Source organism: Xyrauchen texanus, chromosome 48 (assembly GCF_025860055.1).
Source record: "Xyrauchen texanus isolate HMW12.3.18 chromosome 48, RBS_HiC_50CHRs, whole genome shotgun sequence".
In the NCBI taxonomy this organism is placed as follows: domain Eukaryota; kingdom Metazoa; phylum Chordata; class Actinopteri; order Cypriniformes; family Catostomidae; genus Xyrauchen; species Xyrauchen texanus.
The window spans coordinates 17,316,260-17,430,331 of record NC_068323.1 but is presented as its reverse complement, the minus strand read 5'-3'; the positions used below and the strand labels follow the sequence as shown (position 1 = coordinate 17,430,331).

The window sequence follows — 114,072 nt, the reverse complement described above, 5'->3', positions numbered from 1 at the left end:
TAACACATATTACAGTTATTCACTAAACTGGAAAACACTCTGGGCAATAAATCATTAAATGAGATATGATTAATACTAAATTTACATTCCCAGTTCTCACATTTCTGCACAGAATACAGTCAATCTTCACATATGCAATCCACATGCATCCTTCAAAAATAACCCATAACAAGCACTACATTTTAACATACAACTCTTTTGAAAACATATTTAATGGAATTTACAGAATTAAGCAGCTTGTGTAAAATTTGATATTTACCCAAAGAATACTCAAACGATGAACAAAACTGGGAGCTCACTTGTGCAATACATGTTCTCAGGTTCTGACCAGCATGAGACAGAACCGGAAAGCCGGTGTCACCAAACTCCAGTGTCGGGACACTCCACTCTTAAAGGGGCCACATCCAATTTATGACTAGAGTTAAATTACATGAAATTTCTCCAATTAGCTACATTTAAAAAAAGGTTAACAAACAAAAAAAAAAAAAAATACACAATTGATGCTGTATTACTATTCATTAATTTTAATTCAGTGCACACAAGCGTTTGTACATTAATTTAAAGGTTAATCCCTTGGAATATATCCGCTGATTCAAGAGCATTTTTTCTATTCACATTTTACAATGTTAAAAGGGGCAGATTTGCTTGTATTTTAAATAATAAATGTCTCAAAGACATCTGATGAATTGTTCTTTAATCATACAAAAGAAAGCTTCTTATAGATATGTTGCAGATGAGCAAACAATCAAAAAAATAAGTCCACACACACATAAAATAGACATCACGGTGATGTAGGTGTGCTACATCATCAGGGATTATTCCTTTAGAGATTGTGTTAATAACTTTTCTTAACTTGTCTCCATAATCCCTTTGATGACCAGGCCATCCCTCAATATACGTAAATACAATATATATGCAAGCCATAAAAGTAAAAGCTTTTAAAATAGTGACAGCCCTTGTTGTAGATTTTTGCCTTAATCTATGAAGAATCACTCTCAAATTCTTAGGTTTTGATTTCAGAATATTAGACTTTATTGCAACCAATAAAGCTGAGTCGGCCTGCAGAGCAACTAACTAACTCTGGGTTTCATTCACTTAAATACATTTTCACAAACAAGGTTGGGCTTATCCTTTTTAAACATGCATTATCTATCAGACTCTGGTCTGGCCATATTAGGAAGCAACAGAACCACCTTTGGAAGGGATATGTTCTCCCAGCAGTCATGGGAGCCCCCTACGTAATGCTTACTCTGCACACCTTCAAATGTCACGCATATATGGAACACACATTCTTAAGGCCTTCATGCACATACAGTAAACTATATGTTTGCCTGTCAGATATAACTGTGGTACAAATTAACAATGTTTACATTGATTATACCTGATAAAATCTCCTACAACCTTCCCACATAGAATTAAAGCTGCACTATGAAGCTTTTGGCCCTCTAGCAGCTAAAAAATAAAACTGAGTGGGTCTTGCAGAAGACCATTATTTTGGTTGTGCTTCAGATCTGCTCATCTGATGAAAGAAAAGAAAAGACGGTTATCCAAAAACATGTCATCTGTGCAGGTAAGTGCCATATCTTATGCTGTTCTTTTGTCTTATTTGACACATTGATGTTTTGAAATAAATTACATTACAAAAGTCAGGTAACGTTCGGTAACATTAGACTTAACGATTGATAATATGATAAGGTCAAACGTTGTAATGTTTTTATAACTGCAGGATATTCTGGCCAAATAGACCGTGGTAGTAACTAATTTATAGATTGTCTTTGTTACTGTAATAAATCTCTCCTGCAGTCCTACGGTGGTTCAAGAACTCGCTACAGCCAGCCGGTTTGATTTAAAGGGGTTTACACTTTATTTCAAATACCTAAGCTAAAACTCAATTTCACGGGTACAGATATGAAGAAATGGGAAGAGAGACACTGGAAAACCTGCAACACATCACTCCATCTACACACAGTGAGTTTCACGCTTAACCATCACACAGTGTTGTATAGTCAACGTAACATACAGCCTGCACAGAACACAGTGACTACAAGTAGGGCGTGTTTTCCCCAGTCTTCGTTCCCCGATCTCCCCCCCTGTCCCCGCTGTCTGCTACACAATCAAAACAGTTCATACATGCATGAATAAATTAAAAACACTTCCCTCTCCACGGGCGAAGAAGACCCATCCATATGGTGCGGATAGTGCCAGCAGCAACCCTTATCTGCATTCGAAGATGCCAATCCACAAGCCGGGGCATTTAGTTCATTCGCATTGTCCGTTCAACGTTCAAGTCAGAGGATTCGCCCGCTCGGAGTCGCAATGGCAGGTGGATGACAACCAAGTAGAATTCCAAGGTAATTGGTGACACTATAATAGTTCCCCCCCCCCCTAACTCGCTATGCTCACCCAAAGGCAACTAACTAGCTCACTATCTTCATCTCCGGAGGGCCTATTGTCCCCGAGAGACAGCCAAGACATTCTCCACCAGTCACCACCTCTGAACACCTCTTCACTTCCTCACACCTCTCTTTTAAAGTCCTTTGTGCCCAACTTTCACAGGTGAATGTCATCAAAGCAATCAGTGATCGCCCAATGACTGACACACTACACTATTCCCCCTCTAATCCAGAAGAACTCTTCCTCGAGTCAAAATGGTAATCCTTAGTCCAAACCGGTACCTTCCTCTGTCGTGGAGGTCGTACCACCTCGGCAGAAGGAGTTGTGATGATCTGTGCAGGGCCTCCCCCATCATACAATGGCTCAACCGTCAGCCCCGGGCTATACTCCAACCTTGACCGCGCTGACGGCACTGATGAACCATGTTGAAGATTTCCCTCCTTTGTTCCCCCAAAGCAGGATCGCCCCTCTGCAGATGGCGGTCTCTCCGCCACGACAGGGGGCACCCGTTGAGGGGTCGATGGGTCGACTAACCGCTGCAGTGGTGGTTGCACCGACTCATCGTTTCCCTCCCGCTTCTCTGAAACAAATCGAGAAACATATGGTTTTAACCGATTGTAATGAATGACCATAGTAGGCCCACCATCAACTGACTGTAACTGGTACAACACATCAGACAATCGCTCGACTGTTTTAAAGGGGCCCTTGTAACTTCTCTGCAATTTGAAGCAAACCCCTTTTTTCCGAGCCTTATTTCGAACCCAGACTAATTCCCCACTGAATAATACTGTACCTGGGCCCGAAAATCAAAATACTTTTTCTGCTGAGCAGAAGCCTGTAACTGATGTTGCTGCACTGCCCCAACAACAGTGGACAAAATCTCTGCCATACGTTGCACATATTCACTTGGAGACACAAAAGCCTCTTCCAAGTTCACATTCAACATAATATCCACCGGTAATACCATCTCCCTCCCAAACACAACTTTATGAGGGGTAAAGCCAGTAGTGGCATGGACGCTACTACGATACGCCATCATCACATAAGGTAATAACTAATCCCAATTTTGTTGATTCTTATCCACAAAAATGGACAGCATAGACAGCAAGGTCCTATTAAAACGCTCAATGAGCCCATCTGACTGAGGGTGATAGGGGAAGTACGCGTTTTATTTATCTCCAATAATCTGCAAAGTTCCTGAAATAGAGTAGATTCAAAATTTCTGCCTTGATCAGAATGAAGGCTACGAGGGACACCATAACGGCAAACCCACTCCTCTACTAAAACTTTAGCAACTGATCGTGCTTCCTGATTTGGCAAAGCAAAAGCTTCTGTCCACTTAGAAAAATAGTCTCCCACAACCAAAATATAACGATTTTTATCAATGGTTTCAGGAAGTGGACCCAAAATATCCAATGCCACACGCTCATAAGGACGAGACGTGACAGAAGGATGCATCGGAGCCTGTGGGGTTCGAGCTGAAAGCTTCCGAGACCCACAATCCGAACACTCACTACACCACCTCCTCACATCGGCAAACCACCCTGGCCAATAAAACCGATCTTTAACTTTTCCTTGTAGTTTTTGCACCCCAAATGGCCACCTGTAACTACATTATGCAACATGGCTAACACTTTCGGAACCAGACACTTTGGAAGTACCACCTGTACTTTATCAGCTGCATCAGAATTTCGTGGAGGGACTCGCACCAATAACTGATCCTGTATCTGAAGCTGATCCCATACTCTTACAAATTTCTGCAGCTCAGGGTAGTTTCTTACTTCCCCACGCTCCTCTAGTGGCTTCATTAACAGCTGGAACAATTGCCCCAACTCACCATCCTCCCTCTGCAACCTAACCATATCGTCTTCCAGCGTTTCTCCAGGCGATGGCCCTACACTCGATTTAGCCACTTGTACTAATTTCACAGGACAGGTTTCCTCAATCACCCCCCCCCAACCTGGTCTGACACCTGACCCGAAATTACACTCCAGCCCGGCAGTCTCGATAAAGCATCCGCGATTAGCATGTTGTTTACCTGCCCTATGCACAATTTTATATTGGAAACTTGCTAACTGTTCTAGCCAACGGGCCAACTGTCCTTCAATCCCTTGAAAATTATGCAACCACCGCAGGGAATTGTGATCTGTACGCAGCACAAACTCTGCCCCCAAAAGATAATGCTTAAAATGTTTCGTAAATGTCACCATACTCAACAATTCCTTTTTGGTGGTGGCATACTTCCGTTCTTGTTTTGTAAGAGATCGACTTGCATAGGCCACAACACGTTCCACCCCCCCCTCCGCCTGGGAGAGTACAGCACCTATCCCAACATCGGAAGCATCGGTATCCAAGATAAATTGTTTCAAGGGATCCGGATACGCCAAAACTGGGGCTGATATAAGACACGATTTTAGTGTTAAAAAAGCTCTTTGACAATCTTCTCCCCAATGAAATTTCTTCCCCTTTTCCGTCAATTGGTGTAAAGGCCTAGCAATCTCAGCAAAACTCTTCATAAAGCGCCGGTAGTAAGAGGCCAGTCCCACAAAACTACGAACCTCTGTCTGATTCCTAGGAACCGGCCACCCCCTCACAGCCTCCACTTTAGAAGGATCAGCCTTAACGCCCTCTGCTGAAATTATATGACCCAAATAGGATACCTGTTTTGAAAATAAATTGCATTTGGAGGGTTTCACCTTCAAGTTGGCCTCATATAAGTTCGTAAAGACTTGCTTCAAGCGACCCAGGTGTTCCTGAAATGTTTTACCAAAAACAATAATATCATCAAGGTATACTAAACATGTGGTCCACTGAAGGTCTGCCAGAACCAAATCCATCAACCTTTGGAAAGTAGAAGGGGAGTTACACAGGCCATAACTAAGAACATTAAATTCAAAAAGACCTTGTCGTGTCGTGAAAGCAGTTTTGGGTTTGTCTTTCGGGTCAACCTCAACCTGCCAGTAACCACTGGCTAGGTCGAGGGTCGAAAACCAACAAGCATTTTCCAGACTATCCAATGCATCATCTATCCTTGGAAGCGGATAGGCGTCTTTCTGTGTCAAGTCATTTAGTTTCCTATAATCAATACAGAAACGCAGACTGCCATCTTTTTTCCTAACTGGTACTACTGGAGCTGCCCAAGGGCTACAAGAAGGCTGAATGATGCCATTGTCCAACATTTGCTTTATATGATCTGTCACTTCTTGTTGTAAATGAAGCGGAACCCGATGGGGGGCCATTTTAATAGGTTTAGCAGCCCCTGTATCAATCTGATGACAAATCAGATGCGTCTTACCCAAATCGGTGTCCCCCGTACTAAAAAGTTGGTTGTAACGCTCTAACACTTGACGAATAGCTTGCATTTGTTCTACATTAAACCCTCTCACGTCTAACCCAAAATAAGAAATCAAAGCATCAGCCGACAACAAGATCTTACCATCACACCCCTCATCTACTTCCTCTGCACCTTCCCCCACCTCTACATTTGTAGACAACACCCCAATTTTCATTCCATCCCGTAAAGTATGGGCTTCCTTAGTTACATTAATAACGCGAACTGGCATAATTCCAGCGGTGACTCCACACACCACACGTGCCACTAACACGTCACAATAGCGGGACAGAGAAGAACCAGGCTCCAACATACCTACTATTTTTCCTGGTGGCGCTCCTTCCACTGACCCCAAAATTATCACTTCGCTGCGTGGTGGTATCCTGGTATCCCCGTGAACTACAACCGGCATAGAAGGAGCTAAAAAATCAGTTTGCAGTTGTACAGAAATTTTTTTTCCCATCAAGTAGCAGCATAGTTCTTTCAAATCCAGTTTTGCACTGAATTTGACTAAGAAATCGCTCCCCAATAACACTTCACCGGGGCTGATATCTGCCACTACAAAATCAACCACTACTGTCAGAGAATCAAATTGACAAGTGGTTTTCCATTGGCCTATAACTTCCATTCGATCTCCATTAGCCACCTTCAATCTACCCTTATACTCTACTAAATCACCCCCGCCACCTGTTGCCTCCAGCCAAAACTGTTTGGGTACAATCGATACCTGTGCCCCTGTATCCACCAATAAGCTGGTCTCCACCCCCCAACTTTACCAAGCACATATACTCCACCCGTTTCTGGCTGGGACTGACATGCTCCCCAAACCTAGACGCAACAGAGAGAGGGGCGGGCTCCTGGTCTACCGGGCCCGCCCCCTCCCGTTTCCCGACACATATGGGCAATCTCTCTTAAAATGACGAGTACACCCACATTCCCAACAAGCTTCAATATTACCTCGGTTTTGCGGGTCCACTCGCTCAGTGTCAGTTTTTAAAGTCCTTGCATCTCGTCTATTTACAACCTGATCAGCCTGATGACCCGGCAGAGAAAACAAATTCATGGTCACTTGATCTTGTAATATTTTCACAGTACACTGCAACGTCTTTACTTCTTGACGAAGCCCTTCCACCATGCCCATCAAAGCTTGAATTTGCCCATCCCTAACTGGCCCAACACTATCATTTACCACACCACAAACTTTTGCATTTGGGAGGGCACTATTACGTTCCAAACTCCTAATTAATTCAAGTTCGGACGCCAGATTAATAGCCCCCTCCAAAGTGGCTGGTTTCACACTACGCAGATGAATACGCGTATCAGCACAACCTATATGTGCAACGAAATGATCTCGCGCCAGTAAATCCCTCGTGGTATTATCCACCGACGGATATGCCTTCGAAATTAAACGCCTCAAAGCATTTCCAAACTCGCGCACGGTTTCATTTGGCTGTCTCTTCCGCGAGGAGAAGCTCACCCGATTCCAATCGGTGCTTTCACAGGGCTCTAAACATCTACCCATTGCTGCCTTTAATTGCCCGAAATTTTGCCGAGCCTCATCTGGCAAGCCACAATAAATATCCCGTGCACGACCTGACAATAACAAAGACATAAATTTTAGCTTTAATACATCATCCCAACCATTAATCTCCGCAGCCATCTCGAACTGTTCTGCCCAATAAGACCATTCACGTCCCATACATGTAAAGGTTTCGGGCATAAAAACAGGACGAGACGCAGCAGATATCCCTCCGGCAGCTCCAGCACCTACCACCAGCACGGCATTAACACCGCTGGCTGCCTCCTGTGGCTCTAACATTTTGAAAAACCGTAGGCTATCACAACAAAAAAGTTCAATGAGACTTAATATAAATCGCCGCACTCAACGCTGATCCCACCGCTGCCACCAGTGTAATAAATCTCTCCTGCAGTCCTACGGTGGTTCAAGAACTCGCTACAGCCAGCCGGTTTGATTTAAAGGGGTTTACACTTTATTTCAAATACCTAAGCTAAAACTCAATATCACGGGTACAGATATGAAGAAATGGGAAGAGAGACACTGGAAAACCTGCAACACATCACTCCATCTACACACAGTGAGTTTCACGCTTAACCATCACACAGTGTTTTATAGTCAAAGTAACATACAGCCTGCACAGAACACAGTGACTACAAGTAGGGCGTGTTTTCCCCAGTCTTCGTTCCCGATTTCCCCCTGTCCCCGCTGTCTGCTACACAATCAAAACAGTTCATACATGCATGAATAAATTAAAAACACTTCCCTCTCCACGGGCTGAAGAAGACCCATCCATATGGTGCGGATAGTGCCAGCAGCAACCCGTATCTGCATTCGAAGATGCCAATCCACAAGCCGGGCATTTAGTTCATTCGCATTGTCCGTTCAACGTTCAAGTCAGAGGATTCGCCCGCTCGGAGTCGCAATGGCAGGTGGATGACAACCAAGTAGAATTCCAAGGTAATTGGTGACACTATAATAGTTCCCTCCCCTAACTCGCTATGCTCACCCAAAGGCAACTAACTAGCTCACTATCTTCATCTCCGGAGGGCCTATTGTCCCCGAGAGACAGCCAAGACATTCTCCACAAGTCACCACCTCCGAACACCTCTTCACTTCCTCACACCTCTCTTTTAAAGTCCTTTGTGCCCAACTTTCACAGGTGAATGTCATCAAAGCAATCAGTGATCGCCCAATGACGACACACTACATTACCAACCAGTGGTCAACATAATTTCAAGAATCACATGTCCTTGGCAAGCTTAGAACCATAGGATTTATTTATATAAATTATTGCTGTTATAAAGAAAAATACACACGTGTGCTAGCAAGTGAATTGTTCTGCACCGATTACAGTATAATTTTCTCCATCTCCATGTGTGTGTGTTTAAAGCTTACACGGTCACCAGCATAAGGCGTCTTTTGCATGGACAATCAGGTACCAAAGAAACAATTCTCTCTGCAGAGGGATCTTCAATGTTTCTGAACACAGCAAGAATTTCAAAGCTTTCGGAACAAGAACAGGATAGGATACCAGACCACAGGAGTTAGCATTTTTAACCTTTTTAATCTTTCAAAAACCTTTTGGACCAAACAGTGCTGCTATGAATGTAAATTTTAGTACAGTGAAAAAGACACTCTATTAGCATAACATAAATATATTAAAATAAATAAAAATGTCCAACATTCTTTTGAATGTCCATGTACTAAAATAAAATATTTGATGAGTGTAACATTTACTATTAATATTATTTTGAATGGTCATGGAGAATGAAGCAATGTGATAACAATTTCACCTGGTCGCAAAAAGTAGTCCGTTAATTTACCTGATGATTACCTTTTGCTGACCCTTTGTGCTTCGCAGAGCTAATGTGTGCTTCTAAATCACTTGCACATTTATAAGCAACTGACATATAAGTGCCAGCTTTAAATGTCTGTTTCCCACGGATCTCGACCTGCACGAAAGCACAGGAATTTTTTGTGCAAATCTTATGTAAATTTGCACTTTCGTTTGGGCATTGTTTCCAATCAGCTGTCATTTGCTGCTTCTGTAAAGCAACTGTTTGAGTTTTTTTTGCATTAAAACAGACATAATTTAGTAAAATAATAATTTTCCAACCTGTCTCTGGCCCTTTGTCTGAAACGCTCAGTTTTATGCCCTCTGGCCCTTTAAGACTTCCAATCATATTGGAAACTCAAATTAATTTTATTCTTGAGAAAATGTGAAAAGCCCTAATGATTTGTCAAGCTTTGTATCTGCTAAGCAGTCCCAAATAGCCACAAAGCAATATATTTAATTACTAAATTCCTGTTTCTGTAAGGCGTGTGCATTATTCAGCAAGATGTGTGAACTGTGTCTAATAATACCTACGGGTATGAGGGCAGCGCAGCGAGCACGGGGAGTGATTTGGGGACCACAATGGGACCACCTCCGTTGTTTAAATCCCTGCGGACCTCCCATTCCCTGGCATTCTCGTTTGCTTCAGTTAGGTATTAGGATGAGTTCAACCTCTTATTCGGTGCCTGTGAAGGCACGAGCACAGCATCGGAGAGCGGGCGTGTCCTGTCTGACGTGGAAACCTAAGCTGGGCTTCTCCTCTCGGGTGTGGTCGCCCAGTCACAGATGGACGCAGAAATGACAAACATGCTTTCCCGGGCTGGCTGATTTGTGTCTGGGCTCGCAGCGCCGCTCACAGTCACACCCGCCCCAGTACCTTTCTTTCCGGAAGTGCACAAGGAGCTGACGAGTTTGTGGAAGGCACCTTTCTCTGCCTGGTCCCACTCTCTTGGCTCCCCCTCCCTCACTACCCTCTATGGTGGAGCAGCCAGGGGTTACTCGGCGATGCCCCCACAGCTGTTGCCTACCAGGCTCAGCATGTGCCGCCCCTTGCAGGCTACGAGCCCATTCCACCAGTAGATTGGCGGCCTCCTGGGCTCTGACCAGTGTCGCCTCTCTAGCTGACATTTGCATAGCAGCGGGCTGGGCTACACCCAACACCTTTGTGAGATTCTACAATCTCTGGGTTGAGCCGGTACATTGAGTTGGGTATATTGCTTGTGCCTAGCACCTTTCACCTCCCTTGAGCTGAAGTGCATAGTTGATTCCCAGCAGTGTTCACAGATGTGTTCCCCTAGTTGATTTCCTCCTAGCACTGCGGCAGTTGAGTTCACGGAGAAACTCACTGCCAGCACAGTACTTGTGCTAACTACGCCCTGTACTGGGACAGGTGCTCCACATGCCTGATTCCCCATAGGCAACCCCTTGCAAAGCATATTCCACTGAAAAACATTTCCCTGTCGGCAAACTGCATCTTCCTTGGGCAGAGACCCCTCTGCCCCAGTCTCCATGCCCGTAGAGTTTCCTCCCCCATTGGGCAGGACCTAACATGGGACTTCTCCACATGACATACTGACATACTGACTGACTAGACTCGGCAAGACCATGTGACCACCTCTCTCTGGGAGGGGTGTGGTCTCCGCGGTGTCTTCACCTTGGGGTCACACTGGTGTCCCAGTCGGTTAGCTTAATTCTCTTTTATAGGGAGAAAAAGAGGGAAAAGAGTCAAGACGAGGACAAGCCTGTCCTTATACTTTTGGGTAGTTGACTCGTCCCCAAAAGGGCTGTTCGATAGGGGTGTTGAAATTAATCGTTTCTAGGATGCATCACGATGCGGACGTGGATGATTCTGCATTGATGCAGTAATAGACCATAACCGATTATAGCCTACTGACTGTCATTATTCGCGATACGCGCTTATCGCGCCAGCGTAAAATGGCGGAGGGAGGCGAAAAATGCACCCACTGTTTTAAAAGCAGACATCTGGGCACATTTCGGCTTTTATGAACAAACTGGTAAGCACGAACTGGACAAAACACATGCTGTATGTAAAGCCTGTCACACACGAATAAAGGTTTTTGGTAATACCACTAACTTAAGAAACCACGTTAGCCGTTTTCACCCTGAGATGCTATCGCCTGCCAGCGTAAAGGCGGACCCAGCTCAGCCAAAAATAGATCAAACGATATCAACTTTGCCGCCCAACTCGGAGAAAGGAAAGACAATAACCAGATCTGTGGCAGCTTTCATAGCGAAGGATATACGGCCTTATTCTTTGGTGGACAACCCCGGGTTTCGCCACCTGTTGAAGAATCTGGAGCCGCGATGTAAGCTCCCATCACGCAGCCACTTTACTGAAAAGGTTATACCTGAACTCTACCACGAAACCAAAGCCCAGGTAATAACATCAATGAGCCAAGCTAATCAAGTAGCAATAACATGTGATTCATGGACTTCCCTCACGACAGAGTCTTATGTAACAATAATGGCACATTACGTTAGATTGGACTGGCAGATTTTGCCACATGTGCTGCAAACGAGAGCCGCTTATGAGTCTCACACGGGTGCTCATCTGGCAGAGATACTGTCTCATGTAGTGGAGGAATGGCAGCTATCAGATAAAGATTTTGAGCTTGTGACAGACAATGCGTCGAACATGATCGTTGCAGCTCAAGTGGTAAAATTCCCTCATGTAAAATGCTTCGTGCATACGATGAATCTCGCGTCCCAGTGGGCACTTAAAGTGACAACGCTCTCCAATCTTCTGGGAAGAGTCAGATGAATATCAACATTCTTTCACCGCCTGAAAAATCACAAGCTGATAACTGATGTTGCAACAAGGTGGAACAGTGCATACAACATGGTCGAGAGGTTCTAGGAACAACAACCTGCAATCTGTGCCACTTTGCTGTCTCCAGAAGTCAGAAAAGGAGAGTCAGATCTGTGCACTCTCACTGAAAAAGATATGACAAATGCAGAGGACACTGTGAGGGCATTAAAGCCTATGAAAGATGCAACCACACTGATGTCAGAAGAGCGCAATTCAACAGTGTCTCTCATTGCTCCTCTAAATGCTAACTCCTCCAGAATATGTCGGATACAATCAGAGACTCACCTATGATCCACGAGATCAAGAATGCAATCAAAACCGAAAGGCCTCTGCTCCCAAACGAAAGGCCTCATTGCTGCTCGTGAGTTTGCTGGTACAGTCTTTCACTGACAATGAAGGTACAGTAGAACCCAAGACCCCTATGCCGGGCTGAGGAGGAAATGGAGACATACTGTAAAGCACCATCTCTGCCTCTCACTGAGTACCCTTTGAACTGGTGGCGGGTCCATGAGGTCACATTTCCCTCTCTCTCGGCTGTCAAAAAGATACTTGTGTATCCCAGGCACAAGCATGTCTGCAGAGCGGGTTTCTCTACTGCAGGAGATGTCGTCACTGCTAAAAGAAGCACTCTCAAACCAGAGCATGTGGATCAATTAGTGTTCTTACAGAAAAACCTACAAATTCCCAAATGCTGAGCAGTGATTCATCTTTGTGATGTTTGGCACATTCAGGAAGTGCCCTGTTCCCAGTGCTGTTATTTGCTTATATTTTGTATATTAGAGCACTGCAGAATGTTTGGTTTTTGAAGATTGACCATATTCACACAATAAGTAGGTTTGGCCTCTATTTATTTTGGATTATAATTGAATTTAGTGTTTATACATTTGTTAACATTTAAATATTTTATGAAGAAGTACACTGCACTATATACAAGTACTAAAAGAGCATTAAACTGTCAAGTACGGTACTTTAGTATTTACTAGTGTTAAGGTTTGTTTTATGTGTGCTACATTCAGGAAGTGTACTTTCTTGGAGCAGATAAAATAAAAAGGGAGGTAATATATCTGACTGCTTGTATTTATTGATGAAAATTTAGCCATGTGCAGTAATATTGAAATTGAGGATGCAATGCATCGTGATGCATCAGGATATTGAATTGAATCATTGACATGATAATCGTGAATCGAATTGAATCATGAGACCAGTAAAGATTCAGGGAGGTTACGGACAGCCCGGTGCACTGGCTATGCGGCACACAGCAGCAGTCTGCCCGCCTCGCACCGCCGATCCACGTAACCCAGTTTTGTAGGGGATCCCCAGTGTCACTATATCAACACAACGTTGAGTGAGTGACAGATAGGGAACGTCATGGTTACTTTGTAACCTCCGTTCCCTGATGGAGGGAACGAGATGATGTGTCCCTCCTGCCACAATCCTGAACTAGCTGCTGAAATGGCCAGGACCTTATTCAAACAAAACCTAATGAGCGTGCACGCACGTCCCTTTCTTTTATAACTGTATGTCCGGGAAGGAGCATGCAAATACCAATATCCAATTCCCATTGGCCTTTTATAAAAAATCAGAGGTGTCTCGGGCTCTCAAGAGTGACCCTTAATGTCACCACATCAACACAACGCCTAGTTCCCTCTATCAGGGAACAGCGGTTATGAAAGTAACCAGGACGTTTTTTTAGGTTTTTAAGATTTTAATCACCTTTTAACTTTTTGTAGAAGTGCAAATAAACTACTGTATCGATTGATATGACGTCATTGAAAAATATAGATATGTTTAATGTAGTATAATAGTATAAATTATTTTTAGTGTAATAATTACTGCTATACAAGATTTTTTTTTATTTCATGTAAAATTTAATGTGTGATTGTGTGTGTGTGTGTGTGTGTGTGGGGGTGTAATATGAATACAATGACATGTTTTAAATAGGACCTATAAACACCAACTCAAAAATATATAATATAAATAGGGGAGAGTGGGCACAATCAAAAACTTTTTTTTAAGTTTGCTATGCATTTTGGAGTTTAAAGTATTTTTTCAGAATAATTTTACACATGACTGGTACAAATATGTGTACTTGTTTCATGAATACAGCATATACATTTTTCACCATCTACCTGGAAAAAGTAAAGTGAAACGTTACAACGTGACCCTTAGGCGTTTTGTAACAGGTGAGGAGCACATTGTAACGTGACCATAGCTTTAAATCCCTCTCTAAAAACTGTATCTGATATAATTCAAATAAATAGAAGATAAACTAAAATGTTATGTAATTATAAGCCATATTTATTAACTTAATTTAATTAAATAATAAAGCAATAAGTTTGAAACTTGACAATGAATTCACAACAAAGTCACAGCATTGGCCGAAATAATGCTTGAATTTATGTCACACACACACATGCGCACACGCACAAACACACACACACACGCAAGCGCGCACATACACAAACACACACACACACACATACGCACACATGCACGCTCAAACACATAGGTATTTAGCACTGATGAAGGGGTGAACCAAAAATTGGTACTTTTTTGCACATTTTTGTTACTATTTTGGGGCCGCTGTATAAATAAATTGATGTGAGATTTATCCCATTTTGGAGTGCGGATTCACCAATCCTTCCTTTAACTTTTGCTACTACATAATGACCTTTTAAAAGTTATTTCAATTTTGTTAATATGGCAACAAGTAAACATATGAAGTTTTGTCTTACCAGTGTGTGTGGTTATATTTAAAACATATGTAATGTATAAACATACCTCTAAAAGCTGAGCAGATACTGTAGAATAGTTTGGTTATTTTGCAGATAATTGCTCATATTGAGTATGAGTTTGTTGCATCTTTATATCGGCTGTGTCTGAATTCCTTCTTTAGATTATTCTTGAGAGAACGTGACACGCTCAATGCTTTGACAAGCTGTTTTTGCCATCCTTTAAACAAAGTAAGCCTCAACGACTCAAAGAGCCACAGTCATATTTTGTATGACTTATTTCCTGCATTCCTGTGAGGTGTAGGTCTCACAGTTTAGGAGCTGGTTTGGTTATTAGCAATAATTAATAATTATCATAGATAATTATTCATTATTAAAATCAATAGGACATTTATTAGAATCAATGTTAGCTTTTTAATCCTTTAAATCAACAATCATCAAAATTAATAGAATATTAATTATTATCAAAGATAATAATTCATTATTAAAATGAATTAAACATCGATTAGACTTAACACTAGCTTATTGATCTTTCAAATTCAGCAATCATCAAAGATAATTGTCAATTATCAGGATTATTTTCGACGGGGCACCACCCTGGAATCAGGGACTAATAACCAGACAGTATAACAGTCTCAATGTTAGATTGTTCTCTTAGGAAAATTGATGTCCGTAGATTATCAAGATTAAAAAGGGAACAACGAAGGGTTGATTTCGAGCACTGGCATCCTCTGCCAGCCTTTGACACATGTGTATGCAAAACAAAACAAAACACTTCTCTTTTAATTATAACGAAGTTTATTGAAAATCTAATATCAATTAATAATGAATACAATGCAGTCAATAAACTTCAGTCATTCAACTACAAACTAAACAGTGACGTGATTAGATATGGTAACCAAAATAAGCCTATAACACATGAGAGGATGGTATGTGTGTGTGTGTGACGAGTGATGCGCACAAAATGGCGGACGTGACTCTCGTGGAGAGTATGTCACGTGAGATTTCCAGCCAGAGAGTATGGCCATGAATGTGGGCAGAGAGAAGCCGGTTAATGGCGTCTGCCCGTGTGCGGCGTGTCTTCGCTTGTATGACTTGTGTGTGTGTGTGGTTAGTACGACAGAGAGAGAGAGAGAGAAAGTGGCGGCGCCGAAGCCAGTTTCGCGATAGTGGGAGAGAAGGCAACTACTAATTTATCACTCAGAGACGCGGTGAACGGCTCGCGGTGAACGCGTAACCCCTCCCGGGGCATTTGGTTCTTTAATGGATAAACACAGTGTGCCGGTCTCATCCGCGATGGCGTAAATACACAACAGTCCAACGTGGTTGGATTACAACACAGCAAACTCTCATTTGTGATAAAAGTATGTTACATTAATACCTTGAGTATTATTAGCAACAATGAGTGGACTCGGTGGTCCGTAAACTGTACAAACAATAAACTTGATTCACAAGAATAACACACCTAAATATTCTATCTCTGCCCAGATGTTAACCTCTTACTTGGATCGCGTGGGGACGCGTGTAGAACATCGTGTGTTCATCCATCGTTTGACTCTGACTTAGTTTCTCGAGGCTCGGGTGATGACGGGGGGGGGCCGTTTCCTCACTCTGTCAGTGGGCGGTACGGCTGATGATTCTCGGCGGGCTGGCGGAGAAATCAGCGACGTCAACTTGATTGAAGAGGAAAGGGGATCCTTCTTTCTTCACTTCTGCAGGCAAACGGATGAAGATGCGGATTGCTCGGCGGTTTCCTTCAGATCCGTTAAAGTGTTCGGTGGAACACAATGTAATCTCAACTCGTCCAGCGAGATAGAGATTGTATTGCCGCAGTTTCAAGTTGCATGTTACTTCCTTGTGCAACGAGGCAACACCTGAGAGCAGCGATGAGCTGCATACGGCACATAACGTCACTGGAAGCGGGGTACAGACAATTTTCGAGGTATTTCTACTCCTCATGACACCATAGTTGAGGTGCGTTCTGTAGAGTGCCTCGTCCAATAGGAGTTGAGAGTTCAGTCTTTTGAAATTTCACACAGTTGTAAAGTGAGCAAGGCTTCTTGGGATTTGTAGTCGGTTTTGTACTCCCTTTGTTTGACTTTGGACAGTTTTTATCAGCAAGATTTATGACTTTGTTTTTGTGGGCCTCAGTCAGGCTTTACGACTGTGTTAGGCCTGCCTTTGTCTTGTATCTGAATACATGAGGCCAAACAGAGGTGTAAGCATTTTTTCTGAGAGGTGTGAGCAAAGTTTGCGATCTGTGTCTTATAATACTGTGATAAGAAGCTGTGATCAAGTTCCCAGTAATGCTTTGCAGTATGAATAAATGATGCTGCTCATAGCTTTTTTGGTTGCTGGTTTTATTTATGCTACTGTTATTGTATTTGTTGTAACTTGCAGTTATTTGTCATTTTGTGATTATTCAGAGCTAATTTTTTAGGTAATATGGAGTTTTATAACAAAGTTCAGGGGGATCATGTTCATTTAATCTGACAAATCACATCGCCAGAGTAAGTGTTGCACACTTAAAACAGACTCCGTCTTTTCTTTTGCAACTTTATTTTGCCAGTTCTGTTGGAATTATCTTTTTTTACACAAAGCAACACAACATCTTTTAACCTCAGCGATATAGCCTACGTTCACTTTACTCGGCTCAGCTCTCGACACCGCTACTGCGCTGGCTTATGACATCATCGTAACTGAACTTTCACCTTTCAGTAACATAAATCAGAATAATATCCAGAAAATTTATCAAATGAAATTACAATGAAATTATAGTGATTTCCATACAGAATTCTAAACATATTCCTATTCTGGGAAATGATGAAATTATTAAATAATACTTCTAGGTCGCAACACCCTCCCCCACTAAAAAAAATGTCTAAACATTTTCTTTCCTATCTTCACAATATTAATCAACAATGTCCCCACAACAGAACACATGGTGGTATCTCAGTATCACTTCGCTCATCCTCTGATTCAGCAGCCAGAACATCAATCTTCCTCTCCGAGCTATGTCTCTCCTCAATAGGCTCCTCTTCAGGCTGCAACTCCGGTATAAGCGCCCTCTCAGGCCTGTCTCGGAGTGTCTCTGTTCTCGGACAGAACTCTTCTGCATCTGCATTCAGAGGTGTATACCGCAGCATGTCTCAATTCTGTCCAGAGACGATACTCTTCCTCACTGGAACTGTCTGTGTCTGTTCGGTAAGTATCATGTCTGGCCGTCTTGCTTTTCTTCTGTTGTTTTTCTCTTCAAGGTTGGGTTCATGACCTTCTGGCTCTTCAACCCGATAAGGGCATGGTAGAAGTAGGCTACGATGTAACACCCATCTTCTCCCTGTTCCTTGCAAAGGGTCAATCACATATACTGGACTATCAGGGCCTTTTCTTCCCTTGACAATATGAATCATGTCTTCCCAGTGGTTACGCAGCTTTCCAGTACCACCTCTGGGCGTGAGGTTTTTCACCAGGACATGATCACCTGGCTACAGAACAGAACTCCACGTGCGCTGATTGTAGATTTTCTGTCCTCTCCTTGCAGTTTTCTTCATGTTTTGCATCACAATAGCATAGGCTTCTTGCATGACTTCGCTCCACTTCTCTGCATAGTCAGTCTATGACTGGTTCCTTTCTCCTCCTTTCTTGGGGAACATTAAATCGACTGGTAAAGCTGGCTCACGACGAAAGAGAAGGAAGAATGGAGAGAATCCCGTTGCTTCGTGCAGAGTTGAGTTATAGGCATGGACCACTTTGTTTAGGTGTTCTTTCCACCTTGACTTCTGAGACTCTTCAAGCGTGCACAACATACCCAGCAGCATTCTGTTGAAGCGCTCTGCAGGATTAGCTTGAGGGTGGTATGGGGAGGTGCGTGAATGGCGAATACTGCAGTAGTCTTGTAGCTTGTGAAAGAGAGTATTTTCAAACTCTTTTCCCTGACCGTGATGTATCTTGGATGGGAAACCAAAACGCATAATAAAATCATCAAAGAGTTTTCTGGCCGCTGTCTTCCCAGACTTGTCTTTCGTTGCGTAGGCCTGTGCGTATTTGGTAAAATGATCCACAACTAGAAGTATATACTCCTCACCCCCTTTACACTTGTCTTAGTGTAGGTAGTCGATGGATATCATCTCAAACGGTGCAGAGGTCTCAATGCTTTGGATAGGTGTCCTGATTATTCTGTTTTTTCCTTTTTATGTAGCGACACATCTGGGTAACATAGTGTTCCATTTCCTGTCTCATTTTTGGCCAGAAGAACCGTTCTCTTGCGAGAGCCACCATTTCCCATTTCCCAGTGGAGATGCTTGTACACAGTAGGCTTCAGGGACTCAGGAACAACTAGCTGCTTTCTCGCTGCAGTCTCTCTTATGAGGATGCCCTCTCCATCAATCTTTAGACGGGGCCACTCTCGGAGAAGATGTCTCACTGCTTCACTTTCAGCCAGCTTGTCTTTATGTTTCAAGAATGCATGTGTTTTTTTCAAAGCCAGAGCTCTGGTTATGGCTAAATCTGCACTCTGGGCAACTCTGATATCTTCCACTGCAAGAGGCTGGATTGGCTCTGAGATGTTACACCCTTCTGGCAGTGCAGAGACAGCAGAGATCCAATCAACATCTTGGGTTTTATCTCTTTCCAGAGCTTTACCGATGCATTTGATTGCTTCCTGAGGGCAGTCCTCTGTACACTCTCGCATGATCTCTTCAATGGGCTTTTGTCTTCGTGACAGGAAATCTGCATCTCTGTTTGCTGTTCCGGGTCTGTACTTCAATGTGAATCTATAATCAGCCAGCTCTGCCACCCAGCGGTGCCCTGCTGCATTGAGCTTTGCTGACCTCGTGACATAGGTCAAAGGATTATTGTCACTATATACAACAAAGTCAGGTGCATGGAACAGGTAGTCACGAAAACGTTCTGTGATGGCCCATTTTAGTGTTTAGAATTCTAATTTGCCAGAATGTAGCTTGTAATTCTTTTCTGCTGCTGACAATGTCCGTGAGCCATAGGCAATGACCCTAAGAACATCCTCTTGGCACTGGTATAGAACTGCACCTAAGCCCTCTTCTGAGGCATCCACGTGAAGTACAAAGGGTTTCTCCAAGTCCGGATATGCCATCACTGGTGGATTTGTCAGCTGATCTACCATTCTGTTCAGTATTTCTTGGTGAATCATTGTCCACTGGACAGGATAGGACAGTGGCAACTGAGCAGACTTACGGCTCACATTCTTTCTTTTTTGGCTTTAGCGCCTGTTCAGACTTAAACTTTGCTAACAGTTCAGTAAGAGGTTTGGCTATCCTGGAGAAGTCTGGTATATAGGATCTATAGTAACTGAGGAAACCCATCAACTTTCTCACCTCTCTCACAGTGGTTGGTGTCTCATGCTTCAGTGCTTGAACTGCTTCCCCCTCTTTGGGATTCATCTTGTATCCCTCTGCAGAGATTACTTGACCTACATAACAGACCTCACTTTTGAAAAAGTCAATTTTGTTTGGCCTCAGCTTTATACCACGCTCTCTTTGCCGTCGCAGTACCTGTCTCACGTTTTGGATGTGTTCTTCAAAGCTGGAGCTAAAAACTAAAACATCATCTAAATACGGGACACACACTTCATCTCTAAGATCTCCCAGGCATCCCTCCATATAGCACTGAAAAGCTGCAGGCGCATTAGTAAGCCCAAACGGGATCCTCACCCATTCATACAGTCCCCATGGTGTTATGCATGTGGTGCAGGGTCTGCTGTTCTCACTCAAGAAGCCCTGGTGATAAGCCTTGCCCTGGTCCAACACCGTGAACCAGGAGTTGCCCCCCCAGGTTTTCCAGGATCTCCTGTATCCTTGGGATTGGATGACGATCCGGCTGTGTTTTTCCGTTCAGCAATCTGTAATCTATGCACAAGCGTAGACCTCCATTTTTCTTCCTGACACATACTAAAGATGAAGAATATAAAGAACAAGACTTATGGATCCAGCCTCGACTGAGTACGTCCTGTATGTGAGTTTTCACTTCTTGGTAGAGGTGTCTAGGGATTGCACTGTATGTTCCTTGCACAGGCACATTGTCTTTTAATTGTATGTCCATTTGCAAATCTTCAATACACCCCGTGTCACAATCATCCTTTGCAAAAACTTCACATTCCTCTCTGAGCATTTATTGTACCTGTTGCCGTCGGTCATCTGACAGATGGCTCAGGTCCACAGGTGGGTTCCAGGGCTCAGGTTGTGGCATCCGGCTGGATTGCTGTGCAAGTGAGGTGACACTGCTGCTGTCTCGTGTCTCAGGTCTCTGATCAACCATAGACTTTGTCTGCGACGGGTAGATGGCATCAACACAGTGCAACCATCCAAGTGTCGTGCGACTACACAGCATGATGTCATTGTCAGTTAGGTTTTCAACGGTAACCTCTATTTTACCGTTATCTTCTGTAGGGAGCTGAATTAACTGCTCTCTGATGACTAAGCCTGTTGGCCATGGTGTCTCACGGTTCGGCACCAACACTACATGTGACGCACTCAACACTCTCTTATTTAGCCGGCCGCATGGCACCGCTACCACTTTGTTTTTCAGGATGGTCACTGGTTGTCTGCCTGCTCTGGCTATGTGGGGTTGGTTCTCAAGACAGCTCTTGCCGTTTTGCGTCCTACCTCCAGTGCTGAGCACAGCCTTTCCACCATGTGACCAGAAGAAGTACAGTCTCCACGGGTGTCGTTCGTCAATGCTAGTTCTTCAATCACATTAAAGCCAATGATGGGGCTTTAAATTCAATATCACTGCTGGCAACCAGGATTGGGACCACGACAGGTTTGTCACTCATCCCAGCCAAAGCATTCTTAGACAAGGTGAATTTGATTTCCATCCATCCATCCATCATACGGAATGTCTGTTACATTTGCAGCTGAAAGCTCCAATGCTCCCTCCTCAAGCAGCTCCTCCACTGGTCTCACCTTAACATCTGGCAGGTATTTTCTTTTCCAGTTCGTTCCCACTATTGATACCTGTGAACCAGTGTCCCACAGTATTGAAGTGTCAACTCCCCCTAGGGAGGCTCGAACTAGGCATCTCTTCCCTACTAGCTTGGCTGTTTGTCGCTGTTTACCAGTGAGTGGTGCTCTTAAGCTGAACAGATCCACATTGTCTGTGTTTTCGGCAGGATGAATCAGAATTTCAATTTTGTTTGTACTAGCTGAGGTATTTCTCATTCTACAACCTGATGCCCAGTGTTCTGCGCTGACACACTTATAACAGTGACTACACCTTCCATCCGGATTGGACAATTGACACTGCTGACACTGTTTCCTATTTACAGTCTTTGGCTGTGGGTGATATTTTCGGTTCGGCTGTTCACTCACTCTCATTGGTTGGGGCTTAGAGGTCTGGTGGAGACTAACAATTTGAGTGGTGAGGTTCTTAATAGCTTCACATATAACTTTATTACCTTGATCAACCTTTTCCATCAGTGTATCACGTTTGTTTGTCTCATAGTGTTTATTCTTATTGTTTGGTTTATTCACATAGCTTTCCTTTCCACATTCCTCACTTTCCTCACTAACCGCTGCAATTTTGATCATATTTGCTTTTGATGTAGTTGACAACTTATTCTTTCTTTCCATTTCCAGAGTGTATGCAGCTGTCATTTTTTCCAAAAGGACTTCATCTTCAACTTTCGGATTCTGTAAGTATGGCTTTATGTCTGCAGTGAGTACTGTTTGTAGGAATTGATTTTGGATTAGCTCTGCGCTGTTCTTCAAACCAGATTTAACTCTTTCTGAAGCAAAGACAATTTGTTGTCTCAGATCCATGGCTCGCACTAAAAACTGAATGGGTGTTTCTTTTGACTCTTGAACAGCACGCGTGAGGGAGTGATACAAGTCTGTAGCATCCTTCTCAATGTAATGAGTCCCTAATATCAAACAAAAAGGCATGGCCTAAAGGAAAAGACCAAGACTGGTATTGGCTGCTACTAGAGACAATATAATTGACAGTACACAACAAGGCAATACTGACTCACTGTCAAGGTAGGCTACCGGTCCGGGATAAACGTGAAGTTCACCAACCGTGCTCTGAACTCTGGTGCCTACAAATCAAATACATATACACACCCAGCACACACACACACATAGGCACCGCCACTACAAGCAAGTGATTCAATCAATACTGTGAGGTGCAGTTTACCAGGAACCTCTCCTGTGAGCAGCTACCCTAGTACTCTAGAGGAGAGAGACAGGGACGAAAAGGTTGTTATCTCTAGCAGGGTGGATAGAAGATACAGCTGGGCAAAATCTTAACAGGACTATGTAAAATACTGGAACAGCCAATACCACTTCAGTCAGATCGAGGCACTAGGCTGAAGGCCACGGCAACATAACCAAACAAAAGAAAATATAAAAGAAAGGCAAAACTATTGATATTGATAGTTAAGTGTATTTACACTTAACAATAGGCAAGGCAAAGCAGCAGGAGCAATCTCAATGTGACATAAAATGACACAGTGGAGAAACAGCCCTTGCACCGGTCTTCACAATCCTTTTAGATGTTAGCGTTGTAATCGCTGATACAGCTACCAGGCGGTGCCTTGCCCAAGACCTTCGGTAGTACACAGCACGACTACCCGAAGCGCCTGGCAATCGATCGGACACCTTGGTTGCACAAGGGAACCACGTATCGAAACAGTACAAGATTGTAGACTTTATCTGGACACCAGGGAATCTCTCTTAGCCCGTTGTAAAAACGGTTTTCTAGAAACTGGCCTAGCTGCAAATGAATTGTTAGCCACTCAGCGACTAGCTGAGCACAGTGACGCCAGGGGGCTACCATAGCTGCAGAGGGACAAACTTCACCCAGACAGTGTCTACTCTGCCGGTTACACTCGTGGTTTTTGTGATCTGATCACAAAACGTTTTAGACTCCACTTAGTTCTGTATTTAGCACTGCTGACCACATGTGATCCAATCACCAGAATAATATCTTAATATCAGGTGGAATGGGGACAATAATGCTACAGTAGACTATGTGTTTACTAGGGTGTGCTGTGTGGTTGCTGGGGCATGCTATGCAGTTGTCAAGGTGATCTGCTGTGTGTTGGGGCTCATGTGGTTGTCAGGTTGCTGTTGTTAAGTTGTTTTAACTGTGTTTTTAGCACATAGCCATGCAGTTGCTAGGGTGTTCTGGGTGGTTACTATTTGGCCCAAATGAAGAGAGCCCACTCCGCAAGTTTCTGTTCTGGTCAATAAAAATGTCTCAGCTTCCTCCTTCAATGTTACACTTTGTTGTGGACAGTTTTTTTTTATTTTTTTAAAATCATAATATGTCTAATCCACATACGTTTAACACATTGCCAATATAAACACTATTTCAGTAATGTTATGGTTTAAACTGTCCAAGTTCTCTAGGAAAGTTCGTACTTACAAGTTCAGAAGTCGTAGTTTCAATGTAATGCGTGTTCAAGTGATTTTAGTTTGACAGAATGGGCCCATTTCACATTTTTTATCTCTTTCATTTTCTGAAAGATTTATTCTTCATCAACAGGACAAAAATGCTTTCAATCTAAACAGTACAGTCACCAGTTTGCTCGATTCTTGCCGTGCTTCTTAAGTTGACATGCCACCATCTCAGAAAATCTGCAATTCAATAAAATCTCACTGGATTTACAACTTTGTGGTGTGTTCATGTCCACAAATCTCATAAATATGATAATTCTGAAGTGACTTGAATGCTTCATTAAAGGGATAGTTCACTCGTTTTCGCATCCTCATTCAGTCCCAGATATGTATGACTTCCTCTGTTCTGTAGGTCCTTTCAATGTAAGTGAATGGTGGCCAGACAATTGAAGCTCTAAAGAAGCAAACTAAGGGTGCATAAAAGTAATCCATACGACTACAGTTGTTTAATCAATGTCTTCAGAAGCGATTCAGTTGGTTTTGGGTGAGAAACAGACCAAAATATAACCCCTTTTCCACTATAAATATTGAGCATGAAATCATGATCGTGCTTGGGGACTGCAATGGCAACGTGTAGAGTAAAAAAGGAGTTATATTTTCTTCAGAAGACATTGATTAAACCACTGGAGTCTGATGGATTACTTTAATGTTGCTTTTATCTCCTTTTCGGAGCTTCAAATTTCTGGTCACCCTTCACTTGTATTGTTTGGACCAAAAGGGATGAGAAGTTCTTATGATAATCTTTGTTTGTGTTCAGCAGAATCTGGGATGGCATAAGAGTGAGTAAATGATGAGCACCGGCAATCAATATCTTTCCATGGGTTTAATTAGCTGTTCCATAATTTATACGATTTATTTATACAATTTTTACTTAAATATGATGAATGGATACTTTATGCAACATTGTTGAGAAGTGATTAGGTATAAATTTAGGGTAAGGGAAGTGGATAAGTGTGTTCTAAAAGTGGGTTCTGTTTCAGTGTTCCTCAACTCAATTACTTCAGGCACAAAACAGTTAACGTTTTGGATGTCTTCCTAATCTTACACATCCATTTCAGTTCTTGAATTACTCTTCTAAGTAGCTGATGTGTTGAATCAGGTTTGTTAGATTAAGGAGACACTGGGAAAATTCCAAACGAAAGTGATCGTCCTGATTCCATACTCACTACAAAGGAAAAAGCTCTTAAAGAGGACATGGCATTAGAGTTTGAATATACTCTTCACCAAATGCCTTGTAAAAGGGCCCTTTTGAGAAAAAAATAAGCTGTCTTACTTTTATCTGGAATGACTTATCAAGTGGCATCCTCTTCCCGAAGTGCTCTTCAAGGGTGAAAAAATGCAGTTAGGAAAATGTACATTGAAAAGGTGTACTGTTGGTGTGCCTCCAGAACAGGGAAAGAAAAACTAAAAAATATAATATTATAGTATGTACAGTATTTGTGATTAAATGTGTTATATTTCATGAATTTTTTATTTTATTAATCTTTTAAAAACAATATTTTCTGTTTAATTAAAAATGACTAGCATTAACAATTGTAAAATTCCAACTGACACATGGTCTAGTAGCAAAGTTCATCAACTGTTACATTCTCCTTATTTTAGTAAAATAAACTAATAGAGACTTTAACTAAATGTTTTTCGATGATATGGTTAGGGGCCAGGGTAACCTAACCTAAAATAAAGTCTGTCAACATACACTACATGGACAAAAGTACAGTATGTGGACACAACGTTCGAATTAGCAAGCCTTTTTAATTCCAGTTAAGATTAATCCAAATGCTACGGCATAGAAAAATAAACAAATCTTGTTCTGTTTATTGTATAGATAAACAGTAGTATGTATAAGTTAAATCTGAATAGGTCTTCTGTATTATTTATAAATTTGAATACATTAAAAAAGTGAAACATTTTTTTCTTTAACAAACCTTCTTAGATATGAAGACAAACAATCAGTGTTTCACAGTGGACATTGACCTGGAGGATGACATGATGACAGACCAGGGTAACCTAACTTCTAATTTAAATCTATGACCAATGAAAGGTGTTGTCTCACACATTTTCAAACACGTAAAAACATCTGTTAATAATTCATTAAAGAATTAATGTTATGTCAGATAAAGTACTATAAAAGATCTGTCTCTCTGTCAAGTTCTTCACATTCCATCAGCAATGAGAGCTGTTGTGCTTGCCCTGACTGTAGCCCTTGTGGGTAAGTGACTGAGATTTGTTTTTATTATTTAAGGGTGATTTCTCATAAGAACAAATTATATCTCTTGAAATCTAAATTATATTGTCTTATTTGTTTCTTTTAGCAAGTCAACAGATCAACCTTGGTAAGTAGTACAATTTGACATGTTTTATTCCAAATTAGTGGTAATTCTTCAAAAAACCTACTTCGTTATTGCTTAAAAAAGTAATAATCATACTAATGCACTCAACAAAATAAAAAACTAAAACAAATAAATAACTAAAATAATCTTGAACGCTTTTCAGTTCCTGAGTTTGCCCTCGATAAAACCTACGTGTACAAGTATGAGGCTCTGCTTTTGGGCGGTCTCCCTCATGAAGGTCTGGCAAGAGCTGGTTTAAAAGTCAGCAGCAAGGTTCTCCTCAGTGCTGTGACAGAGAATACCTACCTGATGAAGGTAAATGCTACTAAGCTCTGAAGCAATTGTTGGTGTTCCACTGTGAGACAATACTAAACGTGCTAGCTAGCACAAGCTCTTAAAAGCAACAATCATCTGTTAAAATGCAAATGCTCCCTTGCAGCTCCTGGATCCTGTACTTTATGAGTACAGTGGCATCTGGCCCACGGACTCTTTTGCTCCAGCCACTAAACTCACCTCAGCACTGGCTCCTCAATTCCAGATTCCCATCAAGTTTGAGTATTCTAATGGTGTGATTGGAAAGGTATTTGCTCCTGCAGGAGTCTCCCCTACTGTCATGAACTTGCACAGAGGAATCCTCAACATCCTTCAGCTCAACCTAAAGAAGACCCAGAACATCTATGAACTGCAAGAGGTAAGAAAGTGAATTAAGTAAATATGTCATCTATTTAAAAGATCTGCAATCTCAATTTCCTACTTGTTCTCTAAGGCTGGAGTTCAGGGAGTGTGCAGGACCCACTATGTCATCAATGAGGATCCAAAGGCCAACCACATTATTGTCACCAAGTCTAAGGATCTGAGCCACTGCAAGGAGAGAATCATGAAGGATATTGGCTTGACGTACACTGAGAAGTGTGTTGAATGCACCAAGGTAATGCAATAGACAGCTAAGAAATAAGAGGTTTGCTCAATATATGGAAAATGGGTACCCAGTACTTTTTTATCTTTACTTAACAGAGGGACAAGAGTTTGGTTGAAGCAGCAGTTTACAACTACATCATGAAACCAGCTGCCAATGGTGTACTGATCTCAGAGGCAACAGTTGAGGAACTGTATCAGTACTCACCCTTCAATGAGATCCATGGTGCTGCCCAGATGGAAGCAAAGTATGATTGACCCTCTTTGATTTCCATTAGAAAAAAATAATAATCAATATTGATTACACAGTTTATTATTTCATCAAGTGAGAGTTGAGAAATATATATTTTTTCTGTTTCAGACAAACCTTGGCTTTTGTTGAAATTGAGAAGACCCCAATTGTTCCCTTAGAATCTGATTATTTGGCCCATGGATCCCTGCAGTATGAGTTCTCAACTGAGATTCTTCAGACTCCAATCCAACTCCTGAGTATCAGTGATGCACAAGCCCAGGTTTAATTAATTGTTTCATTCAATCAAATTAACCTTAAATAAGTTTAACCCCTTGATATAAAGGTAAAATATTACATGTAACCTCTACAGTTTTATCTATTGAACTTTCAAGACATTGTTTGAGCATTGGTCTGATGCCTTCTAGATCGTTGAGGTCTTAAAGCACCTGGTTGAAAACAATGTGGCCATGGTCCATGATGATGCTCCGCTTAAGTATCTTCAGCTCGTCCAGCTCCTGCGTGTTGCCACCCTGGAGAATATTGAGGCTATCTGGGCTCAGTTCAAGGACAAACCCATTTACAGGTAAAGCGTTGGACAATTGAAAGCAAAATGGATAAAATGTAATGCTTCTATATTTTTTTTAACAAAAAAATATTCATCTGGTAGGCACTGGCTTTTGGATGCTCTTCCTGCTGTTGGCACACCAGTAATTGTAAAATTCCTCAAGGAGAAATTCCTTTCTGGTGAATGTACCATTGCTGAGTTCATTCAGGCTCTTGTGGTTGCTCTGCAAATGGTCACAGCTGATTTGGACACCATCCAGTTGACTGCTGTGGGTACATCTTACCCTACTCAAAGTGCCGTTCTTCAAATGTTGTCTACAACAAACTAATCATTTCCATATCTTTTTGAACAGAGTCTGGCAATGCACGAGAAAATCGCTACAATCCCAGCTCTGCGTGAAGTTGTCATGCTTGGATATGGTTCCATGATTGCCAAGTACTGTGTTGAAGTTCCTAATTGCCCTGCAGAGCTCCTCAGGGTAAATGCCTAATCCATTCCAAACATTTCTGTTTGGGGTCAGTTTGTTTTACTGTACTTTCTAATTACTGTATATGTTCATCACACTCCTCAGCCCCTCCATGACACTATGGCAGAAGCCATTGCCAAGAATGATATTCATGAAATGACTTTGACCCTGAAAGTTCTGGGCAATGCTGGTCACCCTGCTAGTTTTAAAACTATCATGAAACTCCTGCCAGGACTGAGAACTGCAGGTGCTTCTCTGCCCATTAGAGTCCAGGTTGATGCCATCATGGCCATGAGGAACATTGCCAAAAAAGAGCCCAAATTGGTAAGTGTCAGACACAGGCTGGATTCAATATGAAAAGATTTTGTGCATGTTTTCTTCAGATATATAACTAGCCTTGTTTCCTACTTCAGGTTCAGCCAGTGGCCCTGCAGCTCTTATTGGACAGGGCTCTCCACCCTGAAGTGCGTATGGTTGCTTGTATTGCATTGTTTGAGACCAGACCCTCAGTGGCTCTCATCTCCAGTCTTGCTGGTGCTTTAATGATTGAGACTAATATGCAGGTTGCAAGCTTTGCCTATTCCCACATCAAGTCATTGGCCAGAATCACTGCTCCTGATATGGCAACTGTGTAAGAATAGCAAATCATTTTACAAATGTTTTATTTATCACTTTACATAAACACAAGCCTAATGTGATTATGCGTATCCATTTCAGTGCTGGGGCAGCTAATGTTGCCAAAAAGCTCTTGAACAACAAGTTGGACAAGCTTAGCTACCACTTCAGCAGAGCCCTTCAGCTGGACATCTATCATAGTAAGTCTTTCTGATTTTCAGAAGTCAGTTAAGAGAGGGCAAAGTGAACATTTCTTAACATGTTTAAAAAAATCTCTTTTAATTTCATCAATGTCTCTTTACCTGTAAAGCTCCTCTTATGATTGGAGCTGCTGGTAGTGCCTACATAATCAATGATGCTGCCACCATCCTGCCTAGAGCTGTAGTAGCAAAAGCACGTGCCTACCTTGCTGGAGCTGCTGCTGATGTTCTTGAGGTGGGTCACCAAAAAGGGGATGATTTTTTAACAAAATGATGTATTGTCTTAATTATTTTAATAGTCTTCACTTTGTGGTTTCTCACAAACAGATTGGTGTAAGAACTGAAGGAATCCAGGAGGCTCTTTTGCAATCTCCAGCAGCAGATGAAAGTGTTGACCGTATCACCAAGCTAAAGCGCACCCTAAGAGCAGTAAGTTATGATTTCCACTTTATTGTTTAATTTTAAGTAGTTTTAAAAACATGACTTGGGCAAAATACTTATAATTTCTCTGTTTTTTCCTTCAAGCTCACAAACTGGAAGGCTCTGCCAAACAATCAGACTTTGGCTTCTGTCTACATCAAATTTCTTGGACAGGAAGTGGCTTATGTGAACATTGACAAAACCATCATTGAACAAGCAATACCGGTATTGTATTATACTTAATGTTTTCTCCCACATTAGCAGTTCTCAAAATTAGATGACTGTTAAATTAAACCTATTCCCAGATGACTACTGGACCCAAACCACGTGAACTGTTGAAGGAGGCCCTGAAAGCTTTGCAGGAAGGAATTGCATTGCAGTATGCCAAACCCCTACTAGCAGCTGAAGTACGTCGCATCTTTCCAACAGCAGTTGGTGTGCCCATGGAGTTCAGTTTCTACACTGCTGCAGTTGCTGCTGCATCTGTCAATAGTGAGTTATTTTTCATTCAGCATTAGTTTTATACAGTTATAAAAGGGACACTTCTTACTTTGATATTGTTCTGTTCATCCTTTTAGTTCAGGCTACCATTACACCTCCTCTCCCTGAGCAGCCTGAGACCATCACTCTTGAGCAGCTGAAGAGGACTGATGTTCAATTCCAAGCAGAAGTTAAACCAAGGTACACTTTCACTGACACATGTTAAAAATATGATAAAAAAATTTGAACAACAAACATAATCTCCCTAATTCTTCCTCCAGCATTGCTCTGCAGACCTTTGCTGTGATGGGAGTTAACACTGCCTTGATTCAAGCTGCTGTTATGGCCAAAGGAAAGATCCGTACAATTGTCCCTGGAAAAGTTTCAGCAAGAGCAGATATTCTCAAGGGCAATTACAAGGTGGAGGCTCTGCCTGTTGAGGTTCCTGAACATATTGCTACTTTGAGGTAATGCAATGTAAATGATATTGATATAGAAAACATTTTAAATGAATTTCTGGAAGATCCAAAAGGTTTTTGAAAGATTAAAAAGGTTAAAAATGGCTAACCCCTGTGGTTTGGTATCCTATCCTGTTCTTGTTCCAAAAGCTTTGAGACTCTTGCTGTGGTCAGAAACATTGAAGATCCCTCTGCAGAGAGAATTGTTTCTTTGGTACCTGAATTGTCCATGCAAAAGACCTCTTATGCTGGTGACCGTGTAAGCTTTAAACACACACATGGAGATGGAGAAAATGTTGAACTTCTATATGCTTAACATTTTCAATTGGCTTTTTTTGACATTCATTTTTCTTTATAATTAATTTTCACAGTCCTCTGAGAACACTGATCCTGAAATGCCTGCTGTGAGAACTGCTACTCCATTCCACAAGACCCTCTGTCTTGCTGTCCCATACATTGAAATGAAGGGATGCATTGAGGTCCATTCTCACAATGCTGCTTTTATTGAGAATGTTCCTCTATTGTACATAATTGGACAGCACTCAGCCCATGTTTCAGTAGCAAGAGGTATTCTTTAAGACACATTTAAAGTTATATAAAGTTATAAAAAAATAATGCTAATGGTTTGTCGTTCTGGCTTCAGGTGAAGGTCCTGCAGTTGAAAAACTCGAGCTTGAGGTTCAAGTTGGCCCTAGAGCTGCTGAGAGGCTCCTTAAGCAAAACAACCTTGTTGATGAGGACACTCCAGAGGGAAAGAGCATCCTGTTGAAACTGAGGGAAATCCTGGAGACTGAAGCGAAAAAAGTTCCTGTTTCTTCTGAAAGCAGCAGTAGCCGCCGCAGCCGCAGCATCAGTTCCAGCAGTTCAAGCTCCTCCATGTCCCGCTCTCGTATAACTAAGGTGAGGACACGGATTGTTGATTGTTGGTAACAGCCATTATTTGTATCATAAATATTTTCATGAAGTATTTTGTTTTGCACTGAGTTATTTTGTATTGATCTACAGACTGCCACCATGATTGAGCCCTTCAGGAAATTCCACAAAGATCGGGTAATTATATATATATATATATATGTATACTGTGAAGATTTTTACTATATTTAATTTGTCTGGTTTCTATTATCTATCTTGAAAAGCTTGAAATTAAAACTTGACTTTGCTTGCAGTTCACGCCACACCGTGGAGCCTCAAAGGCAGTTAGCAGTGGAAGCACTGGATCTAGCTTTGAGGATATTCAGAAACAGGTGAATCAATTTGTTTTATTAAAATGTTAATACATTGTTTTGTAAGTTATATTACAAAACCCAAAGGTGAACTTTGGTGAACTACTAAAATGTCCTGGTTCAATGGTTATTGTTCATGTTTTCAGGCTAAGTTCCTCGGAAATTCTGTTCCACCTGTTTTTGCTATCATTGCCCGTGCCGTAAGAGCTGACCAAAAGCTGATGGGCTACCAACTTGCTGCCTACTTTGACAAGCCAACTGCAAGAGTGCAGCTCATTGTTTCCTCAATTGCTGAAAATGACAACTTGAAGATTTGTGCTGATGGTGTTCTGCTCAGTAAACACAAAGTCACTGTAAGACTGGAACTCGTGATACTAAAACAAAAATAATATTTTTTCTTCACACTAAAGCAAATTGACTTCATTAACATTAAGCACAAACATACTTTTTTAGGCCAAGTTTGCTTGGGGTCCAGAGTGTCAACAATATGCTGTTACTGCTAAAGCTGAGGCCGGTGTTCTCGGAGAATTCCCTGCTGTCCGTCTAGAGCTGGAATGGGAGAGGCTTCCAATAATTGTCACCACCTATGCCAAAAAGTATAGTTCATCAAACACCTCACATGAAATGTTTTTGATATGTTAAAATGGAAAATAGTGTTAATTATTTTCTCTTCTATGGGGCATCACTTAGGCTGACTAAGCACATCCCTATGGCAGCTCTCCAGGCTGGATTCAAGCTTGAAAGAGCCACGAACAGTGAGAAAGAGGTTGATCTGACCGTGGCCTTGCCAACCCAGAGGACCCTGAATATCATGGCTAGGATTCCAGAGGTCAGAGGCCAATAGTTTTTTATTTTTTTATTATTAAGTAGAATACATATACAATAATAAAAAAAAATAAATAATAAATTTACATTCCTAACTTTTGTACCTTCTGCTCTAGATGACACTGTCAAGGATGGCTGTTCCTCTCCCTGTTGCTGTTCCCATCAATCAGGATGGAACTTTTTCTATTCATATTGATATAGAAACTCTTCAGAACCCAGAACTACTTATAGATAAAATAACTAATTAAGTTAACTAATATCCACATTCTGACCATTTAATGATGTTATCACTTTTATGTAACACTAATAAATTTCTTGCATATCTTAATGATGCGTGAAGTGCAAAAAACTGTTTTTGTTGTGTGTGTGTGTGGGGGGTTATCTGACAGCTGTTTCAGAAAATGGACAGTGATCGATGGGGCCATATTATATAAAACAAAAGGAAATTACAAAAAACTAAAACAATCTAAAAAAAATAAGTCCACACACACATAAAATAGACATCACGGTGATGTAGGTGTGCTACCTCATCAGGGATTATTCCTTTAGAGATTGTGTTAATAACTTTTCTTAACTTGTCTCCATAATCACATTCCCTTTGATGACCAGGCCATCCCTCAATATACGTAAATACAATATATATGCAAGCCATAAAAGTAAAAGCTTTTAAAATAGTGACAGCCCTTCCCACATAGAATTAAAGCCACACTATGTAGCTTTTGACATTCTAGCAGTTAAAAAATAAAACTGCATGCATCATGCGGAAGACCATTATTTTGGTTGTGCTTCATTTCTGCTCCTCTGCGTGAATGAATGTGGTTTGAGGCACCGGTGTACACAATGATATAGGACATCTTATCAGAGTGAATGGACAAATAAATAACGAAAGAAAAAAAAAGACGGATATCCAAAAACATGTCATCTGAGCAGATAAGTGCCATATCTTATGCTGTTGTTTTGACTTATTGAAACATTGAAATTTTGAAATAAATGACTTTACAAAAGTCAGGCAACTGAGAGTGTCCCCAGAACAGGGACATGAACTTGATAATTTGAAACAGGACTCAAACACATCCTTGATCATTTTGAAACCTGAACATTTAAACTTTGGAATTATTGGTACCTGAAGACTTTGTAAAATTGGTGTGATGTTTGTAACCTGTGAATTTAACTTTAAACAAGTAACCTGTTTGTTTGCTTTAGAAAAACTGTGGTAGATATCTAACTCTTACTTAAAACCAGTGGTTTGATGGACTAAACTTAAAAAAATACCATAATTTGCTCTTTGAAAAAACAAACTTTGTAGGACTATTGTAAAAGTGGTGTTGGAAGTGTGTTGCAAGGTTAATCACTTCAATTTGTATTAACGTTGTACATTAAAATTTTTACACACTACATCCACTAACACAAACCCAACATTTAACACGGCCACTCCCACCCCTACATCCACTTGTATGATGATTGAAGCTTCTGAAGATGCAACATCAGTCAGGCCATCTGTTTGCCATTAGCTGTCTTCAAATCTTCACATATCTACCTATCTCCATACTCCTACCCAGTCTGTGGCCAAGGTTTCATCTGCAATCATACAGGAAGACCTAAGTGGAAAATTTCCAACCTTGAAATCAGAAATGGACAAACTCATGACAGAGGTCAAATTAAAGATTTCAAAGGAAATTGAAAGAGTCAAGGCTACCTTGCTGTATGAGGTGGATGTGATTCTAATGTAGTGCCAGTTGGAGATTCATCGAGACACTTGGAACCTACAACCACACTCACCAGGGAATTGCCCGCACTTGACTCCAGCTTTCAAAACCATCCTATCATCAGCCCAGCAACCTACCAGGTTCACAAGTTCCAACCAAATCTTCTCACTTCTAAGCTGTATTCCTCCCCTTCATCAACAAGCAGTCATGCTTTCACAACCTTCCAGTCATCTGTCATGCCACCACCAACTCTCAGGCGTACTCCTCAACCAGACAGATGTTCCTAAACAATGGGTTCACATCACTGCAAACCTTAAACCATTTTACATTTATGCATTTGGCAGACGCTTTTTATCCAAAGCGACTTACAGTGCAATTATTACAGGGACAATCCCCCCAGAGCAACCTGGAGTTAAGTGCATTGCTCAAGGACACAATGGTGGTGGCTGTGGGGTTAGAACCTGTGACCTTCTGATTAACCTGTGACCTTCTGATTAACAGCCCTGTGCATTAGCCACTACACCACCACCGCTCAGTACTATCACACTGAGTGGCTCAACAAGGTTGCATTCTGACCAACAATGTGGACTAATGTGAAGAACTTTGTCAAGGGCTGCAGGAAGTGTCAGCATGACACCCTTCTCTCCCAACAAAGATCTTATCATATTTTCTCTGTGTACGGATATGACATTAACACGCATGAGACATGGTTTATAAGATGGATTTTTGTTGCACTCTCTTATTAATAACATTTTGTTATTTTATTAATTAAAAAAAAAAGTCACATAGTGTAGCTTTAAGTTTATCTGCAGCTACTTGATATTTATTGCTCTACTATATACTATTGTTGTACATATTAAAAACTTCTAAATTATTGTCTTATTATAAAAATTTATAAAACTCACAAAAATATAAAATTTACTCATTTTAATCAATATATTGAATTATTCCTGCAGGAAGTTCATTTTACTTTGCACTTGTTCACACCTTTGCGAGTTAGAGTTATAACTTGGCATCACGTATTTTAAAAACTGCACAAGATACATGATAAAGGACAAAGCCGTTCATCTAGTGCATGTTTATGTAGAAAAATATATTTACATCCAGATAGGCACATGAAGGTGTCCTGTGTAATTCCCCTTAAAAGTGTTGATGAATTTCCCATGACAGGCACCTCTCCCCTCTTTAAATGTGTGACTGACTGTGAGTACCAGTGGGCGGAGCCAAGGGTGCAATGATGAAAAAAGTGGGTGCTTCTCAATCGGAAGTCTGCAGGCTCGTTAGGTTGGAAATCTCGGCTGCCACATCATCAAGCACTGTCGAAGGCCGTCTCAATTGTGAGGACACTTGGAAGGGAGCCTCGTTTTGCAGACTTCATTTGCCATATTTTGGAGGGTGCATCAAGTGCATCCTCGTGGCCTTCAATCAGGGTTTGCCCAAGCCTTTATGTGGCCCTAAGCTGAATTTGTATCGGGGGCCCCTTGTGCAATTTTATTAGTTGTAGCTGTGTTGCTTACAACATACCAATGTCTGCCTGGCATGATTTTACCCTTCTACGGTTTTAAATGTAACAGTAGCACACCTATATTTACACAATCCTGTTGATCCTCTGTTACCAGTTTTGTGTACTTCCTAGAGAACAATTTGCAGCAAAAGCTGTAGACAGTATCATTTCTTTTTGAATAAGTGAGCCAGCTCCACTTACATTATTTCCCCATTAATTAACTTTCTGTAGGTGTAGTGGAAGCTTCGGCCATCAGGTTTTTCAGGGAATGTGAAGTTTTCCTTTATAGGCAGTGGCCCTCTGCTTACCAGATCAGTCCTTTCTGAGTCAGACAGAATAGATGACCACATCAGTGGATGCACGTGCTGGGAAGTGCTCCTCGCCTGCAGAGGATGGACCTGATGAAAGATGAAAATAATAATAATAAAAGCTAGCCATGTTAGATGTCATATTAGAAGGTAATGCAACTGTCTGTCAAAAACAAAGGCATGGTTTATCCATATAAATATAATGATCTGGGATTGTTGAAAAATCATCATCAGATGTAGCACTGGCACTCGGGGCAGGTGGCGTTGGTTGTGCCCCACATCCAAAATATTTCAACAGTGCTTCTAGGGAAGTTTCATAAGAGTTCATATTTGACAGAATATATGACAAAATATGTTATTTTCTCAACACAAATTATTATACACAGCAGCAAGCCATCTGTACACCTAAACAACAACTCTTAATCTATAACAAGCTAACTGAGGCATGATGATATTGGAATATAATAGCAAAGACCTCAAAATGGTAGACTAATGTAAATAATGTTAAGTTGTTATCAGTACCAAGTTTATGGAACAGAAGCTTATTTTTATTACAAAATATATACCCATAATTTTTACACAGAAGACAAAAACTTTAATCAAAAACTTGTATTGATAATATATTAAGATGTCAAGGCTATTTACGGATGATTAATCAAACTTTCCTAAAAAAGAAGATATGCTACATAGGCAGCTAATGTTAGCTCGTAACAAAGCCTACTATGTACTAGGTACTTTCCATACCTTTATCGTGATGTTTTTTCTCTTCCTCTGTTTTCTACTTTTTCCTTTTCTCTGCACCAGAGGGATATGTCCATTTTGTGACATTGCTGTTTTGCTGTCTGAATGTGCTTGCATCCTGCAGCCCGTTAACATAATATTGCATTTAATATTGTGTTGTATAATTACCATTGTCCACTGACAGTATAATCACCAAAAAAAATAAATAATAATTAAGCTGTCATTTCATGTGCTCTTGGGGGCCCCCTGGTGGCCACCGGGGCCCTAAGCAGCCGCTTAGTTCGCTTATGCCTGCCTTCAATCACCCACAATCTTTTGCACATGTCCCAAATTATTTTTAAAAAAAAGGGTAGAAAATGAGACACATGACCACGGAGGCAGAAAACTTTATGATGCAGCTTACTTTTTTCTCTCTCTTTTCAAGTTTTTATTTGCTATGACAATATCTAGAAAAATACAAAAGTGCAAGTAATATAGACAATATAACAAATTAGAAGATACAAAGCACCAAATAAAATAATAATAATAATAATAATTAATTACATTAATTTTAAAAGCTTAAAATCTTTATAGTTTTTACAAGTCTAGGGTTCAGTTTTTTTTATTATTGAAAGGATTTAAATAAAAACGCGATTTAGATTTAGAGAAAATTATTTAGAGATTAAGGACATATTTCTCGTTTTCTGAAGTATAAGGGTTTTCTTAATTAAAATATCACATGGTTCTAAGCAAGAAACAGCCGGAGGCCATTCGACACATCTTGCCCCACCACAGCTCAAGATCGCGCGTTCTGTCTGCTCGCCGAGGGCGTCCCCCTGTGGCGGTGAAACCCCAGGCAGGGGCCCAGCTCTTAGCAACAGCGTAGAGCTCCCTGCAGGAAGCGGACACCCCCCGTCTCACAAACCACCTCCCAGACCCAGAAGACAAAGCAAGACTGTCTCTTTCTAGTGTTGAACCCTGAGGAGGAGTCTAGCCTAAAGCCTCAGAAGGACTGGTCTAGGAAGGACACAGCCTAACACAGCCCCTCTGGCTCCGAACTCAGTGGAGGAAGTTTGCAGCCAGACCCACCACAGGCACCTACTTGCCTGTACTGGAACAGATGCTCCACAGATTCTGATTATTGATGTGATATATAGCCCCATTTTTTAGTGATTCATCATTCCTTCCATTTAGTTTTGCAACTACAAAATTCACTTTTAAAAGTTATTTCAATTTTGCCAAATGTTTTTCTCTACACAGTGTTAATATGGCAACAAGTAAACAAATGAAGTTTTGTCTTAACAGTGTGTGCATATATTTAACCCTTTCCAGCCTGAGCCCAAAATCCCAAAAATTATATTCTGTGCCAGAATAATGTATTCAAATTCATATTATATTCATATTCAAATAACATTACACACCTGAACTCTATATACCATTTTGAAGTGAACTAGGGCTTTCAAATGAAATAAATATATGTATGATTATTTAAGGCTAATCATCCTTTTCAATAAGATTTCATGTGCCAGAATAATGTATTCAAATTCATATTATATTCATATTCAAATAACATTACACACCTGAACTCTATATACCATTTTGAAGTGAACTAGGGCTTTCAAATGAAATAAATATATGTATGATTATTTAAGGCTAATCATCCTTTTCAATAAGATTTCACACAGCAATTTTTACAAAAATCTTCTCTGGCCACCATACTTCCTTAGACAACTGCATTTTCAACCATTTTAATTACAAACTAGAGGGAAACCTAGAGTTTATAAAATACACAGAATTTTGTGGACAATGTAGAATAGCAGACAGATTAGAAATATAATCTATTATTTAAAAGTGAATTTTGAAGGACACATGACAGTGAAATTGAAGGACACAAACACTGATATGTACATTGTATGTGTTCTATAAAACACTCACTTTATTTAATTTGAACATTAGAATTACACACGAATTACACAGCAAAACATACAAAATCAAACTTTTGAACTTTCTACAGTAAATACATTTATAATAAAGAGTGCAGGAATCCATAAATACTCAACAACTGCAATACCTGTGGAGAGAATAGAGGGAGAAAAGAGGGGAGGGGGAGAACAACACCAGTAAACACAGCTCAGTCTAGGCCTCTTTGCGAAACTGGTCACACTCAGCAGATTGCCAAGACTGAAAACAGTTCCTATCGCAAACCAAGCAAAGCCTTTTGCCATTACATTTCGGCGCGGCAACAAGCTACTTTAGTTATATTTTCAGTCCTAATTTTCTGATAGCATATCCAAAATCTCTTAGAGGAATCTTCAAATGTAGGGACATGGGCTGTGTGGAATGATGACGAAGGAGCGACTACAGGCTTTAGTGTTTGCAAAGGGAAACTTGCTAGAAAGCATAAACACTTTCCTGACTCGGTTTCTTATCCCTCATACTCTGACATCGATTCACAGGCATCAAAACCTCTCACATTTAAGCCTAGCCATGCAAAAAATAGCAGGTGCATCTAAGTCAATACCAAATGGATGCTAGGCTTAAATGGGAGAGGTTTTGGTGCCTGTGAATCGATGTCAGAGTATGAGGGATAAGAAACCGAGTCAGGGAAGTGTTTACACTTTCTAGCTGACTTGGGACCTGTGCGAGGATGTATGGCCTAACTTTCTTTGATGTGAAGTAACTTTACAGAATCTGGAGAACAATGTTTCAAAGAACTCTTTGCCAACTGGCTCTGTAATAAATAAATAATAATCTATTGAATTGTGTACAGGCTGAACAGTCACAGTTTATTGGCAGTGTTGTGAAGAAAAAGAATCACATCCACCATTGAAGGCTTCACTTGCTGTTCTCCTCTCCTCCAGCGTCCTCCCTGCTGTGCTGAAAACGCATTTGCTTCTACTGCTGCTTGCAGGTATGCTCAACACATGACAGGCGAGTCTTGACAACAAAGGAAGGTTCTTCTCATGTTCACTCCACCAACCCAGCAAATCTCAGTCTTCATATTCCGTGCTGGGGTCAAGGTTGAGGTATATGTGAACCTCATCCACAGCTTTGTCCACTCCAATTCTGACATTGTTCTTTTTTTTGCTGCTTGATAGCTTGCGATCCAAGTGGCACTGGCAGATGGTGGCTTGATAAGGTATGTCAGTGCTTACTGGCTGGGAATGACGCGTCAGCTTCTCGTGCCACAAAACAAGGTAAAAAGTTGGATATTGATCACCTTCCAACTCCTGCTGGGATTCATAGAAGGGTTGGAGAAAAACTACCAAAAAATCAAGAACATCTGGGGACACATCAGCCATTCTTTGGCCTTCTCCATGGCTCTCCAGCTTTTCCAGTAGTTCAGCATACACATCCTTGATAGACTTGAGTGTGAGAAATACAGTGCTGTAACATGTTTCTCCCATCTGCAGAATGGTCTTGGATAACTGGCTTGCCAGACCGCTTTGTTTCATGAACCGGACAACTTTCTTGACAGCCAGCAACGTTGCACCAACCTCTGGGACTGTTACTGTCAATTCAGTGGTGTCCAAGGCATGTCGGAGGACGGTGTTGTAGATGTGATCCTGATAGTCCAAGCGCCGGTAAGGTTGTAATGCAGCAACAATATTCAAATCTTGGTCTGTTACCCACACCACCTTAATCATTACAGAGGGATCAAACTTCAGAACTGACACAAGCTGCTGTTTTAGCATCATTGTGAGGGAACATAGCAGTTGTGTGTACATTACTCTTCAACTTGAAATCTGATATTATCTAGTGACATGTAATTGCCATGTAACTGACCTTGCGGTAATCATCAGTCCACATGTCTGTGGTCATCCCAACATTAACTGAACACATTACCTCTTTTATCTCAGCAACAATCGCTTCTCTTTTTGTTGTTGCCTTTTCGTGGTATCTGCGAGAGACAGTCATGGGGTCAGGCAGCAACTTTTAAGCGTTAATTAGTTGCTGGGCTAACTTTATAAATCCGCCTCCAGCCACCGCTTGAAATGGCCATATGTCTTTGCAGCTGAAATCCACACACTTCTCGGTGACTTGGAATCTGGCATTAGCTGGCACTGGCTTCGAGAACAACTCAGACATTGATAACTGTCTCGTGCTAGTAGAGCTAGCTGTAGCGCAGCCATGCTCAACATGCCGTTGTAGTTGAGATGTTCCTATTTTTATGCTGTCATGAGCAAGAATAGTTTAGCAAATTCTGCAATGCACATGACCAATTGGCTCCTTGTTTGTTGTGGTAATTAAATCGAAATTCTTCCAAAATGAAGCTATTTCATTGCTCTGCATGGTCAACTGTGAACTGTCACGTGTATGCTAATGCACATGTACATGCATATAGGCTATGTATAATATTTATAATATTAATTATAGTATTATAATATATTATATTATGTATAATTATAGGCTATATATTACTTGTATTATTTTAGTGCACGATTATGGGCTCAATGAAAGGAGAGAAGTTAAAGGAGCCCAAGATCGAACCGAGCGCTATCTATTAAAAAATAAATTGGCCCGACCTGAATTGACTCAGCGCGTCAGGCTCCGTCGGGACCCGACGGGCTTGCAGACCTCTACCTACATGTTGATATCAGACACACTGATAGGATCTGTGAAGTTCTCCGCATATTGTGTGTATATATAACCGCATTTAAAAAAATGTCTTATCGGATGCTTTTTTTTCCTTCATTTTAAATATGATTTTTCATTTTATTTTTGTTTTAATTTATTTAATTTATATTGTTTTCAATTTAAACCACTCTGAACCGGTGAATTTTAAACTTTAGTTTTAGTGCAGTGGTTGATTGACAGGCTAGGCGAGGTGCTTTGCTGCTGCCAGGATGCAGTCCCCATTTAGGTCTGTATTTAGTGCTGCTGACCACATGTGATCCAATCACCAGAAAAGTATCGTAATATCAGGTGGAATGGGGTCATTGATGCTACAGTAGACTATGTGTTTACTAAGGTGTTCTGTATAGTTGCTGGGGCATGCTATGCAGTTGTCAAGGTGATCTGCTGTGTGTTTGGGCTCATTGTTACAGTGTGTGGTTGTCAGGTTGCTGTTGTTAAGGTCTTTTAACTGTGTTTTTAGTACATAGCCATGCAGTTGCTAGTGTGTTCTGGGTGGTTACTAATTGGCCCAAATGAAGAGAGCCCACTCCACAAGTTTCTGTTCTGGTCAATAAAAATGTCTCAGCTTCCTCCTTCAAAATTACACTTTTTTTGGACTGTTTTTTGTTTTTTTTAAATCATAATATGTCTAATCCACATATGTTTAACACATTGTCAATATAAACACTATTTCAGTAATGTTGTGGTTTAAACTGTGTCCAAGTCCTCCAGGAAAATGTGTAAGTTCAGAAGTCATAGTTTCAATGTAATGAGTGTTCAAGTGATTTTAGTTTGACCGAATGGGCCCGTTTCAAAATATTTCATCTTTTTCACGTTCTGTAAAAGCGGATTTTTGGAAAGATTTATTCTTCATCAATAGGACACAAATGCATTCAATACAACAGTACAGTCACCAGTTTGCTCGATTCTTGCCATGCTTCTTAAATTGACATGCCACCATCTCAGAAAATCTGCACTTCAAGAAATTCTCACTGGATTTACGACTTTGTGGTGTGTTCATATCCACAAATCTGATAAATATGATCATTCTGAAGTGACTTGAATGCTTCATTAAAGGGATAGTTTAGGCATGCGTCTGTCAAGAATGACAATGCTTGGGTAGTTCACATTAGTCCATGTTGGTTAACTTCATCCGTCTTTCCCTCAACTTTAGAAGGTTGTTGGCGTAGTCTAGTTGTCTTCCTTTGTGAAGTTGAGCCCTCCACTGATCCCGATTCCTTGATGCTACGGTCCATGATTCAGGTTGAATGCCAAAGTCCACAAGATCTCTTTTGAGTACATCTTTAAAGCGAAGCTTTGGTCTACCAGTGTGACGAGTTCCCTCTTCCAGAACGCCATGGAGGATAGAATGAGGGATGCAGGAAGGTGGCATTCTGTTTACATGTCCTGCCCATCTAAGAAGAGTAAATTTGAGCCTAGATGATAGAGGTTCTGAATTAGTTATCTTAAAGAGTTCCTCGTTTGTCATCTTGTCCTCCCAGGTTTTTCCTATGATGAACCGTAGGTTTCTGGTGTGAAAAGCACTGAGTCTACTTTCTTGTGGGCGATAGGTTGGCCAGCTTTCTGCTCCGTAGAGGAGAATACTCAGGACACAGGCTTCATAGATTCTGCCTTTAGTTCGGACGGACAGGTACTTATTCCGCCAAACTCGTTTAGTGAGTCTTCCGAAGGTAGAAGCCGCTTTACCAATTCTGGCACCCAATTCAAGATCAAGTGTCACACTTCGAGTTATTGTAGAACCCAAATAAGTGAACTTCTCAACTTCTTTAAGTGGGGTCTTATTGATTGTAAATGTATGAAAGTCATGGACATGTGACATTGTAACAGTCTTTTCCATGTTTATGGTGAGTCCAAATTTGTCACATGATTCGGCTAATCGATCTATCAGGATTTGAAGCTGATCTGGAGATGACGGGCATAACGCAGCATCATCGGCGTAGAGTAGTTCATGCACAACAAATTGCTGGGTCTTTGTTTTAGCTTTAAAACGAGACAGATGGAAGAAATTACCATCGTTACGTGACAATAGAGAGACACCAGTGTTGTTGTCCAGGTCTTCGTATGCTCTTTTGACTACATATGAGAAGTAAATACCAAACAGTGTAGGCGCTAATACACAGCCCTGTTTTACACCTCGTTTGATGGGAAACGTATCAGACAGCTCACCATCAAACTTCACCCTACCCAGCATACCGTCATGAAATGACTGAATCAGTAGGAGTAGAGTAGGTGGACAGCCAGCTTTCTCAAGGACCTGGAAAAGAGATTTTCTGTCCACATAGTCAAAAGCTTTTGTTAGGTCAACAAAAGCCATGTAAAGCGGTTGCCGCTGCTCTCGTGACTTCTCTTGCAGTTGTCGGACAGCAAAGATCATATCAGTAGTTGATCGCTGTGGTCGGAACCCGGACTGCGATTCTGGATATGCATCTTCAGCGATTTCCTGCAAACGTTTCAGTAGAATACGAGCTAGTACTTTGCCAGTGACAGACAGCAATGAAATACCTCGATAACTGTTACAGTCACCACGATCGCCTTTGTTCTTATAAAGAGTGGTGATCGTTGCATCTTTGAAATCTTGTGGTACTTGTTTGGCATGCCAGCATTTCAGAATGAGTTGATGAAGATGACTGGCTAATGGGATTAGACCCGCTTGTAGCAGCTCACTTGGTATTTCATCTGCACCTGGTGCCTTTCCTTTATTCATACTTTCAATGGTGGATAACACCTCAGCAATGTCAGGTTCATCATCAAGGTGATTACGGATTTGAGATTGAGGCAGGTTTAAGAGAGTCTGACGGCGTTTCCCTCTGCTCCATATACTGTAGCTCGTTGTAGTGCTCTATCCATCTTTTAAGTTTAAAGGGATAGTTCACTCAAAAAATTTTAATTCTCTCATCGTTTTTGCATCCTCATTCAATCCCAGATATGTATGACTTTCTCTGTTCTGTAGGTCCTTTCAAAGTAAGTGAATGGTGGCCAGACAATTGAAGCTCTAAAAAAGCAAACTAAGGATGCATAAAAGTAATCCATACGACTCCAGTGGTTTAATCAATGTCTTCTGATCCTGACTGAAGACTGCAATGGTAACATGTAGAGTAAAAAAGGAGTTATATTTTGGTCTCCTCTCCCCCAAAATCAACTGGATCTCTTCAGAAGACCACTGGAGTCTGATGGATTACTTTAATGCTACCTTTAATTCCTTTTTGGAGCTTCAAAGTTCTGGTCACCATTCACTTGCATTGTTTGGACTAAAAGGGATGAGAAGTTCTTATGATAATCTTTCTTTGTGTTCAGCAGAATCTGGGATGGCATGAGAGTGAGTAAATGTTGAGCACTGGCAATTAATATATTTCCATGGGTTTAATTAGCTGTTCCATAATTTATAAGATTTATTTGTACTTTTGATACTTAATATACGCATTACATCACATTATTAAAATAAGATACTTGATAAAGTAACTTATTTTACATTTATTTAAATATTTTTATACAACTGACATGGTCTAGTAGCAAAGTTCATCAACTGTTCCATTCTCCTCCTTTTAGTAAAATAAATAAACTAATAGAGACTTTGATGTTTTCGATGATATGGTTAGGGGCCAGGGTAACCTAACCTAAAATAAAGTCTGTCAACATACACTACATGGACAAAAGTACAGTATGTGGACACAACGTTGTAATTAGCAAGCCTTTTTAATTCCAGTTAAGATTAATCCAAATGCTACGGCATAGAAAAATAAACAAATCTTGTTCTGTTTATTGTATAGATAAACAGTAGCATGTATAAGTTAAATCTGAATAGGTCTTCTGTATTATTTATAAATATGAATACATTAAAAAAGTGAAACATTTTTTTCTTTAACAAACATTCTCAGATATGAAGACAAACAATCAGTGTTTCACAGTGGACATTGACCTGGAGGATGACATGATGACAGACCAGGGTAACCTAACTTCTAATTTAAATCTATGACCAATGAAAACTGTTGTCTCACACGTTTTCAAACACGTAAAAACATCTGTTAATAATTCATTAAAGAATTAATATTATGTCAGAAAAAGTACTATAAAAGATCTGTCTCTCTGTCAAGTTCTTCACATTCCATCAGCAATGAGAGCTGTTGTGCTTGCCCTGACTGTAGCCCTTGTGGGTAAGTGACTGAGATTTGTTTTTATTATTTAAGGGTGATTTCACGTAAGAACAAATTATATCTCTTGAAATCTAAATTATATTGTCTTATTTGTTTCTTTTAGCAAGTCAACAGATCAACCTTGGTAAGTAGTACAATTTGACATGTTTTATTCCAAATTAGTGGTAATTCTTCAATAAACCTACTTCGTTATTGCTTAAAAAAGTAATAATCATACTAATGCACTCAACAAAATAAAAAACTAAAACAAATAAATAACGAAAATAATCTTGAACGCTTTTCAGTTCCTGAGTTTGCCCTCGATAAAACCTACGTGTACAAGTATGAGGCTCTGCTTTTGGGCGGTCTCCCTCATGAAGGTCTGGCAAGAGCTGGTTTAAAAGTCAGCAGCAAGGTTCTCCTCAGTGCTGTGACAGAGAATACCTACCTGATGAAGGTAAATGCTACTAAGCTCTGAAGCAATTGTTGGTGTTTCACTGTGAGACAATACTAAACGTGCTAGCTAGCACCAGCTCTTAAAAGCAACAATCATCTGTTAAAATGCAAATGCTCCCTTGCAGCTCCTGGATCCTCTACTTTATGAGTACAGTGGCATCTGGCCCACGGACTCTTTTGCTCCAGCCACTAAACTCACCTCAGCACTGGCTCCTCAATTCCAGATTCCCATCAAGTTTGAGTATTCTAATGGTGTGATTGGAAAGGTATTTGCTCCTGCAGGAGTCTCCCCTACTGTCATGAACTTGCACAGAGGAATCCTCAACATCCTTCAGCTCAACCTAAAGAAGACCCAGAACATCTATGAACTGCAAGAGGTAAGAAAGTGATTTAAGTAAATATGTCATCTATTTAAAAGATCTGCAATCTCAATTTTCTACTTGTTCTCTAAGGCTGGAGTTCAGGGAGTGTGCAGGACCCACTATGTCATCAATGAGGATCCAAAGGCCAACCACATTATTGTCACCAAGTCTAAGGATCTGAGCCACTGCAAGGAGAGAATCATGAAAGATATTGGCTTGACGTACACTGAGAAGTGTGTTGAATGCACCAAGGTAATGCAATAGACAGCTAAGAAATAAGAGGTTTGCTCAATATATGGAAAATGGGTACCCAGTACTTTTTTATATTTCTTATCTTTACTTAACAGAGGGACAAGAGTTTGGTTGAAGCAGCAGTTTACAACTACATCATGAAACCAGCTGCCAATGGTGTACTGATCTCAGAGGCAACAGTTCAGGAACTGTATCAGTACTCACCCTTCAATGAGATCCATGGTGCTGCCCAGATGGAAGCAAAGTATGATTGACCCTCTTTGATTTCCATTAGAAAAAAAATAATAATCAATATTGATTACACAGTTTATTATTTCATCAAGTGAGAGTTGAGAAATATATATTTTTTCTGTTTCAGACAAACCTTGGCTTTTGTTGAAATTGAGAAGACCCCAATTGTTCCCATAGAATCTGATTATTTGGCCCGTGGATCCCTGCAGTATGAGTTCTCAACTGAGATTCTTCAGACTCCAATCCAACTCCTGAGTATCAGTGATGCACAAGCCCAGGTTTAATTAATTGTTTCTTTCAATCAAATTAACCTTAAATAAGTTTAACCCCTTGATATAAAGGGAAAATATTACATGTAACCTCTACAGTTGTATCTATTGAACTTTCAAGACTTTATTTGAGCATTGGTCTGATGCCTTCTAGATTGTTGAGGTCTTAAAGCACCTGGTTGAAAACAATGTGGCCATGGTCCATGATGATGCTCCGCTTAAGTATCTTCAGCTCGTCCAGCTCCTGCGTTTTGCCACCCTGGAGAATATTGAGGCTATCTGGGCTCAGTTCAAGGACAAACCCGTTTACAGGTAAAGCGTTGGACAGTTGAAAGCAAAATGGATAAAATGTAATGCTTCTATTTTTTTTAACAAAACAATATTCATCTGTTAGGCACTGGCTTTTGGATGCTCTTCCTGCTGTTGGCACACCAGTAATTGTAAAATTCCTCAAGGAGAAATTCCTGTCTGGTGAATGTACCATTGCTGAGTTCATTCAGGCTCTTGTGGTTGCTCTGCAAATGGTCACAGCTGATTTGGACACCATCCAGTTGACTGCTGTGGGTGCATCTTACCCTACTCAAAGTGCAGTTCTTCAAATGTTGTCTACAACAAACTAATCATTTCCATATCTTTTTGAACAGAGTCTGGCAATGCACGAGAAAATCGCTACAATTCCAGCTCTGCGTGAAGTTGTCATGCTTGGATATGGTTCCATGATTGCCAAGTACTGTGTTGAAGTTCCTAATTGCCCTGCAGAGCTCCTCAGGGTAAATGCCTAATCCATTCCAAAAATTTCTGTTTGGGGTCAGTTTGTTTTACTGTACTTTCTAATTACTGTATATGTTCATCACACTCCTCAGCCCCTCCATGACACTATGGCAGAAGCCATTGCCAAGAATGATATTCATGAAATGACTTTGACCCTGAAAGTTCTGGGCAATGCTGGTCACCCTGCTAGTTTTAAAACTATCATGAAACTCCTGCCAGGACTGAGAACTGCAGGTGCTTCTCTGCCCATTCGAGTCCAGGTTGATGCCATCATGGCCATGAGGAACATTGCCAAAAAAGAGCCCAAATTGGTAAGTGTCAGACACAGGCTGGATTCAATATGAAAAACATTTTGTGCATGTTTTCTTCAGATATATAACTAGCCTTGTTTCCTACTTCAGGTTCAGCCAGTGGCCCTGCAGCTCTTATTGGACAGGGCTCTCCACCCTGAAGTGCGTATGGTTGCTTGTATTGCATTGTTTGAGACCAGACCCTCAGTGGCTCTCATCTCCAGTCTTGCTGGTGCTTTAATGATTGAGACTAATATGCAGGTTGCAAGCTTTGCCTATTCCCACATCAAGTCATTGGCCAGAATCACTGCTCCTGATATGGCAACTGTGTAAGAATAGCAAATCATTTTACAAATGTTTTATTTATCACTTTACATAAGCACAAGCCTAATGTGATTATGCGTATCCATTTTAGTGCTGGGGCAGCTAATGTTGCCAAAAAGCTCTTGAACAACAAGTTGGACAAGCTTAGCTACCACTTCAGCAGAGCCCTTCAGCTGGACATCTATCATAGTAAGTCTTGCTGATTTTCAGAAGTCAGTTAAGAGAGGGCAAAGTGAACATTTCTTAACATGTTTAAAAAATCTCTTGGAAATAAATAGCAGAATTTAATTTCATCAATGTCTCTTTACCTGTAAAGCTCCTCTTATGATTGGAGCTGCTGGTAGTGCCTACATAATCAATGATGCTGCCACCATCCTGCCTAGAGCTGTAGTAGCAAAAGCACGTGCCTACCTTGCTGGAGCTGCTGCTGATGTTCTTGAGGTGGGTCACCAAAAAGGGGATGATTTTTTAACAAAATGATGTATTGTTTTAATTATTTTAATAGTCTTCACTTTGTGGTTTCTCTCAAACAGATTGGTGTAAGAACTGAAGGAATCCAGGAGGCTCTTTTGCAATCTCCAGCAGCAGATGCAAGTGTTGACCGTATCACCAAGCTAAAGCGCACCCTAAGAGCAGTAAGTTAAAATTAAACAATAAAGTGGAAATCATAAGTAGTTTTAAAAACATGACTTGGTAAAATACTTATAATTTCTCTGTTTTTTCCTTAAAGCTCACAAACTGGAAGGCTCTGCCAAACAATCAGACTTTGGCTTCTGTCTACATCAAATTTTTTGGACAGGAAGTGGCTTATGTGAACATTGACAAAACCATCATTGAACAAGCAATACCGGTATTGTATTATACTTAATGTTTTCTCCCACATTAGCAGTTCTCAAAATTAGATGACTGTTAAATGAAACCTATTCCCAGATTGCTACTGGACCCAAACCACGTGAACTGTTGAAGGAGGCCCTGAAAGCTTTGCAGGAAGGAATTGCATTGCAGTATGCCAAACCCCTACTAGCAGCTGAAGTACGTCGCATCTTTCCAACAGCAGTTGGTGTGCCCATGGAGTTCAGTTTCTACACTGCTGCAGTTGCTGCTGCATCTGTCAATAGTGAGTTATTTTTCATTCAGCATTAGTCTTCTGCAGTTATAAAAGGGACACTTCTTACTTTGATATTGTTCTGTTCATCCTTTTAGTTCAGGCTACCATTACACCTCCTCTCCCTGAGCAGCCTGAGACCATCACTCTTGAGCAGCTGAAGAGGACTGATGTTCAATTCCAAGCAGAAGTTAAACCAAGGTACACTTTCACTGACACGTTAAAGATATGATAAAAAAAATGTGAACAACAAACATAATCTCCCTAATTCTTCCTCCAGCATTGCTCTGCAGACCTTTGCTGTGATGGGAGTTAACACTGCCTTGATTCAAGCTGCTGTTATGGCCAAAGGAAAGATCCGTACAATTGTCCCTGGAAAAGTTTCAGCAAGAGCAGATATTCTCAAGGGCAATTACAAGGTGGAGGCTCTGCCTGTTGAGGTTCCTGAACATATTGCTACTTTGAGGTAATGCAATGTAAATGATATTGATATAGGAAACATTTTAAATGAATTTCTGGAAGATTCTTTGAAAGATTAAAAAGGTTAAAAATAGCTAACCCCTGTGGGTCTGGTATCCTATCCTGTTCTTGTTCCAAAAGCTTTGAGACTCTTGCTGTGGTCAGAAACATTGAAGATCCCTCTGCAGAGAGAATTGTTTCTTTGGTACCTGAATTGTCCATGCAAAAGACCTCTTATGCTGGTGACCGTGTAAGCTTTAAACACACACATGGCGATGGAGAAAATGTTGAACATATGCTTAACATTTACAATTGTCTTTCTTTGACATTCATTTTTCTTTTTAATTAATTTTCACAGTCCTCTGAGAACACTGATCCTGAAATGCCTGCTGTGAGAACTGCTACTCCATTCCACAAGACCCTCTGTCTTGCTGTCCCATACATTGAAATGAAGGGATGCATTGAGGTCCATTCTCACAATGCTGCTTTTATTGAGAATGTTCCTCTATTGTACATAATTGGACAGCACTCAGCCCATGTTTCAGTAGCAAGAGGTATTCTTAAAGACAAATTTAAAGTTATAAAAAGTTATAAAAAAATTATGCTAATGGTTTGTCGTTCTGGCTTCAGGTGAAGGTCCTGCAGTTGAAAAACTTGAGCTTGAGGTTCAAGTTGGCCCTAGAGCTGCTGAGAGGCTCCTTAAGCAAAACAACCTTGTTGATGAGGACACTCCAGAGGGAAAGAGCATCCTGTTGAAACTGAGGGAAATCCTGGAAACTGAAGCGAAAAAAGTTCCTGTTTCTTCTGAAAGCAGCAGTAGCCGCCGCAGCCGCAGCATCAGTTCCAGCAGTTCAAGCTCCTCCATGTCCCGCTCTCGTATAACTAAGGTGAGGACACGGAGTGTTGATTGTTGGTGACAGCCATTATTTGTATCATAAATATCTTCATGAAGTATTTTGTTTTGCACTGAGTTATTTTGTATTGATCTACAGACTGCCACCATGATTGAGCCCTTCAGGAAATTCCACAAAGATCGGGTAATTATATATATATATATATAATGTATACTGTTAAGATTTTTACTATATTTAATTTGTCTGGTTTCTATTATCTATCTTGAAAAGCTTGAAATTAAAACTTGACTTTGCTTGCAGTTCATGCCACACCGTGGAGCCTCAAAGGCAGTTAGCAGTGGAAGCACTGGATCTAGCTTTGAGGATATTCAGAAACAGGTGAATCAATTTGTTTTATTAAAATGTTAATACATTGTTTTGTACATTATATCACAAAACCCAAAGGTGAACTTTGGTGAACTACTAAAATTTCCTGGTTCAATGTTTATTTTTCATGTTTTCAGGCTAAGTTCCTCGGAAATTCTATTCCACCTGTTTTTGCTATCATTGCCCGTGCCGTAAGAGTTGACCAAAAGCTACTGGGCTACCAACTTGCTGCCTACTTTGACAAGCCAACTGCAAGAGTGCAGCTCATTGTTTCCTCAATTGCTGAAAATGACAACTTGAAGATTTGTGCTGATGGTGTTCTGCTCAGTAAACACAAAGTCACTGTAAGACTGGAACTCGTAATACTAAAACAAAAATAATATTTTTTTCTTCATACTAAAGCAAATTGACTTCATTACCATTAAGCACAAACATACTTTTTTAGGCCAAGTTTGCTTGGGGTCCAGAGTGTCAACAATATGCTGTTACTGCTAAAGCTGAGGCCGGTGTTCTCGGAGAATTTCCTGCTATCCGTCTAGAGCTGGAATGGGAAAGGCTTCCAATAATTGTCACCACCTATGCCAAAAAGTATAGTTCAACACCTCACACCTCACATCAAACACCTCACATGAAATGTTTTTGATATGTTAAAATGGAAAATAGTGTTAATTATTTTCTCTTCTCTGGGGCATCACTTAGGCTGACTAAGCACATCCCTATGGCAGCTCTCCAGGCTGGATTCAAGCTTGAAAGATCAACAAACTGTGAGAAAGAGGTTGATCTGACCGTGGCCTTGCCAACCCAGAGGACCCTGAATATCATTGCTAGGATTCCAGAGGTCAGAGGCCAATAGTTTTTCTTTAAATTATGTAGAATAGATACAACAATAATAAAAAAAAAGTAATTTTACATTCCTAACTTTTGTACCTTCTGCTCTAGATGACAATGTCAAGGATGGCTGTTCCTCTCCCTGTTGCTGTTCCCATCAATCAAGACGGAACTTTTTCTATTCATATTGATATAGAAACTCTTCAGAACCCAGAACTACTTCTAGATAAAATAACTAATTAAGAAGTAGATTCTACATTTTCCACATTCTGACCATTTAATGATGTTTTGTAACACTAATAAATGTCTTGCATATCTTAGTGATGCGTGAAGTACACAAAACTCTTTTTCTTTGGGGGGGGGGTTAATGTGAAAAGAAAATACAATCAGAACATTAGCTTACCCATATGCTTCAGCTTACATCACCTTAAAACATGCTTATATCATTCATAGCATTATATACATTCAAGTACTCGATTAAATACTCACAGTATTTTATGCATTTTTAGCCAGGCTTTAAATGCATGTATTGTAGTTTAAAACAATAGAATTCTCATTACACATGTTCTCACATATAACACATATTACAGTTATTCACTAAACTGGAAAACACTCTGGGCAATAAATCATTAAATGAGATATGATTAATACTAAATTTACATTCCCAGTTCTCACATTTCTGCACAGAATACAGTCAATCTTCACATATGCAATCCACATGCATCCTTCAAAAATAACCCATAACAAGCACTACATTTTAACATACAACTCTTTTGAAAACATATTTAATGGAATTTACAGAATTAAGCAGCTTGTGTAAAATTTGATATTTACCCAAAGAATACTCAAACGATGAACAAAACTGGGAGCTCACTTGTGCAATACATGTTCTCAGGTTCTGACCAGCATGAGACAGCCGGAAAGCGGGTGTCACCAAACTCCAGAGTCGGGACACTCCGCTCTTAAAGGGGCCACATCCAATTTATGACTACAGTTAAATTACATGAAATTTCTCCAATTGGCTATATTTAAAATAAGGTTAAAAAGAAAATACATAATTGATGCTGTATTACTATTAATTAATGTTAATACAGTGCGCACAAGCATTTCTACATTCATTTAAAGGTTAATCCCTTGGAATATACCCGATGATTCAAGAGCATTTAATCTGGAAAGCATTGCTTTCTATTCACATCTGATAATGTTAAAAGGGGCAGATTTGCAAACATTTTAACTAATAAACATCTCAAAGACATCTGAAGAATTGTTCTTTGATCATACAAAAGAAAGCTTGTGCTTCAGCCCTGCTCCACTGAGTGAATGAATGTGGTTTGAGGCACCGGTGTAAACATTGATACAGGAAATCTTATCAGAGTGAACGGACAAATAAATAACGAAAGACAATGAAGGACGGATATCCAAAAACATGTCATTTGAGCAGGTAAGTGCCATATCTTATGCTGTTGTTTTGACTTATTGGAAACATTGATGTTTTGAAATAAATGATGTTACAAAAGTCAGGAAAGGTTCGTTAACATTAGACATAATGATTAATAGTCTAATAAGGTAACACGTTGTAATGTTTTTATAACTGCAGGATATTCTGGCCAAATAGACCACAGTAGTAATTTATAGATTGTCATTGTTACCAACCAGTGGTCAACATCATTTCAAGACTCACATGTCCTTGGCAAGCTTAGAACCAAAGGATTTATTTATATAAATTATTGCTGTTATAAAGAAAAATACACACGTGTGCTAGCAATTGAAAAGTTCTGTACCTGTTACAGTATAATTATTATATATTATAATATAAACAGATGTGTGATTACACAACTATACATAAACCATATCAATAAAATATCTTACCTGTTGAGTAAGAAAAAAGACATCTTTGGGCCACAGAGTTGTGAATCAGACCATGAATCAGCTGCTCCAGTACCACCTGGTTGATTACTCCCCCGACGTCAGGATTCCCTGCCAGCAGCCATTTCCGGCACGCGTCTTGGAGCTGCTTGGAGAAAGCAAACTGGCGGTCATCTTCCCCCAACTTCAAGGACCGGAACAGCTGGCGATACTGTTCCGCACTGCGACCCACCCGCTGCAGGATAGCCTTTGTCAGGTCCACGTAGGCCAGGAGATCAGCTGCCAGCAACTGTTGGGCAGCAAGCTGGGCTTCCCCGGACAGTAATGGAAGGAGCCTGGCCACCCATTGTTCACACGGCCAGCCTCAGATCTCCGCCGTTCTCTCGAAGAGGTCGATGAAGGCCTCCGCATCATCTTGGAAAACCCGGATTTCGGCACCAGTGTAAGGGGTTCTGTTGATAAGGAGGACACGAAGGCGAGTAGCTCCTCTCAAGGTAACTCTTTTATTTTCAATTTTACACAGCTTTTAATTTATAGCAACCAGTTCACTCCCAGACTCTCTCTCTCAAGTGTTGGTGGGGTGGGTCTTTTATCCGCTCTCCCCGTGCTTACTGGAATTAGAGACAGGTGTTAGACATAATTTAGCTCAGGTGTAAGTGCCCTTACCTCTTCCCTCTCTCTGGACGGGCACTTGACCACACCCCTGCTGCCACACTGTCGTTTTCACTTTGTTTTTACAACCAGTGATTCCCCGGAGGTTTGCTGCTTTGAATGATCCGTGGTCTATTTTTCTCGTTCATTGTGACAACAAACTTTCAGCTTCACGCTACTTACACACTAGACACACGCTACAGTAGCCAAAGAATATTTTCTCTGTGTACGGATATGACATCACACACACGGGCAAATTACTTTGTATGCAATTTCCCTTGAAATCCGTCCAGACAGATCTAAAATAAAAATCATTATTATAGATTTATCAAAGTGTATTTGGGTAAAGACATGGTTTATAAGATGGATTTTTGTTGCACTCTCTTATTAATAACATTGTTATTTTATTAATAAAAAATTGTTACATAGTGTAGCTTTAAGTTTATCTGCAGCTAATTTATATTCATACTTCATATATATATATATATATATATATATATATATATATATATATATATTTTATTATCTTCCCTGAGGCCAACTTATAATGTTAGTGAAGTTGTTTGCACCAAAACAGTCATAACTCAGTAATATAATAATTTTCCAACCTGTCTCTGGCCCTCTCTCTGAAATGCTTGCTTTAAGACTTCAATGTAAACACCCACTTTTATGATTGTCTAACATCATGCATCACCTCAAATAATGTCATTTTGAAAAGCTCTAATGATTTGTTGAGCTCTGTTTCTGTTAAGAAGTCTCAAATTTCCACAAAGCAATATTTTGAATTACTAATTTCCTGCGTTTCTGTCAACAATATGCATTATTCTGCAAAATGTGCAAACTGTGTCTAATAATACTGTAAAAAGAAAGATATAAATGTGTCTTAATCTTATAATTAGTTAATTTTACTTTGCACTTGTTCGCACCTTCGCGGATGCCTTTGAGGTCATTTTTAGAGTTATAACTTGGCATCACTTATTTTAAAAACTGCAAATATGCATGATAATGGACAAAGCCGTTCATCTAGTGCATGTTTATGTAGAAAAAGACATTTACATCCAGATAGGCACATGAAGGTGTCCTGTGTAAGTCCCCTTAAAAGTGTTGATGAATCTCCCATGACAGTACCTCTCCCCTCTTTACCTGAGTGGGCAGAGCCAAGGGTGCAATGATGAAAAAAGTGGGTGCTTCTCAATCGGAAGTCTTCAGGATCGTTAGGTTGGATATCTCGGCTGCCACATCATCAAGCACTGTCGAAGGCTGTCTCAATTGTGAGGACACTTGGAAGACAGCTTCATTTTGCAGCCTTCATTTGCCATATTTTGGAGGATGCATCGGGTGTCCCAAATTATTTTAAAAAAGGGCAGAAAATGAGAAGCGTCACCACGGAGGCAGAAACCTTTATGACGCAGCTTACGTTTGTCTCTTTCTTTTCAAGTTTTTATTTGCCATGACAATATGTAGAAAAATAAAAAGTGCAAGAAGTTTAGACAATACAACAAATTAGAAGATACAAAGCACCAAAAAATTAATAAATAAAAATAATACATTTTAAAAGCTTTAAATCTTTTATAGTTTTTACAAATCTAGGGTTCAGTTTTTTTCACAATTAAAAGGATTTAAATATAAATTCTAAGATCAGTGTTGCAAAATTATTATAAAAAGGCTTTTTTTGAGTGACTCTAGCTTTGAAAATAACAAATTTTGCTAAAATGATTTAGAGATTAAGACTCCAAAGCACTCCTGAGACGGGCAACCCAGGGAGAGAGACATCTGCCACGGAGCTGGTATCCAGATCACTCCATCCCCCAGTGGAGGGCCGGGTGATGAATCTTGTGTTTCCTTTTATTTGTTTTCCGTGCCCTCAAAGGGCTGCAGGACCCACATTGTCACAAAAAAAGCAGTTTCCTCACTCCCTGGGTAACTTAGCCGGTGCCCACAACCACTGTTCTCATGGCGATCAGACACCGAGCACTTGCAGTCAGGCCCCCATGAACAAGAACCTTCCACCTTCACGTCCCCAACTGCACCACACTCGTACCTCAGGTCGGCAGGTGGTGACAAGTCTTGAGGTCGTCTCTACAGAACCTCCTCCTCAGATGCATACCCGCCCCAGGCCGGGTACGTGGAGCAAGGTAAGTGCTTCGAGCTTCCCCTCAGCACAACCACCTCGGTACGAAGCAACGCTCCCCAACGTGACGTCGCCTGCTCCCCCCACCGTGAGGCCACACCTCCAGGAACATCATACGTGATTGTCCCCTTAGTGCCCCTCGCCCAGATCTTGGACGCGTGGGTTACGCTTTCCAACCCGTCGCGGTGGCTGGCCAGGACCATCCAACTCGGCTACGCGATTCAGTTCGCCAGGCGCCCGCCCTGCTTCAGCGGCATCCGCTTTACCTCGGTGCAGGGCAAAAATGCCTCCGCCCTGCATGCGGAGATTGCAACCCTTCTGCGCAAGGACTCGATAGAGCCTGTCCCTCAAGCCGAGATAGAGAAGGGATTCTACAGCCCTTACTTTATCATACACAAGAAAGGCAGTGGGTTGCGGGCAATCTTGGACCTGCAATTTCTTAACCTGGCCTTACACAGACTCCCGTTCAAGATGCTGATGCAGAAACGTATTCTAACATGCGTACGGCATCAAGATTGGTTTGCGGCAGTAGACCTGAAGGACGTACACTTTTACGTCTTAATATTACCCCATCACAGACCCTTTCTATGGTTTGCGTTCCATGGCCAGGCATATCAGTACAAGGTCCTCCCCTTCGGTCTGTCCCTGTCCCCTCGTGTCTTCATGACAGTCGCAGAGGCAGCTCTTGCCCTGTTAAAGGAAGTCAGCATTTGCATACTCAACCATCACACTCTCGACAGATGCTCTGTGCACACAGGGACCTGGTGCTCACGCTCCTCAGCCGTTTAGGGCTTTGGGTAAACTGGGAAAAGAGCAAGCTCTCCCCAGTCCAATCTCTTTTCTCGGAAAGGAGTTAGATTCAGTCTCAATGTATCAATGACAGCGGGCCTCACAAGCGAGCACGTGCAGTCTGTGCTGAACTGCCTTGGTACATTCAGACCGGGCACAGCATTTCCACTGAAACAATTTCAGAGGCTCCTGGGGCAGATGTGCTGACAAACAGCTGGCCCCGGGGGCTGCACAAGTATGCATTTCCCCCAGTGAGCCTACTAGCACAAGTCCTGTGCAAGGTCAGGGAGGACGCGGAACAAGTCACTCTCGTGGCCCCCTACTTAACCACTAAGTCTATGTTCTCGGATCTCACGCCCCTCACGACAGCACTTCCATGTCAAATTCCCCTGAGTAAGGACCTTCTTTCTCAGGGACGGAGCACCCTCTGGCATCTGCGCCCAGACCTCTGGAACCTCTATGTCTGGCCCTTGGATGGGATGCGTAAGATCTAAACAGTCTACTACCAGCCGTTGTAGACACGATCACGCAAGCCAGAGATCACTCTACCAGGCATTTTAATGCTCTAAAGTGCCACTTATTTGCAAATTGGTGTTCTTCCCAATCTGAAAACATACAGAGGTGTGCTGTCAGGTCAGTGGTCTCATTCCAGCAGGAGAGGCTGGAGGGGTGGCTGTACCCCTCCACCTTGAAGGCTTATGTAGCCATCATAGTGGCTCACCACGATGCAGTGGCGGGTAAGTCATTAGGGAAGCACGACTTGATCATCAGTTTCCTTAGAGGAACCCGGAGGCTGAACCCTCCTAGGCCATGCCTTTTCCCCTTATGGGATCTATCCATGGTCCTCTCGGTTCTTCAGAGAGCCCCGTTTGAGCCGCTAGAGTCAGTCGAACTAAAGTCCCTCTCCTTGAAGACGGCCCTCCTGATTGCATTCACTTTCAAGAGGGTTGGGGGCCTGCAAGCACTCTCTGTCAGTGATACTTGCATGGAGTTCGATCCGGCAGACTCTCAAGTCATCCTGAGACCCCGACTGGGCTATGTGCCCAAGGTTCCTTCAACCCCTTTCAGGGATCAGGTAGTGAACCTGCAAGCACTGCCCTGGGAGGAGGCAGATCCAGCCTTAGCATTGTTGTGTCAGGTGCATGCATTGTGCACCTATTTGGATCGCACGCAGAGCTTTAGACACACTGAGCAGCTCTTTGTCTGCTTTGGTGGACAGCGAAGAGGAAATACTGTCTCCAAACAGAGGCTTGCCCCCTGGATCGTGGACACAATTGCGTCGGCCTACCAGACCCAGGCCGTGCCCACCCCCTTGCAGGTTCGAGCATACTCTACGAGGAGTGTGGCATCCTCGGTGGCACTGGCCAATGGCACCTCTCTAGCAGACATCTGCATAGCGGCGGGCTGGGCAACACCCAATACCCCCAGTCGCTGTGTTTGTAGAGCTCCTCCCCATCATTTACATTTACATTTATTCATTTGGCAGACGCTTTTATCTAAAGCGACTTACAAAAGAGGAAGAACATCAGCGAATCATCTTAGGGAGACAGTGGTACAAAAAAGTGCCATATTACAAAGTTTCACTATCATCATAATAGTATACAAAACAGATTTAAGTGCAACAAGAAATGTAAATATATATATATTTTTATTTTTTTTTTATTTTTTTTTTTATTTAATTTTTTTTATTGACCGGTTAAGTGCTTTTGGAAAAGATGTGTTTTTAGCCGTTTTTTGAAGATAGAGAGTGAGTTAGCTTCCCGGATTGAGTTGGGAAGGTCATTCCACCACCGTGGTATGATGAAACTGAAAGTCCGGGAAAGTGTTTTGGTGCCTCTTTGTTTTGGTACGACAAGGCGACGTTCCTTAGCCGACCGCAGGCTTCTGGTGGGAACGTAGCTCTGCATAAATGTTTTAAGGTATGCTGGAGCAGACCCAGTGACTGTTTTATATGCCAGCATCAGGGCCTTGAATTTAAAACGGGCATGAACCGGCAGCCAGTGGAGAGAGACAAAGAGTGGTGTAACATGTGCTCTCTTAGGTTCATTAAAGACCAGACGTGCTGCTGCATTCTGGATCATTTGGAGAGGTCTAATAGCACATGCAGGAAGGATGAGAGCGTTACAGTAGTCCAGTCTAGTTATGACAAGGGACTGAACGAGCAGTTGTGTGGCATGTACAGAGAGGAAGGGTCTTATCTTCCTGATATTGTAGAGTGTAAATCTACAAGATCTTGCAGTTTTTGAAATGTGGTCTGTGAAATTTAGCTCATCATCAATGGTTACCCCTAGATTTCTGACCGTTTTGGAAGGCGAAACTGTAGTTGGACCCAGCTGCACGGTGATGTTGTGTTCAACAGCCGGGTTGGCTGGAAAGACAAGGAGTTCGGTCTTGGCAGGGTTGAGTTGAAGGTGGTGTTCCTTCATCCAGGCCGAGATGTCTGCCAGACAGGCAGCGATTCGAACGGTCACTGTGGTGTCGTTGGGCTGGAAAGACAAGTAGAGTTAGCGTGTCATCAGCGTAGCAGTGGTAAGAGAAACCATGTGACTGGATGATGGGTCCCAGTGATGTTGTGTATATGGAGAAGAGAAGTGGCCCAAGCACTGATCACTGAGGTACCCCAGTAAGTAACTTGTGTGGCTTGGATACTTCCCCTCTCCATGCTACCTCAAAGGACCTTTCTGAGAGATAAGAGTTGAACCAGTCAAGCACAGTTCCAGTGATACCCAGTTTAGAGAGGGTGGAGAGTAGGATCTGATGGTTGACTGTGTCAAAGGCAGCAGAAAGGTCCAGCAAAATCAGAACAGACGATCTCGATTCAGCTCTCGCCTGTCTCAGTGACTCGATGACAGACAGCAGGGCAGTCTCAGTGGAGTGTCCACTTTTGAAGCCCGACTGATTGTCATCCAGCAGTTTGTTCTGTGAGAGATAGGACCATCAACATCAAGTCAGGACCTACCACCGCGCCACTTCCATATGTGGATGATAAGCCCATGTGATGTATTTTGCCACGTTAACCTCCCCTGCTGGGCATGATGTGGTCTCCGCGGGGTCTTTTCCCCCTGAAAGAATAGGATAGGAAAAGAAAGTTAAAGCGTGTATGTTATTGTGTTAGATGGCCCCAGCCGCATCTAAAACTCTATGGAGGGAAAAATATAGAGAGATAAGGCAGCAGCTGGCACGTCCTGCTCCCATGATAGTTACGTCGCTTCCCCACCTCTGGGATGTGGGGAAATACATGACGTCTTTTGGGGCGTTGGGGAAAGTTACATGCAGTCTGATGCACCTGCTATTTTTTGCATGGCTAGGCTTAAATGGGTGAGGTTTTGGTGCCTGTGAATCAATGTCAGAGTACAAGGGATAAGAATCAGAGTCAGGGAAGACTTTGAGCTTTCTAGCTGACTTGGGACCTGTGCGAGAATGACTAGCAATACCCAAAATAATAAGAGTAACAGTGTTAGTGTTACTATGAGTATCAGTCATATGAGAAATAGAAACAATCAATACATACACATTCATGCATACCCAGTTGATGGTCTTAGCTGGGGATCGGTTTCCATCTCATCCTCCATATCCTTGTGGTACGGGTGTTCCTGCAGTAGTTCCTGGTCCAGCAGATCTTCCTCCTATGTGCTCAAGCCCTCATGAGCCTTGTCCTCCTCTGCTATGAACCTAGGCTCATCAGCAGTCAGCTCCCTCCTCCTCTTGAGGGTGCTGAGCAGGGAGCCATAGTCTCTATCCATCTCTACAACAGAAAAAAAGTACAACAATTGGTAGCCAGCAGTGTGTTCTTCATAAATCCATACACTGAATAGTCACCAAAGGCTTGCAGACTAACCAGAATGTCCAACTGCAGACAGCCCTCTCACACTTTCCTTGTGAACAGGAAGCTACACACAATCTAAATGCAGTCGCTGCAGTGTGTGGAGTTCTTGCTCTGGACATGTTGAAAACAGAGAGTGAAAGGTTAGTGCAGGCAATTTTAAATAAATCAAAGTCAAAGAAATCTATTAAACAAAATGTATTTCTATGTAGAATGGGTGATTCTCACTAAACCTGTCAGAGGGTTTAGTGAGAAGGAATTTCATATGTGAATTTCAAACTGAAAGTTTGTTTATTTGTATTTTTTTTTACTGTGTGATGGACCATCTACCATTATTTATTACATGGGAAAATCAACAAGCTAGATAAATTATCTGACTAGCAGGCAGTTAAAAAATAAATAAAAGTCTGAACAGTCAGGTGGACTTTTCACAAGCGACAAAATTGGCAAAAAAAGTTATTGATATTTAGTTAAAAATTTACATAGTATTGCTAGCTAATGTTTATATAGCAAGTTTCACAGAAACTGCCAAAAAACATTTATATAAAAAGAGGCTTGCCGATGACTGTCATATTTTTTCCAGACAAAAAACTAGCTAGCAGCACTACTACAAATAAATGATTTGTAACTAAAAAGGTTTGACTATGTTCCACAAGTAACAAAATTGTTAAAAAAGTTATTGATATTTAGCAAAAAAATTGCTAGCTAATGTTTATTTTACAAGTTTCAGAGAAATGTGCTTAAAAATAGAGGCTAACTGCCTGTCCGATGAATGCCGTAATTTTTACCAGAAAAAAATAGCATTACTCCTACAAATAAATGCTTCGTATCTAAAACGTTTTGACTTTCAATAGACAATATTGACAACACATGTTAAATAACTTGTCTTACCTTGAAATATCACCTCAGTTTTCATTTAGATTCAGTAAATCCAACACTTGAGGTAATCTCCCATGGCTCCGCTCAGGCAAATGGAGGATGATGCAGATGAAGATACATTTATAATTCATGTCTAGTAACCCATTAACCAATCATATGTGCCTTTAGCTTATATAGTCATGAGTATCTGGCAGTTTTCAGAAATAAAATCGGTGATTGGACGATGAAGATATTGAGACAGGAAACATGGGAATAACTGTTCAAATTTGAACGCTCCGGCTGGAAAGGGTTAAACTATATGTAATGTATAAACATAGCTCTAAGAGCTGAGCAGATAGAATAGTTTGGTGATTTTGCAGATTAATTGCTCATATTGAGTATGAGTTTGTTGCGTTTTTATATCGGCAGTGTCTGAATCCCTTAGATTATTCTTGAGAGAACGTGACACGCCAAATACTTTGACAAGTGCCGTTTTTGCCATCCTTTAAACAAAGTAAGCCTCAATGACTCAAAGAGCCACAGTCAGTAAAACTGAATTCCTGCATTCCTGTCTGGTATAAGCATTATTTCTGTGAGGTGTGAGCAAAGTGTGCAATCTGTGTCTTATAATACTGTGATAAGAAGGTGTGATCCAGTTCCCAGTAATGCTTTGCAGTATGAATAAATTATGCAAATGACAACGACTGCTCATAGTTTTTTTGTTTGCTGATTTTATTTATGCTGCTGTAATTGTATTTGTTTTAACTTGCAGTGATTTGTCATTTTGTGCTCAGAGCTCATCTTTTAGGTAATATGGAGTTTCATAACAAAGATCAGGAGGGTCATATTCATTTAATCCGAAAAATCACATCGCCAAAGTAAGCATATTTAAACAGCTACTTACATCCATGCTGCAACGATTCCTCCAGCATCCCTCCACCACCCCAACTCCTCCCATCTATCAAGTTCAGGGGTGTTTCTGAGCTTGGGTGAAGTCTCGATCCTTGAGCCCTTCTCCAGGGACAGCAAGCCAAATGTTTTTACACTATCCTCATTACAGGATTACATTAACTTGCAAACTACTGAAATGTTGTTTTTGGATGTCACCATTTTTGTGATTTGTATGTCAAATAATCAGGTCCACACATGTTGCATGAAAACGTTTGCTCTAAAAGAAATGTGCCAGAAGTCAAATTCAAAATAAAAGTCATTAATGTTAACAACCTTATTATATTTTTATTGATTATTTGTTTTCCTGTGCCCCCGATGGCCAGTCTGCACCTGTCTGTATTACAATTAGCATTTTTTTAGTCCTCCTGCGGTGCCCAGGTACTTCCTTGAAGAATTTAATGACAAATGCTCCTTTGGCTGTCATTTTGTGTTTGTCACATTCAGTACGAGTAGTTTTGTCTGATTTTATTTTATTACATTTGTTGCCTTTTCATGCCACAACATAACAAGGTTAAAAAGTTGGATTTTGATCACCTTACAACTCCCGCTGGGCTTCGTAGAAGGGTTGGAGAAAAAGTACCAAAAAAATCCAGAACATCTGGGGACACATCAGCCATTCTTTGGCCTTCTTCACAGCTCTCCAGCTTTTCCAGTAGTTCAGCATACACATCCTTGACAGACTTGAGCGTGAGAAATACAGTGCTGTAACATGTTTCTCCCATCTGCAGAACAGACTTGGATAAGTGGCTTGCCAGACCGCTTTGTTTCACGAACCGGACTACTTTCTTGACAGCCAGCAACGTTGCACAAACCTCTGAGACTGTTACTAGGTCGTAAGGTCATAATACAGCAACAATAATCTTGGTCTGTGTCACATTCCTGTGTTGTCTGCCCTATGTTCTCTGTTTCACTAATCACGTTTATGTCACGTTTCCTTGTTGTCCGCTCCGTGTTTTCCGTTTCACCCGTCACCGATCCCGTTCCATGTCACGTTTTCCCTGTTGTCCGCCCTGAGTCTCACTGTCCGTGTGTGAAACTGCACTTCCCACAATTCCCGGATCACGCTCCCAGCCCTGATCACTGTGTTATTGTCCGCACCTGTCTGTTATTTTGTCATTACCTTGTCTGTTTATTTAAACCCCGCTTTCTCCCCTTCCCGCTGTCGTTCGTTGATGTTCCATGTCTCCGCTTATGTATTGTTTGACTCTCTCTTCGTGTTCCCTGCCTGTCTGTCAACCCGTTCATGGTTACCCCATTATCTGTCCGTCCAAGGTTACCCTGTCGTTCTCCGCCCTCCATTTCCTCTTGTATTTAGTTTGCCTTTTTCCCATCGAGGACTTTCTTTTGTTCCTGTATTTTGTTTATTCTGTTCTTTTGTTTCAATAAAGCCCGCATTTGGATCCACACTCCCATCTGCCTTCTCCTACTTCCACAATTCATAACAGAACGAATGACCCAAAAATGGATCCAGCGGCATTACGTGCGAGTTACCAGCTCCTCTGTTTGAAGCAAGATGACCGCCCAATAGAGGACCACATTCGCGACTTTCTCCATCTGGCGAACTTTACAGACTTTCCGGACTCAGCATTGGTGGTCTTCTTCAGGGACAACTCGCTGAGGGAGTGGTTGCCACAGGCAACGCACGGCTGGACTCTCTGCGACTTCCTGGAGGCGACCCTGCTAGTGTGTGGCTCACTGCTCACTGTGGGCGTTGCTGAGGAGGTTACAACCTCACCACCCACAGTGGAGACCCCTCAGCCATCCCTGGAGCTCCCTGTCACACCAGCCCCACCTGTCAGCGCGCAACCCCCCATGCCAGTTGCTTCCCTTGAACCTGCACGGTCAACTTCGTCCGCCCGGAGGAGGAAAAGAAGACGGGCTTCCGCCTCCCGGCCCACGACTGCCCTGGTCTGCGAGCCAGAGCCCACGCCTGCCCCGGTCTGCGAGCCCGAGCCCACGCCTGCCCCGGTCAGCGAGCCCGAGCCCTCTTCAGCCACGGTCAGCGAGCCCGAGCCCTCGTCAGCCACGGTCAGCGAGCCTGAGCCCTCGTCAGCCACGGTCAACGAGCCTGAGCCCTCTTCAGCCACGGTCAACCAGCCGAGCCCTTAGCCCCCGATGTCAGTGAGCCAGCGCCTGTAGCCTCGACCGTCCCTGAGATAGCGCCTGTAGCCTCGATGGTACCTGAGCCAGCGCCTGTAGCCTCGACGGTCCCTGAGCCAGCGCCTGTAGCCTCGACCGTCCCTGAGCCAGCGCCTGTAGCCTCGACTGTCCTTCAGCCAGCGCCAGTAGCCATGACCGTCCTTGAGCCAGCGCCAGTAGCCATGACCGTCCAAGAGCCAGCGCCAGTAGCCATGACCGTCCAAGAGCCACCGCCTCTCGAGCCTTCCAGGGCTCCTCCTCTCGAGCCTCCCAGGGCTCCGCCACTCAAGTCTCTCGAGTCTTCCAGGGCTCCTCCTAGACCCGTCTCTGTCTTGTGGCCGCCTCCCAGGCCTCCTAGACCTGTCCCTGTCTTGTGGCCACCTCCCAGGCCTCCTGAACCTGTCCCTGCCCCTTGGACTACCCTCTTGCCCTCTGTGCCCCCCGGACTTCCTGTCTGCCCTGTATGCCCCCGTGGACTGCCTAACTGCCCCTTGTGCCCCCGTGGACTGCCTAATTGCCCCCATGGATTGCCTAATTGTCCCTTGTGCCTCCTTGGTCTGTCTCTGTGTCCCTTGTGCCTCCTTAGTCTGTCTTTGTGTCCCTTGTGCCTCCTTAGTCTGTCTTTGTGTCCCTTGTGGCCCCTTTGGTCTATATGTTTTCCCCCTTTTCTAGCCCCTCTCTCCTTGAACATTTGCTTATTTTTTCTATTCTTTTTAGGACCATCTGGAATCCGGTCCTTTTGAGGGGGGCTATGTCACGTTCCTGTGTTGTCTGCCCTATATTCTCTGTTTCACTAATCACGTTTATGTCACGTTTCCTTGTTGTCCGCTCCTTGTTTTCCATTTCACCCATCACCGATCCCGTTCCATGTTACGTTTTCCCTGTTGTCCGCCCTGGGTCTCACTGTCCGTGTGTGAAACCGCACTTCCCACAATTCCCGGATCACGCTCCCAGCCCTGATCACTGTGTTATTGTCCGCACCTGTCTGTTATTTTGTCATTACCTTGTCTGTTTATTTAAACCCCGCTTTCTCCCCTTCCCGTTGTCGTTCGTTGATGTTCCATGTCTCCGCTTATGTATTGTTTGACTCTCTCTTCGTGTTCCCTGCCTGTCTGTCAGCCCGTTCATGGTTACCCCGTTATCTGTCCGTCCAAGGTTACCCTGTCGTTCTCCGCCCTCCGTTTCCTCTTGTATTTAGTTTGCCCTTTTCCCATCGAGGACTTTCTTTTGTTCCTGTGTTTTGTTTATTCTGTTCTTTTGTTTCAATAAAGCCCACATTTGGATCCACACTCCCTTCTGCCTTCTCCTACTTCCACAATTCATAACAGTCTGTTACCCACACCACCTTAGTCATTACAAAGGGATCAAATTTCAGAAATGACACAAGCTGCTTCTGAAATTCCTTGCTAATATTTTCAGCTGTTTTAGCATCATTGTGAGGGAACATGGCAGTTGTGAGTACATTTCTCTTCAACTTGAAATCTGATGTTATATAGTGACATGTAATCGCTATTTAACTGACCTTGCGGTAATCATCAGTCCACATGTCTGTGGTCATCCCAACATTAACTGAACACATTACCTCTTTTATCTCAGCAACAATCGCTTCTCTTTTTGTTGTTGCCTTTTCGTGGCATCTGCGAGAGACAGTCATGGGGTCAGGCAGCAACTTTTCAGCAGACAGGCGGCCATAGGCTGCTCCGGCGTTAATTAGTTCCTGGGCTAACTTTAAAAATCTGCCTCCAGCCACCGTTTGAAATTGCAGCAGAAATCAACACACTTCTCATTGACTTGGGATCTGGCATTAGCTGGCACTGGCTTCGAGAAGAACTCGGACAGTGATAACTGTCTCGTGCTAGTAGAGCTAGCTGTAGCGCAGCAGTGCTCGACATGCCGTTGCAGATTAGATGTTCCTATTTTTTTGCTGTCATGAGCAAGAATAGTTTTACAGATTCTGCACTGCACGTGACCAATTGGCTCCTTGTTTGTTGTGGTATTTAAATCAAAATTCTTCCAAAATGAAGCTTTTCCAGAAGCATTAGGAAGTTTTAGAAACTCCCCACGCTCCAACTTCTCCCTGATGCTCTGCATGGTCAACTATGAACTGTCACATGTATGCTAATGCACATGTACATGCGTATAGGCCATGTATTATATTTATAATATGAATTATAGTATTATATAATCCATCCATCCATCTTCAACCGCTTATCCTAAGTCGGGTCGCGGGGGAAGCTGCTCCAGCAGGGGGCCCCAAACTTCCCTATCCCGAGCCACATTAACCAGCTCTGACTGGGGGACCCCAAGGCGTTCCCAGGCCAGTGTGGAGATGTAATCTCTCAACCTAATCCTGGGTCTTCCCCGAGGCCTCCTCCCAGCTGGACGTGCCTGAAACACCTCCCTAGGGAGGCGGCCAGGGGGCATCCTTACCAGATGCCAAAACCACCTCAACTGACTCCTTTCGCCGCAAAGGAGCAGCGGCTCTACTCCGAGCTCCTCACGGATGACTGAGCTCCTCATCCTATCTCTAAGGGAGATGCCTGCCACCCTTTTGAGGAAGCCCATTTCGGCCGCTTTTACTCGCGACCTAGTTCTTTCGGTCATGACCCAGCCTTCGTGACCATAGGTGAGGGTAGGAACAAAAATTGACCAGTAGATCGAGAGCTTTGCCTTCCGGCTCAGCTCTCTTTTTGTGACAACAGTGCGATAGAGCGAGTGCAATACCGCCCTCACTGCCTCGACTCTCTGGCCAACCTCCCGCTCCATTATCCCCTCACTCGTGAACAAGAGTCCGAGGTACTTTAACTCCTTCACTTGGGGCAATACCTCCTTCCCTACCTGGAGTACGCCCTCCATTGGTTTCCTGCTGAGAACCATTACCTCAGATTTAGAGGTGCTATTCCTCATCCCAGCCGCTTCACACTCGACTGCCAAGCGATCCAGTGAGAGCTGAAGGTCACGGACTGATGAAAACATGAAGACAACATCATCTGCAAAAAGCAGCGATGAGATCCCCAGCCCACCGAACCGCACACCTTCCCCACCCCGACTACGCCTCGATATCCTGTCCATGAAGATCACAAACAGGATTGGTGACAAAGCGCAGCCTTGGCGGAGACCAACCCCCACATGGAATTAACTCGACTTCGTGCCGAGGACCCAGACACAGCTCTCGCTTTAGACGTACAGGGATTGGATCACCCTAAGAAGGGACCCCCCCCCACCACGTACTCCCGCAGCACCTCCCAGGGGACCCGGTCATACGCCTTCACCAGATCCACAAAACACATTAGACCGGATGGGCATACTCCCAGGCCCCCCTCCAGGATCCTTGCGAGAGTAAAGATCTGGTCCGTCGTTCCACGGCCAGGACTAAAACCGCATTGTTCCTCTTCAATCCGAGGTTTGACAATCGGCCGAACCCTCCTCTCCAGCACCTTGGAGTAAACTTTACCAGGGAGGCTAAGTGTGATACCCCTGTAGTTGGCACACACTCTCTGATCCCCCTTTTTGAAGAGGGGAACCACCACCCCGTTCTGCCACTCCTTAGGCACTGTCCCAGATTTCCACGCAATGTTGAACAGGCATGTCATCTATGACACCCCCTCCATATCCAAAGCTTTCAGCATTTCTGGTTGGATCTCATCAATCCCCGGGGCTTTGCCACTAAGGAGTTGTTTGACTACCTCAGTGACCTCCCCCAGGGAAATAGAATCTGATCCCCAATCAGCCTCCGGCTCTGCCTCTAGCATAGAGGGCATGTTGGGATTTAGGAGTTCTTCAAAGTGTTCCTTCCACCGCCCAATAACCTCCTCGGTTGAAGTCAACAGCATCCCATCTTTGCTGTATACAGCTTGGATGGTTCCCCATTTCCCCCTCCTAAGGTGGCGGACGGTTTTCCAGAAGCACTTTGGTGTGGACCGAAAGTCCTTCTCCATGGCTTCTCAAAACCTTTCCCACACCCACTGCTTTGCCTCCCTCACGGCCGAGGCCACAGCCCTTCGGGCCTGTCGGTACCTTGCAACTGCCTCCAGAGACCTCCGGGACAACAAATCCCAGAAGGCCTCTTTCTTCAGTCGGACGGCTTCCCTGACCACCAGTGTCCACCATGGTGTTCGAGGGTTACCGCCCATTGCGGCACCTAAAACCTTGAGGCTGCAGCTCTCCACCGCGGCTTCGGCAATGGAAGCTTTGAACATTGGCCACTCCGGTTCAATGTCCCCAACCTCCGCAGGGATGCCTAGTATTATATTATATAATATGTGATATTATTTATAATTATAGGCTATATATTACTTGTATTATTTTGGAGCACGATTATGGGCACAATGAAAGGAGAGAAGTTAAAGGATCCCGAGTCCGACCCGAGCACTATCTATTAAAAAATAAATTGGCCCAAGCCAGATTAATGCTACAGTAGGCTATGTGTTTACTAGGGTGTTCTCTATGGTTGCTGGGGCATGCTATGCAGTTGTCAAGGTGATCTGCTGTGTGTTTGGGCTCATTGTTACAGTATGTGGTTGTCAGGTTGCTTTTGATATATTGTGAAAACATGCAGTTGCTAGGGTGTTCTGGGTGGTTACTATTTGGCCCAAATGAAGAGAGCCCACTCCACAAGTTTCTGTTCTGATCAATAAAAATGTCTCAGCTTCCTCATTCAATATTACACTCTGTTGTGGACTGAATTTTTTGTATCATCTTATGTCTAATCCACATATGTTTAACACATAGTCAATACAAACACTATTTCAGTTATATTGTGGGTTAAACTGTCCTCCAGAAAAGTTCATACTTACAAGTTCAGAAGTCGTAGTTTCAAAGTAATGAGTGTTCAAGTGATTTTAGTTTGACGGAATGGAACAGTTTCACAATTTTTCATCTTTTTCGCTTTCTAAAAAATATTTTTGCGTATTTTTTGGAAAAAGTTATTCTTCATCAATAGGACATTAATGCATTCAATCTAAACTGTACAGTCACCAGTTAGCTCGATTCTTGCCATACCTAAAATGTAATCAAACAATCAGACAAACAATCAGTGTTTCACAGTGGACATTGACCTGGAGGATGACATGATGACCAGGGTAACCTAACTTCTTATTTAAATATATGTACAAAAATGATGACCAATGAAAACTGTTGTCTCACACATTCTCAAATACGTAAAAACATCTGTTAATAATTCATTAAAGAATTAATATTTTGTCAGAAAAAGTACTAAGAGAGCTGTTGTGCTTGCCCTGACTGTAGCCCTAAAAAAAAAAAAAATCTCAGTCCGACTTACATTTTTTTTTATTTAAGGGTGACTTCTCATAAGAACAAATGATATCTCTTGAAATCTAAATTATATTGTCATATTTGTTTCTTTTAGCAAGTCAACAGATCAACCTTGGTAAGTAGTACAATTTGACGCTACTAAGCTCTGAAGCAATTAATTGTTAGTGTTCCACTGTGAGACAATACTAAACGTGCTAGCTAGCACCAGCTGTTAAAAGCAACAATCATCGGTTAAAATGCAAATGCTCCCTTGCTGCTCCTGGATCCTCTACTTTATGAGTACAGTGGCATCTGGCCCAAGGATTCTTTTGTTCCAGCCACTAAACTCACCTCAGCACTGGCTCCTCAACTCCAGATTCCCATCAAGTTTGAGTATGCTAATGGTGTGGTTGGAAAGGTATTTGCCCCTGCAGGAGCCTCCCCTACTGTCAATAACTTGCACAGAGGAATCCTCAACATCCTTCAGCTCAACCTAAAGAAGACCCAGAACATCTATGAACTGCAAGAGGTAAGAAAGTGATTTAAGTACAAACTGTATCTATTTAAAAGGTCTGCATTCTCACTTTTCTACTTGTTTTCTAATTTTGGAGTTCAGGGAGTGTGCAGGACCCACTATGTCATCAATGTTTTTATTATTTATCTTGAAATGCTTGAAAATAAAACTTGACTTTGCTTGCAGTTCAGGGCACCCCGTGGAGCCTCAACGGCAGTTAGCAGTGGAAGCACTGGATCTAGCTTTGAGGATATTCAGAAACAGGTGAATCAATTTGTTTTATTAAAATGTTAATACATTGTTTTGTGCGTTATATTACAAAACCCAAAGGTGAACTTTGGTGAACTACTAAAATGTTCAATGGTTATTGTTCATGTTTTCAGGCAAGTTCCTCGGAAATTCTATTCCACCTGTTTTACTATCATTGCCCGTGCCGTAAGAGTTGACCAAAAGCTGATGGGCTACCAACTTGCTGCCTACTTTAACAAGCCAACTGCAAGAGTGCAGATCATTGTTTCCTCAATTGCTGAAAATGACAACTTGAAGATTTGAGCTTATGGTGTCCTGAAGTCTGTAAGACTGGAACTTGTGATACTAAAAAAACAAAAAAACTTCATACTAAAGCAAATTGACTTCATTAAAATTAAGCACAAACATACTTTTTTTAGGCCAAGTTTGCTTGGGGTCCAGAGTGTCAACAATATGCTGTTACTGCTAAAGCTGAGGCCGGTGTTCTTGGAGAATTCCCTGCTGTCCGTCTAGAGCTGGAATGGGAGAGGCATGTCCGTAACTACCATTGAGGACACCGGTATATTGAGAACGCTCTGTATTTTTTTCTTGAAGTGTCGTTTCATTGGGAAGTGAAAATAGCCAACGAGACAATTATCCTTGCATCAACGGAAAGTCACGTGACACGTATGTAAAGGGATCAATGGAAAGGAGGCGAGAACTGGCTTTTCAATATAAATAATAGTTTTAATGATAAGCTCAAAAGACCACATAAACACACACATGACGGACATGTCCGTAAACGATCTCTCTCTCCCGCACGATACTCTGCAGTCGACCTTTAAACCTCGGAGGCTTGATTAGCCTAATACGGGACCGGGTGAGTATGATCACGACCCGGCCCCGCCCTCCTCCCTGCCACATTCCTCCCTCGTTCTCTCAGGCTGGGGAGCCCCCGGCCGCCGCTTGTTCCTCGGCCACTCCTCCACCCTCTATCGGACGACAGCCGCGCCTCTCCGGGCGGATCCGAGGCAGTCCTCCAGCCCCTGGCGGACGGAACACCCCGCCGCGTTCTCGGGGAACAGAAGGGATCTCCCCCGCCCCTGGCAGCGGTTCTCTCGCTCCAGGCGGTCGGCAGTGAGCCCCTCCCCGCTCGCGATCGGCAGTCTTAAACCCTGGCGCGTTTCAGCGGCCGGTAGGCGACTCTTCCGCCCTGCCACAACGTACTTGCAGATACTGCTGTCATGTCAAAACGAAAGTAGTCGGCTGTAGCTGAGTTTTTCCTAAAAATTAAAAACCAGTGTCTCGCACAGCTCATATAAACTCTCACATAAACTTAAAATTTAACTTCAAACTGAAGTTTATGTGAGCTGTGCGAGACACTTTGTTGCGTTATCCCAAAAGAGTCCTGCAAAGTTGGGATGCTTCTGGCCACAGAAGAATGGTTACTTGTTTTGATAAAAGGTGAGACTGAATTACTGAAAGCTAAAGGTATTCTTTATTATTTTATGTATTGTATGTATGCATTGCAGTACAGGTGTTGTATCAACAGTTGAGCCAACTGAACTGATAATGGAAATATTTTTCTATCAATTACAGTTAGTGGTGAGAACCCAAGTCCATTTCAGAGGATGCATACACCCTAATATAGTATATAATATAATATAATATAATGTAGTGTATACTACAAATGGATCTCCACCATTTCAGAGGTTGCATAAGAAGCCACAACTACCTATAGGTTATATTTCAACAGTTCACACCCAGATACGGGAAAACACACACACACACACACTACACAGTTCGCTATTTTTGTTATTTCAGTTGTTATTTTTGACCTCTGTTTTTTTAAAATCCTGGTTACGGCCTTGAGGAGAGGCTTCCAATAATTGTCACTACCTATGCCAAAAAGTATAGTTCATCAAACACTTCACATGAAATCTTTTTGATATGTTAAAATGGAAAATAGTGTTAATTATTTTCTCTTCTCTGGGGCATCACTTAGGCTGACTAACACATCACTATGGCAGCTCTCCAGGCTGAATTCAAGCTTGAAAGAGCCACAAACTGTGAGAAAGAGGTTGAACTGACCGTGGCCTTGCCAACTCAAGAGGACCCTGAATATCATTGTTAGGATTCCAGTGATCAGAGGCCAATAGTTTGTCTTTAAAGTATTTATAATAGATGTGATAAGAAAAAGACAATTAATTATTTTTGTATCTTTTGCTCTAGATGACAATGTCAAGGATGGCTGTTCCTCTCTCCGTTGCTGTTCCCATCAATCCAGAACGTTTTCTATTCATATTGATATAGAAACTCTGCAGAACCCAGAACTACTTCTAGATACAATAACTAATTAAAAATCAGATTTTACATGTTCTACAAACATTGTTAGCAGTTTTGATTAATTTTTTATTGTTGTTTTGACCGTTTATTGAATGTTACCTTAGTTATGTAACATTAATACATTTCCTGTAAATGTATGAACATGTGAATAGTTTTCAATTTACAATAAGGTCCAGCAATACTCATTATGTAGGATTTTTAATAGCTAGCTAACCTACAAACCAGGGCCGGTTCCAATGTTTTATCACTACTAACTATCAACTATTATGAAGAGAAAGGAAAAAACACTGGACACTACCACAGCTTGCAAGAACAATCAATACGTATTACAAGGTTTTGGTCATGCAAATTTCTGCCAAAATGCCCAATGACAGTCATATAACCAAAAAGAATTAATTAAATATCAATTGAAAGCATTTTACAACACATTGAAATTTCTCAAAATTACTCTTACTTTTTAAGTAGCCTAATATAGCAGTACCATGGCACTGGCACTGGTAGGTAAAGATCCACTGCTGTAAGTGATTTTTTCATGGATAAATATGAAATGCACCAGAATCAGGTTCCTTAAGAGGCGCCCGGAGGTTGAAACCTTCCCGGCCAAGCCTGTTCTCCTCCTGGGATCTCTCAGTGGTCCTCTTAGGCCTTCAGAGACCCCCCTTCGAGCCGCTTGAGTCAATCGAGCTCAAAGCCCTCTCCTTGAAGACGGCCCCCCGGTCGCCGTGTCTGTAGCAAATCCTCCCTTGTCAGGCAGGATCTACCACCGCACCATGTCCACGGGTGGCTTGACCTCCCACGGGTGGCTTGACCTCCCCCGTGTGTAGTGGCCACAAGTTACCTCCACCCAGTCTGGGCAGGTCGTGGTCTCCGTAGGGTCTTTTCCCCCTGAAAGAATAGGAACAGGAAAGGACGCCTGCCCCGACGCATCTATAGCGTTAAGATTTTTTACCTCTGTGTTAGACTTTTTAACTCTATGACGAGAATCATAGAGAGAGAAAAGATCACGGCTGGCTCCCTTACAAGTTGTGTCGCCTCTTCCCGTACGGGTACTGGGAACCTAAGAGCGGTACATGACACCTTTAAGTGGGGGCGTTGGGGAGGGTTACGTGGAGCCAACCCAGCTGCTTCTAGCATGCAGCAGCCTGCTTGCACCTGGCTCGGCAGTCACGTAACACAGGTAGAGCATGGCGTTTGGAAGTGGGACCCCTTGTGTCACTACAATCGACACAACGTCTCATTCCTTCCATCAGGGAACGGAGGTTACAACAGTAACCATGACGTTCTGATTCTATGCAGCCACAGAAATACAGGATACATGTCATTATTGCTAATGTCATAGGGATTTTTTATTCCAGGTAAATCGGAACACTCATGTTACACACAGTATGTACATGTACAGTACATGCTAGCACAAATAATATTTTTTAAAGGAATAATCTGGGTTAAGGTCATACGACAGAATTTGTGGCATAATATTGATTATTTAAAAATAGATTTAAAAAAAATAAATCTGGGTTCCAGTCAGGAATATGAAAGTGAATGGGGTCAATCTGTAAATGTTAAAATACTCACCGTTTCAAAAGTATAGCCACAAGACATAAACATTATAAGTGTTGTTGACATGATTTTAGTGTGATAAAATCACTTACTAACCTTTTCTGTGTAAATGTGCCAATTTTACAACTTCATTGCCATGACAATGTAATGTCAACAAACCCTAAAATGACTAAACATGATTTAAAAGTTACAGCTCAAATGATACATACATTTTAACAGAAGAATTATTGTGTAGCTTCACATTTCTGCCTTTAAACTCTCCAAATATTGACCCCATTCACTTCCATTGTAAATGCCTCACTGTAACCTGGATTTATGCTTTTTTTTTTAAGAAAATAAATGTTTGTGGTAATCAACGTATGGCACAAATGCTGTCGACTGAGCTTAACTTGTATTGAACTCGCAATATTTATTGAAGTGTTGGGACTCGACAGGTCACTAGAATTAAAACTTGTTCGAGTCCGTGATGTGGCGGAATCCAAATGCTCCAGAGTCTATGACAAGACCAAGAACATAAAAATATGGTTGACAAGAGTTCGAGTCCAGTCTTGAGATTGCTATCTTTATATGAATAAATCTTAAAGCATCCTAATACAAGTTCCATTTAAGTTTGGCATTTTATATATTTGAAGCTTATTCCTTACGGAGTATGTTTTAAATATAAAATAAGTTAATTTTAAGTTATTAGCACAATATTATTACCTGCAACAAAGAAATCATAACTTTGTGGTTTTGGAGACTGTGTAAAATAATTATGGTGGTATGTTAATTAACTGCTTAAATTACAAAAGATAAAATAAATAAAATTTAAGCTCAAAGTCGAATGCACAATAAGAAATAAAATGTGCCCATGCTTGAACCATAGAGTATTTGATGTTGTCAAATGCATTATTACAGATTTTAATTGGATGAGACTGTATTTCATATTTAGTACCAAAACCAAATAAAAAGCTTAATAGAACGTATGTGATTACAACATATTATCTATTATATTATCATTGGTTTAATATTCAGGTCTGTATTTTGAATGTTCATTATGGACTTGGAAGCTTCTCATTCACATTGGCTCAAGGAATCTCACATCTGGTGCCAGATAAAATCCAAGATCATCTGCATGGTGTTCCATGGATTAAAGACTAAAGATGAGATTTGCTAACTTTAGCAGACATTGGCATGTGTTTCTCTTCATGAGTTGAGTCTGCAAAATCAGAAAGCATTTAAGTGTATTTTATAAAAAAATAAAAATTAAAAAGCTATTAAAAAAGTACAGAAAAAAAACACTCACACTTGAATAATTCATAAGTTATACGACTTTGTGGTTTTATCTGGTCTGCAAATGTTGTGTTTAGAAATTGATGTTTGAGCCATAGTGCACGATCATCCTCAAATGATTTTCTCTGAAATAAATAATTATTTTATTTTATACTTGGAAAGCTGCAGTTAAAATCAATGACATTGCTCAAGATAATCATTTATGAAATTCTTAATTCTAAGTCAGAACCTCATGGCCCAATCTGATGGCAGCCTCTGTGAAATTTCTTCTTTCCATTTCAAAGTTTTTCCTCTGTTCTTCAAAAACCCTCCACTCCTCTTTTAAGCGTTCCTTCTCTTCCAGCATGTAGCAATCACTGAGGACAGCTGCAGTCTCCTCATCACAGGGTGTGTTGAGCTGTTGCTGTAAAATAGCTCTTGGTTAGGACTGGGCAACATGGGTAAAAATATATACCTTGATATTTCATGACATTCAATAAACGTCTTTATTACACAGCTCTTTGGAATACTTGGCTATGATTGGTCAATGGCGACATCTAGGAGGTCAAATATTGCTCTGTAACAACTGCACATCTGGGGATTTAGACACATCAGACCACTCATTTGGGTTCTGCAAGCCGTCTCTCCTGCATCTTGGATCAATGCAAGTACTAGCAATCTTTACAAGTAAGCTAATAAAATACTTTCAACTCAAATCAATTTTTAATGTGCATTTATTTATTTATTTGGCTAGTAGTTTGAAATAGCCAGAATAATAAGGAGTCAGACAAAGTAAACACCAACAGAAGGTTGATTCAAGCTGTTCAGCGATTTCTTCTCAAATTACATAATTTCAATGCAAATCAATATCTTATGTCCATGTATTTATTTATTTGGTTAGAAGCCATGTAATAAGTGGGATAATGTACAGTCAGCCCATTGTTATCACAAAATAAACCCCTTCAGGGTGATGCAAGACCAGATCTCCCTGTCGGAGTTTATTGTGCGATAACAACCAGCTGACTGTACATTATCCCTTACTCAGGGCTGTAGCAAGCTATCAGGTCACCGAGGTCTGGACCAACAAATATGTCTATCTATAAAAAAAATTATACATAAAAAAAAAACAATCAGCGTATTTAACTGTATAATCAGGAGTTGAAAACATTTGGTCTATCCTCACAGACGGGGTTTCCATGGAGCTGCATCTTAAATTAATCTCTGATTGGTGCGTGATGCTTATCTATGCGGTTATTGGATAGTTGCTCAAGTTCACAGCCAGCCGGGATCAAGCAATCCAGCCACAGCCTAATGTCGAACTGAATTGGCATGAACCAAGGTATGTGACTAGGACAGCTAACAATAATGAATTACCTGGTTATGAAGTAACCCAGAATGTTTGCTATTAACTAACTATTTAATATTTGTTTTTAATAAATGTAACTTAGTAAACATTAAGCTATCCTTAAGTGCATGGCACGAGAGAAGCAAGCAACGCTAAAACAATGGCATACATTTTTTCTATGCAACTAGTTAGCTAGCTACTAATACTATGCATGTTTTCAATAATGATTTATCAACTCTGTTATTCCGGGTGAGTTTATTGAGGTATGTTTAGGAGCTAAAAGAGAGAGAAGGAGATGAGGGGACCCTAAATTGAGTGCAATATGTGCAAGTGATTAAGTGCACAACTGCTCGTTTGCATGATTAATCCCATGGCATCAAAATCTCACTACAGCCAGGTACCCAAACTCTGTAAAAAGATAAGTTATTGCTAAGAAGCATTCATTAACTAGAGCATCAGTGTTGATACAATATGCAGCATTTCATATATTTGAAGTAGTAACAGTTAGAGTTAAGGACTCAAAGCGAGGCTAGCTGGTTTGAGGTTATGATGGCTATCTAGCTTGTTAACACATGCAGGACTCAATTAATTCAAACCCTTAGTAAATAACTTTCAAGCAACATGCTGTGATGTAATACATTTCCTCCCACAGAAAACAGCCAGATAGAATAGTGAGAAGACTGCCAAAAAGGTTACTACGGAATACACTAGATTTATTTGTAAATAAAAAAACAAAACAAGAAGAAAACATAGAAAAATTTGACCATGGAGGACAGAGAGGAGGAGAAGAGAGAGGAGCAGGACAGACAGAAGAACAGAGAGGAGGAGGACAGAGAGGAGATGGTCAACAAAAGAACAGAGAGGAGGGCTGCAGAGAAGAGAACTGAGATGAGCAGGACAGGGAAACAGGAGGCAATTTACATCCTTTTGGTCCTGTGAAATTAAAGAATAAAGTCACACAGATTCAGGTACTTATAGATACAGAGAACCCCTGTTTGCTCCTAAATAAGTGGGTGCCAACAGAGCAGCATAGGTATCACCACTGAGCATTTAGAGGAAAGCAGCTAAAATACAATATCCAATGGGAGAAGAAATATGAATGGCTTCGCTATCACCTCATGAAGATGCAGCCTATTGTGCTCATTGCCTCGCCTTTAATAAGGTTAAGGATTCCAACTTTAGCTTCATTACAAAGGGCTTCACTGATTGGAAGAATGCTATTGGTGAAAAGAGAGGTATTATCCGAAGTCATAGCTTTACAGTGGGGCATCAAAGAGCCACTGAACTGGCAGAGAACTTCCTGTCTGTAGTCCAAGCAAATAAAAAGAACTTTGGCTCAGTTATTAGCCAAAAATATGATGAAAAGGTTATGGCCGATCGTAAGAGTCTCTTATCCATCATTGACATAATCGTGTGTCTTGACCAGTGAAATGTTGCATTTCGGAGGAGCTGGGAGGGAGAAAGCCCTTTGTTAGTTGGAAAGCAGAATTTGATTCTGCCCTATAGCAACATCTGTAGACAGCACCACAAAATGGAATGTACCGTTCCCCACAAACCCAGAATGAGTTAATAGAATGCTGTGCAGAAGTCAGTGAGACACTGTTAAAGAAAATAAAGGAGGCCAAGTACGTTATTGTATAAGCAGATGAGTCCATGGACATAAGTGGGATTATAGAGATGTCAATATATGTCCGCTACGCCAGTGATAAGGAAGATAAAACTGAGATAAGAGAGGATTTTCTTGGTTTCTGTCCCTTAAAAAAACAAGATGCAGCAACAATAACTGAAGCCATTCCCAGGCAGCTCGCAAAGTGGGGTCTCCATGCAACCTTCCTTAGGGGTCAGGGCTATGATGGGGCCCCTACAATGAGTGGAAAAGTGTGTGGTGTGCAAAAGACAATCCAGGAACTGTACCCCAGGGCAGTGTACACCCACTGTAGGAGCCATGTTCTCAATTTAGTAGTGGTACATGGCTGTTCTGACATTACTTTAGTGAGGAACTCCATGCCAATCATTGAAAGGATTGCGGTGTTCTTCTCAGCAACAGGTCCCAGGAAAGATGCCTTGCAGAAAGAGAACAGAAGAGAAGATGGCCAATCAAGAACAGCAGGGATCCCGTTGATATCGGACACCAGATGGGGCACCAGAGCAACCACAGTATGCGCTTTTGTGCAAAAAAATCACTGCTGCACATTCTGCTTTGAAGAGCATGGAGACAGAACCAACCTCCATCTCTGGAAAGGAGAGTAATTTCCAGCATAGTATGGAATCAATTGAGACTATCATTACTGCTGTGATGACCAACCATGTCCTAGGTTACATGCACCCCCCTCACCAAACAATTACAGGCTACTAACTTGGACATTGTCACAGCATATTAGGAGGCAAGAAATGTACATGAAGTCATAACCAAATAGAGATGTGTTCAAGGATTTAGTACATGTTTTCATTTAGCCACAGCCCTGGCCAACTCTGTCAATGTGGTCCCTGCCAAGTGGAGAATTCCTGTGAATCAGAACTCTAGGCCTAACTTACCCACAGAGTCAGTGGAAGACCACTACAGGGTAAATTTATTTTATCCTTTTATAGACCACATCACTAGTGAGCTGGATTAGAGCCCGAAGCCATTTGTTTTGAGAATAATGGCTGGCTGATGAAGTTATTGGCTGGCTAGCCAGCTCATCCAAAACCTAAATGGCTGCTGCAGCCGCCAAACTTTTCATAGCTGCAAATGGCTGAAGCTGCCACTTCATGTCTACAGATGTCTATGTCAGGCCAGCTGACAGTCTTGCCTGGGCCCGGGACAAGATAATCTTAGATGGGCCCCCCCATGCCCAGATCTCTCCTTTTCCCTTGCTCTTCCTCTCCTGTTCCCCTCCTCCGCTCTTCCTCTCCTGTTCCTCTCCTCTGCTCTTCCTCTCCAGTTCCCCTCCTCTGCTCTTCCTCTCTTGATCTTCTCCCCTCCTCTGCTCTTCCTCTCCTGTTCTCCTCCTCTGCTCTTCCTCTCCTGTTCCCCTCCTCTGCTCTTCCTCTCTTGTTCTTCTCCCTTCCTCTGCTCTTCCTCTCCTGTTCCCCTCCTCTGCTCTTCCTCTCCTGTTCCCCTCCTCTGCTCTTCCTCTCCTCTGCTCTTCCTCTCCTGTTCCCCTCCTCTGCCCTTCCTCTCCTGTTCCCCTCCTCTGCTATTCCTCTCCTGTTCCTCTCCCCTCCTCTGCTCTTCCTCTCCTGTTCCTCTCCTCTGCTCTTCCTCTCTTGTTCCTCTCCCTCCTCTGCTCTTCCCTCACCTGTTCCTCTCCTCTGCTTTTCCTCTCCTGTTCCCCTCCTCTGCTCTTCCTCTCCTGTTCTCCTCCCTCTGCTCTTCCTCTCCTGTTCCTCTCCTCTGCTCTTCCTCTCCTGTTCCCCTCCTCTGCTCTTCCTCTCCTGTTCCCCTCCTCTGCTCTTCCTCTCCTGTTCCTCTCCTCTGCTCTTCCTCTCCTCTCTGCAAAAGACAAGTGCAATGCATTGACAATAATGGTTAACATTAACTACACATAAGTTGTTGCCAAATACACTCTTCTTATGTATTGGAATTCTGACACTAACAGGAAATAAATTAATATTTACCATTGTATTTTAGGCTACTGCTGGTGTGACGTTTAGATTTGAACTCCAAATGCCATGCGCCGAACTTTCCTTGTGGCAAAATCATCTATGATGTCTTTAAAGTCCAGTTTCTTGGCAAGTTGACGCTCTATGGAGAGCATTGCCAAACAGTAAAGCTAATGCAAGGGCTAGAAATCAATGAATTCTTTGCTAATACTTCCTCGTCATCATGGAGAGCGCAGTTCGCACCGCTTTCTCCTTTCCACAAGCGCGTGCTCTCCCGTGGCGTCTGTCGCTGCTATGCAACAATGAACTTGCGCGCCTGTAAAACGAAGCGCCGCGTCGCTATTATGAGCTAATATCCAAAATATTTCCATATGTGTCTCTTTCCTCCTTTCTTATCAACAAGTGGATTTACAGCCACCACATCAGCAGCACCGCCGGTCGCAATGTCTCAGCACTTTTATGAAGAGAACGCAACTGCACGCCGCTGGCATGCACGCGCATCAAGTACCGGGTTTGAGAAAACCTGGTACCGTGGCGTGACGCTTAAAACAAAATTAGTACCGACTTGGTACCGAAGTACCGGGTCTTTGACAACACTCATAAACGTTGGCTGCGCTGTTTCTTACCTTGCTCTACGTTGACTTTACTAACGTTAGTTCCAGCTTCTCCGTCACCACCTTTTTTAAAATATTTGTTTAGGACATCTCGAAGGCCTCTATTTTCTTCTTCCCTTCTTCTCTTTTCTTTTCTTTTCTGAGCACCAGACTTGTGCTGACCGGACATTTTGATCGTAACGTTAGCCTACTGAACTTCAAATCAAATGACAACATCAAATTTTGATCAGTGGCCAAACCATTTTTGTTTTGGGGGTGGGCGGGGTTCTTGACCACTATTTCAAGGACAATTAGGAAGAAAACAAATAAAAAGCTTTTATGTAACTCAAATATTAGATATTTTTTCCACAAATATGCCTATTTTATTTATTTTTTAACAATTATTCCATAATTTAATGAGGGCCCAGTTCTGGGCCCCCCCCCCCCTACCCTGGGCCCGGGACAACAGACCCGTTTGTCCCCCCCTGTCGGCGGGCCTGGTCTATGTTATACTGATTTACTAGATCTCAATATTTCCAAGCAATGCATGGCTTACACTATATTTCTACAAAATGCAATACAATGTAATAAAGAAAACACCAGATTTTACTTTCACTACGTATGTACATATTTGCTATAGTGAATAATGTCCCTGATGCTGTGTAAGAATGCACACTTGTCAAACTTCATGGAGTAACGTTATGCATATATTTATGACATGTACAGTAATTCGCTGTTCAACTTTATAGTTAAGGCGAGACACTAAGGGTGAATAGGGTAAAATTTTTAACTAGCAGATATCACCATGAAACTTTCCCAGTTGATTAGTTACATTAAGATGAGAAAACAATGTATTACAAGTTTTCTTTAATTTAATGTTTAAATATGCAAATTAGGCAATATCTAATTAAATATGTGCTAATTTGCATATATTTTAAAAAACGAAATCTGAGTATTGGATAAAGCCAGGTTAAAAATATTTTTTTCATTGTGTTCACATATTAGATGGGAAAAAAATTACAGAGGGATTTATGGATATCTACTTTTGTTATCCTGTAAATCAGAATATAATGATTTTCGCCATGTTTTTTGGAATAAAATGTTATATATATCCGGCTAGGAATAATATATTTACAAATCCCTCTGTAAATGTCTTCATAATATAACTAGGTACTACTGAAGTGGAGGTTTCGGACTTGGAGTATGAGAGAAAGGTCATTTTGAGAAAACGGGCTTTAAAGATTTATCATCAGCCAATGAGATTGCGCATTCAGTCTTTTTACTTTCACGATTGGTTGCTGATAAAAAGGAAATGACCATATTTGGATCCAACAGGATTGTACAGAAGAGAGAGAGTTTCCTAACGGTGCATGTGATGAGAGGGTGAGTGACGGCAGAGATCGCTGAGAAGTATGTTGATTAAGAACGCAAACTTTTGTTGAATTTATGAGAAATCTACAGACGCAAACAGACGAAGTGTAGTAAATGTGTATTTCGGACTTTTTTTCACCACAAGTCTGAAAGAAGACATGCTATTGAAGACAAATATCCACAAATCTCAAAATTGACCAGTAAAAAAAAAACGATGTTTTTACCTGCCGTGTCTCGCCTTAATATAAACACACACTGTTATCAGTATTATTTTGGACAAAGTTTTGCACATTTCATTTCAATGTACACTGAAGCATGCGTCGTGAATTAGCTATGTGGAAACGGTGGTTTGTTACTGCAGTAATATCACGTTCAGTGCTATAAATCTCTCCGTTCAAGAATATTTGGTTCATAACATCAATCTTTGATTCAGGTGTTTGTGCAACCGTGCCCTGAAGATTTAACAAAAGTCTGGGTAGGCCTAAGTTAAAAAAAAAAAGTAAGTAGGAATTAGGAAAGTATGTGAGAAGTGAGATCAAAATTACCTTGCTTGCTGCTTTCCGCCATTTCACCTCAGTGCGAGAAAAACATGCATCGCTTCTTCTGTACGGAAAACGAGCAATTTTAATTGGTCGTCAATTCACTGTGAGTCTGTGTATCAGTAGCAACGAGCACAAGACTGTGCTGTTATGAATCCAGTGGGAAAATAGATCTCGTGTATTGTTTATATATTTCGTGTGTGTATGTCACTATGTGATAGAATTATTATTTGATGCAAATAATTCTAGCCAGCTCAGCCAAACTTTATCAGATGGCGGCTCAATTTGGCTTACGAAATTATTGGCTGGCGGCGGCTGAAATTCTAAATGGCGCAAATGGCGGCGCCTGGCGGCGGCTTCGGGGTCTAAGCTGGATGCCAGGTTCTCTCAAAGGAATGAGCTTGCGATGCTAGCAGTTTTTTCTAGTACCAAAAGCTCTAAAAAAGGAAGTACTGGTACCGAGAAGACCTACCTGACCCAGAAACAGTGAAGCAGAAAATAGAATGCTGGAGGCACAAGTTTCACTCGGAAGATGATTCCCTTGCCTACATCAGCTTTGGAGACTCTGCATGCAACACAAATGACCTTCTTTTCCAACATAAAATGTATGTTGAAACTGTTTCTAACACTTCCAGTGACAACACGTGCCTGTGAAATGTCAATCTCTGCCATGCTCAAATCATGGCTCAGAGCCAGCATGTCCAATGAACGGCTCACAGGACAAGTGCTTATGCATGTTAAAGAGCCACTTTGAATATAATTATGGCCTTCTTGGAGCAATAATTTCTCTGTGATTGAAGCGAGATCACTTTTGAAAGTCTGTAAATTGCAACTTATTTTTCTCCCTGTTAACCAGAACAAAGGAATGTCATACATTGTGTGTCATACAGGGTTTCCAGCACAGATCAACCTATTAACACCTCAGAGGGGGTTGGCCTGGTTGAAAGGCCAACCCCCTTTTTTAAAATTTACTATCTATCTCTATTCTCTCTCTCCCTCTCTGTAACCACACACACACACACACACACACACACACCCCTCTGTATGTATTTCATAATAGATAATGATTTTGTGGATTTTGTATAACTTTGGTTGTGTTTAGATGTAATTTGGTATGAATTGCCGTAAATAAGATCTATTAAAAGAAGAGAAAATCTCGACCTCACTAATTTCTAAACCCTGGCTACGGCCCTGCCTTTACTTATATTTATGCATTTGCTCTGAAATCAGTTGAACCATCATTTGGACCTATTAGTAACTGTGGCCAAGTTTATTCAAAATGAATAATGCATGAACTAAAATACAGTAAAAATAAAATGTCTTTCCATTCCCAAACTTTAAGACCTCCATAAGCAATATTTCAAACCTTTATTGTACAAAATGTAATACTTAAGGCCTCAAATTTCAAAAATATTTTTTTTATTTTTTAATGTAAATACTTTTCAGCGTACTCTGCTTACAGACTTAATAATTCAGATACAGCAAGACTATTCTGAGAGAAATTGTGCCTCTACTTACTTGCAGAAGCTGCTGCTGAGTCTGAATGAATTCTTTACATTGCTGAAGTTCTAATTTTAGCCTCTCTATCTCCTCCTTGTGGATATGTTTGGAGATCACCTGCTCACTGTCTCCAGCTTGCACCAAGGATGCTGCAACACAAAATTTCATTTTATTAAATGACAGCCTGGCCTTGTCTTTATGTTCTTCTTAAAGATCGATACACATTGAAGGCACCTTGTCTGTGAGTTTGTGCTTTAAGATGAATAAAACATAATTTATAGTATTGCATCCTTGGGTTTTTTATATGCATTTCTGTACCTTGGCTGTCAAGTTTCTCAACGTGGTTTTTCAGTTTCCTCCACTGCTGACGAATGCTGTTGGTGAGTTTCTCCCGAGCATAATCACAGGACATCTCAGAAGGTCCTTTCAATGAGTTCTCCTCATCATCTGAATTTGTCTGGTACAAAAGACAAAAATCAATCATGCTTTGATTTATTCTCTTTGGTATGCATTTTGCAGCCATACAAAACCTTTGTGGGAGACTTACCTGATCTACATTATTGCTCTGTTTCTCTTCCTTTGGGCAATTCCTCTTTGAATTTAAAACTCCCACCATCTCTCGTTTCATATGCTGAAGAACTTTCTTCAGCTCAATGTTTTCCAACATCAGCTCCCTTTGTCGATTATCAAATTCATTCAGAAGATTTCTGTACATTTGTCCTTCATGTCTAAAAAATAAATAAATAAAAACAAAGAATGTTCAACCCAAAGATTTGCCTTGTGTAACAATTATTTGATTAAAGAATTCAGAAGAATTCCAAAAGCACTGATGCCTTGTACCTGGCTTCAGTTTTTCCAGTTTTCCAAAGACATCTCCTCCCATCTGGCCTTCCAACATAATTCAAAACTTCCATTCCTGACAAAGACATGCACATGAGCATTTAGGCTAATTAATGAGTGAACATTTTAAATTTCCTTCAGGGCAGCACTAAATTTAACAATGAAGTGAACTTGAAGTGTGTAATTTTTTTCAATATAACATACGTTCTCCTATCTCAGCTTAATGTATGGCAACTATGAATCGTGTGAAATGTAAACACTATGGCTCCGTGGTGCTATCAAAACACTTTGAGCATCCCGACTACCCTGACATACAATGGCACAACTATTGCACGTTATGGTTCAACTCAACTCAACTCTACTTGCATTACTTTTCTGAGCTTGCTTTTCCACTGCTGTTTAGTTCAATATGGGTGGGATTATAGGCTGATCGTCATAGTTGCGCCACCTCTACTGCCGTCACGGCTTAATCATCTTAAACACGACACAAACATTACTGACCATAAACAATAACATGACTTCTAGCTGTTAACAACTAGCTCGTTGTGCTGCATAAAGCATTTGTTGCATGGTGATTTTACACAAGTGTAACAGTTAAATTTGCCTGGTTGTTTTAAAAGCAAGCTTCCAGTAGCTGGTCAACTAAATAAAGTGAATCTTTCAAGCAGAGTATAGAGTTAACATAACAATTGTGGACTCCAGCCGTGGCTGAGTCCAGGGCACTCTCCCTCCCATTGCTCGACAGTCTAGATAGCGTCCATTTGGTCGAACCACTTCCACTTTTCCTTGATGGTTCTGTAGTCTTTTCGTTTTGTTCATTGCTAACGAGAGGAACGTCTGCACCTCGTTTATTGAACAAGCGTGGTTTTGAGCACAGCCATTTCTTTTTACAATTCAAAATTTGCCTGAACAAATTATACTGCTATCACTGTTGCTTGCTTTAAAACTAGCGGGTGTCGAAAATCCAGTGACGCTGGTAGTGACGATTCTCTTTAACCAATCAGTGATCTGCAGGGTTTTAATGTCACATTTAGTATCGGATCGGCTTGCTTGGAACCTCGACCGAGGTGGTACTAAAAACAAAGTATCAGGTACTATCCACAGTGGAAAACCCCCAAAATGTGAGCAGTGTCGAGTTGTACTGTGCAGTGGAAAAGCCCCATAAGAGATGTTTAAATGACACATATTACCTTGTTTCTTATCCTTTTTGGCAATGAGTTGCTGACTGAGGCGTTCCTTCACTCTGTTGTGCTCCCTTTCTCTTCTTTTAATATCGTGGTTGTATTGTGTAGCACGGCTCGCAATGATACCCTGAAGCCTTTGTACCTATTAAAGGACAAAGCATATTTTATTTGACAAAAGATTGAGGTTAAAAGTGAACAAACTATACATGATGACCTACATCAAAGCAATTTCCATAAATTTTTCATACCTCTACTTTGGTCTCTTTAAGGCTGTTTTGCAAAGTTTTTATATTTGTTTTGAGCTGACGCTCTTTCTCGTGCAAGCGCATATTTTCCTTTTTTGAAAGTTCAAGCTGGTCCTGCAAAACATTGAAAATTCATATTATCCAAATCACACTTCAGCTTAATAATAGTGAAAATACAAATGTTCATATTGGACATGAGATGTTCATTGCACAATAGCGTGAGTGAAATCCTTTTGGACGGTTGATATTTCCTAGAGTGTAACATGCTATTCTTTTTTATTATTATTAGGGCTTTCGATTTAATGCGTTAATTCAGTGTGATTAATTTAATAAAAAATGTATGTGTTAAATTTATTTAATGCAATTAAGAATGCCCGGGCATTAATAAGTAATAGTCCTTAGAAAAACATGTTAACAATACATTTATCTTGGACAAATTAATGAATTAAATTGCAAAATGGAATGCTGTGGACTGTAGTCCAATGATAGGCTTATTTACATTTACATTTATGCATTTGGCAGACGCTTTTATCCAAAGCGACTTACAGTGCACATATTACAGGGACAATCCCCCCGGAGCAACCTGGAGTTAAGTGCCTTGCTCAAGGACACAATGGTGGTGGCTGTGGGGCTCGACCTTCTGATTAACAGTTATGTGCTTTAGACCACTACACCACCACCACTCCGCTTATGTTCAATAATATGGAAATAAACAATATATTGCCTTCTAAAGACTTTTTTTTAAATTGCCTTTTCAATGCCTTACTCATCTGCCACAATAATGTAATGCATTTTGATTATCCAAATTTGTATATATATATATATATATATATATATATATATATATAGTAATTAGAATTCTTTAAATATAACTATTTATAATTATTTAATCATTGTTTATTTTTTATTATTATCATTATTGAATTGTTGTTATTTGAAGGCCTTTCTCAGCAAATATTTATAAATGCGATTAATTTGATAAATTCAATAACTGCGATTAAATGGATTGTTCACCCAAAATTACAAATCTCTTATAATTTAATCACCCTAATGTCATGTCAAAATATTTCAGCTCTGTAGGTCCATACAAAGCATGTGAATGGTGATCAGGCTTTTGTAGCTCAAAAATCATACAAAGTCAGCTTAAAAGTAATCTGTATGACTCCGGTTAAATCCATATAATTAGAAGCGATAAATCTCCACTTGTTCCACTTTAACTTTCACATCATGTTCAGATGTGAAAGTGAAACTAAAAAGGCATCACATGTGACTTTAAGATGTAAAAAAGATCATGGAGATTTAGAGAAAAAAAAAGGAATTAGATCTCTGTTTCTCTCCCACACCTATTATACTGCTTCTGAAGATGTGGATTTAACCACTGGAGTCATATGGATTACTTCGGTGTTTGCTTTATGTTAGTTTTGGAGCTACAAAAGGTCTGATCACCATTCACTTGCATTGTATGGACCTACAGAGCAGAGATATTCTTCTAAAAATCTTTGTGTTCTGCAGAAGAAAGAAAGGTCTTGCATCTGGGATGGCATGAGGCTGAGTAAATGATGACAATTTTCATTTTTGGGTGAACTATCACTTTAATTTGATTAATTAATTGCCATATCATGTAATTAATTTGATTTAAAAAAATGAATCGATTGACAACCCTAAATTCAATACACATTGACTGGCATACATAAACAAAAAAAGCCAAACCTTCAGTCTAGAGTTAGTAAGATGCTGTAAGTGAAGGTCACTGCTGGACTTGAGCTGTTCTACCTCCAGCTCCTCCATCATTCCAATAGCTCGACAGTGCAGCTGCCGAAGTTCATATATGTTGTTTAGTGTAACAATAGCATCCAGATCTTGGGTGCCATCTGAGTTACAGAAGATCGGTGGAAAGCCCAGGGATGACAGCTCCTGTTAATACAACCCCATTTCTGGAAAAGTTAGGACAGTATGGAAAATGCTAATAAAACAAAAATGAGTGAATTGTAAATTATAAATCACCCTTTGCTATATTGAAAGCGCTTCAACTACACATAAAATTATGTTTTACCCTGTGATTTAATTTTTTCTTTTAAATGTACAGTAATTTAAATGCAGATGATTCCAACTAAAAAATTTACAAAAAAAAACACAGTTCCACAGTTCTACTTTCCAGCTAAGATGAGATCGAGCCTAGAGAAGTCGGCAGCGCTTCTGGACAGTGTTGATGTATGGTTTCTCCTTCACATAGTAAAGTCTTGACTTACATCTGTGGATGCAGCGGCGAATGGTGTTGACTAACAAAGGTTTACTAAATTAATCCCAAGCCCATGTTCATGATATCCATTACAGATGAATTATGTTTTTAAGACAGTGATGTCTCAGGGATCAGAGATCACACACATTCAGAAGTGGTTTTCGTCGTGTCCTTTATACACTGACATTTGACCAGATTCCTTGAAACTTTTAAATATATTGTGCCCTGTAGAGGGTGAAATGCCCAAAATTCTTCCAATTTGCCTTTGAGGAACATTGTTCTCAAAGTGCTGGTTTATTTGCTGATGTATCTGTTGGCAAATTGACAAGTCTCGAATAATCCTTGCTCCTGAAGTACTAGGCTGTTTTTGGAGGCTCCTTATATACTATGACACGATTGACTCACCTGTTAACCTGTTCGCTTTTGCACTCTCACCAAAAAACATTTGTTACCCACCTTCCCATACACCTAGACCAAGGAAGGTGTGCCGTAACAGTAAATAAAAAAACATTCACAAGGTAAAAAACATCAAATAATGTGTAATTGTAGTGCTTTCAATATAGCAAAGGGTAAATATAATTTACCAATCACCTTTTTTTTTTTTTTTTTGCATTTTTCATACTGTCCCAACTTTTTTGAAATTGGGGTTTTACAAAAAGTAGATTTACAGTATAATGCCTGGACTAACCCATCCATCAGCATTCACTCTCATCTGAAAGGAGTTTTGTATTTATTTGTAGTGTAATTACAGCATATTCCGGCAGGGGCAAACTGGACCATGCAGATGAGCCACATGTTTTAACATTTAAGGAGAAGTGCATTTGAAGTTGAAAGACTCTACTTAAAAATTCTTCCTCTGTGACTCAATTTTTAGTGTGAGCCGAGATTACATGATTTTTTTTAGAAAACCACAGATATCTAAACTTGCTGACCAATGATAAGGCAATGTTCACAGTCAAACCTACCCATGCTCTAAACAATTCTTCCAGGTTTCAATTGTCACCCAAGGCAAGCTGCAGACAAATATAGCACACAAACCTGATTGATGTACAGAATGCACTCAGAGATATTCTCTTCTGTGCAGAAGTTGCTTGAGATGTTGAAATTACATAAGGGCAGAGGAGGTGCCACAGATGGAGTGTACGGCCTTGAAGGAGACATATTAGACAATATTGCCTATATTTCCTGGAAAAAGAACTGGAAACATACCCAATTTCATTTACAGTAATAATTAAAAATATGCAATGCGTGCAATATTGCATGATAATAAAATTGTACAGGGAAGATGGTTCAGACAAGATTACTTTTTGCATAAGGTTATGGTTTAGTGTGTATGTGAATACTGATCTAAATGAGGTTACCTGTCCTTAAAATAACTTTCCAGTGTTATTTTGAGTCTAATAACATTCCCTTCTCCCAAGACTCTGGTTAAGTGGAGCACCAGAGTAAAACCTTCTGTATGCAAATGAAACACCCCTCAACTATGATGTATTAATGAACATACAAATACACATCAGTGTCCATAGACTGTCAGTAATTTGCTTTATCTTCATAGATCAATTTGCACAGTGATGGCTACCAAACAGTGACTCTTTAACAAGTGTTGAATACAACGCAGACTAAATAATATACCAAATTACAACAATTAGATTTATCAATGTAAATTATATTTACATAAATAATATCGATATATAGCGATAAAGCGATATTTAAATATATAATATTATTTGGAGTTAGCATAATAGACTCAAATGTCGAGGGCTGTATCAAGAAAACCAGCAGCATTTCACTTACTTCTGGTATTAAATATTACTTACAAGGTTTTGGCGCTCTCATTTACCAACATGCGGCACAAATTGAAACATTTTTCCAGGAACATCTGCGAAAAAAGGCGTCTTTGTAGCAGTTACATTGATGCAGAAGCGTTCTGCGCAGCTCAATCTTGAACGGTCGCAAGCAAATACGTTGCCAAGCAACGAATGCGAAGGCGTGTCATTGACTGACTCTTTTATTAAAGGAATAGTTCACCCAAAAATAAAAATGCTGTCATCATTTACTCACCCTTATGTAATCCATTCCCAAGGGTGTGACTTTCTTACTTTTGCAGAACACAAATTAATATTTCAGCTCTGTAGGTCCTCACAATACCCCCAAAATTGTGGCTAGAACTTTGAAGGACCAAAAATCACACAAAGTCAACAAAAAGTAGTCCATACGACGCCAGTGTATAAATGTATGTCTTCTGAAGTGATATGATAGGTGTGGGTAAGAAACAGATCATCATAAATATATATATATATATATATATATATATATATATATATATATATATATATATATATATATACACTATATATTATATATATATAATATACATATATATATATATATATATATATATATATATATATATATATATATATATATATATATATATATGTGTGTGTGTGTGTGTGTATTTTTACTATAAATGTCCACTTTCATATTCTTCTACTTATGTTTTTGGTGATTCACATTCTTCATGCATATCGCCACCTACTGGGCAGAGAGGAGAATTTAAATTTTTAAAAAGGACTTAAATATTTATCTGTTTCTCACCCACACCTATCATATCACTTCAGAAGACATGGATTAAACCACTGGAGTCCTATGGATTACTTTTTGCTGACTTTGTGATTTTTGGAGCTTCGAAGTTCTGGCCACCATAAACTTGCATTACCTGGACCTACAGAGCAGAAATATTCTTCTATAATTGAGAAAATCATCTACATCTGGGGTGGCAAGTTGGTGAGAAAATTATGAGAGAATTTACATTTTTAGGCCTTTAATTCAAGCAGAATCCACCAATGGGCATTGTCACAACAGATGCAAACGCAAAGAACATTTCACATGTAGAATAAACTGAATTTGTATAAGAATATACATTATATATATATATATATATATATATATATATATATATATATATATATATATATATATATATATATATATTACAGATTTTTACTTATGATAAATTACATGTGCAGCAAATATTTTTCTATGAAGCTAAAGTGCTTACCACAAACATTTTCAATGTTGCCCTTTTTGTCTCTACAAACACGTACACATGACTAAAACCATGACATGTAAGACAGCTTACAGCAGATTCTAACAACATGTTTGTCTACACAAAATGACTGTAACAATGAGAGCAGCAATATAAAAATCGAATACTAACATTTACACATACATCAGTTATACATTTGAACAATGTCAGTAACCATAAATGCTAAATGACGGTATTAAAATATGTCTATTTATTGTGACATTTTGAGTCAAAACTTTGCTTGTTTTTGACCACGAAGTTAATTGCTAACAGGGATAGGAAGACCCAGAAGCTCATCTTCCTGAAACAGAGGGTCTGTGCTGGGGCTCCTTTTCGCCTCCAGCCACCAAGTTGTCATTTCTCCTTTACCCTGATAAACAAAAAAATCACAATCAGTAAATCTCCTCCTGAACTTAATGCTCTGTAGCACAATATCCAACAAAAGACATAGAGGGGGAGGGGTGGGGGGTAGAAAGAGCAAGAGAGAATAAGACAAGTGGTGTGTTTTTGCTTGTGCATAATGAACAGACATCATTTCAGTGGAAACACAAAAGCCAGCTGAGGCTGAGCCCTCATTGCGGCCTGGCTCTGCTGAGATTAGGTCTTGAGTTCAGTCACTTGGGACCATTCGTTATTCTCTTGTGTACATACCATCATAACCGGAAGAAAAATATCAATTGTTGATCGATTTGGTACAAGGGTCTATAACATGCAGATCTGTTTAAGAATTCAAGACTTTCAAAATAATGAGGATGTGCAAATCAGACTTTTATGTAAATTCTCAGTGAGGCAATTACACGAGCGAAAATCTATTAGTTGTTATTTAGTTATGAAGTGATTATTTAACTCGTCTGATTAAAGTTTTGTAACACTTTATTTCAGATTTTTTGACTGGTGCTTGCTTGTACAAAAGTTGCTTGGTAGTTGCGGATGGTTGCCAGGGAACTGGCTGTTCTTGGTGTTTTAGCATGTTGTAATGATGTTGCAATAGTTAGTTAGAAGGGAATTAGTTGGTGGCTCCTAGATATGGCCAGGGTCCCTCCTTCAATGTAAGTTGTAATCTTTACATTTTTGACCATTGAATTGCCTTCCATGTGCAATTTGTAAGTCTGATCAGTTTCAAAATATAACAGCACAACTCGCAAGCACGTCTAATAACAGCCTGCTCCACAACAGAATTACATATTGTTCAATGCTGATGTTTTTATATCTAATCTATTATTTTACAAATGTAGTGCAGTAATAGAGCTTTATTTGTAGTTTTTACTATTAGCCACATTAATCATTTTGTCAGGCTTTGTGAGAAAATGTCAGTTATCAATGCCAACCATGGTGAGTGAACTAAAATATTTTGCATTGCCAAATTTACAACAGTCCAACAATAGCAAATAATATATATATATATATATATATATATATATATATATATGGGTGGCTACTTTTCAATTACTGTCGATATCCAAGTGCTGTATCAACACTGAACGACTTACCTTCACATTGAGAGACCCACGGCATGTCAGGACATATCCTCCAAGTGTGTGCAGCAGGGCTGCTGTAGATCCACTGCACTGGATCTTTAAAGCTAAAAGTGTAAAATATGTTTAAAAAACTAAAAACTATTAAAAACAAAACAAAAAAACAATAGGAAGCATAGGGCAAGGGATAGAAGTGACAAACATGTTGAGTAAACAGATAAAAAATATTTTTCTTGATTTATCAGTTAAAACACTTGTTTTTGTTTTGTTTTTTTCTCTTTCAGAAGAACATTTGAGTGGTGCTTGTGGATGCAAAGTTTGCTACCACAAAGTCAGGGTGTTCTGGGTGGTTGCCAAGGTGTTACTATGAGTTGCTATGGTGTTCAGAGTAGATTTTATGTTGTTATGCTATTCTGGCCAAAATGAAGTCATTCCGCAGTGGAAGTCAATTGTCCCATATTTTAGCAGACAATTGAAGGTATTGTGTTCCTCATTGAAGTGGCATATTAAAAATGCTCTATGGGGAAACATCCCATATTTGCATGACAAAAATTCAACCCTAGACTTGCAAGGGTGTTCTGATTGGTAGTTAAGGGTGTTGCTAGGTGGTTACTACAATGTTATGGTGGTTGCTTTCTGGTACAAGTCAAAAGAGACCACCTTCAATCTATGATATTCCGGTCCCTATGGCCCGGACCCCTCCAACTTCTCCTGTTTTATTGTTTGCGAGTCTGAAGGCAAGAAATCCAACAAAAACTGATCATCTGCTTTATCTCATCATAGCTAGCAAAACCAGACTGATTTAATTGTGAATTGGGAGACAGAAGGTTAAAAGTTCCTCCACGCAAATCGGTCTGTACTGTTTGATATTCTAACCACTGCCCCCAGTGGTCGAAACTGGAAGTTTTGTTGAATGTAGGGACTCATGTGAGCTCCGGTTTCCAGGTGAAATGTCCACAGAGTGGCTTCAAATACAAGTTGTTTTTAATTGTAAATTATGTAATGCAGTCAACAGGAATGCATATTTTATTAATCATCTGCCCTAAATCTAACCACCAATGGAGTAAAAATGTAATCTTATAGGAAAAATGCAGCTTTGAACCACACTCATCATTCCTTAGGTGAAAGTGATTACTTCCTGGTTTCCACCAGAACCTGTGCCTCTGGGGTTGCTTGCCCAACACACTCTCATTAGTGTCAAATGAAAAGGTAAACATTTTACTTGATGCAAAAAAAAGTCTGATGGGAGAAGCCACTTGTCAGCAACTTGGCAGAATAGGGTTGATGTTACAGTCCTGGAACATTTGGTATGCAGACTTCCCATGTGATCATGTTGAATAAAACAGTGCCCAAAGACAAATATTTACAAGATTCCATTGCCAGAATTGTCAGCCAAGATCAGTTACTAATTGACACTGTGTAACAACTTGCTCAGATAATACCTTCACTGGTGGACTCCATACGAGAGGCTGTGTTCACAGTGTCACCAAATAAGCAGTATCGTGGCATTTTTGTGCCGACCACACCAGCCACTACAGGGCCTGTGTAAGAAAAAAACAACAACAAAAAGCTGATAGAATACGACATGCTGCCAAGTCTTATCCAAAAAACAATGTACAATAATTGTTAAACATGGTATACAAAGGTTCTTAGTATTGATTACAGTCCATTTGGAGCTAAGTTTAAGGGACAGATCATTAAAGACCCTGTGATATTGCTTGATAATTAGCTTTTAGCTAGTCAGTTACAGGTGGTAATAGGGGAAGGGACTTTCTAATTTTAGATTGCATTTGACTGAACAAAAATTTGAGCTGTGTAGGATGAGTCATCAATATTTTTGGTCTGTCTTCCCAGTACTAAAGACTTAAAGGTTATTGTCATCAACTTTAAGGAGTATGCTTTCATATAGATGGCTTTAAAGTTAACAGAAATGGACTAAAAGAGACTTAACTTAAATGAATGTTATGTGGTCTTTCATGGAAGCCATGCTGACCTGAGTGAATGCCAGCTCGTATCTTCAGCTGTGTGGTGGGCTTGTGTGGGATTTTAAAGGCATGGCAAACACTGATCAAATCCAGCGCCATACTGGCAATTTCCCCAGCATGGTTGATCCCGTTCTCTTTTGGTACTCCTGAGACAACCATATCTGAGGAGGAAGAGGGTTGTAATTGAGTTTTAAAGGAATGGTTTACCCAAAAATGACAATTCTCTCACCATTTACTCAACCTTAAGCCATCCCAGATGTGTATGACTTTCTTTTTTCATCAGAACACAAATGAAGATTTTTAGAAGAATTTCTCAACTCTTTGGGTCCATACAATGCAAGTGAATGGGTGCCAACATTTTGATGCTCCAAAAATTACACCTCAGCATTAGAGAAATCCATATGACTCCTGAAGCGATTTGATAGGTATTGGTGAGAAACAGATCAATATTTAAGTACATTTTTACTTGAAAAATTCTCCTCACTGCTCATTCAGACTGCACATTCACTTTTTCTTGTGTTTTTGATGATGCAGACTCTGCATGAATATGCTTCCTACTGGGCAGGGAGAAGAATCTCAAGCAAATATTGGCTTAAATGTTGATCTGTTTCTCACCCTCACCTTTAATATCACTTCAGAAGATATGGATTTAAACTCTGGAGTCATATGGATTACTTTTATGCTGCCTTTATGGGATTTTTGGAGTGTCAAAATTTTGGCACCAATTCACCTTTATTGTATTGACCTACAGAGCTGAAATATTTTCAAAAAATCTTAATTTGTGTGCTGCAGATGAAAGGAGGTCATACACATCTGGGACGGCAAGAGGGTGAGTAAATAATAAGAGCATTTTCATTTTTGGGTGAATTATCACTTTAATGCACTTTTTATGGCACATATTTCAGGATTTCTGCAACACAACTCACAAGCATCTCCAATAGTTTCCACTTTATAAACATCATAGTTGTCGATGATGTCATCAAATGTGGTGTAAAGTTTGTTGAGGAAATCCACAACTTGGTGAGGGGTGCTGGACCCAGAGAGCTGGGTGAATCCCACTATGTCACTAGCCAATTGAATAAGACAAAATGTTTTACAAAGTCAACAAAAATTTGAGCCAACTGAAGCAAATTCTGTAGAAGACCAGATTACTTTGATATATTTTACTTGCCTGAAATATACTGTGGCATTGGAGTAACTCTGGGCCTCTGCTGTGCATCCCTGACGAAGATCATCCGCTACTGGTTTCGGTAACATGCCTGAAACAAATAGAAATGATACACGAATACTAATACCAATATGTACATGTATTCTGTATTTTATCCACATCTCATACACAAGCAATACAGTACAAGCAATCTTGAACAGAGTTACTTAGAATTAGCTACTTTAAATGTTCAGTAGGGGGAAGCATAAGGATGATGGTTCATGTTACTGAAAGTTGTCTTAAAGGTCATGTGTGTCATTTCACCTATCCCAGCTAAATAATTAAAGACAACTTTAAGTAAGCCATTTGTACAGTGATTTCCTTAAAGTTTAGTATAACACTGTGGCTCTATGATGCTATCAAAACATTTCTATTGGGAAGACACGCAGGCTTGAGTGAAGTTTGAGATGCCATTTATTTGATAGATGTAAAACGGGAGGTGATGTCTCTCTCTTTGGCGTAGGCCCCGTCCGGCAGTCCGAGGGAGTTGTACCCGGAACCGTCATGTCCTGCCGGAGATAGGTGGCAGGGGTGAGGAGCCTACCCCCCTGCGGGACAGGGCTCAACTGGTGGTGGTGGGGAGGTGGAGGTTGCAGTGTTAGCACGCCGAAACAGCAATGTGATAGATTGTGAGCTGACTTATAAAGCATTGGCTTACGTGCGATTGGCTAGGATTTACCCAGCTAATGATGTGATGTACACCTGCTGGTCTTCCCGCTAGAACTACGCTCCACTTCCATTTCTGATTGCTTGAGCATGTCATTTCATATATGCTTTATTCATACTGTAGAGTAAACGGTCAGTCTTCTGCTTCTCCTGCAGTAGATCTTGAGTTCTGTCAGCTACAATGGTTTCCAAATGTTTACTGTACTTTTCCATCTAGCAAACATAATCAAGAAAAAAGCAAATGTTACAATCAATAGTTATGTGAAATGCCATTATACAAAATACCAGTTTAATTCATTGCGCAATCTGTGTCAGTTTGTTGGGCTTGGGATAAGGGCGACAATACTTTTTAATTTCAATAAACTGTAAAACAAATCACTGAAATATAGAAACCCTTGATAAGATATTACACATACCAGGTTCATCATCATATCCACCGGGCTGACTTTGTGTGGGTTCATTTTATCAAGAATCTTCTTCACCTGCTCAAACGTTGGCCTCATGGTGAGATTGTGTGACCAGCATCTCTTTATCAGCTGTGTAGAATTTGACTATGAACACTGAGTGCTTTAAATTGTCAAAAGTTCTCATTGTTTAACCAAACAAAATAAACACTGTTATCAAGAGCAGATCGAGAGAGCAATCAAAAATACCACTCAAGAGTAAATAAGAACCATCCATCAGTTACAAACCTCACAGTAATCGTCTAGATCTGGGCAATCATCGTCTGATTTCCCAGCCTTGAGTTTGGGAAGAGATGGACGCCATGTGACATCAACCTTGTCTGAGTTGGCCTGTTCCTGCTCATGTGACAATAATTGCACTTCTTATCACCCTCTCATATTCAAAAAACTGCCTGAAAAGTCAAATATCTGTCTTCCTGGTCCTTGTATACTTACCGAATTTAGATCACTGCGAGTGGCGATTTCCACCAAGATAATAGAGTAGCTTCAGATAGGGAAGAGAAGGCAAATGTTGCTCTGGGATGCAAAAACGATGGCACCAAAAAGTAATCGGACATAAGGCACACTTTAAATTGTCAAATGTCATTGAAGTAAGTTATCGAATTATCAAACCAAGTAGCATACAAATGATTTTCTCAACCTTTTCTCAAAACTATCTTCACTTATCTGAGCCATTTTGCAATTACTTTTAATCAACTGGTCCCGAAGTAATTATTATTGAGTTACTGTAGTTCCTCTCAAGTTCAGAAACATGTCCCTAGTAACCATAGGTGTAGTGAGCTTGATTAAAGTCTTTCTAGCAAGTCAGTCCATCTTTGGGATGATCTCAGGAGGCTATTTCTAGTCAAGACAGTGCAGCCTCTATCTACCTGAATAGGGAAACACAGAAATCTCAAAAAGAGTTGGACAAGATTACAATCAAATAACACATTTTAAATCAGCAATACAATTTGATAATACTGGAAGAATAAATTCCAGTTTCTCCCATTTGTTTAAATAGTAGTGGCCCGTCTCTGCTAAATACTCTCTGGACTGATCTCTTGAAAATTACATTGCGTGGTTCAATACACATATTGTTGTAGTTCCGATGTGAAATGTTCAATTTTCACATTAAGAGATGAGGTTAAGTTTAATGCTCTATTGAGTATTAAATGAACAAAACCGACCTCCCTTCCCTAAACCTTGAACCTACACCTAACCGGTAGTGTCCTAAAATGCAAATGTGACATGAAAACACAATTTCTGAAGCAACCACATCATTTTGTGGTGACTCTATAAAACTTCTTGTCATTGTTCTTTCTTGTCTTTTTAGCAAGTCAGGTCACTCAGCAGCCATCTTTGGAACACTCCCAGGCAGATATTTTCTATATAAACAAAAGATATGACAGTGAAGCTCTTTATTCATCTTCTTGAATGGGGAGAGACCGAAATCTCCAAATGGTTGGTCAAGATTACAATCAAAGAACATACTCTATTTAAAATCAGCAGTAAAATCTGACAACACATGTATCATAAATTGTGCTTCTTTACGTCAGATCACACAAATAAATTACATTTTCCCTGTTTATATAGATAATGCACATGCCCGTTCTTGAGTTCATTGGCAAGCGATGCCTGTACCTAAAAGGTGATTGGCTGTTTTACCTTTAGGACAAGACTTCCTTTCTGCATCACTTGGCCTTTGGGCATTCCAATTTCTCCCATTCATTTTAAAAGAAGTGGCCCATCTCTGGTAAATAATCTTTGCTGGAGTATTCTTCTGAATTTAAACCCCATATGCTATATTTATTTTAACTATGTGGCACTTGGTTTGATATTTGGTTATACAATGCAAATACATGCATTTTTTAGTGTGGCTTTAAAGTGTCCAAAAACTTTTTTGAAGCGAGTGCATAAATTATACACAACATTTGTGCATTTGCAGATGAGAAGAACATATAAGAAGAAATTGAGCTTTCCGGATGTGATGAGGTTCATAGAGTTCAAGTGTTGCCCCCACCTGTACACATCAGATGCGGCTGTGCAACTAGTGCTGATTCTCAGCAGAACTTCAGGGGCTCTGTAAATGCGATTGTCATTTTGACATTGGAAATCTTCAAAGTCCTCCTTTCTGTATGCCATTAGCCCATAATCTGTATGATGGAACAATATGTGTCAATTCTCCTTGAGGAACAAAAATAGAACTGATTGTTTCACATACTGTATAATGCAATGCATGTGGTTATTTGACATTAAATACTTTGGGGAAGTTGACATTGTGTAATGCCATACTATATCGAAAACTATTTTAAACAGCATTTTGCTAATTATTTTAGAATTAATATGCATGCAATTTTTGTGACCATATTAATTGATATACTACAGTACATGGAATTTTCTATTGTAAAACAATTTACCCCAGAGGACCATTTCACAGGTTCACTGGGTTATACACTCACCTAAAGGATTATTAGGAACACCATACTAATACTGTGTTTGACCCCCTTTCACCTTCAGAACTGCCTTAATTCTACGTGGCATTGATTCAACAAGGTGCTGAAAGCATTCTTTAGAAATGTTGGCCCATACTGATAGGATAGCATCTTGCAGTTGATGGAGATTTGTGGGATGCACATCCAGGGCACGAAGCTCCCGTTCCACCACATCCCAAAGATGCTCTATTGGGTTGAGATCTGATGACTGTGGGGGCCATTTTAGTACAGTGAACTCATTGCCATGTTCAAGAAACCAATCTGAAATGATTCAAGCTTTGTGACATGGTGCATTATCCTGCTGGAAGTAGCCATCAGAGGATGGGTACATGGTGGCCATAAAGGGATGGACATGGTCAGAAACAATGCTCAGGTAGGCCGTGGCATTTAAACGATGCCCAATTGGCACTAAAGGGCCTAAAGTGTGCCAAGAAAACATCCCCCACACCATTACACCACCACCACCAGCCTGCACAGTGGTAACAAGGCATGATGGATCCATGTTCTCATTCTGTTTACGCCAAATTCTGACTCTACCATCTGCATGTCTCAACAGAAATCGAGACTCATCAGACCAGGCAACATTTTTCCAGTCTTCAACTGTCCAATTTTGGTGAGCTCTTGCAAATTGTAGCCTCTTTTTCCTGTTTGTAGTGGAGATGAGTGGAACCCGGTGGGGTCTTCTGCTGTTGTAGCCCATCCGCCTCAAGGTTGTGCATGTTGTGGCTTCACAAATGCATACCTCGGTTGTAACGAGTGGTTATTTCAGGCAAAGTTGCTCTTCTATCAGCTTGAATCAGTCGGCCCATTCTCCTCTGACCTCTAGCATCAACAAGGCATTTTCGCCCACAGGACTGCCGCATACTGGATGTTTTTCCCTTTTCACACCATTCTTTGTAAACCCTAGAAATGGTTGTGCGTGAAAATCCCAGTAACTGAGCAGATTGTGAAATACTCAGACTGGCCCGTCTGGCAACAACAACCATGCCACGCTCAAAATTGCTTGAATCACCTTTCTTTCCCATTCTGACATTCAGTTTGGAGTTCAGGAGATTGTCTTGACCAGGACCACACCCCTAAATGCATTGAAGCAACTGCCATGTGATTGGTTGATTAGATAATTGCATTAATGAGAAATTGAACAGGTGTTCCTAATAATCCTTTAGGTGAGTGTATATTCCTGGAATGCATTAAAGTAAACTCAAGGGGCTCGAGCACAGGAACCCCCCCATCTAGAATATATGACTAAAACAAGAAATAGAAAGACAATAATGACTGATACAGGCATTTTTAAATATAAAGGTGGAGATGGGGAGTGACGGGATGCGGTAAGGATCATCACCGGTCTGAGGAAAGCAGCCACTTGTCTATTCTTGGGATATGATTACAGGCAAGCTCCTCCCGTGCTAACATTTTAAACTTCATTAAATTGCCATAAGGTGATAAAAAATGATGGGGAAATACGTAAGCGAAATGGTGGCCAATCGCAGCACCTAAAGTATACATTTATACTTACACATTAATATACATTTAAACCTAAAATCTTAATTTCAATGAAAAAATCTCATACCCATGTATCAGATACAGATGCATCTGACACCATAATACGTCTTGGTTACTGTCATAACCTCTGTTCCCTGATTGAGGGAAAGAGACATTGTGTTGATGAAGTGACACTTGGGGTCACTCTTGAGGCACATCTCTGATATTTGAGAAAAGGCCAATGAAAATTGGAGAGTGGAATTTGCATGCCACTCCCCCGGACATACCGGTATATAAGGAGCTGGAATGCAGCCACTCATTCAGGTTTCACAACGAGGAGCCGAGACAAGGTCCTGGCCATTTCAGCAGGTAGTTCAGTGTTGTGGCAGGAGGGACGCAACATCTTGTTTCCTCTATCAGGGAACGGAGGTTACGAGAGTAACCGAGACATAGGGTTGCAACAGTATGAGATTTTCACGGTATGATAACCGTCTCAGAAAATATCACAGTTTTACGGTTTACAGTATTACACAATTACTATTATTAGTGAAAACAGAAGGTTTATTTATTTATTTTTGAGCAAACACTTTATTATAATTGAAACTTGAAACCATTTATTTTATTGAAGTATGTTTAAAAAAAGTCTCCCTTTTGACAATAAAATAAATAGAAAAAATAAGAAAGCTAACAGAATTATAATAAACAGAATTATAAACATGATAAAAAATAGCATGTAATTACAATATGTTATATCACTAAAGCATGTAATAAATGAAAAATAACATCAGCTGTGTGAGCTTTTAAAATAATGTCCTATGATTATTAACAGTTAACATATACTGCTCTTGTCTGTACCTTTATCTCAGCGGTTCTCAACTGGTTTTGCTTCATGACAGATTTTACATTGGAAATCTGCCATAGATTAAACATAACCTGTATTTAATGTATCCTGGGTTGCATTTCCTTTTATGTTGTATAGTTTTGTTCATGGTTTTCCAGTACAAGGACATGCATCAAGTGACATTATTTTTGTTGTTGATGTCAACAATAAAATCTACAGGAATGCCCCCCTTTTAAAAATTGAAGAGCATATTTACTTATATGAGCCCATTATTATCCTGTTTGTTATCTAATATTACATATTTATACACATATTACACAGAAGGAAAGGCTCCTCATTACCATGGTTAGGTCAGTGTGCTAGTCTTAAATAATAGTGATAATAATAATAAATTAAGATATTTATGAAAAATAAATACTAGCTGAAACACATCTTGAAACTTTAACTACAGCTGCCTCTGTTGATATAAAATGAGGTCTAATAGATTCTACCTTTAGATTATTTAAAATGAAACTGAAACATTTTGTCAAAATATAACAGTTAATTTTACTCCTGTAAGATCGTGAAACAAAGTTGTAAAGGTGATGTGTGAATTATTAATATGTTTAACTATTTTGGTAAAGGGGCCACATCGGGCTTTAAGTAGTGCATGGGGGGTACATTGTATTACTTTTGAGATAAAATGTTCTGCATTGATTTGGTTTTTGTAACTTTTAAGCCCAGAAATAGTTGTGTACTCAATTTTCTGAAGTGTATCTGTGACTAATGGGACTATTCTGCAATTGTTTTCTGTATTGATCTACATATGTAGATACTTTTCAGGCATTAAAAAACTGAATAAAGGCGGAGATTACAAATGTATTTTGCCATCTCTACTTCCCTGTTAATTTATTATTGAATTCAACAATATCTACATCGGGGGTCTGTTATAATAATAATAAAAAAAATGAAATTTATCGAACTTTTCATGTTTGTCGCAAAGCGGGCGAGTTTACATGTTTTTTTCCAAAGCATTACCCGTTTACATGCTAAAAGAGTCATGATGCGGGTCTCCTCGACATGGTATGATAACCGTCAATTTTCAAACCGTGGTATACCGTGAAACCGGTATACCGCTACAACTCTACCAAGACGTTCCCCTTCTGTCACTCACTCGACGTTGTGTCGATACAAATTGGCATGACTACTGAACTGTGTTACGTGGACTAGCAGTGTGATTTTCTGCTGCTGAAGTGCCCAGGGTTGTTCTCTGTACAACGCCGGTGCAAGAGGGGGAGAACTGCTGCAATGCGCCATCGAATCCAACAGCTTGTAAGAGTCACAGAGATGAATGGATGGCAGAGTAATTCAGCTCGCTGAACACAACCGCTCAGCTCCGAAGATGAAATCTGAATGAGGGGCTGCATTGCAGCTCCTTTTATACCCATATGTCTGGGGGAGTGGCATGCAAATTCCACTCACCAATTTTTATTGCCCTTTTCTCAAATATCAGAGATGTCTGGGATTCCCAAGAGGGACCCCGAGTGTCACTTCCTCGAGACAATGTCGAGTGAGTGACAGAAGGGGTATTTTTTCTCTTTACCTGCTGATTATTTTTTTTTTACCTGATATTTTGCAGACCCATCGGTCATCAATTACACAATTACGTGAGTGAAGACGGCCATGGAATGTTTTGTGCTGGTGCAGGTAAGCCATCCCACGGGCAATGTCAGTAGCAAAAGATAATCTGTAGAGGCATACAAGCAAAATCCATTTTATTTCTGAAAAAATATCAAAAAGAGCTTTCCCAAAATACCTCAAAACAGATTTACCGAAAACCCCAGTTGATGGGGACATCCTCATTTAACAACACATCTGCCAGGCTTCCCTTTGGACAGTACTCAGTGATGATGCTCAAGAAGGGGACTTCAATGCAGCCTCCAATAAACTTGGATATATTTGGGTGGTCTAGCTCCCTAGTATAAAAATGTCTCTGTGAAAAAAAACTTCAAAAGCAACAATCTAATATACATGTTGAGGGGGACCACTTTTAAATCTATATAACTAATAATTATAATTATATATATCTATATAACTCCATTCCATATACATGGAATGGAGCCAGACATAATTGCTTATTCCGTAGCCAAATATTTATCCTGCTTAATTCACAATAACGTGGTAATTCACAGTCACTTGTTGCCCCAATAAATAAAGTATTGAAGGTGGTTTTCAGGTGGTTTGAAATGTGGGTTCAGCTACTCACCTGACCTCTTTCACCTCTTTTCTGATTGTTTTGGTAAGAGTGAAATGTTTCTTCTGTATGTGTTTCACAGCTACAGTCCTTCCGTCACTGTCAAAATGATGCAGAGGTATTAGTCACTGAAGACATTGAAGATGTAGTATAACAATTGCTGGGAGACACTCACTAGATGCCAGCCTGAATGAAGCGTGGTTTGAAGTTGGTATTTACTGCAGTGTATTCGGTTACACCTGTGATTCTACTTACACCGGAGTTCCTTTTTACTGTCTGAAGGCTTGTGGTGCTACAAAAACCTGTATAGCACACTTTACCTGAAAAGATTTCAACATGGTTTAAACTTTTGTTCTGTAATGATTACTAAAGTTGTGACTTTCACTTATGGCTGATATAGGGATTTTCATTCGATGGTCTCATATTTTAAGACTTGAGTCTAAAATCTCTTACCAAACAAGATGTTATTGTAGTTGAGGATCCAGCTCTCATCCCAGAACATTTTTTGCTTTTGGTATTGCAGCCACTGGGAAAAGTAAGTAATGTAAATCAGCCATTTTTAATGAAAAAACATTTTATAATAACGTGATTTGTGAAAAACTTCCTCTTCCCCTTGAATGAATTTCTGGGTTCAATAGAAGTTAAGCTCAATTGACAGCATTTGTGGCATTATGTTGATTACCACAAAAAAAAAAAAATTTCAACTCGTCCCTCAATTTCTTAAAAAAAGCAAAAATCGATGTTACAGTGAGGCACATACAATGGAAGTGAATGTGGCCAATTTTTGGAGAGTTTAACCTCCTGCGACCCCACGTCCACATGTGTGTATGTTGTATTTTGGCTATGCTATATGCAGCGTAAAAATTTTATGAAATAAACCCGACTGAATACTGTTCGCAAGACTCATCAATGTAATGTTTTTTTGGGGTTTTTTTTTTATACATTTGGCAGACCCTTTTATCCAAAGCGACTTACAGTGCACCTTTTACAAGGACAATACCCCCGGAGCAACCTGGAGTTAAGTGCCTTGTTCAAGGACACAATGGTGGTGGCTGTGGGGATCGAACCAGTGACCTTCTGATTACCAGTTATGTGCTTTAGACCACTACGCCACCACCACTTAAGGATTAAACTTCTGGCGCACTGCGTCATGTGACATAACAGCATGACGTTGATTTCCAGGAAGTGCTGCTACAGGCACAGGACCAACAAAAGTGCCTCTGGTAAGAAATCTCTTTAAGTTTTTTGATTGAAAACTGTTTGGTTGTAAAGAGTAGAGTCTCTTTTTTCATTTGATATTAACTTTTGAGGGATTGCGTTCCCTCAAAAGTTGAAAAAACGTGTTAGTTATTTTGAATATGTTTCTAATTTAACATTGCTTCATTTTATTATAAAAGATGTTGTCACTGTACAATACTGTTCTATTCATTAACATTAACATGAAATAAAATGCTTTCCTATATATTTACTATGCATTTTCACATTGAGAATAAATGTGTTCATGAAAAAGCTGAAAAATTTTGCTTTCAGAGGCTTGTGTGGAGTTAGGATGAAAATAAGGTGGATTTCTAACTGTTCTGAAACCAGTGCAGACAGACAAATCATTCACTAAATCAGGAGCAAGGCAGCAAGGGAGCAAGGGTCCATCCTATAGCTTTCTATGCAGCTAAGTGCATTCACTCCTAAAATCCAACCAAAAGTTCAGTTTCAGGCTGCAGACGATGTGGACCATTTGACATGTTTGGCAGACATGAAATAATGATAATCAGTACATAGATTCAGAATTTTAAAATGCTAAATTTAATTTTAACATAGTGATTTGATGATGCTGGCCAATCATTTTTATCAGAATTATTAATTCAGCTTTATGTAAAATCAGCTGTAATGTCTATAACGTCTCAAAAACATGGATAACCAACAATCCTGGACACTTAATAAACTGTTTGATAAACACAAATAATTGTTTATTTTTTTATTATTAAAATTTCAAACTTAGTCCCACTGTCCACATATGTGGACATACATTTTTAGGAAAACTATTTGCTTTAGAATGTATTTATTTATTAATTTAGTTTTGCTCGTTTATTAGGCTCTACTAGTTACAAATCAAAAAGGGAAATAAAAAATGCACACAGCAGTCGTACGGAGGTCTCAGGAGGTTAAAGGCAGAAATGTGAAGCTTATAATTTTATAAACGCACTTACATTAATTCTTCTGAAAAATGTTTCAAAACTCATGTATTATTTGAGCATTAAAGTTGTTTAAATTGTCATTTTTACAGTCATTTTAGGGTTTTCTGACATTACATCGTCATGGCAATGAAGTTATAAAACTGGCCAAGCAACTTTACACAGAAAAGTTTAGTAAGTTATCTTGTTTATGTCTTGTGTCTATACTTTTGAAACAGTGAGTATTTTAATATTTACGGATTGGCCCCATTCACTTCCATTGTAAGTGCCATTATGCTTTTTTAAAGAAAGAGAAGGAGAAACAAATGAAAATGGCTTTTGTGGTTATCAACATAAGCCTAAGCCACAACTGCTGTTGATTGAGCTTAACTTGAATTGATCCCGGAACATTCCTTTAATACCAAAAGGAATCATATTCACTTGTAGCCACAACATATTTGGACACATAAGCCACACTTTCAAAATCAATATAACTATATTGATTATAACTATATAAAATAAAATGTCTTTCCGTGAAACACTGAAGGAGCAATTTACAGCAGAATGTCCAAGCAGCTCTTTTTCATACAATGGAAGTGAATGGTGACCACAGCTGTCAAGCAAGATTTGAAGTGAATAAAGACTTCAATTTAGGTTTCTTTGTATGAACTACCTTTGGAATTCCACAGAAGACTGAAAGTTTGGAACCACATGTGGGGTGAGTTCATTATACCAGAATTAAAATTTTAGGGTGAACTATCACTTTAAGTGTGCAAATGCTGTATGTGTTGAAAATTTGAAAGCTCAGTCGTCCTCCAATCATGAAATATTTAAACAAATCCTTGATTTATTCTTTTACTGAGTCATGTTAGCAAATGTCTGTCAGGTTTTGTGCAGGCAGTCTCACCACCAGTGTTAAGATGAAGCCACTGCAGAACAAGGCCACAGGAAGACCAATGGCCACTTTGATGGATGTGGCCATAGGACAGACCCCACAATCAGCAGGACACGTCAGACAGCTCTCCTCCAACTCGCACATACCATCTCCACACACTGACATACACACACATACAATTGAAAGTGCAACACAAGACAAACAATGTTAATTCTGTTCTCTTGAGAAAATGTATATATAAATTTATGTCCTGGACTAGTATTGGAATATCTAAAAAATATCATTTAATCAAACACTTTGTTTTATATAGGTATATTTTGTCCAACACCTATATTCCTGATGTCTTTTTCGCCAAATATATAATGTATATAACAAACAATGGACTACTAACCTTGAGTGCTGACTACCAGCACCTTTGACTCTAATGCTGCATGCATCTGTCCCACTTTAATATGAGCAATAACAGATGTAACTCCTAAATGGACCAGGACCACCTATATAAGAAGAATCAAAATTACCATAATAAAACACCATTATTTCCTACAATATCTTTAACTTGATTTGAAAAATACCATCATTTATTTGCTATGAATAGCATTGTAGAGGCATTATAATAGCCACAACAGTCAAATAACAGTTATAATATCTTCTGAAGAAAAACAAACTGTCCAAAAAACCTCCACCATGGTAACATGTTGTCTTGTTGGTTGTCAGGACATCGCTGTGTGGTTGTTAAGTGTACAGCCCATTGAAGAGACTGTAAGTCTACCTATCACAGCCTCATTGTCATTCCTATTAAAAGATTAACTTAGAAAAGATTAACTTAGAAAAAGAAGAGCTCACCTCTACTCACTAAGTCACATGATATGAGGATGTAGCACGTCCGTAGCACAAATGGTGCAGGACAAGTTGTGCGTTTAGAACAAATTCCTACTCTATAATAAAGTGATGCTGGCCTACTAGCACCACTACCTACAGTTGCCAGAATGTTTTTCTTAGAAAGTGAAACAAGAATTTGACTGTATTGCTTTGCTTGTAACCTTTGAAGTCCAGAGCAGTTGGCTCATCTTGCCCGCTTTAGAGACAGTGTGGGTTACAATTTCACCATCATCTGGAATCCAAGGACCACAGATCCCTCCACCTCTCTAAACAGATAAATATAACCACTCAAACTGTTTTAAAAGGTTTAATGGGTTATGGAGCAATCATGGCTAATATTGACTGTCAAACAACATGTGCAAATTATAATAACAGGTTACCACACTGAAAAATGTACTGTATAAACTAGATAAATTGGAACTTGCAAAAGTGCTCATCATGGCTGGCCCACTTTCACTGATTAGCTTCCACACTCCCCAACCCACAAACACACACACACATTCGTTTTTCTAATGTTTATTAGTTTTTTTCTAGAAACAACTAAAAGTGATATAAGTTACCTTGGCATTGGCAAATTGACTATCGTGAGTCGCCATGCAGGCTACTAAATCCATTCCACCAGCACGGTCTGGAACGGTTGTGCAATGTTAGCCATGCTGAGAATTCTGGTCCGAGAACGGTTTATAGTTGTGCCGTGTCACACCGAGTTGTGGAAATGCTGCTGTATCTGTTCCGTATCATGCTCAGAACTGTTCAGCCCGATGGGGGAAAAGAGGCTAAGTTGGGGACTTTTTTCTTTTTGATTTCTATCGTTTTGATTCAGAGCTAATTGTATTACCCCTAAACCTAACACTCACACAAACCTCTTTTTGGCATTTTTCAATTTGTATTTAGTCATCATTTGGTTACAACAATGTAAATAAAACCTGACTCACACATTTAGTAAGTGTTTACATGGGCACATACCATAGACTTTTTTGTGTAGACCTAACCTACTCCCTTAAAAAAACAAACTTTACATTAGGAAATAATATAAAAATAGTATTTGCTTTTTATTAATTGATTTAACTACTTTTCCCTTATTTTAGCAACACATTCCCAAATATGTTGCTAAAATATATAATTTATTAGAAATACTCCAATTAATTTAAACATACAGGGCAGATATAAAGACGTCTATACACAACACAGCAGTACTGTCATAACTTGGCCTCTGATGTCGTGCCAAAATATATCATGTTTATCCTACTTTTATTTTTAAAGTGCCAATGCATGTGATTAAATAAGATAGTATTGGTTGTAGGATTCAAACTGGCACAATAATACTAACCATGAGTGCAAGGGGACAGGAGTGAATGTTGGCGTGGTACACGCAGCAGTTGTGCTCATTGGCATTGTTCCAGTTAGCGGGACACTCGTGCTCGAGGCAGAATCTTTTAGCCTCTGAGGCATTACTGCAATGGGAGAAATGTAAACTGTAACCACTGTAATGTAAAACAGGATTCCTACATTCACTGTCAACATAGTATATCCGAGCAGAAATCCAGAATATGCTATATTGGGGGTGAAAGTGCAGAATATTTGTAGATTGTATGCAGGTACTGTATGTAAGTATATTCATGTAGAGGAGATCAGGGCTAGCTATTATTTGGAGAATGTGTCAATAGGGGTACACAAAGTCCCTTTAAAGCAAGTATGTTCACGGTGCAACTATGTTCAATATTAGGCATTGTTGCCAAGGGTTCCCAGTAATTCCTATCACTGGTGTCTAGGCAGAAACTGAATGAAAAAAAAAAACAACATAGTCACTGGAGCAACAAGTGGGACTACTAGCACAGTCTCCCCTTTATATGTATTTTTAAATTAGAGGATTTCAGTGTTGAAATGTGATGGCATTGTAAGGATCCTAATAATAGTACAGCTCAAGGGATGCTAAAATTGAAAAAGCCAGCTTTGTTAGTTGCTCTTACCTGAACTGGAAAATCTTGTTTTTAATGGCGTATTCATAAAAGGAATCGGAAGCAGCAACAGAATAGGTAACATTAAACTCCTCCCCATCAGTGACCTTTTCAGGTGGACGCTGAACCCAAGCCATTTCTAAACCTGTGAAAACAAAATGTGCATACATTGAGGAAGCTGAATAAGGAAATATCCAACATTTCAGTGAACCTACCAAAGCAAATGTTTATCTTTTGACAAAATCCCCCTATGCAAGTATAAATTTGTTGGTTTCAAAATGTAAACCTTGATCAAATATTCTCTCTTCCCTTTCCTTTCCCTCCTTTTAGCCTCTCTTTCTAAATTTGTAAAGGGGTAGTTCTCCTAAAAATGCTAATTTTATTGCCATTAAATCAATCGACCGTAGCTGATTAGACTCAATAGTCAAAAGATGCACTTACCACCACAGCTGATCATGTTGTAATCGTTTGGCTCTGTTATGGGCCAGCAGTCATATTCAGTGTTGTCCAGATCATGCCAACCTTCAACAATCAGGATCTGGAATCATTTAATATTTTCGATTAGTCGGCAATGAGCTGTACAAGGTGACAAACTGAATACTGTAAGGGAGGTCACCCCTTATGTTGATTACCACAATAAATACTTTCGACTCGTCCCTTTTTATTTAGGCAAAAAAATTTACTGTGGCCATACCCTTGCATAGTGATGGTACTACTATGGTTCATTAAGATATACCATGGCACTGATTGGTATTTACATGGCACTCCTAAGTACTTTAGTGAATACCATGGTTTTAACATGGTACATTCAAATAAAACATTATATTACCATGGTACCTTGTCCAAAAAGCATGATAATACCATGGTTCATCTTTGTAAGTAAAAATCAAACTCATACATCCATCATTTTGGTGAATTCAGGTCTGTTGATCCTCTCAAAGCATTGCTCACCAATTAAGGCTTCCCTTATTCTGACTGCTGACAAGTGTTTTTGACATACTCACAAAAGCAAAGCACGACACTGTCCGATACAGTCCATTTACAGACACCTTCTTAGCATGTAAGCTGACGAGGAACTGATTAATATACTATTTCTATCCCCCATAAAACATTATATCTTACATAAAAAATGCCATACATTTTAACCAAAAGCCTTCAAAGTGGTAAAAAGAATATTGAAATTGAATAATTAAAATTGTCATTAACTTAATATAAAGCCAGAAACGTTTGTGCTTACCATTAGGAAAGAAACAGCCCAGACTTCACACAGACTCATCTTGTACTGCTTGTCTGTTTGGATGCCCTGTGCAGACTGATTTAATAAGAGGGGCTGCCTCTTGTTCTCTATTTTTTTTCTTCTTTCCTTGTGGCTTCAATAGCCCCCTAATTATTCAATCAGCCAGAGAGCCCTTGCTAATCATGAACATGGTGACTTTCTGCCCTGCCACTCTCCCAAGGAGATCCAACTCACCTTCAGACTCCACTTGAAACCTACAGAATGATGACAGTATACTGATTCTTGATATACTGTATACACATTCTCAATTGGAGATGGGTCAGGACTGCATGCAAGTCAGTTTAGCACCCACACTCTCCACTTACACAGCCATGCACTTGTAATTCGTCATTATGTGATTTGCTGTTTTCCTGCTGCAAAATGCAAGGACGTCCCTGGAAAAGACAGCATCTAGGTGACAGTATATGGCGCTCCAAGATTTGTACATATCTTTCTGTGTTAATGGTGTCCTCACAGATGTGCAAGTTACTCATGCCATGGGCACTGACATCCCATACCATGACAGACACTGGCTTTTGGACCTGATGCTGATAACAGCTTGGATGGTCCATTTCCTCTTTTGACTGGAGAAAGTGACATCTGTTTTTTCCAAAAACTATTTTAAGTGTGGACTTGACTGATCATAAAATACAATTCCACTGTTCCACTTTCCATCTCAGATGAGACCAACCCCAGAGAAGTCAGTGGCGCTTCTGGCCAGTGTTGATGTATAGCTTCTCCTTTGCACAGTATAGCCTTAACTTGCATCTGTGGATTTAGCTGTGAATAGCGTTAACTGACAAAGGTTTACCG

General features: G+C 40.5%; 3 protein-coding genes and 2 pseudogenes across 8 annotated transcripts; 3 read left to right on the top strand and 2 right to left on the bottom strand.

The window, feature by feature from the left end:
- Positions 1-15,668: 15,668 nt before the first annotated feature.
- LOC127639780 (vitellogenin-like) lies at positions 15,669-33,066 on the top strand. The gene is made up of 30 exons (XM_052121992.1): positions 15,669-16,004; positions 26,005-26,073; positions 26,221-26,280; positions 26,384-26,404; positions 26,565-26,716; positions 26,841-27,092; positions 27,168-27,329; positions 27,416-27,564; positions 27,678-27,828; positions 27,974-28,131; positions 28,216-28,381; positions 28,466-28,591; positions 28,685-28,903; positions 28,993-29,210; positions 29,297-29,394; positions 29,505-29,629; positions 29,722-29,823; positions 29,920-30,039; positions 30,120-30,306; positions 30,393-30,495; positions 30,576-30,761; positions 30,903-31,011; positions 31,124-31,319; positions 31,396-31,652; positions 31,758-31,802; positions 31,919-31,996; positions 32,122-32,328; positions 32,429-32,571; positions 32,666-32,804; positions 32,917-33,066. Exons 2-30 carry the CDS (start codon positions 26,007-26,009, stop codon positions 33,046-33,048), a joined length of 4,128 nt encoding a protein of 1,375 aa, XP_051977952.1. The 5' UTR covers positions 15,669-16,004; positions 26,005-26,006; the 3' UTR covers positions 33,049-33,066.
- A 12,487-nt stretch (positions 33,067-45,553) lies between these two features.
- On the top strand, positions 45,554-52,599 carry LOC127639513 (vitellogenin-like; annotated as a pseudogene).
- Positions 52,600-54,294: 1,695 nt separating this feature from the next.
- LOC127639512 (vitellogenin-like) lies at positions 54,295-73,889 on the top strand (annotated as a pseudogene).
- A 591-nt stretch (positions 73,890-74,480) lies between these two features.
- Positions 74,481-92,117, bottom strand: LOC127639852 (afadin- and alpha-actinin-binding protein-like). Of its 6 annotated transcripts, XM_052122144.1 has the most exons (13): positions 91,989-92,117; positions 91,533-91,626; positions 91,210-91,368; positions 89,643-89,846; positions 87,936-88,046; positions 87,694-87,829; positions 86,504-86,579; positions 86,211-86,391; positions 85,982-86,120; positions 85,682-85,812; positions 76,981-77,154; positions 76,765-76,876; positions 74,481-76,677 (listed from the first exon to the last, which is right to left on the bottom strand). In XM_052122144.1, the coding sequence occupies exons 3-13, from the start codon at positions 91,330-91,332 to the stop codon at positions 76,616-76,618; spliced, it is 1,449 nt and encodes a 482-aa protein (XP_051978104.1). In that variant the 5' UTR covers positions 91,333-91,368; positions 91,533-91,626; positions 91,989-92,117; the 3' UTR covers positions 74,481-76,615. The 6 variants fall into 6 exon arrangements, with proteins under 6 accessions (XP_051978104.1, XP_051978102.1, XP_051978105.1 ...); XM_052122142.1 differs by having other exon boundaries at positions 91,210-91,626; XM_052122145.1 differs by lacking the exon at positions 91,533-91,626.
- A 1,143-nt stretch (positions 92,118-93,260) lies between these two features.
- On the bottom strand, positions 93,261-113,611 carry LOC127639511 (atrial natriuretic peptide receptor 2-like). The gene is made up of 24 exons (XM_052121561.1): positions 113,586-113,611; positions 113,455-113,474; positions 112,425-112,505; positions 111,996-112,128; positions 111,352-111,479; positions 110,187-110,287; positions 109,538-109,640; positions 109,159-109,304; positions 106,537-106,609; positions 106,259-106,403; positions 106,096-106,182; positions 105,662-105,805; positions 105,455-105,576; positions 101,056-101,188; positions 99,492-99,540; positions 99,285-99,386; positions 99,009-99,128; positions 98,712-98,805; positions 97,891-97,978; positions 97,646-97,785; positions 96,728-96,880; positions 96,177-96,275; positions 94,750-94,841; positions 93,261-93,629 (listed from the first exon to the last, which is right to left on the bottom strand). The coding sequence occupies exons 1-24, from the start codon at positions 113,609-113,611 to the stop codon at positions 93,519-93,521; spliced, it is 2,490 nt and encodes an 829-aa protein (XP_051977521.1). The 3' UTR covers positions 93,261-93,518.
- Between the last annotated feature and the right edge of the window lie 461 nt (positions 113,612-114,072).

Coding starts and splice junctions, on each gene's coding strand:
- LOC127639511 (XM_052121561.1), bottom strand. CDS start 113,611: ATGACGAATTACAAGTGCATGGCTGT. Junction 112,506..113,454: donor GTTTCAAGTGGAGTCTGAAG/GTGAGTTGGATC, acceptor TGATTGTTGAAG/GTTGGCATGATCTGGACAAC. Junction 109,641..110,186: donor AACTGCTCTGGACTTCAAAG/GTTACAAGCAAA, acceptor CTTCTTATATAG/GTGGTCCTGGTCCATTTAGG.
- LOC127639852 (XM_052122141.1), bottom strand. CDS start 92,050: ATGTTCCTGGAAAAATGTTTCAATTTGTGCCGCATGTTGGTAAATGAG. Junction 86,392..86,503: donor ACTGGAAAAACTGAAGCCAG/GTACAAGGCATC, acceptor TTTATTTTTTAG/ACATGAAGGACAAATGTACA. Junction 76,877..76,980: donor CCATCAGATTGGGCCATGAG/GTTCTGACTTAG, acceptor TATTTATTTCAG/AGAAAATCATTTGAGGATGA.
- LOC127639780 (XM_052121992.1), top strand. CDS start 26,007: ATGAAGACAAACAATCAGTGTTTCACAGTGGACATTGACCTGGAGGAT. Junction 27,829..27,973: donor TCAGTGATGCACAAGCCCAG/GTTTAATTAATT, acceptor GATGCCTTCTAG/ATCGTTGAGGTCTTAAAGCA. Junction 30,040..30,119: donor TCATTGAACAAGCAATACCG/GTATTGTATTAT, acceptor ACCTATTCCCAG/ATGACTACTGGACCCAAACC.